The sequence below is a fragment of the Eubalaena glacialis genome, chromosome 9 (genome assembly GCF_028564815.1).
Source record: "Eubalaena glacialis isolate mEubGla1 chromosome 9, mEubGla1.1.hap2.+ XY, whole genome shotgun sequence".
Classification (NCBI taxonomy): Eukaryota; Metazoa; Chordata; class Mammalia; order Artiodactyla; family Balaenidae; genus Eubalaena; species Eubalaena glacialis.
The window spans coordinates 36,043,412-36,187,590 of record NC_083724.1 but is presented as its reverse complement, the minus strand read 5'-3'; the positions used below and the strand labels follow the sequence as shown (position 1 = coordinate 36,187,590).

Sequence of the window (144,179 nt, the reverse complement as noted above, 5' to 3'; positions counted from 1 at the left end):
GTGGAGAGCAGTGAGACAGAGGAAAGCAAACAGGCTGGAGTGCTGAGTGGGACCTGAACAGGTAGGGCTTTGAAGGTCTATAAAAATTATGAATCTATAAAAACAGCAGCTACCATTTATGGACTCCTTATCATATGCCAGGCACTGTTCTAAGCTGCTTGCATGCATTAAATAATCCTGACAACAGTCTTGTAAGGGAGGTACTATTGTTATCTGCATTTTACCAGTGGGGAAACTGAGGCACCAAGTGGTTAAGTAACTTGCCCATAGTCACAGACCTAGTAAGTGACAGAGCTGCAATATGAGCCCAGGAGGGCTGGCTCCAGAGCTCACATGATAGATCCTAGTAAATTACTCTAAAAGGTATGGGGTGACATCATAGAGTTTTATGCAGGGGAATGACAAGGGCATATTTACATCTTAAAAGAGATTGCTCTGTGGTCTGGAAAATGGATTGGAAGGAGGGCAAGACTGAAGAAGGGAGACCACGTGCGTGTGCTCCACATAAGAGAGCATGCTAGCCTGAGCATGCGTGATGGTGGTGGGGATGGAAAGAGGCAGAGACTTGAGAGGTAGTTAGGAGATCACATTAACAGGAGTTGTAGAGTGGCTGGATTTGGAGAGAGGGTACAGAGACTCTCAGATGGATGCCAGGGTTCTGGTCTTGGGAAGCTGGGGGAGTGGGGGGTTTAATGGTGCCCATGATGTCCATGCCACAGAAGTGCTCCAGTGTGGGCGGGTTAGTGTCTGTCACATGGGAGTAGTTTAGACCTCTAACCTCTCCGCCAGCGAGAATCGTGGAATCTGAGGTGGCAGGTGCCTTGGAATTCTGCTAGATCTAGAGGTGGAAATGGAGGTCCTGGAAGGAGAAGGGGCTTGCTGAAGGTCACACGGGGGCAGCGTAGGGGCAGAATGAGGTGTGTCCCTGCTGACGCTGAGGCTGGTTGCATTCGCTTGCCACGTTGCCACTCCCCAGAGCTTTGCTTCTCTTCTCAGAAATCGTCTCTCTGATCCTAAAAAGAGGTATCATTGTGCGCAGACAATAATAATGGGAATTCAAATAAAAATGGAAGAAATTTACAGCCTAAACCCATCATCCATCAGATCAAACTTGCTGTTTTATGTCTCCTGCCTGCATCTGCCCAGCATCACTTTTACAGCTGTACCCAGAGCACAAATATGGCTTTGCAGCCCATGGTTTACACCTTATATTAAAACAGTTGCTTTTCCTGGAATGTTATACGGCTTCTGGTTAGCATTTCTTAAGGAATCAAGAAAGAGGATATGCTGTAACTTACCCACTCTCTGTTGTCAGCTGTTTTGTTTTTCTTGTTTAGAGATAGTGTCTCACTGAGCATCTTGTTTGCATAGCCTTTTCCTTCTCCCCTCAGGAAAAACTCCCAGCCAGGATAGTCCCTCTGTCTTTTTAAAGTGGAGTGGCCCACAGTGCTTTGTGACCACCTAGAGGGGTGGGATAGGGAGGGTGGGAGGGAGGGAGATGCAAGAGGGAAGAGATATGGGGATATATGTATATGTATAACTGATTCACTTTGTTATAAAGCAGAAACTAACACACCATTGTAAAGCAATTATACTCCAATAAAGATGTTTAAAAAATAAATAAATAAATAAAATAAAGTGGAGTGGCCCATACTGGACCCTTTTCTATACTGAGGTCAGGGACAGAAGGCAGAAGGCTTAATCAGGGCTGAGTTTCTGGGTTTCTGGGCCCTGCCGTCTTCACTGATCTCTGGCTCGAGTTGGCATCTGTTCACAGTTGTCGGCACCGCTCCTAATGGCTGCCATCTCCGAACAGCTGACCCGATTCCCTGAATCGTTTGCTATAAACCGGGCAATTCTACAGGAGGGAGAGGAGGTTTATGGGCAGAATGCTTAATCAAGGCTTAATTAAGACGGCCAGAGTGGCCTGTTGGCTTGAACCCTTGTACAGGGTCCTGATTGGCAGGCGGCACCTGGCATTCTTGGCTGTCTGACAGCTATCAGCTGTTCCCAAGCCCCATGCAGAAATGAGCAAGACACACACTGCCACTCTGGTTGGTAGGAGCCCTTTTGTAGACTCCCTGGAGCGTTTTAGACATCCCTTTCTCATGGGCCCCAGGCTCTGCCTCACATTGTTATGTGAGTTGTTTATCTAGGTGTCTTATCCTCTCCATAACACAATGAACTCTCCAAGGGCAGGGGCTGTGTCTGGCTAACCTCAGCCTCCTCTACCACACCCAGCACTGGGCCCAGCAGAAAAGAGGGTGCTAGATATGAATTGAATGAAAAGCATTGATTTTTGGACCAAATCCCTTGGCTTGAGATGGTTGCAGAGACTAGACTTGAGAAATGCAGGGACATGGGGGCCCACAAGCCCCCAGTGCCAAGTCTGTGGGAAGGGTGAAGACTTTTAAAGAAGACCTCAAGATCTCTCTGGCCAGGACAGAGCCTGATGTAACAGGTCATGTGGCAGGCATGTCTTAGGCCCAGCTTTGGAAGCCATTCTTAGTTTTTTGTGCTATAGTTGTGGTTGTTATTTTTTTTTTTAGCTTGATAGATTTGGAATCCTGCCTTCCTTCCCTGGACCCAGACACACAGAGTCACATCTCAGTCCACCAGGCTGGCAAGCTGCTTCATTTGAGCCATGCTGGGAGTCTTCAGTCTGAACTTCCCAAGTACTCTTCTTGCTGTGGGTTTTGTTTTTGGTGCCTGTGGTACCAAACGTGCCCAGAGGATATTGAAATGAGTTGGCATGTAATGACTTTTGATGACTCATTTGATAGTAAGAAAAACAAATCTAGCCTTTGAGTCTACATTCCACAATTTTGTTGAATTATACCCAAATGGTTGTCAAGAGAATTTTTCTTCACAGTTCAGAGCATTTGTAATAACCAACAAGTCTATGGAGAGGGAAAAAACTTCACGTTGAATGTAAAGGGGGTACTAAAAGCTTCAGGATCTTATGACCTCTGAGATGGAAAGGCCCTAATGGGCTTCTGGTCCAGCACCTGGATACTTTGTGCACCTGTGTAGCAGCAGGTAGCCCCAGGGAAAACGTATTATCATGAAGGTCCCAATCTCCAAGGCCCCTTTTCAGGATGGATCTTTAGGCTGTCTTGACTGTATTTGAAATGGTTGGTCACATATTCTTTTGTGCGTGTGTGGCAAAATACACAGAACATAAAATTTACCTTTAAAAAATCATTTTAAAGTGCACAATTCAGTGGCATTAAGTATATTCACAATGTTGTGCTACCATTACCACTATCTAGTTCCTGAATTTTTTCATCACCTCAAAAGGAAATCCTGTACCTATCAAACAAACATACCCTATTCCCTCCTCCCCCAAGCCCCTGTACTATATAATTAGATAATTATATTATCTAATTTACTGTGAGGTAGGTGAAGTCAGTCCACTTCACAGATGACAGGTTCAGGGCGGCTAAGGTACTTGTCCAAAGATGCACAAGTTAGTGAGAGTTGGGATTGGAACCCAGGTCATGTCCAGGCCTGTGCACTTGACATGAGAGGTCTCTGGGGAAGAGCCTTGAGCCCAGCAGCACTGTCAAAGCACAGAAGGAGAGGATGAGGATGTGACCACCACATGAGATCTCCATGCCCATGAGACTGCTTTGAAAACTGCAGAGGACGTTGCAAAACACTCACAAACTTCGCTCATGTCTCTCCAGCAGATCACTACTTCCATATTCTGCTCTGAATTACAATTAGATGTTTATAGCTCTGATTCCCCCAGTGAATTACAAACTCCCTGAGGGTGAGAACTGTGCTCACTTGTCTCAGTGTCCCCCTCAGCCCCTGTACCTGGCACATTGCTGCTGATCAGTGAGTGTTTCCTGAATGAATGTGTGGATGCTAGCCTTGACTCAGGAGGAAAGGGAAACAGGAGCCAAGATGATGTCTGTCCAGGTATGTCACAGCTAAGGGCTTGACTAGAGATTCGACTTAGAGAATTGGAAAGAAAGAGAGGAACTCTGTGGCCTTCTAGAGATATGAATGGGAGAACCCATAAGGGGATCTCAAAAAGTGAACAAACTTTGGCCTGACCCCTGACTTCCAGCTCCACGACACTGATAATCTAATTCTCTTTTTTCTCCCTAGCACTTACCAGTTTTTAACATCCTTAATTAATTTCCTTTATTATGTTTGTCATTTCTTGTCTAGTGGGAGCCTCCACTAGAACATAAGCTTCATGAGGGTAGTCAGTTTTGTCTATTTTGCTACACTCTTTCCCCAAGTCCCCCGACCTAAGCAAGCACTAATTCCTTTCTGTCACTCTAGATTTCCCTCTTCTGGACTTTCATATGAATGGAATCATATAACATGTATGTCCTCGGTGACTGGCTCCTTTCACTTAGTACAATGTTTTCAAGGTACATCCATGCTTGACCCTTAACTTTACAGGTAGGAAAATTGAAACTCAGAGAGGGAATGTACTTGACTTGGGTCATGTGTCCTGCTGATAGGGCTGATTGCAGGTGTTCTGTCTCCCTGAAGTGCTTCTGTTCCTGCCCAGGGTGGACCAAGAGCCTTGGCAGCTACAGCCAACTCAGCAATGTCATTTTGCCATCCACCTTTGGAGCTGCCTACAGGGCCCCTTCAAGCATAGCCGTGGTGAGGTAAGGCCTTGCAGATAGTGTTATTGTTGGTGGCAGCTTTTTCCCACGTTCTTTCCAGGGCTCACTGTCCATCTGATAAAGTAGATGACTTGTGTGACCAGTTTCCAGTCTCCTGGGTCCTGGGGCCCTTAGATCACTAGCAAGAGAAACGCACAGGCTGGGGCCCCATCGTGCTGACTGTTCCTGCTGCCACCCTGTTGCTCCCGGAGGGCCATGCAGAGGCCATCTGCACTGAGCTAGATAAGAGGCTATGCCCTTCCTGAGAGACGTCTAATCCTGTTAGGCAGATGTGAAATCTGGGTGGCATGGTGATGCCTTGAATCCATGTTTTCCAAAGGCTTGTTTTTGTACCACATGGAACCCAAGATGGTTTTAGGTGATAGAGGAACAAACATTTTTCTTTAAATAGTTGTATATTTACTTTAATGTGTATCGGGAAGAAACCCATATCTAGCATGATCAGACCTGTGATTTGATGAATATTATTGTTTAGGCTGAAGGTAAAGTAAGAGGCGCTGTACTATAGAATCTTTTTATGCAGACTGTGCATGTTACAGGTGTGGTAGTCTGGCAGTTGCTGACATGGTCCCCCTGCCTTTCACACTTTCTCAGACCTGTCATTTTTCTGATAAAGCATCATCTTAATCCGAATTCCTTTTAGAAAATTTTATTTATTTATTTATTTATTTTGGCTGCACCGGATCTTAATTGTGGCACGCGGGATCTTTGTTGTGTCATGCGAACTCCTTAGTTGCGGCATGCACGTGGGATCTAGTTCCCCGACCAGGGATCGAACCCGGGCCCTCTGCGTTGGGAGTGCAGAGTCTTACCCACTGGCCCACCAGGGACGTCCCCTCCTTTTAGAAAATTAATGCAGGTGTGAGAAGCAGCCCATTCTCTCTCACTGAGCTAGGATCACTGTAATGAACCAAGGCAAAGTCAAATCATTGACATAGAAACGTAAATATGCGTTTCCCTAAAATCTTTGCAAATAACTTTTTCTTTTGGCCTAGAACTTCAAGAATTGAAACTGCCTATTGTTCTAGTGTTCTGAGCTTACCGTAGCATTTCAGACATCTATAACCTGCATTATTAATTTAACAAATGTTGGTTGAGCTCAAGGCATTCTGCTGGACCCTGCAGGGATTGTGAAGAAGTAGGATGCCTTTCTCCTGCTCTCAAGGAGTTCACTAACTAGGGGGCAAAAAACAAGATCTGAATCCATATGAAGTTAGGAAACAGAAGACAAGAGCATAGACAAGGAGGTCAGGGGCTGAATGGAGGGTAAGACACAACACAATAGCTCTGCGATTGGGGAACCACGTGGTTCATGGTAGACTGGTAGGCAGGAACCCACCCTGGATGTGGTGGAGCTGGAGCTGGGTTTTGAAGGTTAGACAGGATTTGAATAAGTCTCAGAAAGTGAGGATATCATGAACAAATGCACAGGAGTGGCCACCTAGGGCTGTTTTGAGGGACAGAGAAGCATTGGAACAGAAATAACGTGATAGAAGGAGGATGGGGCCTTGGGTCCCCTTGGCCACTTGGAGGAAGGTTTTTTTAAAATAATTTTTTAAAAATAAATTATTTATTTATTATTTATTTTTTGGCTGCATTGGGTCTCTGTCGCTGAGCGCAGCTTTCTCTAGTTGCGGCACACAGGGGCTACTCTTCGCTGCGGTGCGTGGGCTTCTCATTGTGGTGGCTTCTCTTGTTGCGGAGCTCGGGCTCTAGGTGCGTGGGCTTCAGTAGTTGTGGCTCAAGGCCTCTAGAGCGCAGGCTCAGTAGTTGTGGCACACGGGCTTAGTTGCTGTGCGACATGTGGGATCTTCCTGGACCAGGGCTTGAACCTGTGTCCCCTGCATTGGCAGGCGGATTCTTAACCACTGTGCCACCAGGGAAGCCCCGGAGGACGTTCTTTAACCTCTAGAATACTCAGCTTCCTGGTCCTCAAAATGCAGTTATGGATTCCCACCATGCGGGGCAGTCATGAGAAGTAAATAACATGCTATCAGTTATACATATGTTAGTTCCCTTCCTTTTCCAAACTTGTCAGGTGAGAAATTGAGTTGGACATCTGGGCAGAGGTTGGATATTAGAGATGGGAAGCACTGGAGGACATAAGAAGGGAACTGATGAGATGATACAATTTTAGAATTGGCAGATTCTTAGAGAAATTCAATGTTAAGATAAAAGAGATAACCAGAGGTTTGGAGACTTGTACAATTCCAGGCTTAATTAGAGTCAAAGTCAGGAAGAGAATCCAGGTCTCCTGACTTTCAGCTCAGTGGTCTTTTCAGATTCCTTAGCTTTGGAACTTCCCGGGTGGTCCAGTGGTAAAGAATCTGCCTTCAATGCAAGGGACACGGGTTCGATTCCTGGTCAGGGTACTAAGATCCCACAGGCCGCAGGGCTACTGAGCTTGCGCACCTCAACGAGAGAGCCTGCATGCTGCAAACTACAGAGCCCACATGCCCTGGAGCCTGCGCGCCACAACTAGAGAGAAACCTGAGCGCCGCAACGAAGATCCTGTGTGCCGCAACTAAGACTGGACGCAGCCAAAAAAATAAAGAAAATAAATAAATAAATAAAATAAATATTAAAAAAGAAAAAAAGATTCCCTAGCTTTTATCTAGAGATATGTTAGAAATGCAAATTCTTGGGCCCTCTAAACCTACTGAATTAGAAACTCTGGGGCCCCAGCAATTTGTGTTTTAACCAGCCCTCCAGATGCTTCTAATGCTTTTAGGGAACCAGTGTTCTGGGTTTTACTAAGAAAGAATGGGGGGAAGGATATGAGGAAAAACAGGTTCCTTATTGGAGTTGGATATTACTTACCACCAAGGGAAAGGGGGCAGAAGGGTTAAGCTAGGTGCCAGAGAGAAACTTCTTTTTTTCAAATTGAGTCATAATTCACATACCATAAAATTCACTCTTTTAAAGTATACAATTCAGTGGTTTTTAATATATTCACAAGGTTATACAGCCATCACCACTGTCTAATTCCAGAACATTTATCACCCCCAAAATATACCCCTTACCCATTAGCAGTCAATCCTTATTTCCCCTTTCCCACAGCCCCTGGCAACCACTAATCAATGTTCTGTCCCTATGGATTTGTCCATTCTGCACATTTCGTATAAATGGAATCATACAATGTGTGGCCTTTTGTGTCTGGCTGCTTCTACTTTGTGTAATGTTTTCAAGGTTTATCCATGCTGTAGCACGTATCAGGACTTCATTCCTTTTTATGGCAGAGATAAACTTCTTATACTTCAAACTTTTGTCTCAGATTTGGTCATACAACTGAGCTTTACACTACCTCAGAAAAAGAGGTTTCTCATGGGCACATCTGCATAGAACTTTATAGTTTTCAAAGAATTGTCACAACATAATGGAATGTAAACCTTTCACCAACCCTGGAACATAGCTGGGCAGGGATCATTGTAATTGTTCTTACAGATGAGAAAACAAGCCAGAGAGGGAAGTGTTGTTGCTCGACCAGTGTACTACTGTGCCCGCTCACTGAAGTGCAAGTAGGAATTTGGTGGGTGACAGGCAGGGCATGTGGACTAGGCAGAGGAAATAGCATCTACAGAGGCATGACAGTGTGAGAAATCAGGGCCTGTTTGGGGAACAGTGGATAATTCAGATCTGATGGTGTGTGCAGTGTGAGGGAGATGAGACAGACAGGTAGGCAGGGGCCAGGTCACAAAAGGCTTTGACTGCAGCTCCAAGGCTGGGAGGGAGGCAGTGGGAGGGAGTGGTTGAGTCTAGCTCCAGAGACAAGCAAGCTAATCTGATTGGGAATTCCAGTTCTGCCACTTGCTTACTATGTACTTTTGGCCAAATTACTTAACTTCTTCATGCCTCAGTTTCCTTTTTGTAAGTGAGGATTGTAATAAGCATTAAATAAGAAAACACATATAAATTACTTAGCCCAGTGTCTGGCACATAGTAAATGATAGCATGTTAATGTAGTTGGGTTTTTAATATTATTGTAATTCTTGAGCTCAGATGTTATCCTAAAGATGAAGGGAAACCACTAACGGATTTTAAAAATAAAAGTGACATGATTAGAATTACATTATATCATTTTGGCAGCCATATGGAGGATAGATTGATGGAGGGTAAGTCTAGAAGCATAGAGACTGGCTAGGAGATTATCGTAGTATTTCAGACAGGATCAAAGTTTGAACAATGGCTGTAGCACTAAGAAAAGAGAGTTGGTGAGAGATTAAGGTAATTGGTAGCAAAGTCAATAGAACGTGGTGACTGGCTCAATGTGGGGCATGAAACAGGGGGAAAGAGTCAAGAATGATTTTTGACTTGGGCAGTTAGAAAATTAAATGGTGGTCTCCTTCAACAAGATGTTCCACCTTGGAGGAGAGGATTTGAGGAGCAGAGCAAAGAAAGATGGTGAATTCTATTTTAGATATGACTGACTCAAGTGCTTATGGGACATCTTGGTAGAGATCCTAAAGAGGCAGATGATTCTCAAAGCAGCTGAAACTGGGGGAGTAAATGACATCGCCCGTGGAGAGTGTTTAGAGCAGTGAACCTCAAACTTTGTTATACGTTGGAATCACCAGGCAGGGTTGTGGGGGGTCTTTAAAAACTACCAGCGTCTGGCTTGCACCTTCAGACATTCTGATTTGATTGGTCTAGGGTGTGATCTGGGATTGTTAAAAGCTCCCCAGATGATTCTAATGTGCCATGAAGTTTGGGAACTACTGGTTTAGAAATAATAGGTGTCACATAATAGGTATCTATTTAATTAGATAAGAAGGGAGCTGAGAACTAGAACCTAGAATTAGATGATGGAGGGAAGAGGAGTAGCTGAGTAGGTGTAGTCTGAGAGGCTGGAGGAGAGTGAGAAGACAGATGTCACAGGAGCCAAGGGAGGAAGGTCAAGACATTTTAACAATTATTTATGTTAGTTTAAAAGAAAATGCTAGTTTGGTAATTTATTTTCTCTCATTATTCGAAAGGCTGGATGTTTGCCATGCATTTTGGTTTCTTGTTCGTGGTTTTTTCCTTGTGTCATCAGTTGGTTTATATCCTCAGACCTTGGGTATATTGGAGATTAAATGTTATAAGAAGATATATAGAGGGAGAGAGAGAGTTTGTTTATTACTGGTGTGTAGAGGTTCCACCATTGCATTTTGTGTTCCATTCATTCATTTGTCATTTATTAATTTAACAAACACTAAGTTTATTGAATATCTATTTGTGTTGGGAACTGGAGATACAAAGATGACTAAGAGAAGAAACTCTGCTTTCAAGTTGTTTATTATCTGGTCCAGGCCAGCACACAATTTGGATTCATTTCACCTCCTAAATCATAGACTCCCAGGCTTGGAAGGCACATGTTGATCTAGTCCCCAGCCAATTTTGACTGCCCCTTATAGGATCCCTGACCTGCTAATATCTTTTATATTTCTTGCACACCTCAGTGATGAAAAGCTCTCTCTTCACCTGGGTAACCCAGTGCCATTTTGATAGCTCTGATTATGAAAAGTCTTTTACAAGATGGACAAAATGGTTAAATGTTAAAGCTAACTCCATGGGTGCATGGAGATTCGTGATTCTATTCTGTCTGATTTGTGTATGCTTTAAAATTTCCCTTAAGAAAAATTAAAGAGAAAAGTTGTTTACATTGAATTGAATTTGTCTTCTTGAACTTAGATAAATTTTTACTTTAGGTTTCATTCAGAACAAGTCCAGACTCCTTTTACACATACAGTCCTTTTCAATACTTGTGATTGTCTGTAAAGTCTCCTAAGTCTTCACAACTTTACAATTTTGCCCAGGTTAGTTATTATCTCCGATATGTTGAAATTGAGGCCCATATGCAATCATGTCACCTGTAGGCACTGGTGGTGTAAGTCCCTTTGCTGCATTTATCTCTCATTTCTCTTTCATGTTGTATCACACTTGCTGGCTACTATAGTGTTGTGATGAACACTGTAATTTTATTTTCCCTTTAAGTGGAATGCTTTTATATTTCATTCTAAAATGATATTGAACTGCCTGGTATTTCTGTTTTTTTAAATCAAAACAAGGAGACTAAACTACATAGAACGAATGATTTTCCAGCATCTTATGATATGCTCACCTATTTTATTATTTTTTCTATTTGTAAGCTAAAACATATTAATAGTTTTCCTTAAATCGAACTTTTCATTCTTAGGATAAATCCAACTTGATTATGGTGTATTATCCTTGTAATGTGTTGTTGCTGGAGGTAATTTTTTTAATTAAAAAACAAGTTTATTAAGAAGAATTTTTATAGTACACAAAAGTCAAGAGAATAGTAAAATGAAGTTTAAATACCCATCTCCTAGCTTCAAGAATTATTAACATTTTCTGGCCAGGATCTTGTTTAGGAATTTTGTATTTAGTGAGTGAGATTGGCCTCTATGTTACTTTTTAGTATAAGCTTTGTAAGATTTTAAATTCAGGGCTACCTTTGCATTATTAGAAGAACTTGGTAGCATGCTATCATTTTTCTTTGTTGAAGAATATTGTCTATTAATTTTTGAGAGAGAGTTTGAAATAATTCACTGATAAACACAACAACCTTCAAGTTCTGTGTGGATTTTTTAATAGATTTTTGAAAAATTCACTTTCAAAATTTCTTCTGCAGTTATAGATTTACTCAAATTTTAAATTTTAGTTCTGGTTCTTTGCTTTGGGGGGGAAAGGTGTTGAAGTACCTCAGTTTCCTGGAGCTGATCGGCCTTAGGATAGCTGCAGATAGAAGTAATTTGTGGAAACCATAGAATAAATGAGCCAAATACACTGACCACCTTGCCAAGCATCTCACACCAGCAGGCAGAGAACAGAAAGGGGGTTGACCCTTTCCTGAGGTAGGGGCTGCATCTTACTCATCGCTCATTCTTGGTCACCTGCACTGAGTGTTTTTTCTTTTTTTTTTGACACCTTTATTGGAGTATAATTGCTTTACAATGGTGTGTTAGTTTCTGCTTTATAACAAAGTGAATCCACTATACATATACATATATCTGCATATCTCCTCCCTCTTGCGTCTCCCTCCCACCCTCCCCATCCCACCCCTCTAGGTGGTCACAAAGCACCAAGCTGATCTCCCTGTGAGTGTTTTTTCAATGAATGTGTGTTTAGTGAATTAGATTTATTTCTAAACAAATGGAATCTTCAGCACATCCAGGAAAGATCAACATCTTGGATTTCCAGAGGCTACAACCAGGGTGTTTCATTGGTGAGAATCGTATTTTCATCTTTCGGTATGGGTCTTAGAATCTTCTCCTTTTAACACCCTACGTGGAAAGTATTTCTTCCACTATGCCCAAGGAACTGGTCTAGGAAAATCCCTTCACAGGTACGAATGCACTTATATACCAAAGGGTTGATATGGAAATCTTGGGAGACACCATTCTATGAGGCTGACCTTGTTACCCAGGAGTCTGCCCCTCAGGAAAATTGAAGGACTTAACAGGAAGACTCTAGAAAGATGCATTCCAAATATATCTTCCAAAACCACCCATATTACTTAGCTTATCTAAATTGTGTACAACATGTATGACACTCTCTAGTGTTTTTTCCCTAATGTTTGTCTTTGCTCATTTCTCATTTTGTCAATAATAACTTGTATCAGAGTGGTTTACTGTTTTTGTCAATCTTTAAGAACCCACTGAATGAATAAGCATTTTCAGAACTCTAATGAAAAACTGATGAACTCATAAAAGTGCTAACAAAAGATCAAGATGAAAAAAAAAATTAATTACATGGGACTGAGTGAACTGATGAGGATGAGTATAATTTTTGTGACTTTCTGTTTGAATTAAAAAAAAAAAATCCCACAAGGACTCAGAGGCAAAGAATATAGAAATCAATTTTCACTGCAAAGTAAAGGAGCTGTTACAGTGGAGGATTACTGGACTGAATGTCAATATTATGACGTAGTATGAGTGTGTTTCATGTTTGGTAATTGCAATCATTGTTGCTTTTGTTGTGGTCATCCATGTACAATGCTTGGTGTCAGTCTATTTATCTCTTGTAAAAATAAAATACAGTGTGTGTGTGTGAAAAAAAACAACAGTCTTCTTTTAAAAATCAAAAAAAAAAAAAGAACCCACATTAATTTTGTCTTTATTAAGTGAAAATTTATTCTAATTTTCCAGTTTATTTCTGCTTTTATTTTAATTTTGTTCATTCAGTCATTCAACAAACATTTATTGAGCCTATGTGACAGGTCCTGAGAGAGAATTAAAAGGGATAAGACATGTTCTCTATGCTCAAGTTTATGACAGTATAATAAGAGGAAAAATAGTGAAAGAAAAAAACCACTAAACTGACAAAAGACCTTCACTAGTAGGTTAAAAAAATCACAGAATGACTCCCAGGGATATCTTTCAAGAACAGACTCTTGTAAAGCTTTTACATTCCCCAGAGAGAGAAATAATGAACGGAGTCTACATCTGTACCTAAATAATATTGCTACAAAGCATATGAACCTAATCTTTTTCAAATTATCATATTCTTTTCCTCTTTTAAAAAAATTTATTTTATTTTTATTTATTTTTGGCTGCATTGGGTCTTCGTTGTTGCACGCGGGCTTTCTCTAGTTGCGAGGGGCTACTCTTCGTTGCGGTGCGGGGGCTTCTCGTTGCGGTGGCTTGTCTTGTTGCGAAGCACTGGGCTCTAGGTGCGTGGGCTTCAGTAGTTGTGGCACGTGGGCTCAGTAATTGTGGCTCGTGGGCTCTAGAGCGCAGGCTCAGTAGTTGTGGCGCACGGGCTTAGTTGCTCCGCGGATCTTCCCGGACCAGGGCTTGAACCCGTGTTCCCGGCATTGGCAGGCAGATTCTTAACCACTGCGCCACCAGGGAAGCCGTTTTTTCTCTTGTAAAACTGATTTCAAGGCTGATTCCTTAGTCTTTGACATTTAAGAACTTGAGCTGATGTGTAAGGAACCTTCCTTGAGGCATATATCTGAGAGCTTCTTTTTGTGCTCTTTATAGTTGAAACATATTTTCCAGCTCAAGAAATTTACCTTTAACGCTTTCTTTGATTACAATTTTGTGCATTCCTTTTCTCTTTTCTCTGCTAGCTCCTATTATTTGTAAGTTGAATATCCTCAATCTGATTGTAGCTCTGACAGTTTCGCTTAAATTGCTATCTGTTTTTTTTTTTTAATTTCAATTTAGTGTAAGTGATTTTTAACTCTTCACTTTCTCTTCTATCCATTGCTGCCTCCTTTGATGTTTTTCATTTCTCATTAGCAGTTAATGGTTTCCTGAAGTTCTTTGTTATCACCTCTTGTATCCCTTTTGAAGGGTTTATATCCTTAATTGTCTATTTACTTTGTAAGATAGCTATCACCCTAATGTATTTGGTCTTCTTCTCCATTTGCAAAATATTTTGAGTTTGTTTCTTCTTAGTACTTTGTTCCAGACAACCAGAAGTGTGTTCCGTTTGAGGATTCACGCTCTTTAAGGGATTTTGCCAAATTGGTGTGTGCCCACAGGAGGGTGATCTAAAGTGATCCTGTCATATGAAGACCTGCTGAAGGAACTGAGGATGTTTAGTCAGGGCAGAGGAGGCAAGATTGCTATGTTCAGGTCCAGAAAGACTGATGTATAGAAGAGGGAGATGATTTATTCTGGAGGGTACGCTGGTGGTGGGGCGAGGAAGAGTGCTCGAAGGGCAACATTACTGTGGAGGACTGAAGCTGTGGAGACGGAGGTGTGGAATTTAGCTTTCTGTAAAGCAGCTGGTCTAACAATGAATGACAGAACAATTAGAGGCCGGATGACTTCTTGGCAATGGGATTGTAGAGAAGATTCAAATGTTTGGGAATTATCTAGGCTCTTATTTTCTTCCATTGGCTCAGCAATCCAGAGGCAAATATTAAAACCATTAGCAGGTCATTTTCTTGACTTTAAACTGTCCTGCTCAGGCTTTGCTGAGTCAGGGAGCACTTATAATGGCTTGGGTGATGTCATTTGTTTGGTCTTCGGGGATTCCTAGATGAAGGCATGTCCCTACCCAGAGTCCAGATATATAATGCAAATTAATTCTTTTAATTAGAGCCATATATGTTTACAGAAATCAATTAGCTAAGCTGTATTTGTGTTTGTAATAATCCTCTGTAAGTAACCACTGCAGTTTGATGACCTTCGAAAGGAATGGAAAATCATTATGGATGAGTCTGAGATCCTTGGCAACACTGCGGTCATTTGGAGATTGAAACAACATAGTGGTCAGAGATTTTGTATCTTACAGAGATGTGGTGACTTCAGGAGTTCCAGCTACGCCAGGGGATGTGGGTCTTTGAATTTTGAGACAGAGCACAACAAATATCATCTTGTCTGCTTTTTAGATCTAGTAGAGACCTCAAGTCACATGGATGGAAAAACTGCAGAAGTCATCTGGTCTCTGAACTCCACTTCTACATCCTTCTACATCCATGCAGAGTTAGTTATCCAGCCTCTGCTTGACTGCCTTCAGTGACCAGGATCTTGCTAATTCTTGAGAAAACTCATCCTGTTCTTGGATCACTAGGAACACTAGAGAGGTCTAGCCTTAGCCTGAGCTGGAGTCTCCCTCTCTGTGGCATTCCCCCATTAATCTTGGCTCTGCACCCCAGAAACATATGGCATATGTCTCTTCTACCTGGTGGTCTTTTGGCCACTTGGGAACCATGATCATATAGGCCACCTCCAAATCTTTGCTGAATAAACATTCTCTGATTTTTCAGTGAGTCTTTATATGACTTGGTTTTAAGTCTCCTTAGCATCCCAGACCCCTACAGGAAGGTGCTGAAAGTGTGATGCTCAGACATAAGGCAAACCAAGTTAACCTCCATATCCTATAATTGCTAGCTGACTCACTCCTGTTAAGGGCCTGACTGAGGCAATTGATACTTGAAAACAATATGCTGTAGGCTTTACTGGACATTTATTTTTGTATCCTTTGTGATTAGTCTCTGTGTTGTCAGGACACTAAAACCTACATTCTTGACCCTCCCTAGTAAGTCTCACAGAAATATGTGGTTTTGTGTCCTTGGCAAAAGGACATTAAATAATCCTTATTATAAGAGAGCTTTTGCAATAACAAGAAGGCAGACATTCTAGTAGAAAGATAAGGAAAAACCAGAAATAAAAAAGTAACAAAAAAGAACCATAAATGGCCATAGTGCATAAAAAATGTCCAGATATACAAGTAATCAAATAACTTCAAATCAAAACTATTGATATAATGAGCTCTGATCTGGAAATATGTCCATGATGTATTCACCAGTTAAAAAAATGCAAGATGCAGACCACTGAGCATAGCATGATTGTATTTTTGTGGCCTATATATTTTAATATACGTAATATAGGTCTCTGTAGATTTAGGGCAAAGTTAGAGTGAATACCCACCAAATTGTTAACAGTGATAATCTCTGGGAACTGGATTGGATGTTTGAAGAAAGATACTCAATTTATATAATTTTTAATGTGATGGAATTATATGTGACATTGACTTTTGTTTTCTATATTTCTTAAGAAATATATATTTAAACTAATAATTAGATGCTACTTTCCATCCCATTAACAAATATTTTAAAAATAATATCCAATATATATGAGAATGTGGATTGTATTTACTTTTGTCTTCTGTATTTTTCAAAATATAAACATTTAAATCATACGTAGGCACTATTTTCCATCCTGTTAGCAAATATTTTTAAAATGATAGTATTCAGTATTTACAAAGGTCTGTCCTGGCAGGACTGCAAATTGGTACCTTCTTGGAAGCAACTTGACAGTACACATTCCAAATTCTTAAAAATGAACATATGCTTAAATCCAGTAATTTCATTTCTAGGAATTATCCCAAGAAAATACCTGGGAAGTAGCCATTTACCATGAATAAGGATATTCATTGTAAAGCTTTCATAATAGTGAAAAATTGGAAACAGCACAAACATCCAATGATAGACTTATTGAATAAATTATGATATGGCCAAAGAAAATAATACTATGTAGCAATTTAAAATGATATAAATGCTTAAATTAATATGGAATTATGTTCATGAAATATTAAGTGGGAAATGTATAATATCTCATTTTAATAAAAATATATAGCATGTATAAATGTAGAAAAAGAATGAAAATTAACAATTGATAACTCTGGGAGGTAGAATTACAGGAGAGTTTATTTTTATAGTTTTCTGTGTGTTTTACTACAAGCATATATTCACTTTTTAAAATTAAATTAAATAATTAAAAGTAGTTAAATAGTTTTAAAAAATAGGCTTCCCTGGTGGCGCAGTGGTTGAGAGTCTGCCTGCCAATGCAGGGGACACGGGTTCGAGCACTGGTCTGGGAGGATCCCACATGCCGCGGAGCAACTAAGCCCGTGAGCCACAACTACTGAGCCTGCGCGTCTGGAGCCTGTGCTCCGCAACGAGAGAGGCCGCGACAGTGAGAGGCCCGCGCACCGCGATGAAGAGTGGCCCCCGCTCGCCGCAACTGGAGAAAGCCCTCGCACAGAAACGAAGACCCAACACAGCCAAAAGTAAATAAATAAATAAATAAATTTATTTAAAAAAAAAAGCATTAAAAAAAATCAGATCAATTAAAAAAAAAAAATAGTACTAAGGGCTTACAATAGAAATCAGCAGTCCCTGCCCCACTCCTCCTCAGCTTCTAATTTATTTTAGAAGCAACCTCTTACAGCTCTTCTAGCTGTTTCCTCTGTTTTATTCTTCCATATATCTGAGAAATATGCTTGAATTACTGTTTCCTAATTTATTAATTTTATATATTATCTAATTTTTATGGTAGATGAGAATTTAACTCTTATACCACTATACTAGCTTTCCTTTACCATGTCCTCCCAGCATCATTATGTCACTGTTTTTGACAAATCATTTTTCAGTGTTTACATTATTATGGCAATGTAAATATTATTCAATGCTGAGCCAAGTAGTGAACTGTAATTTTGTTTCCTTTCTTGTACAACTTTTTGTTTTAGATTTCATAATTCCCTGGTTTTGATTTGCTTAGTTTTCCACATACTTATTGCTAATACTTTTTCACACCTTCCAACAGCCTCTCAGTGAAATTTTCTGCAGAAACACATTAGATAACCTATCCATTCTTATTTCTTTTCCCTAAGACCTGTGTCTTCATGCACCAGTCTATACAAGTTGCTCTCTAGGTCTTATATACAGGCATTACCATAGTACATCCCTTCACGGTCATCTTGGGTGCTCCCTTTGCCTCTTGTCTGTATTTCTTCCCCAGTTTCCTGGATCCCATTTCTTCTTTCTTTATTTACTTCCTTGTTTTGCTGGAATACATCCTCTAGTAGCATCCTGAGAAAGTGTATATGAGAGGTAAATTTTTTGAGACCTGAACATTTTTAAATATCTTTACTATTTGATTGGTAGTTTGGCTTGGTATAGAATTCTAGATTGAAAATTATTTTCCTTCAGGAATTTGAAGGCATGGCTTCCATGTGTTCAGGCCTCCATTGTTGTTACTAAGAAGTCTAATGCCGTTTTTATTCTCAATTATTTGTATGTGATCTATTTTTTTCTCTCAAAGCTTTGAAGATATTCTCTGTTTATTCTAGTTTCTGAATTTTTACAACGTTATTTCTTGATGTGGGTATTTTTTCATTCATTATGCTGGGCAATTAGTAGATGTTCTTAATCTGGAAACAGGCTTCTCAGGGAAACTTTATTGACTTATTTAACAATTTCCTTACCTCCATTTCCTTTACTCTCTCCTTACAGAACTCACGTTGGATGAATATTGGACCTTCTGGATTGATAACTATACATTTCTAATTTTTTCTTTTTTCCCTGTCTTTGGCTTTTGGTTACTTTTTCTATATATTTCATTGACTACATTTCTCAACTTTTCAACTGAATTTTTATTCCAGCTATCTTATTTTTAGTTTCCAAATTCAGGTTCTCTGGTTGTTCTATTTCAAAGAAAATTCTCTTCTTGTTTCATGGATGTAATACCTTATCTTTCTGAGGATCTGAATTGTAGATTAACATTTTTTCTTCTGTTTCCTGCATTGTCTCTGTTCCTTCTGTTTGTTTTGATCTGATTTTTATAATACAAGTTTCCTCAAATATCCATTCATGTGTAAGAGTGAAGCATTAAAAACAAATGACTGGAAGCTTTGTATGACGGGTGGGGATCACTGACAGGTCACTGACAGATTTCAAGGCAGGGTGATCTGGCAGCAAGTTGCCATAAGCATCAATATCTGAAGGTCTTTTCTCTGGTGCTGTTTAGTTCTCCACAAAAGGATTCTCTAGTCTCTTACTTTGGATGTAAATTCCTAGCTGCCAGTATTCTGGGAACTGGGCAAAGGAGGTCTTGTCATTTAGTAAGAAGAATTTTTCTTAATCCTTCTGTTTTCACTCCTGTATTCTCTGTTGTGCCTGGTCTCCCCAAATGTGCAGCCTCTCTTGAGGATTCTCTAAAGAATAAGTCTTTTGCCCCCAGAAGGCTAGGGAAGGGATGGTTGTCTAGGTGGGCAAGTGCAGTGGGATGGGGCCTGTGAATATAATTGCTGCTTTATGCAGACCTGTTTCTACGTTTTCAGCCCTATGCCTCATCCCTGCTTTCTCCTATAGCTGCTGCCTCTAATTCCTGAGCCATCATAGGGCAAATGAGCACATTTTCCATCAGAATCCCTTTCTGCAAGCACATTGGTTTCTGTTTCCTTTGCTTTGCTCAGTTATATCTCCTCCAAACAATTTCTATCTTCCAGACATTGTTGACATCTCTCGTCTATGGTCTTCTCTCTTGTTCTCTTTATTCTGTTGGTTTATCCACTTTTTATTCCTTTAATTTATAAGGTTAGGAAAGAAAAGAGATTAAGACATTGTTTCAATTCACCATGTTTAGCCAGAAATCTACTCTCATTTTTATAATTTTAAAAAGTGAGCTGTACAGAACTGAAGACAGTATTCAGGTCTGCTGTCCCCATTGGAGAAAAAAGCTAGACTGACACATCCCTTGATCTAAATAGAATTTATTTTTGGTTGCAGCCTATGTTTTACATCCATTAATTTGTATTTGGCTGCCATTTGATAAAAAGTGTAAGTCTCCGGGTTTCTAAAGTGATGAGTTTGGGTGTCCTGCTTTCATTTTTATATGAAAATGGTTAGTGCACTCCTAGTATAGATCCCACTATTATTCTGCTGATTACTGATAGATTCTAGTTGCTAATATTTTATTTGGGATATTTACTTTAATATTTATAAGGGAGATTGTATTTTTGCCTTATTGTAGTGTTTTTATCAGAATTGGTATCAATGTTATACTGACTGATTAAAAAGAATTTGGAAGATTTCCTTCTTTATGCTCTAGAATAGCTAACATAGCATTGGGGAAGATAAACTAAGCTGGCTAAAAGCAGCATGATATCCTGGATTGGATCCTGGAACAGAAAAGGAGCATAAATGGAAAAACTGATGAAATCTGAATAAAATTTATAGCTTAGCTAATATTAGTGTACCCATGTTAATTTCTTAGTTTTGACAAAGTTACAATGATTATGTAAGATGCTAACATTAGGGAAAGCTGAATGAAGTGTGTATTGGAACTCACTGTATTATCTTTGCAACATTTTTACACATCTAAAATTATTCCAAAATTAAAAGTTTCTATTTAAAATAAAACAAAAAAATTGTCAGGGTGAGCTACGTCTTATAGATTTGTAAGAATTCACCTTTGAACCTGTCTGCCTGGAATTTTTTGGAGTGTGCTCTTTAACGACTTTCTCTTCTATGGTAATTGTCTTTTTAGATTTTCTATCTCTTCTAGGGTCATCTTATATCATTTATATTTTCCTTGAAAACCATCCGTGTTATTAAGGTTTCCAAATGTGTTTGTGTAGTGTTAAGCAACATAATCTCTTATAATTCTTTTTTATTTTCTCTCTATCCATGGTTATTTCACAATGTCATATCTTATTTTGTGTGGATATTTATAGGGTTGTGAAATTAATTGGGTGAGTTGAGACCAGTATTTTAAAAAGTAAATAGAAAAATATAAATATATATTGTTTTAGGAAAATTTAATCTCAAGCATATATACTATTTTTCTTGGTAACCTGATAATATCTATCAAAGCACAAATGCTTATAAATTTTGACCTCGCAATTCAGAATCTGGAAACTTATCCAAATATATAATTGCATATATGCAGAAATGATATTTGTACAACATAACTCACTGCAGTATTATTTACAATAGCAAAAGATTGGCAATAACCCAAATGTCTATCAAGGGAAGACTACTTTTTAAATTACAGTACATTCATACAATGTAATGCTCAGTAGCTGTCAAAAAGAATGAAAAGGCATTCTTTGTATTAATGTGGAAAGATATCGAGGAAGAAAGCCTGGTGCAGAACAATGTGTATGGTGTACTATCCTTTGTGTTAAGAAGAGGACACGTAAAATCTATATTTGTATTTGCTTGTATAGGCATACAGAAACTCTGGAAAGACAAATATCTCAAGTAGGAGAGGAGTGATTATGTATGGGTGTGGGAACTGAGTGGCTGGGGGCAGGGAAGGATAGAGAGGAGAACGTTCACTGTACAAAAATCTTTTTTTTATTATTATGGTAAGAACGCACTTAACGTGAGATCTACCCTCTTAACAAATTTTTAAGTGCACAATACAGTAACTGTGTATCCTTTTTTTTTTTTTTTTTTACAATCTGGGGTTTGAATTATACAAATTCAAATTTTCCTATTCAAAAATTAGATATAAAATATTGAGCAAAAGAAGCAGCACTCAGAAGAGTTGGCACAATGTGATTAGAATGCTTCCATGTCCATGCAGTCCCTGATGCAGGCAAAATGGAGCTGTGCCGTCCAGGGATGCACACTTAGTTGAGGTGGGGGGGGGGCAGTGTCACACAGAAGGTGTGTCTCTGACAATGGGTCACAGTCACAGTTTGAGAAGGCTTATCTATTTTATTCCCTAATCCTTATGTTGAACCGTTTAAGATGTAAAGCCTATCTGTGTATCACAAGACTGTGGACTCCTTAGGGCAGAGGGCTGCTAAAGTTGTTCTCTCTGTAGACACTGAGCGTCTGTGTATGTTAATTTCAGATAGAAAGAGAGCCCTAGTTATTTGATCAGCATGTCTTAAAATTGGCAAATACAGGAAGCATCATAGTGATTTGTCAGAATCCTCTTCCAAATATTTTGATTAGCTTCTTAAGAAAACTCTTCTTCCTTTTAGGTAAATGGAAGTGCTGGAGACCAGTTTATTCCAGACACGGAAAGCACACAGAATAGAACAAATGGTGGCAAGATGGCTCCGGCGCTCCCGGGACAGCTCGGCCCGGTAAGGCTCCTGGGCTGACAGAGAATTCTGTCTGTAAGGGTTCGGTGTCCCCGTGGGAGGAAGTTTTGCAGTCTTGGCAGCGTCTGGGGATCACTGTCTCCGGCTTGCTTTGTTCTTAACACCCTGTGATGGAAGAAGTGTAAATGGGTCAGCAATTTCGCTGGAGTGCCTTTCTCTCTGTCCCTCCCCCTGCATCCTTCAAGGGGCACCCACAGACACGCAGAGATACTCACACATGCATTTACAGAGACACGCACATTCACACACAGATGGACTTATACACACTGACACACTCGCACACATGTGCCTGTACACTCTGGAACACACACTGTTTTGAATCCACACTCACACATGATCACTGGCCCGGTCTCTGTCTGTCTCACACACGCCCCTTGTCTTAGTACTTGATGTCAGGCAATCTGCTGTTTATACTCTTGCCCTGTCTTTGTTTACAGCAGCTGTTCCTTCCTTGCAGTCCCTATTTCATTCTAAACAAAATGAAATGAAATCAAATACAGATTTGATTTGACTGCTACAAGAGAACTTAAAATATGTTCTGTTTCAAAGCGCTCATTTTCAGTCTCAGATTTCCCATCTGGCGCTGACACAGAGATGAAATATCACGTGTCAGGTGTTTCTGAGACACATATTCTTCCAAAGGAACTGGAAACAGCTGTTGTGCTGCTGAGCAATAAACCTTGCTCAGGGCTGCACTGCCCTCTGGCCAAGTGCTCAGATCCTCAGACGCTAGGATGGGATAAGGCTGGGAGAATTAGCCCTATTTTACAGGTGAAACCCCAAGGCTCAGAGAGTGACTAGTTTACGACCATCCCCACCCCCTGCTCTGAAACCTTTGATGGGTCCTCATCTCCTATAGTATGAATTTAAACATTTTTTGGTTAGACATTCAAGGCGCTCCATGGTTGACCCACAATCCATTACAGCTATTTGTCTTACTGTTCTGCTTCATTAACATCATACTCCAGCTGCAATGATCCACTTGCTATTTCCCTACTACAAGCACCCGACTTCCCCTTCCACCCCTTAGACCTGGGTTTCTTGTGCCACATCCCTTCCTCCCATCTCTATGTGTCCAGAACCCACTCACAGTTCAAGGTCTAGCTGAAATGCTGGGTCTCCCATGAAGTGTTCCCCAGCCCACAGTCAGAATTAATCTCTCCCAAGGGGCCCCATAGTATTTGGTTTGTAGCATCAACATTGTTCTTCTTCTGGTGTGTTCAACTTAAATTTGAGCACATCCCTTTTCTTTCTTCTAGACCACAAGCTCTATGGAGGGCAGGGAAAGTACCGGCCACATCTCATAGCCCAGAGATGATTGAGTTCCAGGAGATTGCAAGTAGTCAGGTAGTGCTTGGTGAATGAATGGGAAAACTCCTAGGTACATTGTTTTCTAAAGTGGATTCTGCAAAACCTAGTCCTGTGTGATGCTCTCTACTAAAAAAATGTTCCATGGCCAGATACATTTAGGAAGTGATGCAGCCTATATCCCACTCCTACCCACCCACTCTTGGTGATTCATAGTGCATTTTAGCACATTAAAGGCTCTGAGAAGTCCTGCAGAAAAAGACCTGTGTAACTTTAACTTGATGTTGCCTGAATATTTGACCTTGGAACTCTCTAATATCTAGCTTCTCTCACAGAATGTAAATAAAAGGCAACATTGGCCTCTAGGGAGCTTTTTTTTTTTTTCACATCTATTTTGAGATATGTTTCACATACATAAAATTCACCCACTTAAAATATACAGATTTATTTAGTGTATATACAGTTTATATTTAGTGTATATACAAAATTAGGCAACAATCACCACAGTCTAATTTTAGAACACTTTCAGTACCCCAAAAAGAAACCCCATAACTGTTAACAGTCATTCCCCATTTGCCCCTCCCCCAGCCCTAGGCAACCACTCATCTACTTTCTGTCTCTATAGATTTGCCTATTCTGGACATTTCACATAAATAGAACCATACAATATGTGGTCTTTGTGACTGGCTTCTTCACTTAGCATAATGTTCAAGGTTCACTCATGTTATAGCATGTTTGGCATGTAGCATTATTGCCAAATAATATTCCATTATGGAATATTTTCTATGTCCATCAGTTAATGTACACTTGGGTTGTTTCCACTTGGGGCTATTATGAATAATGCTGCTATGAACATTTGTGTAAAAGTTTTTCTTTGAACATATGTTTTCATTTCTCTTGGGTTTGTACTTAGGAGTGGAATAGCTGGGTCATTTAGCAACTTGATGTTTAACCTTTTGAGAAACTGTCAGACTGTTTTCCAAAGTGGCTGCACCATTTTACATTTCCATCAGCAGGGTATGAGGGTTCCGATGTCTGCACATCTTTGTCAGCACTTGTTATCATCTGTTTTTTTTATTATAGACATCCTAGTGGGTGTGAAGTGGTACTGTATCTCATTGTGGTTTTGATCTGTATTTTCCTGATGGCTAATGATGTTGAGCATCTTTCCATGAGTCTAGTAGGAAGTTTGTTTTCCAAGTGCTTGAGAAAGAGCAGAAAAAGAGGGAAAGCTTCCTGGCAGTGTCCATGGAAGACATCATTTCTGTGTTTCTAGGATAAACCACATGTAGCCTTATTTAAATTGTTTCTCATCTCTAATCCTGCAACCTTGATTCAGGCTGGGTTCTTGGTGTCCTCAGATTACTTGAAAATGATCAAGAACTGAAAAGCATAAATAATTGCAGTTTCCCTGGAGTAGAGTAAATGGTACCACCTGCCACCCGGTTGCTTAATCAAGAGACCCGTGAGTCAAACTGAGTTTTCCTCTCTTCCTCACACTCTGTTTCCACCCCATCAGCAACTCTTGTCAGTTCACCTTCAAACATATCTCCGATCTGTCCACCTCTCTGTCCTTGGGGGGCACCGCCGTGGTCACTCACTCTTTCTCTGCTCCACCCTGAAGCCATAGTGGACTCTTCGGAATACAAACTGCTCGTGTCCCACGTTCTCGCCCCAGGCTCTACCCCACCCCAAACCATTCAGTGGCCCACCTGCCATTGCGCCACGGCCTGCAAGTCCCTTTATGATCTGTTCCTGGTCTAACTCTCCAACTTCATCTTGTTCCTCCTGCTTCCTTGGCAGAGTGCTTACCCCCCTCACCACACTTTATAATAACATATCCATTTATTTACTTGTTCTTTGTCTACCCTCCCCCACCTGTTTATTATATGACTCTTCTCCTCCAACCCTCCTGCCACATATGAGACCAAAGACTATGACTGTCTTGTCTTACAAAGTATCTTCAACCCTAGAAGAGTGCATACATAGTATGTAGTAGATGTTCAATGAACTTTTATTGATTAAGGGCTTTCATAGTAAGGGACTATATTATTTATTTATATTTATTTAAAATATATTTAAATTTTACATCCTTTCTTCTTCCAAGAGGAATTTTTGATGGCTTACAGTTTTAAAACACATAAAAACTTTTAAATAAAGACTGGAAATTTTGTAAATAGATTGCAAACCAATTAGATGTAGGATTTAGCATTTGAGTACTAACATTGGCTCTGAGTTTCCTGATAGCCAGGTCAAGAAATGAAAGAAGTACATTGAAGTATTTTCTAGTCTAGAAAAAAGGCAACATAGGTACTTCCCTGGTGGCGCAGTGGTTAAGAATCCGCCTGCTAGTGCAGGGGACGCGGGTTCGAGCCCTGGTCCAGGAAGATCCCACATGCCGTGGAGCAACTAAGCCTGTGTGCCACAGCTACTGAGCCTGCGCTCTAGAGCCTGCGAGCCACAACTACTGAGCCCACGAGCCACAACTACTGAGCCCGCGTACCACAGCTACTGAAGCCCGTGCGCTTAGAGCCTGTGCTCCACAGCAAGAGAAGCCACTGCAATAAAAAGCCCGTGCACTGCAATGAAGAGTAGCCCCGGCTCGCAGCAACTAGAGGAAGCCCATGCACAGCAACGAAGACCCAACACAGCCAAAAATTTTTAAAAAATAATAAATAAAATAAATTTTAAATAAAAGGAAACAAGTTAATCTGCAGTCATATAATTTTACATGCATCTTTTAGCAATCCTGTTTTTTTTTTCAGACTTTTAAAAGCTTCCACTCATTTCAGCCAGTTGTACTTGCTTACTTGTAATTGCCATTTTTTCCATGAAAGTTAAACTTTATCTCTGACACTAATTGAATTGTCTAGGAGGAAATTAGTCAAAAATAACAATTTCCATTTCCAAACATTATTAAACAAATTGTTAACTTTTATGAACCCTGGTAATGTTAGAGCTTTATAGTGCATCTTAAAATGGATGTTTTTCTGGGGAAGAGTGTCAACTTTTAAAGTTGCTTTGATTTCTTCAAGTTTAAATTAATTCTCAGTGGGTGGTTATTGTTACAATCACTAGTCAAACTCGGATAGTGGCACTCAGTTTGAATGTATGTGTGTGCTAGTGTAGATTGGAAGCCTAGTGATACCTATAATTGTAGAAATACAGAATTACTCAGATATTATTAAGATGACTACTCTCTTACCACTTAATTTCACATTCCAATATAAAAATAACATTTACAGTATCAATGCTTTTTTAGAAGTAATTAACCCCCCAAGTGGTCTCTGTGACATGTTTTGAATTTCTGTAAAAATAGTGTAATACAAACTACTTAATAAAAGCTGCAACATAGTGACATTACATTATAAACTAATTTTTAACCATTTTTCTTTCAACTAAATTGTCATCTTCTTAACAGCTTTGTATAACTAGGGAGGTGATAAACTGAGAATGACATGTTATAGAATACTTTTCCACTTAATTATGCCATTTTTTTGTCTCCTACAATTTTTATATAAATGATATTCTCTTGGTGATTTCTTTGATTGCTTCTAAGCTTAGAAAATCCTCACCCAATAAGTAATTTAATTAATTAATTTTCAGTTTGATAGTTTAAGATATTTTATTTTCAATTTTTAAATTTGGAGTTTATTTGCTTATAGATTGTGAGATGTAGATCTAACTTGGTTTTTTCCAAAATAAGTAATGTTTGCATCACCATTAACTGTGAGTGATCTTTCCTTTCTTCACTTTTATTATATATGAAATTCTTGTGTCTGTGAGTGGGAAATTGTATCTCTTCCTGGACTAGCTATTCTGTTCCATTGATCTAACGGCCTGTTTTCACACACCTGTATTAAAACTATTTACATTTATTATCTATTAGACTAGACTTTTATTACTCTTCGTTTTCCTTTTTTTTTTTTTATTTTATTTTTTTAAATTTTATTTATTTATTTATTTATTTATGGCTGTGTTGGGTCTTCGTTTCTGTGAGAGGGCTTTCTCTAGTTGCGGCGAGCAGGGGCCACTCTTCATCGCGGTGCGCGGGCCTCTCACTATTGCGGCCTCTCTTGTTGCGGAGCACAGGCTCCAGACGCGCAGGCTCAGTAGTTGTGGTGCACGGGCCTAGTTGCTCCGTGGCATGTGGGATCCTCCCAGACCAGGGCTCGAACCCGTGTCCCCTGCATTGGCAGGCGGATTCTCAACCACTGTGCCACCAGGGAAGCCCCATTTTCCATTTTTTTTACTCTTACCTACCTATTCTTCCATGTGAACTTTAGAATAATTTTATTGTATTATTAAAACAATTTTGCGTAAGATTTACTGAATTCTCTTATGCTTAATCAGAAATAGTTTTATAGAGCAAGACTTAAAAAAAATAAAGAGCTTGATGAATTTGATGCCTTCTTCTTGGTGCTTGGTTTTATCCTCGGGGTTTAAAAAGATTTCTTTCCTTCAATTTATCTTGAATCTTAGTACTAGTGAACACACATGCACATGTTTGCGCACATGTGCACACACCCACATGTACACACAGGCATACATATTCACACATGCACACACACACACACACATGCGTCATGGCATCATTGTATCAGAGCCCTGGCTATTGGTTTTGCACTCTTTACAAATTTACTTGTTCATTATAACCATAGTCTGTTTACTAATTATAGGGATGGTATCTTTGACCTTTATAATACTCCTAGTGATGTAGAAAGACCATTTCAGGTACCAATTTTTTATTGCTTTTTGACCCATGGGCAAAAGTGGAAAGATTCGAACAGAACAGGTTAGAAGGCTCCTGTGCTGCGTCTGCAGGGTTGCCATTGTCTCCTGAACTTCCTTTTTAAAGTAACAGTGGAATAATTTCTCCTCCTCTCAACTGTAGGCCTTTGCACTGTACTCACAATATGTACATTCAGTGGTCCCCTAGAAACTTTCACAGCCACAAGCATAGTCCTATGATTATGACTACGTGATAAATTTCTTTCTGGTTCAGGCTGCTACTTCTATTTCTTCTTTCTTTGAATAAACTTTAGATTAAAAAGCCAGCTTATACCAGACGTTAGCTTTTAAAATCACTCAAGCTAAACATAATACAGTGTTTAACCATAGATTCAAAGTAGTTTCTCCACATCCTGCTGGAACTCAAAGGTGAATTCTTTGTTGTTACAAGATAGAGGCAAAATATATTTTCCAACCTCTTAGAGAGCAGATAAAAAGCCAGAGAATATTTGAAACCTAATCTATCTCTATCTGTTATTTTTTCTTCTCAGCATTATTGATCAGCTCAGTATGAACTTATGACCCATAAAATATAGAATTAGTCTACACGAGGCTATTTTCATGATAAATTTTACATGTTTTTTCTAGTTCTACCTTAGGCTTGATCCAGTTATCTGACAGGAATTCTATTAGTGTCACCAGGTCTTATGCTGTTCCAAAGTAAAATCGCAGCAATGACCTCAGATTTATGATTTGAAACCATTACAGAGGCGTCAGACATAGGTTTTTGGATTGTCGGCGCTTAGTTTGATATTTATAAGGTTCTTCAGAGGAGGAAATTTTGCTACAGAGATCATTTCCTTCAGTTCTCTGTCAAATATTGAACATTCTTTGTGAGGAGAGGCCACGGTTTGGTCCTGTTCTTAAGCAATCCCTTTCCAAACAAAAGCTGAAATGTGGCCTTTGGGGAAAATGTCAAAAAACAGACTTTGGGCCAAAGTTCCTGAGGCCATCCAGGGATTAGTCAACACAGCGGGGCTTCATTTGTCTACCATTGTTGAGGAGCACACCATTCCAAATGGAAAAGTCAGATAAGTGAAGCCTACCCACTTGAAAAGCATCAAAATGGATTCTGTTCTAAACATGGTAAGGTCTGTGTTTTTCTTTTGGTCTCCAAACATTTATTAAGCCGTGCTCTATGCCTAGCATTGAGTTCAGCACATGGGGCAAGAAAGACACGGTTTTGCCATATAAGCTGTTGTCTAGAAAGGACAAGAGACTTCACACTGGTCGTTTCAAATATGATGTGTGTTTCAAAAAGGGATGTACAGGTTCTGTGTACAGGTTCAGCAGAGGGAGAGGAATATTTCTGCCAAAACCAGAAGATCGAGTAGGAGCTAGGCAGATAGTGTATGGTTGGGTGTTTTGGGAAATCTCTAAAGAGTGTTATGTTAGGGGTTGGGGGGTATTCTAGGCAGAGGGAAGACCTTGTGTATTTGAGGAGCTCCAAGGATACTAGTTTGGCTGGAACAAAAATATCGAGAGAACAAATGGCTTCATTGTAGAGGCTTCAGTGGTGGGCAGGCACTGTATTAAGCCATATTAAGGATTTTGGTTTAGGCCATTTAGTCAGGGCAGATATATGAGCAGGTTTGCATTTATAATATCAGTCTGGTTGCTGGATGGAGAATCATTCAGGTGAGACAAGAATGAAAAGTGGGGAGACCAGCTAGGAGACTGTTACAGAAATCTTCTTCAGAACAGGTAACAGGGTCCTGAAATAGAATGGTGGTCATGGAGATAGAGATAAGTGGACATCTTGGAGATCTTTTGTAGAACTGACGGATAGGATATTAGGGCTGAGAGCAGGGTAAAGTCAAAGATGACTCCCAGGAGTCTGGCTTGAGCAACTGAGCCTCATCCTGATACCATTTACTGAGCTCTGGGACATGGAAAAGATGGGTCTTGATTAGGACGATTGTCATAAGGCTGAGCTATATTTCAAATTAAGCAAAGGACAAATGACAAACATTGAACTCTGTCACTTACATTCAAATTGTCTGCTATTTATTAGTGGTTAAATATACATTTCCACCTTTGCTAATCATATTAGAGGTACTATTTTGCATCATGCTCTCTCTATATAGTGTTTTGCTCATGTATTCACCTAATAAGCACAGATGCTTTCTGTGGGCAAAGTTCTTCACTCGGTACGGTGAGAAAGACAGAGGTGGGTAAAAAGTGGTTCCTGCATTCCGAGAATTTACAGTCTCTTCGGGGTGGTGATATATGGAATCAGTTATCACTGAAGTTGAGGTGCTGTGGGCCAGAAGAGCTCAGAGCTGAGAGAGCTTGTGTCAAGCTAGGAAATCAGAGAAGGCATTTTGGAAGAGGCAGCATTTGAGCTGGGCTTTGATTGGCCTCACATTTTCCTGTGAGGTAGCTGCATGAACTGAGGCCCAGATGCAAAACTGGTGCAGCAGGTAAGATTAGGCTGGAGTGACGGCCTGGGAAGGAGAGTGGGTAGGGAATGTTGGCCAGGGCCTGAGACTTAAAGACAAAGGAACATGAGAGTAAAGTTGAGGAGTTTAACTTTTATCCTGTGGGTGATGGGGAGCTGTGGGGACAGAATAATTTGATCTCTCCCTTAGGAAGGGGGTTTGAACCACAGTTTAGAAGATGCTCTGGAAGGGTATTTTCTAAGCTGTGTTTCCATGTATGTCTAAGATTCACAGGCTTGTGGTACTTCATTGATGTAGAGTCTTGGGGCAATTCCTTACTGTGCTTGATTTATCTGTTCTCTGTTGAGTGGTTTCAAGTTTTTCCACTATTCTAAATAAAGCTATGGTAAATATTTTTGAATATTCAAGAGCTAGGGTCTTTTGAGTTCGTACTCTGTTCTAGGACTTTATGGCACAGGGAACACAGAGATGAATAAAAGTCACCCTTATCTTCTAGGATTTCATAGTCTAGTGCAAATAATATTTTATTTTGGGGGAGGGAAGTTATTACTTTGAGGAATGTCAGTCAAAATGGTAACAGAAGGTCAAGGAAAATGATCAAATTTTAAATTCATATTATAATTTCCCTGATTATTTTCCAGAGAGATTGAATAGCCAATTTATACAGTCAGCCTTAAATACCAGGGCCCACACATGTTGGGCTTTATTATTTTTATTCATATTTGGTGCTTTAGTAGACATGTAATAGTTCTCTGTAGTCCTTTCAGTTGTGCTTCTTCAATGACTAAGGTTGTACATTTTCTGTTATTTACCAGCTTTATGTCTTCAGGTGCAAGTTGTCAATTCACTTGCTTTGAGCATGTGAAATCTGGGTATTTACTGCATGTATTTATGCCCATTCTGCATATATTTTTATTGTAAGCTTTTTCCCTCTAGGATTTTATTTTTTTAATTGATTTACTTATTTTCAACAGTTCTATTTAGATATAATTTACATGCCATGCAGTTCACCCACTTAAAATGTACAAGTCACTGGTTTTTAGTGTATTCACAAGGATGTACAGCCATCACCACAATGAATTTTAGAAGATTTTCATCACCCCAAAAAGAAACTCCATAGGTATTAGTAGTCACTCTCCATTTCCTTTCAAAACCCTCCTTCCCCAGCCCTAGGCAATCACTAATCTACTTTCTGTCTCTATAGATTTACCTATTCTGGACATATCACATGAATGGAATCATACAATTTGTAGTCTTTTGTGGCTGACTTCCTTCACTTAGCATAATGTGTTCAAGGTTTATCCATGTTATAGTATATATCAGTATTTCATTGCTGAATAATAGTCTACTATGGAATATTGTCTTTGTCATTTCATTAGTTGATGTACACTTGGGTTGTTTCCACTTTGGAGCTATTATGAATAATGTTGCTGTGACCATTTGCGTGCAAGTTTTGTGTGGACATATGCTTTCAAGTTTTCTTGGGTATATACCTAGGAGTGGAATTGCTGGGTCATATGGTACTCAATGTTTAGTCTTTTGAGGAACTGCAAGACTGTATGAGGGTTTCATTTTCTCCACCTTAGCCAACACTTGACCTATCTTTTTGATGATAGCCATCCTAGTGGGTGTAAAGTGTTATGTCACTGTGGTTTTGATTTGTATTACCATAATGGCTAATGATCTCTTCTTGTGCTCCTTGGCTGTTTGTATATTTTCTTTGGAGAAATGTCTATTCAAATTATTTGCCCAGTTTTTATTTGGGTTATTTGTCTTTTTTGTTTTAAGTGTATTATAAGAATTCTTTATGTGTTCTAGATGCAAGGTCCTTATTAGATATATGATTTGCAAATATTTTCTCCCATTTTGTGGGTTGTCTTTTCACTTTCTCAGTGGTGTCCTTTTTTTTTTAAATAAAATTATTTATTTATTTATTTTTGGCTGTGTTGGGTCTTTGTTGCTGCGTGTGGGCTTTCTCTAGTTGTGGCGAGGGGGGGCTACTCTTCATTGCGGTGGCTTCTCTTGTTGTGGAGCACGGGCTCTAGGCATGCGGGCTTCAGTAGTTGTGGTATGCGGGCTCAGTAGTTGTGGCTCATGGGCTCTAGAGCACAGGGTCAGTAGTTGTGGCGCACAGGCTTAGTTGCTCCACGGCATGTGGGATCTTCCCGGACCAGGGCTCGAACCCGTGTCCCCTGCATTGGCAGGCGGATTCTAAACCACTGCACCACCAGGGAAGTCCACAGTGGTGTCCTTTGAAGCAGAGGAGTTCTTAATTTTGAAGAAGTTCAGTTTATCTATGTTTTCATTTGTTGCTTGTGCATATCTAATATGACACCAAGGTCACAAAGATTTATTCCTATATTTTCTCCTAAGAGTTGTATAGTTTTAGCTCTTGTATTTAGGTCTGTGATCCATTTTGAGTTAATTTTTGTGTACAAGATGAAGAAGTTATAAACTTTTATCACTTAACATTTCTCCTTGTGTCCTATTCTGTTATCTAATCTTTTATTTATTTGTATTTATGTATTAGCTATTGAAATTCACATTCAAACCGTCCATCTTATATCTTATGCCTGTCTCTAATTTTCTAATCCTTAAAAATGTGTCTCCTCTCCGGAGGCTGGCATAAAGGGTCCATATTTATTTCTAGCTTTTATAATTCTCTCTTTTGACCTTTTTGAAATATAATACTTTGTATGGTGTTTAGTACTGCAGTGTGGTGATTATGTCACCATGTTGAGTTATTTCTGGCTAGCCACCTAATATTTTTAAAGATTTTCTAAAGTTTCTATTCTGTTTCATTGGTGAAGACCACGCCATGCAGTTTTGATCATCGCCTCTGTCTGATAGGAGCAGATTAAGACTGTGATCTATAGAAGAGAGGAAGATGGGTGTATGCACACACAAGTGTACCCACACGTGAGTGTGTGCTTGCACATCTTGTTTACCCTCATTCTTGCAGCAGTATTTAGTGTTCAAGAGCCCAGGCTCCCAGGTCAAATAATCTAGGTTCAAGCACAACTCTTTTAAGGCTTCTAGGCTTCAAGTTTTCTCATATTTTGGAGACCCACTCTACATTAAAAGGTACCCACATCTCACAATAAATATTTTACATAACTATATAAGATTTGACAAATTGACATAAAGTACCTTTTAAGGTATTTGCTCTAACATCTGTTAATACAATTTTGAAGTTAGGAATTTTCTTTTTGTATATGAGAGTCTCGTATATTTTTCATACATTGTCATAGGCTCTAGATCTGTGCTGTCCAATATGGTTGCCACTATCCAGAGAAGGCTGTTAAGCGCTTAAAACGTGGCTAGTGTGACTGAGAGATTAAATACTTAATTTTATTTGATTTTAGTTAATTTAAATGTAAAGACTGATCATTCAGTTATTGGAAAACTTTTAAGTATGTTCGGAAGGACTTGGGCCTGAAAATTTACTTTTTAACTGTACATTTTATGAAATCTGAGAATTTCTGCTGAAAATACAGCGTCCAAGTTGATATGCTTTGTAAGTATAAAATACACACTGAATTTTGAAGACATAATATGAAAAAAAGGGTGCAGAATAGCTCATCAATAATTTTTTTATTGATTACATGTTGAAATGATAGTATTTTGGATATATTGGGTTAAATAAAAATATATTAAAAACCGCTTGTTTCTTTTTCATTTCTTCCCCCCTTTTCAGGTGGCTATTAGAACAGTTACATTTACAAATGTGACTTGCATTATACAGCTGTGCTGCAGTGCCTTTGAAGAAAGTAGCCCCAGTTTGAAACTCCCTCCCCAGCTATGTGACTTTAAGCAGGTTAAAGTCTCTCAAAGCAAGATTCAGTCTTCTTATCTATAAAATAGGGATAATAATCATACCTACCTCACAAGTGTGTTGTAAGGGTCAAATGAGCCATGAAAACAGGTTAGATCACTCCTTGGTACAGAGTTAGTGCTCAATAAATGTTACAAATGATTATCGTTGTTGTTGTTACTGCTACTATTACTGTCATCAATTTATCAAGTTTTTTTTTTTTAATTTGGAAGGATTTTTAACCAGTATTCCATCAAATTTATATTTTCGTTCAGTACTTACTTTCATTTTTCAATATGTAATCTTCCCAACCAGGAATCCAGCCTCAGTTTTACTTGTGTCTTCCTTTATTGCATCAGCTTATTAAGAATGCCTAACGCCTAATACACATTCAGCTACTCTGCTTTTAATGAATTGTTGGATGCTTTTTGTGGCTGTGTTTTATGTGTTTATCCTGCAACTCCACTAAGCTTATTTTTCAAGCACTAGCAATTCTCTTTGTGAATTCATTTTCTAGGTGTAGATCATCAACTGTTTGGAAAAAAGAAGGTACGCTTATTATTCCTCTTATCATTTTTCCTTCTCTGATAAGTATTCCAGGCATTTCTCCTGCCACATTAAATAGGAGTAGTGTCTAGGGTGTCCTTCCTGTTGCTTTTTCAAAGGACCACAGATGTTGATTTTTGCCTTTCAGTGCACTATATTATTTATTTTACTTAGAAAGGCCCTTTCAGAGCTTTAAAGTTTTCTTTTTTTTTTTTTAAATCAGGAATACCTATGGGTTTTATTCAGTATAAATTATCAGAGTTTTCTGTTTCTTCCCTCTTGTTAAGTCTGTCTTCTAACACTTCTCAGTATTACCCATATGCTCACCTAGGAGAAATCCTCTCCTTGCTCCTAAGAGAGCTCCTTGATGGATAATGTGCATAATAAGGCTGGGACTTGTCACCGCATTTTGGTTCCACGAAGCAGTTTTTTAATATTTCCTGGTCCTTGTTGAAACTTGAGATTATTATAAATGACAGAGAGGTGATTTTCAGATAACCGAGGTCCTATTGCATTGGGCAGAGTTCCTGACAGTGTTTGGTAAATAGATGAGAATAAATGATAAACCTTAGCTGCAGAGCCCCGAGGGAGCTGTTACTTCTCCACATTTCTGTTGTTTATAATGACAGTAAATACCTTATCCCATCACTATTTGACCTTCCTCAGAAAGAACCACTGACTCTTAGAAGGAAAAAAAATCATTTGCCACAGACAAATGAAAAATAGCTCATAAATTCACTTTGTGGTATTGAGAGATAGAAAATACAACTTTCAACTTACCTGCTTTTAGATATATAGAGAACATACATGTTTTTAACAATTAGTATAGAGGGAGTCTGCAATATCTGGGATTTTATATTGGAATCCTCACAGTTACAAAGTTGAAGGGGAAGCAACGTTCATTATAAAGCAAAAAAGAAAAAGTCACCAAAGAAACAATTCACCTATAAAAATTAGTCATCATTAGACATCTAAACTGAGCAATTTCTTGTTCCTATTTACAGTCCATGTTTTTCCTCTTCTGTACCTCTGCTGAAGCAGTGCCCCCTGCCTGGAATGCCTGTCCGTCCATCCATCCATTCATCCATCCATCCACCCACCCATCCATCCATCCATGCGTCCATCCATGAATCCATCCATCTATCCATCCATGCACCTATGCATCCATCCACTCAGCAGCAGTTACTGAATATCTTCTGTGTGCCAGGATTTGGGCTGTGTAGATATACCCTCGACATCTCTCAGATGCCACCTCTTCTAGGTAGCAAATGCTTCCCTGATTCCTTCTCCTCTAGCCCACAAAGTTAAAACTGCTCTACCTCTTCTCTGAGTACCCACAGCACTTCACGACCTCTCTTTTAGAGCACGGTGCTATGTCCTGCTGCCTTATCTACTGGCGTTTGTGTCGTCTCTCTCTCAAGAGGAGAGTTGGTGTCCACTCAGCTCTGCATCTTCCTCCTCCAGAATGCCTAGGGCTGACCTAGTTTGTGGCCACCAACTAGACTCCCCTCTCTGTCTTTTTTACACACTCCTTCTCTTCCAGGGCTAAAGATGCTGCAGCTGATGGACCCCCTGGGATCCCAACCCAGACCATCATCCCTGTGAAACACACAGTAAAAATAGACAAAGACGATCTCCTCCAGGACTATGGATTTCACATTTCTGAGACCCTTCCCCTCACAGTGGTGGCCGTCACAGCAGGTAGGGGCTGACTAGGAAACAAGAAAGGATTTTGGCTTCCTGGGGGGAAATATCCCTGGTTCTCTTCCCATCTCTCTGTGCTATAACATAATGTAGAAAATGCTACCCCAGAAAGCTAGACAGGGCACATCTAATTTCGACCTAATTCTGTCTAGGGCTTTGCGCCTTCCTGTGGTGCTGGGAGGGAGGAGCTCCAAGTGCACTTGCTGATCTGCACCCCAGGTCCACTGGCCTCAGCCAGGGATTTGCCCACCCGTGGCCCCCAGCCAGTCTCAGGGACAGTGACAGTATTGGGACCAGCAGGCCCTCCTCTCTGAACCCTGCATGCTCTGAGCTGGGGAGAGTTTCTGGGCAGACAGTAATAGAAATTATTGATTTGTTTTCACTTGAGTCTCTGTAAAATATAGGCTGTATCAGGGTGAAGATGAGCAGGCTGGGAATGTGTGGTGTTTTTTGTCATACTTCAGCTATGTATTGATGTGAGATCTGGGACTAGTTAAAATCTATTAATTTGAATTTACACACACACACACACACACACACCAGAGTTCTTTAGCAATGAATGTAGTAGATTCGCTGGCCAGCTCTGTTGATTCAGGGAGTTTCTGCTAGTCTTCTTTCCCTGGACAGTCTCCTAACATCCCTTGAAGGTGATGGATGGCAGGTACGTTATCCATGCTTTGTAAACAGGAAAACTGAAATCCATGTGAGCCCAAGTCTGGCCAGGGGTGGGGGTGAGCCGGTGCCCTGGGGACTGGATCAGGCTGCCATTCAGGTGAGCTGCTGTGACACATGGGGTCTGGGCCCTCCTGGCGTGAACACCCGTTACTTCTTTTCTCTTCAACAGAAGGCTCCGCTCATGGCAAGCTTTTCCCTGGTGATCAGATCCTCCAGATGAACAACGAGCCTGCTGAAGACCTTTCCTGTGAACGAGCGGTCGATATTCTGAGGTACTAAATTGTCTTCCGTCATCCACAGAATTATTATATATATTATTATATATATTGCACAGATTATTATAGAGCAAGGCTGGGAGACAGAAAGGGCATAACTGATATCCCTGGGATTTAAGTAAAGTCCAGGCTCCTTTAAAGCAGCAATAACAGCCTTGTTTTAGAATTCCATCTCGGTTACTATCTGCCGTCTTTCACCTGCCTACAGAAGTGATGGGGAGGCACAGGGTGCTATATTTATCACCCCCCTGCAATGCCCAAAACACTGTGCTAGGCGCTGTGGGGAATGTAATTATGAATAATAATACATAGGCCCTACCCCTTAAGGATGTATAGGGTTGTTGTAACATATGCCAAAAATTAGACACTAAGTCTGCTTATTGTTCTTTAACCCTTTTAATATCTCTTCCTAAATGTTCTTGGTGCAGCCTGGTAGGCATATATGTAGTTCCATTGGTATGGCACCTACGAACTTCTACCTGGTGTCATGGTGATTTTTGTAAATGTCTCACTTTCTGCTTTGGCCATGATCTCCTTAAGACCAGGCACACAGTGGGTGCTCAGTGGAATGAGTGAATGTGGTTGGCACTGACAGTTGGTGACCCTGGTTTTAAGACAGAGGAAGTGAGTGACAGGAGTGAGGAGGCCTGACAGATGTTCTATAGGCACGTACAGCCTTTGTCTTTTAAAACTTTCACCCAACACGGTTTTAATGACTTTAATATAAATAAAGGGAAACGAGAAATAGAGTTAGAGGAAAGCCAGCTTGAAGATACTTCAAGTTTGTACTTTAGTCTGTGCCTTTTTGTGAGTGGTGGTTTTCATTTCTGAGGGCCTATCGTGTGCAGCACGCACTGAATAACAGGCAACAATAACAAAGTCAGAGAAAGAGAAAATGAAAATGCAGGATGCAGTCTCCAACCTCAGGAAGTCCACAGTCTCGCTGCGGAGAGACATAAGATTTACAGAGAATCCATCATAGTGTAGAAAATAGAATCCTCTCAACCACGCCCAATATTGCTTCAAGATTGCCAGGGAATAAGGTGAGTGGGTGGGGCAGCCAGGAAAGGATTTGATTATTTCATTTTAAAAAATGAAATATGGTTATGGAAATCATGAAGTTTGCTTTCCCAATTACCGGGTGGTTTTCTCAGAGAATTTCTCAATTCCAGCAAATGAATTTTAGATTTTCACTGCTACTAATATCTCTGCCAGGCTAGATAGATCAAACTCTGACTAATAAACAAAAGTATTCACAATTTAAAACAGTAGACCAAAATTTGGATGTTTAGGTAACATTGAACCCTAATCTGTTCAACGGGCAAGGAACCCTGGGGGGCAAAGGGACTCCACTCCCCAGACACTTACAGGATGGTAGTGCAGAGACAGCTCGTGTATACCCCGCTAAGATTGAGGGCAGACAGTGCCTCAAGAGAAGCAGGGGAAAGGGGCTGTAAACGCTGGAGATTCCTCCAACTTGTGGGGAAGTTGTGGTTTGACAAAACAGAGAAGAGTACAGAAGTATTTCAGCTGGCCAAGTTCTACCTTTAATGCTGGGTAGAATTTGGGCCACAAAGATGGAGGTGAAGGATGATCCATGCAAAGTGATAAGGAGGAGTGACTGGCTGGGGAGTAGGGGACACTGAGCGGTTCAATTTGTCTAAGGCACTGGATACCTAGAGAAAAGTTCTGGGAAGTGAGGCCCAGATGATGGAGGGTCTTGGTGCTGATACAGCGAGTTCAGGGGTTATTCTCCTCCTGGAAGAATGAGCCACTGAAGACTCGTGAGCGGGGATGTGACCTGATGTATGCTTGCATCTGCACTCTCAGCTACATGCCTTGTGTGGGAATCCCGGAACTGCTTACTTTTTTAGCTTAGTTCCCAGTGTCATTGCCATTTATAAAAGTAAAAAACCAAGCAAACAAAAAACCAACAAAATCTCTCTTAATTCCTCCGATTATCTATCTGTGAGGCCAAACTGTCCTTTTGAGAGTACTTGGACGTTGGTTTGTTGTGAATTCTCTTGAAAAAGACCTGTTCTTATATAAAATGGAAAAGAGGCAATCCCCAGGCACTTAGAAACCTCAGGTTGAGTTTATCTATTAGAGGAAGTAACACACTGGCAGCAGCTGGCCTAAATGTTCATATTGCAAGAAATCAAATGAAATTATTTTGCAAACTGCTTCTCTAGCAATGGCAGAGATAAAGGAAAATATGAATCGATTTTTCAGTTCTGTCCTCTAATGTGAAGTGGAAGTTTGGCACTTATCTGGTTGATTTGATCACTTTTGGAACCTAAGAAATTATATAACAAAACAAAAATGTCTAGTATTTGATTAAATGATTGGGCCCGCCAACCTTGTGTGCCCAAACACCGTAAACTTGTTGGCTTTTATCTGATCATGGTTATCCACATTCATTTATTCTATTTCATGAATGTTTAGCCAGTTTTCTGAAATAGCAACCTAAGTTATCTGTGTTATTGCTGTTTTCTCTTAAATTTTTTTTCTTTTTTTTTTTTTTGGACATAAACCTAGCTAGTGGTCATAGCAACCGGATGAGTTTTCCATCATATAGACTAAATGAAAGATAAGTGGGGACTTCCCTGGTGGTGCAGTGGTTAAGAATCCACCTGCCAATGCAGGGGACACGGGTTTGATCCCTGGTCAAGGAAGATCCCACATGCCGTGGAGCAACTAAGCCCCTGTGCCACAACCACTGAGCCCGCATGCCACAACCACTGAGCCCGTGTGCCACAACTACTGAAGCCTGCATGCCTAGAGCCTGTGCTCTGCAACAAGAGAAGCCACCGCAATGAGAAGCCCACGCACCGCAACGAAGAGTAGCCCCCGCTAACCGCAACTAGAGAAAGCCCGCACGCAGCAACAAAGACCCAGTGCAGCCAGAAATAAAATAAAATTTAAAAAAAGAAAGAAAGATAAGTGACTTAATTTAGTGGCTGTAGGTATGGACTAGATGGTAGAGGCAAGTATCTGAAGATTTTCTTAAGGTAGCAGTGGCATCTGGGACAGCTTAAGTTCCTTCACAGATCACTGCTTTCTCAGTGTCCTTCTCAATTTTGCTGAGCCAAAGAAGCTGAGGCAAGAGAGGCTGCTTTGTAATTCTACCAGTCTTTTTATTTATTTATTTATTTATTTATTTATTTATTTATTTATTTATTTATTTATTTATTTATTTATGGCTGTGTTGGGTCTTCGTTTCTGTGCAAGGGCCTTCTCTAGTTGCGGCAAGTGGGGGCCACTCTAAATTGCAGTGCGCGGGCCTCTCACTGTCGCGGCATCTCCCATTGCGGAGCACAGGCTCCAGACGCGCAGGCTCAGTAATTGCGGCTCACGGGCCTAGTCGCTCCGCAGCATGTGGGATCTTCCCAGACCAGGGCTCAAACCCGTGTCCTCTGCATTGGCAGGCAGACTCTAAACGACTGCGCCACCAGGGAAGCCCTCTACCAGTCTTTTTGACCCTAACACACACACACACATGCACACACACACGTGTATCACCCAGAATGATGACTTTTTTTACCTTTATTCTTTTTTTTCAGGGAAGCTGAAGATTCTCTTTCAATCACAGTTGTTCGCTGCACATCGGTATATCTCTTTTTATGTCTTGTGTGTTAGTTTCACCCTTCTTGGCCCCAACACCCTGTACCCCCAGCAGAATATCCCCCGTAGAATAAACAGCCTGTGTGCCAGTATTGTGGAGGACACAGATGTGGGTCCAGCTAAGGAGACAGACCTGTGATTATGCAGAGTGGGATGACAAGGGTACCAAACTAGGAGTTTCAAGACAGGTCTGAGTGATATCACTGTGGAGCAGTCATTTAGTTTCAGTTTTGACTTTTGTAAAACAGAGATGAGGACAATAACTGCCTTGTCTATCTAATGGGTTGTTCTGAGGACCCAACAACGTGTTGAATGTGAACGTGTTTTATCGGCCGCAAGGCAAGGTGTGGCACAGATGATGCACAGAAAGGCACCAGCCATCCTAAACCACTGTAGGCCTAGGAGGCCTTTATATGTGATACAGGGGAAAGTATATAATCAGATTGTAAGAGAAAACTACCAAGGAGGAAAAGTTGACAGAAAATTCTCATTCTGAGAGACTTTAGTACATACCTCTTAGCCTTGGCCACAAATAGACAAGAAAATAAATAGGGGCATAGAGAATTTTAATAATGCATTTAATAATCTAATCCAACTGACCACATACCAGACCACCAAAAAAACTAAATTCCCCAAAGAAACAACTGTATAAGTCTCTTTTCCAGAATATAATAAAACACAAATTGATAGCTATCAAAAACTTAACTAAAACCACCCAGTCATTTGGAATAAAAATGCAGTCTCCTAAGTAAAGACAGAATCAAATGGAAAAGCAAAAATTACCATTATAGACTAGGTAGAAAATAATTAAAATTTAGAACTCTACTTCTTAGAACTTATATACAGTTGAAGCTATACTCAGAGTAAAATTCATAACCTTAAAAGTGATTTTATTATTTAACAAGAAAACAGGTTAAGTAAATATTCAGTGCAAGAAGTAGGAAGAAAAGACTAATAAAACAAGCATAAAGCAGATTAAAGAAAATGATAAAAATTTAAATCTAAATGATGCTTTGGAAAACAGAAAAAATTGGAAAGTTGATAAATAAATCCAAGGGCTAGTTCTTTACAGGAAAAAATTAAAAAATAGGAGAACTTTAGGGAAAAGAAATATGTGGGCCTTACATGAAGGAAACTAGAATAATACTGAAGGAAGTAAAATTTTTCTTTAATATAAAAGGAGTTACATATTATGTTCCTTGATGGGAAGACTACTGATATGTCGGATTTCCTCATGTTAATGTATATGCTTAAGGAAAATTCAGACTCCCTGTGGGACTTTTATTTGGATTTTGACAAAGTATATCAAGGTGAGACTTATCAAGAAAATCTTTTTTAAAAGGAATAATGAGGATGGCCTTGAAATACTAGATTTTAAAACTAATAAAGCTGCAGTAATTAAAATAGTGTGATATTGATGAAATGTTGGCTATATCAATCTAATCAAATAGAAAGTCCAAGAATAGATACCAGTATAAGAATTTAGTATATGATAAATATGGCATCCCAAATCAGTGGGAGAAAAGATGATTATTCAAGAAATTGTACTGGGACATATCTCACACCATTTGATGTTAAAGACTTAAATATAAAAAACAAATCATAAAAATGTCAACAATATGGATGGGTGTCTACCCAGTCGTAAGTTGCAGAAAGAATTCCTAAGCATTTAGGGAGTGGGAGAAGGTACAGTGGAACAAACAGCTGTTTGATTATGTGGAAAAAATTAAATTTCTGTGGTCCAAAAACTTCATAACACTAAAAAGCAAAGAAATTGTTGCCTCCTCTCCTTATTTGAAGTGTTATTTTTTGTTTGTTTTTTTCTTAGAAGTAGAACAGGAAAAAAACCCCACCTAAATAGGACTAGGATGTTTGCCATAAATATGACAGACCAAGTGTTTTATGCACAGATAAATGGAGATTCTTCTATTCTAAATAGAAGAATTTATCTATGAAATAATGTGAAACCAATACGTAAAAAAACAGTATACTGAAAGCTAATCGCTATAAATGATCATGCAGGTGTTGAGAGATTCTTTTCATTTAGCTGATTATCATCTCAGTGGAGAACACCTTAATCTTAATTAGGTAGTTCTTTTCCTACTCTATTTCCAAGAAATGATAGCAAAAGATAGCACTTGTTAAGTAAGGAGAGAGGGAAACAGCATATAGCTGCCTCCTTTTAAAAAATAAAAAGTAGGGCTTCCCTGGTGGCACAGTGGTTGAGAATCTGCCTGCCAATGCAGGGGACACGGGTTCGAGCCCTGGTCTGGGAAGATCCCACATGCCGCGGAGCAGCTGGGCCCGTGAGCCACAATTACTGAGCCTGCGCATCTGGAGCCTGTGCTCCACAACGAGAGAGGCCGCGATAGTGAGAGGCCTGCGCACCGCGATGAAGAGTGGCCCCCACTTACCGCAACTAGAGAAAGCCCTCGCACAGAAACGAAGACCCAACACAGCCAAAAATAAATAAATAAATAATAATAATAATAATTTAAAATAAATAAATAAATAAAAATAAAAAGTATAGGGAGAGGAAAATTAACATGTTCCAGTACCATTCCTAAGATTCCTATGAGGTTCCCAAGAAAAGAGGAGTATGAATACTGTACTTTGGAGGTCCTGCAGGGAAAGCTGATATTAGCCCAGGTGATGGCCCCTGTGCCCCTGAGAAACGCCCTGAATATTGTCTAGCCCACTCGGGCCTCTCACCAGAAGTTATATGATTGTAAGACAAATGGTCATACATATTTTACTTCAGCAAGAATGCTCATCTTTGTCCGAGTGGATTCTTAGAGTCCTCAAATGATTTGAAATTGATTAGGAATTATAAAATCCTAAGTTGGAATATTAATTACTGCTTCTCTAGGACATAGAATTTTATGATTAAAATATGTTTTGGTTTAATTGTATAGATCTGTATTTCTATTAATTATTTATAATACATTATTTATTATAATATTAATACTAATATTTAATGTCTTATTTAATTTGTGCCAAAAGAAGATCCTACAAGCTAGATATATTGGTTATCCCCCTTTTACAGATGAGGACACTATAGCCTCACAGGCACATGGTCTCACATGCAGAAATCAGTAGAGCTGGGCTTTTTTCAGGTAGTCAGACTCCAGAACCCATGCTCGTTAGCATGATGCTGTTTCTGCCTCCTGGTCCAGTTCCCATATTGTGCAGAAGAGAAGACTGAAGGCCAAAGAAAGGAGTGTGTACACACACACACACACACACATACACACAACTGGTTTTCTTCCATAACAATTTGTGTTTGAGGTAGTTCTCAGAACTGTTAAGTAGCTGAAGTTGGGTTGGAATTCAGGTCTCTTTGCTCACAGGCCAGTTCTCTTTGTCTTCATCATACCACAGCCTTTGGCCACTGTATTGAATCTTGAGCTGTTCTCAGATGCATAAGAACATTGGGTTGAGATCCCTAAATTTTATGAAAAGAGATCTTTAATGGGATGTCGTCCTTCTCTGTGGGTTTTAATTGAATTCTCAACAGCTGTCAAGCTTTTGCTTTTGTTTTTAAGAAATGAGAAGATGTACATGGCTTTTATGAAAGTCCCACATTTTTCTAAAGTGTGTCATGTTAATGTTTTGCAGGGAGTCCCCAAGTCCTCCTTCCTAACGGAGGAGAAGCGAGCCAGGCTGAAGACCAACCCCGTGAAGGTGCACTTTGCAGAGGAAGTGCTCGTCAGCGGACACAGCCAGGTGCGTCACTGGTCAGGGGGTTGAAATGACTCTTCATGAAGTGGGTGAGCTGCCTCCTGGCATGTATCTCCTGAAGACTCTGGAATCTGCAGCATGGAGGGGATGCAGAGGGAGTGCAGCGGGCTTGCTGGAGGCTCTGTGCCCCCTTAGTGAGGCACCTACAAACGGTGGACAGGGAGAGACGCACTGGGTGTGGCTCTGTCATTCTGTGACTCCATTTTTCTGCCCTTGAAATTTCAACAGATTCCAGTTGTTCATTTCTCATTCTAAATCTTCAAACTTAGTATTCCCTCTGAAGGTGATATACTGATAGTAGTGATGGTGGCCGGGGGTGGGGGTGGGGGCTTTGGTTTTTTTAAAGAGTCCATCATCTGTTGAACCTCTATTGCGTGAATTTTGGGTACATAATCCTTAGTCATCACCATATCCTGCATGGGAGGTATTTTAACAAAAGAGGAAGCAGAGGCTTAGAGAGGTTAAGAGAATTAACCTCTGAGATCCCATAGCTAGAAATCCAGGAGCACAGGTCTGTGTGACTTCAGTTCTTCTGTTTTCCACTGTGATATGCTGTCTAGTTCTTTTTGATATGGGAATACCCAGGATTGGTGTGGTTGGATATGAGGGTTCAGAAGACAAGTTTGTAAAGGGAAAATATTGGCTAGAGTTTGATGTTTTCAATGTGGACTGTTAAAGACTCATATATTCATAATTTAAATATTTTCCACCCGATGGTCTGTAACTGTTACCATTCTGAATTCAGTGATCAATAATAGATTTTGAAACTTTCAAATCAGAGCTTGTCCTTATCTGATTTTCTTAGCATAGAGACCAGTGAATGGGGAGTCACGGCCATTTTAACACAGGATTCAGGTGATCTGGTTCACATCTGGAGAGCCCTTATTTTCTTCTTGTCCTGCTGCTTAACAGACTCCACCTTCCGTTAGACCTCAGAGTAAAAGGTGGATTTGTTCAGGAAGGTCTAGTGGGAGGCCTAGTGTATTAATCAGAAAAGACCTGAGATCCTGTCAGTCTGAAGTATTTGAGTCTCTGTGTGTCCATGTTTGTGAAGATGGATCAAACCTCTTCAGCAAATTAAATTTTGATTCAATGTGTGTTTTTAAGAGTAGTACATAGTAAAGAGAAGTAGAAGCTAGAACCAACTAACAGAACAGGTAGAGAATAAGGGTTCTGCAGATGTGAACCAGATCCCCTGGGGAGACTTGCAGCTCAGGGTACCGAGTCTCTGTATCAGCCACGTGAGGCAGAGACAGCCAAACCAGCGAGAGTTCATCATTGTGACCTACTTTTTCATCCTCTCAAGTATTTAAAAGATGATAAAATCAGTTGCTAAACTTTCTCCCTTGAAACATACTAAGACCCTAGAAGAATCTGAAATAGGAAACCAACATTTGGGGGTTTGGGGGTTTTTTGTTATTGAGGTATAGTTGATATACAATATGTTTCAAGTTTCAACATTGTGATTCACAATCTTTAAAGGTTATATACTCCATTTACAGTTATTATAAAATTTTGGCTATATTCCCTGTGCTGTTTAATATATCTTTGTAGCTTATTCATTTTATACATAGTAGTTGGTACCTCTTAATTCCCTACCCCTACCTTGCCCCTCCACCCCCTCCCTAGTGGTAACCTCTAGTTTATTCTCTATATCTGTGAGTCTGTTTCTTTTTTGTTATATTCACTAGTTTGTTTTACTTTTTAGATTCCACATATAAGTGATATCATACAGTATTATCTTTCTCTGTCTGACTTAAGGAAACCAACACTTCAAATATGCTTAACTTTGCTAACCGTTAAATAAATGCAAAGGAAAATATTAAGAACTGCTACTTTACACTTAGTAAATGAGCACAAATAAAGAAAAATGTAAGCCCTGATGCCAAGAAAGTAGCTACACTCATGTACTAATTGGTGGCTTTGTAAATTGATTTAATCTCTGGGAGTAGAAGAAAACAAAACTTAATGAATGCCATAAAAGTGGGCCAAGGATCACATTCTCATTAATTTAAGTCTATAAAATAATTTAAATGCAAAAATCCATGTAGTTAAAGATATCTGTTTTACTGATAGATAAATTGCAAAAAATTTGAAAAAATGTTAAATGTCTAGGGCAGAGGAATGGTTAAAGAAATTCTGATATTTCAACTCAACAGACTATTTATAAGTCCATTAAAATTATAAACATTAAATCCACATGAAGAAGTGTATATGTGTTGAGTAAAAATGCACATAGAATCGTGCATGTTCTATTAGTGCGGCTCTCTAAAAGCTATTTACAGGTATAGATAAAAATTGGAAGAAGCCTTAGAGAAAAGCCTTAGTTATGTGATGTTATGGATGTATTTTTTGGTAAATCACAAGTAATAAAGTATCAAGGAAAGCATGTCATACTTGGGAATTCCAAAGATTAAGATTTCTAAATACCCTAAACCAGAGTAGTGAGATGACAACATGAGCGGTGTGAAATCCCTCATCCCTGACTGAGTGTGAAATGGCACTGGGATATGACCATATTCCTTTTTCTTCCATAAAAGTACTGTGGTTTAAAAAAAAAAAGTTATGTAGAGTGATGAATGTGAGTCTTGCTTAAACGATACAAGTGGCCTTATATTTAGAAGACACAAAATTCTCATCTGAAAAAGGCTGTCAGGTTTTTGAAAAAAGATGGTAAGCTTCTAACCCAGGTGGGCTTTGTACCCAAACTCTTTGCAGAGATTAGAGTTGGGGGCAGTTGATCGCATAAATCCGGAGTGATGGTTGGGATGAGTAGAGGCGGAAAGCAGCCCTCTGCCCTTTGGTATTGCTTTACTGTAGGGAATGAAGCAGTAAAATGTTGAGGGGGCTCTGAGGGAGCTTCCTACCCACCATTTCACCCAACCCCACAAGGCACAGTGCAAGAATCTCAGAAAGGCCCATCTGGGACGATGTGCATGCTTGTCACCTGACTTGCCAAATTGCATCCCATAAGGGAGGCAGCCAGCAGTGAAGTGTCAGCTGATGGCCGTGTGACATCGTACAGGCTCGCACAGTGCTGTCAGTATGCTCATGGCAGGGCTCACTCTTCACCATCTTCCAGTTCTAGTGGCTATCCCTGGAACAAAGCACGCCTGTATCTGTGTGGCATAGACCTCATCCATTGGAGAAATCTCCAAATGTCAAGAATCAATCTACAATGTGGTGAGGAGGTTGGGGAGAATCCTGCTCTCCGCACCAGGCAGGGCCAGGGAAGCTGAGGATCTGTCACACCCAGGGACAGGGAGGGACAGTTTCAACACTACTCTTGTGTTTTCCAGGGTAATTCTCTGCTGTGTATGCCCAACGTGCTCAAGGTGTACTTGGAGAATGGACAGACCAAAGCTTTCAAGTTTGAGGCACACACGACTGTGAAGGTATTCGGAATAAACTTGAATCTCTTTCCCAGTGAGAATTTGCTGGCTCCCAGGACCCCGGGGGCATCTTGCCAGGCAGCTACCTTGGTGATCTCACAACCACCATGGTCTGAGCACCTGCAGTAAGCCAAGCACTGTGTTATCTCATTTAGTTGCACAAACACCCAGCAAGCTGGTATTTTAATCACCATCTTGCAAGGGGAGGAAATCAGGGCTCAGAGAGATGAAGTACCCAATACAACTCATAAGCATTCACCCTTAACCACTGGGCTTCCCTGCCTCTTGTATGGGACTCCACCTGCTACCCAAAAGACTAGAGTCGCTAAAATCCCAGGCAAGGTGTGCGGACAGGTCCAGGCCCCTGTGAATTCTGTTCTGGATGGAAGTCAGTTTGACTTACATTTAACAAGTTTCCCCAAAGGAGATACTCTGAGGCAGGTGGTACAGAATGAGGTAGAAAGTGGTCTCTGTCTCCCAGGAGCTTGCAGTCTAGTTGAGGGAAGATGGACATTCTTGGAGCTCCCAGTAGTCCAGGGCAGGACGAAGTAAGGGCTGTAAAGAGAAGGACAAGGAAGTGCTCAGCACGCAAGGGAAAGAGCACCATCTTTCCATCTGACCATGTTCTGTCCTGTCAGGACGTCAGAGAAGGCTTTGCAAAGAAGCTGGACCTGAGCTGAGCTTTGAAGGGTTTCTCAGACTTCAACAAGCACAGGTGGGGACGGGGTTTTTGAGGGGTTAGAGGATGCACATCAATCTGAAGAAGTCCCATGAACTAAGGCAGAGAGCCAGTAAGACCGACATTGCCAAGGAAGTAGTAAACCATCCCACAGGACTGGAACACAGGCCATTTTCTCGTGGGAGGAGTGGGAGACGGCACAGGCTGGCTGGGGACGGCCTCAAATGGCAGGCAACGGAGTTTGGATTTTATCCATAGACAATAAGGGATGGCACTATAGTTTCTGAACAAGGAAGCAAATAGTGTTAGAGGGAGGCACCAGGGAAGAAGCAAACAAAGGAGTTGTTCAAACATTAAAAATCGTGTAAGAGTCAACACTGAGCCCAGCTCTTCTGATACTGGGGGAAGAGCAGGTTCAGGTGGGCATGTGCAGCTATAGGTACCGGACAGTAGCCAAGATAGACACACACACACACACACACACACACACACACACACACATATGCACATGCACTTGAGTGCACACGTGCATACTCAATGCATGCACACACACCAGTGTTCCCTGGCACCTCCCTTTGGCAGTTCCTAGGGCTACCCCAAATGCCCTATCCCATTCTTATCTTGGTGTGACTGAGGAGAAGCTGGAGAAAACCTGTCTGACCCTGGGAAGCTCAAACCCAAAGGAGGGTTTGGATTTGTTCAGTGTTCACTACATGTCTGGCACTTCCCCGGGTACTTCCTCGTGCACTATCTCACTTAATGCCCCCAGTAACCTTGTAAAGTGACAATTATTAACCTACTTTTCAGATGAGAACACTGGCCCAAGATATCCCAAACTTGTCAAGGTCAGCTAGCTTCTAGCTGGCTTCCAACTTGGTCTGTTGTCTCTGAACCCTGCACTGGAGGTGGCCACGCTGCCATTCTGCATGAAAGTTGTGCAAATGTGTTAGACAAGGTGTCTACTTCTGTCATCTTTGAGCAAAGTGCATTGGAATGGAGGGGATGATTTATTTAAAGTGAGTCCCCCTTTGGTGGCCAAAAAGACTGTGAGATGATTTACACACACCGCAGGGGAATTAAAGCCAAGATGACAGATGGAGTTGGAGAAATGGGCAAGGAGTTAGCTGGTATAATACTGGTTAATTTTACTTATCTGTAGTAGCCAAATTTTTAAAAAGCAAGTCTTTTAGCTCTTTATGACAGAGAAAGAGGGGGGGATATAAACAAATCCCCAAATGGGTAAAAAAGGGAAAAACCACTGTCAGTTCATCAGTGACTTCTCTTCCCCACTCCCTTATCAAGAGAAGCAAATTTCTTACATTAGAAAACCTCTTTCTCTAAATCAAGGAAAATAACATGTCATTTGACCCAGTGAACATTTAGTGACTCTTTTGTGTGTGCCGGCAAAGCTGTTGGTGATACAGAAATAAGTTATCCCGGGTCACTCCCTTAGGGAGCCTAGAGTCTTGGGATGGGGCTGGGGTGAGGAGATGAGACCTGGGGTTATTTCACAAGGAGACTGTGGTGGGTACAGTGTGCTCAGAACCAGGAAATCGGGATGTGAAAATGGTGTGGAGGAAGAGAGAGCTTCCAACTGGGTGGCAAGGAAAGGCCCCCAGGATGTGATGGCCTATGAGGCTGACTTGGAAAGATGGACAGGAATGGGTCAGGAGTGGTAGGTGAAGACAGCTTCCCGGGCATGTGGAATGTCACCAACAAAGGTCCAGTGATGGGAAAGTTTGGCAAGTATATGGGGCTTGCAAGCAGGGTGCATTGGAAAAAGCAGCAGAAGATAAAGTGGGAGAAGTGGGCTGGCACCTGATACTTGAGCGCCTTGAATATTAAGCTAAGGAGTTTGGATTTGGGTTAGTGGGCCATGGGGACCACTGAATATTCTTGAGCCAGGGAGAGCATGAGAAGTACAAGGCTTAGACAAGTTTCTCTAGATCAGGGGTCAGCAAACTTGTTCTGTAAAGAGGCAGATAATGAATATTCTAGGTTTTGCAGGCCATGGGGCTTCTGTCATGGTTACTCAACTCTGCCATTGTAGAGAATGGGCATGGCTGTGTTCCCATATAACTTTAATTACAAAAACAGGCAGTGGACCAGATTTGGCCCACAGGTGATGGTTTGCCAACCCCTGCTCTAGATGCAAGGTGGAGGTCAGATGGGTAGCAGGGTGGGGTCCTTAGGGCACCACTCAGCAAAGCCAGGAGAAATGTGTGAACTCAAGCCAAATGGAGAATGGAGAGAGGGGACAGAGTCAAGTGAGGGGCTCTCCATCATGGCCAGCTCACAGTAGGCATTGAATTAATGTTGTTGAGTTACAGAAGCAGATAGACCCTTCAGGACTTAGTCACTGGTCAGTTATGGAGGGCGATGGAGCAAGTGGGAAGAGGATTCAGAATTGGGAGCTGTGAGGAGCAGGTAACACCTGATGGTGTGGCACTTACTAAATCTGAGATTCTGGCAGGACATCTATGATGAGTCTATGATGATTATTTATTCACTGAGTGAAAGTTTATTGAGCATCACTGAGTGCCAAGCTTTGGGGATATAATGGAGCACAAGACAAGCAAGGTTCACATTCTGGGGAAGGTTAGCATCTAGCGGGGTAAATGACAATAAGCAAGAAAACAAATATCAGCAGCTAGCATGTATTGAACACTTGCCATCTGCCAGGTACGATTCTAAATGCCATATATGGGGAAATTAATTTACTGCACACAACCCCTGAGAGAGGTGTGAATATTATGACCATCTTAGAGATGAAAACATTGAGGCATAGAGAGAGTAAGCACTTTATCCAGGGACACACAGCTAGTGAGGGGAAGTCTAGGTCTAGAGCCCATTCACTTAACTTTACTGTACTGTCTTATCTGTTACTAGAGAACAGAGCTGTCGTTGAAGAAAATCATATCCAGTAGTGATGAAGGAAATCAACAGGACCCGGGACAGAGAATAACAGGGACAATCACATTTAGACACAGTGACCAGAGAAGTTTTCTCTGAAGAGAAAGAAACAGCCTTGTGAAGAGTGTGGGAGGAGTGTGCCAGGCAGAGGGAACAGCATTGTGAATGCCCTGAGGCAGCAAAGACAAGGGGCCACTGTAGTGAACGAGGAAAATGTGGCATGGCAACTCTGGTGGCACAGTATTAATTATCATGTCATCCCATCAGCCCCTCTGAATAGGCATCCTTATCCTCCATTTCATAGGAAGAAACAGGTTCAGAAGCATCAGGTTGATTTCCCATAGTTGCATAGAGAGTAGGTGGTGTGATTCTGTCTGGTAAGCAGTTGATGATGCAGACTCCAGAGAGAGGATGAATCTGGAGACCTTGAAGAGAGGCATAAGGCCCCAAAGGATAGCTTCAGCCTTTGGAGTAAAGCAAGAGAGGGTGGCCGTATGGGTGGTGCTGGAGCCTTGAGGGAAGGGGAGCGGTGGGTGTAGGACCTTGAGGGGCAATGAGAAGTCCCACATGTGGCCCGTCAACATTTGGCTGCCTGCGTTGGCAGCGGACCCAGTCAGTATAGGCCTTTCTCTCCCCAGCTGCACCGAGGAGCAGAGGGAAAGTGAAGGGAGTCCTCCCTGCTCTGTGCCTGAACGTGAGGGCTGGCCTGTTCCTCGGTGACCCTTATGCCTCTGTGCCTGCAGGACATCATCCTCACGGTGAAGGAGAAGCTGTCGATCCGAAGTATGGAGTACTTTGCGCTGGCCCTGGAGGAGCAGTACAACATCTCACGGCTGCACCTGCTGCACGAGGAGGAGCTCATCCAGCAGGTACCACCTCCTCCTGCTCCTGGTGAGGAGATCTGGGCTGGGCAAGCTGCACGCCTCAGCCAGAACCTTTGGGTATAGGGCTGAGTGCATCTGCAGGTTTGATGCGCTTTCTTGTGCCCAGAAGGCACAGAGCTCACTCAGCCTGGTTTTTGTATGAGGTAGGCAGGCCCCCATTTTGCAGACAAGGAGACAGAGGCTTAGAGAAGTAAGGTGACTTACTCAAGGTAACACAGCCAATAGAGCTCTATCTTTTTCTTCCAATTCTGATGACCTTCCTCTGAACCTGCTGCCTTTGAGATGTCAGGGGAGCATCTGTTGCTGTGTCTAAGCCCTTTTTGTGAGACTTGCCCTCTGAGCTCGTCCCTGACGGCAGGACAGGGCTAACACAGTCAGTCCACCTGTACCACTCAATCTTTCAACCATTCAGTGATTTGTCATACCAGCTTTTTAAAGCCAAACACAGGTCAGTTCCATAATTTTTAAGAAGAGAAACAGCATGAGCAAGGCATGAGCTCATGGAAGCCGCTCTGAGCATTCTTCATTGCAGATGAATTCCTACCATGGTCACTCATCTTCTAATACTGCTGCTTACAAACTTTTTAAAAAATCACTTCTGTTCCATTAGCATTGGAAAAAGAAATCAAGTTAAATCACTAAGATCGTTGAAGTGAAAAAGAAGTAAGGTACAGGAGAGAGAGAGAGATACACACACACACACACACACACACATATATATGTATATATATAATGTATAATATACTATTATTTGTGGAAAAGAAAAGAATGTACATTTATAGGAGCATATATACACATAGACTGTCTCTGGAACAGTATATAAGAAACCAGATGCAGAGATTTCTTCTGGAAAGGGGTTGATGGGATCAGTGGGAAACTTTGCTCTTTTGAGCCTTTTACATTTTATACCCATGGGAAAGTTAAATCGGCGGCAAAGGTCTGCACTGACTTGGGAAGCACTAAGACTGAAATCTCCGGGGACTGTCTTTCATTGTCTTTTTTTAAAGTTGTTTTGTGGAATAACTGTGAGAACAAAAGCAGAAGATGAATCGTGTCTCTCTTACGCATCCCAGGTGGTACAAAGGGAAGAGTCACATGACTACCGCTGCCTCTTCAGGGTGTGTTTTGTTCCCAAGGACCCCCTGGACCTCCTGAAAGAAGACCCCGTAGCCTTTGAATACCTCTATCTGCAGGTGATCCGGTCTGCCCTTCCTAAAATAACAGTGATTGTTCTCGAAGGTGGCACATTGGGTTATTTTGAACATGAGCTCAAGGCAATTAAGCAACTCCCTGGTAGGGATTATCTTTATCTGAGGGAGAGTGGGCCTGATTATCCCTCAGCATTCCTTTTTATGTCACTGAGTTGCTATGTTAGGAGATTTGCAATATATTAATGAAATTAAGGCTTAGTCCTCAATGTAGATGATACATTTTCTAATACCATTTAGGATCTTCAGAGTTACAGTTTTTATTGCTAAAAGGGGCATTAGTGCTTCAGAGCCTTACTTCAGAAATGATGAAACTGAGTCTTGGAAAGGTCACATAATTTGCCTGGGTCACCCATTTGGTGGTGGAGCCAAAAATGGGTTCCTTGATCTCCTAGCCTGGTGTTCCACCTGCTCTACTTCCTTAGGTGAGGTTTATTATGTCATTTTTATTCTGATGAAAAAATCATTTGGGAGACATCACCATTTTACAGATGAGATAACCAGGTGTATTGAGTTGCCCAAAGTCTTATAAAAATGGTGGCAGCAAATAATAACAACAACAGCAGCAGTACTTTATATTTGAATAACACAGCGTCCCTATACCTGCCTTCAAATGCATTATCTAATTTAAACCTCAGAGAAGCCATATAAGGTAGATGTGACTATCCTCGTTTATCAAGGGGAAGTACCAGTGCACAGGTAGTCTTAGTCAAGTAACCAAGGTCACACAGCCCAGAATTGGCAGAGCCAGGTCTCAAAGCTGCCTTTCACCTGAGAGAACAAGGAACACAATCTGTTCTTGTTTCCCAGTTCCTCTGATCTAATCTCTCCTAGAGCTGCAGCGATGTGCTCCAGGAGCGCTTTGCCGTGGAAATGAAATGCAGCTCTGCGCTCCGGCTCGCGGCCCTGCACATCCAGGAGCGGATCTACGCATGTGCCCAGCCACAGAAGATCTCTTTGAAATACATAGAGTGAGTGGCAGGGAACTTCTGTGTCCCGCCAGCAGCAGCTGTGTTGCATTTGTAACTTGGCTGGCCCTGGGCCAGGATGGCCAGATTCACAGAAAGCTGATAGTCACCCACCTACCCATCTGTCTGTTGTCTTCCCATTCATTTCCCTCTCCACCCTGTCCAACCCAGCCTGGCTTCCCCAGATATCAGAACCTGGCTGCTCCCTCTGGGGCAGAAACCAACTGCAGATGTAATGACACAGGATCCCTTTGTAATTTCCCAGTTCCTGGGAGGATGTCTTGGGAAATCAGTTGACAACTTCAGCATAAAGCTCTTCTGAGGGCAGGAATGCCTTGAAAATTCATTTGGTGTGAACCAGTCGTGTTGCATTAGATTCCTATTAGGGTAGTTTCAAGTCCTGAGGTTCTGATACCTCCTGATTCTCAGCTTAAAATTTCACTTGCTCTGTGTGGTGTCACCCCAATTTGCTAACCTCTTGGCTGAGCATCAAAATCGGATGGGGAATTATATTTAAAAAAATAAAACAAATCCTTGGCCTTACCCCTGATACACTAGGACAAATCTCTAGGGAGCGGTACCTGAGAATCTGTATTTTTAATGAGTTTGTTGGGAGGTTTTGAGGCTGTTAGGCTGGCATCATTCTGAAGCATGGCCTCAGGGATTCACAGGTGCTATGTGTTGCCCCATGAGAGTGTGCTATACAGGTGTGATGAGTAATGAGCTCCTAGAATGATCATGGGGTTTAATTCCTAAATGGCTGGTTTTTGTGGAGTGTGTGTGTGTTTGAATCGATGGATGGATGGATAGATAGATAGATATTACACTAACACACGCACACTCTTGCTGTATATATTTACATACACTCCACAAAACCAGCCATATATATCTTCTGCTGAGAGAGAAGCTCATAATTACAGTATTCTTAGAACACTAAGTACTGAATCAAATATAATTATGCTCTTCATTAGAGTCAAGTACACTGTAAAAATGGGCCTCCTTGTCTCCAATGTCTTGTGGCAGGAAGGATTGGGGAATAGAGAACTTTATATCTCCAACTTTGCTACGAAACATGAAAGGAAAAGACATCAAGAAAGCCATTAACTTCCACATGAAGAGGAACCAGAATTTGCTGGAACCCAGACAGAAGGTAATGTAGCCACGGCCCCTATCGATCACACAGCTGTCTGTTGTGAAACCTCAGGGAAAGAATTTTCAACATTGACTGCATTTTAGGCAAATGAAAACTCTGACTTCAACAGTCTTTTTCATTTTCTTTTTTCCTTACTTAAGCAACTTATTTCTGCTGCCCAGCTACGTTTAAATTACCTACAGATCCTTGGGGAACTCAAGACATACGGTGGGAAAATCTTTAATGCTACTTTAATGGTACGTATTAAACAACTGTGGGGTCCTATCCTTATAAAGGATGCAAGAGGTTCTCTGAAGATCAATGTATCTTTTAGCCTAAAATTCCTGAGGACTGGGTCATGGACTAGAATTTGTTTGGGAAACTAAATATTACTCCATCGGGGAGTGTCTATCAAGCCATTGCTTAGAGCCAGCCCTCTGACAGATGCTGGGGGAGGCAGAGCTGAATGAGACGTGATTCCCACCCTAAAATGATGGAGCAAGGCACCCAACAAGACAGAGCAAAGCCACAAGAGGCACAGAACCATTGCTGTGGGGTTTGATGACGGAGGCCACCACTGCTAGCTTCAGGTTGAGTGGGGAAGAAGGGGTTAAGGAAAGGCAAGAAGGTTGGATTTGGCCAGATTTCAGTACAGAGGAAAGGCGTTCTGAGGGCAGAGTACTGTAAGAAGTTTACGCTGGAGCTTTGGGTATATGAAGGTAAAGAGGAAAAAATGGAAATCACGAAGGAAAGATAAGAATGTTAGACTGACTGCCATGCTGGGGCCCCAATTGTTCAGAAGAAGGGAAGAAGTGAGGGGTGGAAGGGTGAGAAGGAAAAAGAGAAGCAAAAGAGCCCCCTGCTGTGTTACCCATTCCTCCCCTGGCCTACTTTTTGGAGCCTAGGCCTAGAGCTATGTGCTTTGATGCAGTCAGTGATGGGGGGTGTGGCCTAAGGGAACTCTCCAGCACAAAGCCAGACAATTTACCAATTATATATATATATATATATATATTTTTTTTTATATATAATAGCAAAGCTCCTTTCAGTGGATTTGGTGTGCCTCTCAGTCATTTACAGCAGTGATGGGTCAATTTAATCAGACTGCTGACCTAACAATGTAGATGGAAAAAGAGAATCAGTGTTTTGAGAGAAAGGAAGAGCATCAGAAAGTCAGAGGAAGGGAAAAATAGATTGAGTCTTTGTACAAGTAGAGGACTAAATGGTAGAAAAGAGACTAGATCACAGCAAGGAAACTTGAAAGTACAAGAAAAACTACTCACTTTTCCCAAGGGCTAAACCTGCCCTCTGCCAACTCTCTAGATCCCATCCCCAGCCCCTCTTTACCTTTCCTGTCTAAGGAAAGAACTGGTAGTGGGAGAAGAAACCAACCACGCTGAACTGGCTCAGGGTGCTTGCTGGGCACTGGGGGTTACAAATGTAGATACATGCAGACTCTGCTGTCAGGGACCTTAGCATGGAATATGACTTAAATACAAAAAATTACAGTAAGAAGTCTTACCTCAGTGCTATCAGAGAAGTGCAGAGGATGTGGTGAGGAAACAACACAGAGGAAAAGGACTGTTGTGGTTTGAGGAGCAGGTCAGGCCGATGTTTTCTGTAGGCAGTAGGTTTTGATGGAAGCTTTTAAAGAAGGGTCAGGATTTCAGTAGGTAGTGATGACAGGCAAGGGATTCCAAGAGGAGGGCACAGCATGAATATAGGCACATAGGTGTGAAAGTATATGGTTGTGTTTATGGAACAGGTCAAAGTCCTGTGGTTTGATTCTCTATTGTGAAGTGTATTATGGGAGATAAATTTATACTTAATTTATCTGTAGATGGGGCCCAGGTTAGGCTATCACCTAACTTGGTAGTCTAGGGGAGTGGTGGTGAGGACCTGAAATAAGAATCAAGGGGTTTGCAGAGAGAGGTATCATGTCCTACATGTATAATGTATTTTTTCACTAGCTTGTGAATGGAAACTAATTCCCTTTCCCCCCTTCTGCAGTTACAGGATAGAGAATCCTACATTGCCCTTCTAGTTGGAGCCAAGTATGGCATTAGCCACATTATCAACAGCAAACTCAACATCATGTCCATGTTGGCAGAGTTTGCAAACATCAGTCGTGTAGAGCTGACAGAAGAGTCTGAGAAAGTGAGCATGGTCAAAGTGCATCTTCAGGACATCAAGGTAATACATGGGGAAGAGATTTTTGAGTCCAGCTTCTGGAATCTGGGGCTAAATATTTAAGGGTAGTTTATATGAGTTTGGATATTAAGAAAGTCTAATGTCCAACATTTGCTTAAGAGGTGGAATTGTCCATCCTGTCCCATCAAAGGGAAAGTGATGAACAGGGTGCATTTTCCTGGACAGGTCCTAGAAGGTTTTTTATATAAACTGAGCTGGACCATGTACTTTCCTGATGGGTTCAGAAACTTAGATGGGAGCACCAGAGGGTTTTATTACATGCATGGGACCAGAATGGCTGCCCAAGATTTTGGGTGGCAGCAATTAAAATGGGTAAATGGTGTGGGGTACTTCCTGAGCCTCTCTGGAAGGTCCTACAGTTATCCTGCCTTCCTTTGATTTAATCCCAACATGCTCAGGGATGGTGCTTCATTCTTCTTATCCCCCTCTCCTCCTTCTCTACTCGCTCCTGCTCCTTTTCCTTTTCTAGGTCAGGTCTTGAAGGGGCCCCATGGTATGAATGAGCAGGGTAGGGTGGTTGGGATAGGGGGCTGTGGTTGGGATAGAGGGACAGGAGACATTGTGGAGATTGGATGGGAGGAACCCACTGTGCATGTGTGAGTGTGTGTGCATGCATGTGTGGTTGTGGGTGTGCACACGTGTGCACACTCATTTCAAGTCTTGTAGATGAGAAAATGGGACACCAGGGGGCCTACCTGTGGACCATGGCTGGATTTAGTTGGAATCTCTCACTGGCGCCACATGGCCTTGTTGCCAGTCTTCAGACTATCCCTTAGCCCTTTATAAGCATAAGAGCTCTCTTTACCTTCAAAGGTTCTGACTTTGCTGCTGGAATCCAACAGTGCAAAAGACCTAGCCTGCCTGATTGCTGGGTACTACAGGCTATATGTCGACCCAGTTACCTCCGTTTTCCTCTGGCCGGGAAACAAACAACAGGTGCACCGGGTATCCGCTGAAGAAGGTGAGGTGCTGAGGCTTGCCCCAGTAAGGACAGGCCCATTTCACTGCCTTGTAGGTCAGGGCATCCTAAAAGGAGGTGGTGCATTGAATGGAGCTGAGACTCCCACTCAAGTGGAAGTAAGCAGTTGATCCTTCCAAAATCCTAAACAGAGAAGCTTTCTTTGTACCTGAGAGTCCCCTAAAGCCAAAGAAGGCTATGGAAGGTCTCTGATTCCCTGTAGTATTTTCTAAAATCATCTCTAAGATCCACTGTATTTTATCTTTCTTTGCCAGTAAAACAAGATGTCACTTATTTGTTCAGAAAATACAGCTGACCTAGCTTCTCATCCCATTCCTGGGTACTCTATTGCATTCTCTTGAATTATAATAAAAATTCTCAACCTCACATGTTTAGAAGAAGGGGGTACCTGGAGATAGAAGGGAAAATCATATGATGTAAGGAATGAAGTAGGGGACGCCAGATGAGATGAACCTTTTCCCAGGCCAACTCCCAGTTTCTACCAGCCTTTTGCTTCAGCGCTATTTTTTTTTTTAATTGGAGTATAGCTGTTTTACAATGTTGTGTTAGTTTCTGCCGTGCAGCTAAGTGGAGTTCCCTGTGCTATATGGCAGGTTCTCATTAGTTATCTATTTTATACATATTAGTTAGTGTATATATGTCAATCCCAATCTCCCAATTCATCCCATCCCCCCTTTCCTCCCTTGGTGCTTCAGCACTATTGATGCAGCATTTTCCCAGTGGTTTGCTGATAAATGTTTAACAACTGTCTCTGCAGGGAAAAAACAAAACAAAACAGAATTCTAATTTGAAGCAATTGCCTATTTCCATGGCATAAACACTCCCACCATGACTAATTTCAAGCCCCCGATGTGCTGTCACTGAACATGAAGGTGGGGAGAGGTGCTCAGTAGCGCACCGTTATATGGCATTTCCTCCATGTGGATAAAATAGGCATAAGTAATCATAGATATTGGATGATACTAAAGTAAAATAATTAGGAAGTGAAGATTTTGTGTGCTTGTTACCTTTGTCTCTGACACAATTTATGAACAAGGGATGATACTTCTGAATATGGTCAGGGAGACAGCGCCCCATGGAGTGGTGCTGTTGTGGAGGCCCGCTGGGGGTGCAGGGCAGGCGGCAGTGGTCACAGGAGGCCTCCAGAGCAGAAGGTATTTGAAAGAGGTCATGAAGAACATGGTGGAGTTAACCAGGCAAAGAAGGGAGGAGAGATCCTTTGAAGCAGAGGGGACACAATGGAGGCATGACACAAAGGGTAAGGTCGTGACGTGTGAGAAGCTCGCTGTAGTGGCTGGAGCATGGGAAGGCTGCGGCGGGTGACCAGGCTGCTGAGAAGGGCTGGGGGCCGCACTGTGACAGGGTGACAAAGTTGCTGAGAAGAGATATGGGCCATCCTGTTAGAGGGTGACCAGGCTGCTGAGGGGATCAGGGCCATCCTATGAGAGGCCCCAACCTTAGTAGGAGAGCTTAGGTGCTTCCCTGTAGACAAGAGAAACCAAAAGAGGGTTTAAATAGAGTAATGTGATCAGAGAGAAGTTTAGAAGGATCACACCTGGAGGCTTACGGTGCATGAGAAATTGGAGACCTGGCTCAATGCCCGCCCCCAACCCTCTCACCATGAATCCCTCCCAAGTACCAGCAGTGGATGACTTTCCACTTTCCTAGAAGTCCTGTAGCACCAGTAGGTCCCTAGGCCAGGCTTCAGAATGGTGCCAGCCTAGCAGCCTCAGAAGTCCCCATAAAGTTGCTAAAATACAGATTCTTGGGCCCCACTCCCTAGATATCAGACTCAGTTCATCAGGGCTAGGTCCAAGGATCTGTTTTGTTTTGTTTTTTTTTAATATGATTCCCTATCTGATTTTGATGCCCAGTCAGGACAGAGCTGAGAGTTTTAGGAGGGGCTTAGCAAACCAACTAAATACCCAGATGTTTCCATGGACAGATAGATCTCCTTGGAGATGGAGGTAATCCTGTCTCCTTTAGTGGTTGTTCAGATAGATGTGGCAAAGGAGACTTGACACTGTGGGGAGAACATGGAATTTGGAGTCCCATGGACGCTGTGTCAGTCAGTGTAGCATGATCTGGGCCTGTCACCCTTCTGAACCTCAGTTCTCACAGCTGGAAACTGGGAGGGCAGGCAGAGAGGGGGGCGGGAGGACACATAAGCATCTGCCTGTCCCCAAATACTGTTTTGTAACCCTTGGTGTCTCCTGTGTTGCAGGCTACGAATCCAGGGCATGCAGTGACTCCGAGGAGTCCTCTGAAGTGGACTGCGTGTTGGAACCCCTCTCTGACAGACACCTGCTGAAGCTGGGCCCCTGCAGACCACTTGTAGAAGAGGAGCAGCCTCCTGGGGACGGCTCCACGCCTGAGGTGGCCGGGAAAGGCCCAAGCGCCTGCGGGGCCAGCAGCAAAACAGACAGTGCTGAGTCGGAGGCATCGGACTCGGCCAACACTGAGAGCCGAGGCTGCAGAACCAGTGGCTCGAGCGAGTCCATGGATGCCCTGGAAGAGGATGACCTGGACGCCTGCTCCTCCAGCAGGTCCGGCTTCTTCCACCTGGGCTCAGTAGGCTTCCCAGAGAATCTTGATTCTGACAGCCAAGAGGAGAGAAGCAGGATCGAAACCAGTGGCTTTCTCTGTCTCCTGGACCTGGCTCAGAGAGCCAACCCTGAGTGCCAGAAGACAGAGTTTTCTGAGAGTCCCGCTCCTGAGACCTTCAGCTGGGGACCGGAACTGAGCGCGGTCAGGCTGGACCCCAGGATGTACGAGGGCAGCCAGATTGACTACTACAACCTGTGCACCAATGTCTCCCCCGCCAGCCACCTGAGCGACAGCTCGGACAGCACAGCTTCCCGGCAGGGTCGGGGCCTGGCAGCCTGGGCCCAGCAGGGCGGGCCTGAGGCCCAGCCCAGCTCCATGCTGCAAGCACTGGCCCCGTGCCTGCCGCTGGCCTTGGAGGATGGCAGTTCAGATGAGGAATACTATGATGCAGCTGACAAGCTCACACCCCCAGATGCCTTCTCAGGTGAGCCCTCCCTCATAGATCTGCAGATTGTGCAGGCAGCTCCTCAGTACCCACTGGGGGCAGGGGCCAAGCTTGATGGGAAAACAGGTAGGTAAAGCACGGTCCTTGTTCTCTTTTGAGGTGGGCCAGCTGGGCTCAGTGGATCACATTACGGGCATCCCGACTTCAAGTAAGGGCTACAAGGGAGGTTCAGAGAACTGTGGGCAGGCAGAGATGGGTGGCATTAATTCAACAGTGGGAATCAGGGAAGGCTTCCCAGAAGAGGCAGCAAATGGGCCAGGCGTTGTAAGATGGACAGAATTTACACAGAAAGAAAAGGGTTTGACAGCCCAGCAGAGGGAAGCAGCTGTGCCATTGTTGACCCCAAAGCTTTAAATGAGGCCTTGAAACAAAAAGAACCTAACTGACAGGCTGTTGGTGGCCCTGAAGGGACACGGACATAAGGCAGGGGGATCATGTTTCTTTCAGGATCCTCATCCCTTCCTCCACAAAGAGTGTGGGGTGTCTTTCCACACAGAATGACTTCCTAAGCTGACCTGAGATCCTTGCGGGACATTTACACACACACACACACACACACACACACACACTCTCACTCTGCACTCTGAAGAGAAAAATTGGAAAATAGCACACAGACATTAGGGGTGACCTACTAAGAGCTGGGGAAGCTGCAGCCCTTTTCTTTGTTCCAGCCCGTTACTGTTGCTCCCTGCCCTCTAGTAGTTTCCCGTTGCTCGTGGGAGAAAGGCCAGCTTCTTAGCAGCCCCCGCAAGGTTTCTTGAGGCCCTCTGTGACATGGCCTCTGCCTGTTTCTCTCCTTCCCCCTGAGCCCTCTCCATGCATTCCTGCCACACAGACCTCCTTGCCATTCTTTAAAAGTGCCCAGCTCTTTTCTACTTCCAGCCTTTGCACATGCTGCTCTTTCCACCTGAAACATTCCTCACCCTGATCTTTGGCTGCTGATGCCCATCCATCTATCAGGCCCCAACTGGAAATTCACTTCCTCTGGGAATATTAACCAGACTGCCAGGACTAGGGCAGGTCTCCCCATCCCTGTCACATATGCTGGGTGCTTCCTGCCTGGCACTTAGCACTGCCTGTAGTTGCATATTTATTTCTGTGATTTTTGTATTGATGTTTCTCTCCTTCACTAAACCGAAAACTCCTTTGAGTGTGGGAACTGTGCATTTCACACTCATCTCTGTGTCCTGGCACATAGTGCCTGGCAGTTGCTGCTAAATGGATGAATGAATGCACTCCCCACCATCTACCCTGACTTCATTAACTGACCTAGAAACCTATGGCCAGATTGTGCCCTGCTTCCCACAGAACCCAGCCAACTGCCATCCATGCCCCCAGCCTTGCCCTTCTGGGTCAGCCATTATGCTAGAGGCAAGATGGGCGTGAGACAGACCATCAGTCAAGGCCTTCCTTTATGGGAGTCCAGTCAGGGATATAAGGTCCACACTGGATACTCCCTCTTTTACAGAGAGCCAGTGAGGTGCTGGGGAGACAGCCCAGACCTGGGACTCCTGAGCCCGGGGTCTGGTCTGGCCCCTGACTCACTGTGGGAGCCTCTCCCTTTTTAGGCTTCAGAAACACCCTTGGTCAGTGGCTGTAGGTGGCCTAGAGCGGCAATTCCAAAACGTGGCTGGAATTCCAAAACATCGAAATCACCCAAGGGACCTGGTTAAAATACTGTAAATTCCTAGATCCCAGCCTCAGAGATTCTGATTTAGGAGGTCTGAGGAGCAGCCTAGGATTTGATGAAGTTTTTAATAAAGTTCAGCCAGGGTGCAAAAAACTGGTCTAAGAGCCCTCTGATTCTCAGGTGCTAGCCTGTGATCTTAATTCCTTCTGGCTGATTCCCAGGACTTCTTCACAAAAGTGCGTCTCCTTGCAGAAAGATCCATCCTGGTATGCGCAAGACCCCTCATGCCCATGACTGAGAGTCACAGCCACTTTTTATCAAAAGAAAGCTTGCTTGGAACCCTCACCCATGTAGTGACAATCATAACAATGACAGCACTGGCTCCCTTTAGTGAACACCCATTAAGCACAGGCCTTGTGCTAGGAGCTTGATACGTAGTAAGTCATCTAACCAGCATGGCAGTGCTGATTGACACCACTGGTATTGACTGACTTGGGTTAATGTAAGCACAGAGAGAAAGTGTTGGAAGGATGTAAGGTAGCTTAGAGAATTGCCAGCAGAGGTGAAGACCTGGTTCAGACACAGGCAGCAACCAGATCGGGGGTGGGGTAGCAAGATTCTTAATTGTACTGTCAGGATACTGTGGCTGCAAAGAATGGGCTCTACTGTTTTTTGTTTTTGTTTTTTTAAATCAATGAGTTTGAGTTTGAAATTTCAGGAAATTTTGTGACTGACTTTCTAGGTCATAAATCTGACCACTTGGCTGATGTGGGTAGGGCCCCTTCATTAATAGTTGCAGCAGACTGTAACCATTGGGGAGATGTCATTCCCCAAAAGGAAGTTGGGGTACTGTGACCAAAAGATAAGGCAATGGATCTTGGGCAACCAAGAACCAAAAAACGTCTACCACGGTGATCATCCCCATCTTTCAGAAGAGGAAATTGAGGAGCTCAAGATTTAACATGCCCACGGTTACACAGCCCAGCCAGGATTTGAACCCAGGCAATCCTGAGTCCTGAGCCCAAGATCTACAAGTCTCTTTGTTTTTCTGCTTTTCATGTTCTTTTTCCTTTCTTGATTCTCAGGGCTCAGAGCTGCTTCTGCTGCAGACACCAGTGCCACAAGCTCACAGAATAAGGCCAGCACTTGCAGCCCTGAGGACAGCCTGAATCCTGGGCCAGGTGGAAGACAGCCAAGCAGACGGGGAGGGGTGAAGAAGTATGCCAAGACCCTGAGGAAAAGAAGGTCTTTCCTACAGACCGACTACACCTGTCAGGTCTCATTTCCCCTGATGCCATCAGCCTCCCTGGAGAGCGTGGACGACGTGTGCTACTATGACCGGGAGCCCTACCTGGCCCTCAGTGCACCCTCCCCAACTGTGTCCTGTCTGCAAGATGTGCAGGGTGAGCCTGGCCTCCTGGAGACCAAGGCCCTGGGGCTGCTGGCTCCCCTGAGGGAGACCAAGAGCAAAAACCCAGCCTCCCGGGCCATGGAGATGGAGCCTGAGACCATGGAAACCAAGTCGGTCATCGACTCTCGAGTGTTTTCTATTTCTGCCATTCGCCTCCGGATTGACCCCAGCCATAAAGAGAATTCTGGGATTGCCCCTCTGACCGCCAGTGTTGCCAGTTCCCCAGCAAACACTCCTCACAGTCCCAACCCAGGCTCATCTGGCCCAGATACGGCTCAGCTAGGGCTTCCCCAGACCTCATCTCCATTTCAGGACTCGGATGGCAGTGCCCCCCGAGAACTTGCCATGGAGCTTGGGGACTGCACCTCCTCCCTCTCCAGTGCTGACTTGAACCCAGACAGAATCTGCCTGACCATCAGCCCAGGGCCACATAATATCTCTCAAGGAGACACACTAGAGCTGGGAGGAGTCCAGATAGAAAGAGGACTGGGATCTCTGTTTACAAATCATATGCAAGAAACTGTCCCCCAGGACACAGGGTCTCTGTTGTCTCCTCGAGACAGGCCTAGAAGTGGTGAATGTGGAATAAATTCAGAAGAGAAGATGGCTTCTTTCCCTACGAAGGAGGAGCAGCAAGGACAACTATCTTTGGAACATGATAGAGAAGTTACAAACAAAAATGGCACCAACCTATTTCGTGATGAATCTGAGAAGGATCCAGGTGACCCCAAGGGTGACGTGTTGAATGCTGTTCCACAGACTATTGGTGTCAGTGCTCCAGCTGGTGGCATGGTAGCCTCCCTCTCCTTGGAGACTCCTGTAACAAGGACTGAACAGACCCCACCACATTCCCCCAGAGACCCCCAAGGACAAAGCAGAGAAACCCCAGGCCAAGCCTGCCAGGCCCAAGAACAAAAACTATTGGCAGAGCTGGATTTAGACCCGGGTTTCTTGCTTAGGGACCAGACCATTTCATCAGCTTTCCCTCTGGAGGAGGTCAAGGCAGAGCCACCTAACCATGTGATAGGGGAAGATACCACCCCTAGGGACACTCCTCAGCAGGTCTGTTTGAATCCAGGGCCTTCTCTGCCAGAGCCACTACCGTGTTCCCAAGAGGAGCCCCACTTAGAAGGTTCAAATCGTTGTTCACTGCCAGAAAGCAAAGACAAAAGCCCTAGCATGTGCCTTCCTAATGAGAAGTCTTTCCTGTGCTTTGCCCCAGAAAGCTATCCTAAAGTTTCTGCCAGTCTCAGGACGGCCACATCTTCGGGGTTTGCAGGCGTGAATGAGACTGTGGCCCCTAGGACTGGGATGGAGCAGTGCAGCTGCCAGTTCTCCTATGCCACGTGCTTCCGTGGCCTGCAGCCAGAGACGGAGGAGGAAGACAGGGGCCTGGAAGCACACCCCACAGCCCCCCTCACCTCGCCACCCTCTGCAGGAGGCCAGCTGGCCCTGCCCTGGAGGCCTGCCCGGGCCCACAGCTGCAGCACTGAGCCCCTGTCGAGGAACAGCCACATCTGGCCAGAGTACTGCGCCAGGGCTCTGAGACAGCTGAAAGCTGCCCCTGCCAGCACCCCCGAGGGCTTCGTCCAACTCACGGAGAGCTTGCTGGAATTACAGGACATTTTAGAAGCTTCCTGGGGAAATGGGAACACGCACCCTTCCGAGAAGTGCACCTGGCACTTTTCTGAAAGCCGGAGCCGCCTCTGCATGGGCTCCCAAAAGCTCCTGTTGAGCTGTCAGCACGTGATCAGAATGGACCAGTCCCCCGAGGAGATGCAGGGTGCTGTGCGCGACACCTTCCAGCACCTGGTCCAGCTGGCCGGCCTGTGCTTCCAGTTCACAGCCTGCAGCCGCTGCTCCGCCCGACACAGAGAGGCAGCGGGGAACCTGAGGGATGTGGTGTACACCTACCACCAGTTTGTGGAGGCCGCTAAGCTGACCTGCGAGAGAGGCTACCATGACCTGAGTGTGAAACTCTTGGCCCATCAGTGTACGGCCCTCACAGCCGCTGTATTCTGTTTAACCCAGAAGTTCTGGGTCTCCACTGCCCTGTGAGCAGGCCAGTTACCCAGACCCCCTGCCCTGCCCTGGACACTTCCCTGAGCAGCTCCTACCATTCCTCTGCCCACCCCTCTCAAATGTTTATTATTTAGAGTGTTCAAATAAACTGCTGCTTAATCTTTGCCTGAATCATACAGAGTGATGACAAGTTTGGGTCAAAAGCATCCGCTCATATTTGTTCAACAAACATTCACTGGCTTATTCATAAAGATGAGTAAGACGAGCCCCTGCCCCTGGCCAGGATGCTCACAGCCCCTCTGGGTGGGTACAGATAAGCAGATTGCCATCAGTAATGTGTGTACCCTAGGAGGAGCATACCCTGCGAGTGTGGAAGCAAGAAGTCACAAACTGTCCCAAGAAGGCAGGGATGAGGGAGGAAGGTGGAGTCACTGAAAAATTGTCTTGACTTCTCATATCACACTGATTTGGCAATAACCTCTGCAAATAGGAGTGAACACTTGGGATATTTGATAGATTCCACCTTCACAAGTTTTGGTTTGCAGCACCTGCGCCTGGAGGCCTGGTATTCTTGGCGGCCTCGCTGCGATAAGCATAGGTTGCCACTAGGTGGCAGTAAGCACCTTAGTTGCATGGCCCCCCCATATCCAGGTGTGTGCTCTGTGCTTTACCTGAAATTAACTCCACCCTCTATCCGTTTTAAATATCTAAAAAGGCAAACATTAAAACCCTGAACTAGATTTGCCTTTTTAAGAATAATATTAGAGCAAAAGAAATATATTCTGTACCTTTCTCACTAATTCCAGTAGAGCCACTTAATCCCTGTTAATCTTGGTGGGACCTTGGTCGGACATGCTACTTAACCTCTCAGTGCTTTGGTTTTCTCTTCTGAATATTGGGGATACTAGTGCCTGCTTTGTAGGGTAGAAATCTAGTAAATACTCAATAAAAGTTAGTAATAATCCCCAAAGTTTATGGATTCTTCTCCTAGTCTGAAACCCTTCCTTGCATTTTGTTTTCAGACTCCAGGAAAACTGACCTGAAGACAGCCTTGGGAGGCCTTTTTCCCCTGGCTTTTCTGTCCAGGCAAAAGGTGGTTTAGACACTCACTTTGGGCTATCAGAGTTTACTCAAGGGGTCCTTCTGGGGCTCCTGATCAGTTGTGGGCTCAGTGCTTCCTCTGCAATTTGTCTCCTCTAAAGCTCCCTAATTTCTCTCCTTCACCCAGCAAAAGCAGGGCAAAGGTGAGGGTGTTAAGTGACATACCCAAGCTCTTGCCAATCAGAAGGAAAGCAATATTTGGGGAGAAGAGAAGAGAATCTACCCATCCCCTGTTACCAGTTACTTGTTAACTAGTAGCCAGTTAACCAGTACTAGTGCCAGGAAAAGATTTGTTTTCTTTTTTTTTTTTTTTTTTTTTAATTATTTATTTATTTATTTATTTATTTTTGGTTGCCTTGGGTCTTCGTTGCTGTGCGCGGGTTTTCTCTAGTTGCGGCGAGCGGGGGGGTGCGCGGGCTTCTCATTGTGGTGGCTTCTCTTGTTGTGGAGCACGGGCTCTAGGTGCACGGGCTTCAGTAGTTGTAGCACGCGGGCTCAGTAGTTGTGGCTCGCGGACTCTAGAGCGCAGGCTCAGTAGTTGTGGCGCACGGGCTTAGTTGCTCCGCAGCATGTGGGATCTTCCCGGACCAGGGCTCGAACCCATGTCCCCTGCATTGGCAGGCAGATTCTTAACCACTGCGCCACCAGGGAAGCCCAAGATTTATTTTCTTAAAGGCCTGTTTCTTTTCACAGAATACTTTGAATAAAATTTAAATAAGGCTCTTGAAAACAGATTTAAAGTGATTTCATGACAATGGAAAATAGGAACAATAGGACACCCAAATACTAAAAATTGTATGATGCTAAACAGGACTTGAATACTTTTACTGTGTTCACAAGCTTAGGGAAGGAGCTCAGGACTTCAACTCAATCAGAGCTTGAATCCTGGCAGTGTTGTTATAGCTGCTTCTCTGGGCCTCATTTTCTCCAAATGACAAAAGGAAATAACACTAGTCTCATTTAGTGACGGCCTACAATGTGCCAGATGCCTTATTTAGATAACTTGAATACATTTTCTTATCAACACAACACCCTAAACTAGAGATTGTTATATAATACACATTCAGCATTATTGTGAGAAATAAATTCTCATGGAAGGCAGGATGGAGACTGTGAAGCCTCAGGCACAGGCACTCAGATGTTTGTTTCCTTCTTCCTTTGCTTCCTCTCCCCTCAAATCCGTTAGCTTCCTTGGGTTGCTACTGTATGGAGCTGGCATTTTTGCTCTGAGCCCCCATGAGGTGTACTAAGTCCCAGAAGTTCTGAAGCAACCCCTCACTGCTTGTTGAGAAGCTAAAGTACAGGGGGTTTGCCATGTTTAGCACTTTCTCTGAGATACACAGCTCCCTACATGAGAGCAGGACAGGACTGCCTACTCCCCAACACAAGAATCAATTGTTTAATGACTGAGAAACGACTGGATATTTACACTCCTTCATTTTTCCACCCACCGTCATATTGGCGGATTTATTTCTTTAAACAAACATTTATGGCACACCCATGCCAGGGTGCCTGATGTAGGATTATGGATGTAAATAGTTGGGTGAGAACCTTATCTGCAAGGGCTCCTGGTCCAAGAGGTAAGACGACATGTAGAGATAGAGACCCACCTAAGGCATGGTGTGCTCAGGACCACCAAAGAGAACAGATAAGGTGCTGTGACAGCTCAAAGGAGAGAAGTAATTTGGGGGTGTTGGGGGGGAGTGGTGATCAGGGAAGGCTTCCTGTAGGAGGCAGCATTAATTAGAACTAGTATGTCAAGAAGTGTTGATTGGGGACTTCCCTGGTGGCACAGTGGTTAAGAATCCGCCTGCCAATGCAGGGGACACGGGTTCGAGCCCTGATCCGGGAAGATCCCACATGCCATGGAGCAACTAAGCCCATACACCACAACTACTGAGCCTGCGCTCTAGAGCCCATGAGCCACAACTACTGAGCCTGTGTGCCACAACTACTGAAGCCTGCGTGCCTAGAGCCCGTGCTCCGCAACAAGAGAAGCCACCACAATGAGAAGCCCGCGCACCGCAAGGAAGAGTAGCCCCTGCTCGCTGCAACTAGAGAAAGCCCACACGCAGCAAGGAAGACCCAACGCAGCCAAAAATAAATAAATAAATAAATAAATTTATAAAAATAAAGTAGTGTTTTTTTTTAAAAAAAAAGAAGTATTGATTGAGTAGCTATTGTGTGTCAGGTCCTGATTTTGGTAGATAGGAAGGTAAGTTTTTCTCAAGAAGGGAGAAAAATCACTTGTTTGTTTATCCTGTTGACAAATATTTACTGTGCACTGGCACCAGGAATACAATCACTAACATGATAGATTTAAGTCCCCTCAAGGAACTTATTATCAGCAGGGAAGACATAGGAAAAAAAAAAGATTACTGATAGGTGAAGATTGAAATAAAGAAAACGAAGAGTGCCAAGATGGGGCTGGGATGACCCAATCTTCCCTGGGGTGGAGGGGGGGGCGGGATGGTCAGTAAAGGCCTCTCTGAAGAGGGAAGGTTTAAGCAGAATCTTAAAGGGTAAGAAGGAGCCAGCCATGTAAAAAGTGAGAGAAAAGGGAACAGTAACTGCAAAGGCTTTTGTTGTGTTTAAAGCATTTCAAGAAGACAGGTGCGACTGGAACACAGCAAGCTGGAGGAAGAGTGATAGATGAGGTCGGAGGGTCAGCCAGGAACCAGGCCACGCAAGGCCTTGGGGAGGTTAGATTTTACATCCAATTACAATGGGAAACCACTGAGGGGTTTGGAGTAAGGGAGACACATAATCATTCGGTAAATGGATGGAGGCCGGAGGGGGCTGGGCAGTGATACCAGCTAGGTGGCCTTTTCTGTGGGGAAAAGCCCCACTTTTGAACGAGCTTCATGAGCTCATTGAAAAGTGAAGGGACACCAGAGCAGTGGCAGGGAGGGAGGAAAGGTATTCGGTACAGCTGAGTGCAAGGTGCAGGGACTGGCAGGTGTGGTGAGCGCAACTGAAGACCATCTGAGCCACTTTGCAGGTCCTGCTGAATGGAAAGCCAAGGCCAGCTTCTGAGCAGAGAAGACAGCTGGGTTTCCGAAAAAGCCCTTTGAGGAAGAAAGCATGTTTAGTTTTAGTATTTTACAAGTTGCTCCAGTAGCAGATTATAAAGGATGGGTTAAAGCATGGACTGGGGACGGGGTGGGAGGTGCTGGAGAAGCTGTGGAAAGAAAAGTCCTGAGGGGAAACCGTGAGGCCAAGGACGGATCCAACAAGGCTGTGGTTTCTTGGGCAGGAGGTATTTCAGGCTCATTCATGGTAGGGTCTCTCGAAAGCGTGAGACCCCTAGGACTGCAGGAATAAAGGGAAGAGTGGTTGATAGCTTTTATCAGGCCAAGGCTTGGACAAGTCGCTTCAGGTCTCTGAGAAACAAGTTTCCCCGTGGATTTGTGAGGCGAGAAAGAGGAGGGAGAGTGGCCAGAGGCTAGACTCATTCGTGATCTGCCCAAGCCGGGATATCTGTTATGATCCTGGATGGCCAGCTAGTGGTGAGGGGAACTATGTCAGCTCGTGGTCTCTTCTGGTTGTGGGGAAGCCCAGGGAGACCAGGGGAAGGCAAGGCCCCCAGGTTGTGAGATGAGGGGTGGTTCGAGTCTGGTTTCAGCCCACCTTCGCCGTGTCCAGCCCTTGACAGCCATCAAAGCGCCTGGTCACCTGCAGCAGCCCTGTGCGGTCGGCGAGCGGCTGGGATTGTATGCCCAGCTAACATGCGAGGAAACGGAGGCTCAGTGAGGCGCGGCAAGCTTCTGACGGGACGCAGCTCCTTAGTACCACCGTGGGCACGGCAGCCGAAGCCCAGGTTTTCGCGGAACACACAGCCGCTAGGCTGAAAACGACAACTCCCAGAATGCTACTCGGAGAGGGGCAGGAACCGGAAGTGAAGTCGGAGGCGGGGCTTGGTAGGTGGCTCTGCTGCTGCGTGAGGTGACGGGTTCAGGTACGCTGGGGTCTCGTTGCCGGCAGGGTTGGGGGCTGGGGGTCTGGCCTGGGAGTGCCGCCTCGTTCGCGGGCGGGCCAGACGCCTGGGGAGCAGGCGCCCGCCCAGCAGTCTTGTGGCCTCATGTCCCCCACCTTCTTGGCGCTATTCCTTCCTGCTTCCCTTCGTACTCGCAGCTTATGGACCAGACTGGGCCTGCACGCGGGGTACACTCGAGATTGGGGTCAGGGTGTTCTAGTGCTGAAGGTGACAGAGGAGTGGAGCCGGCTTTGGTGGCTAAAACTTAGAATGAGGAGATGAGAGAAGCCTCCATCACTTAGCGCCCAGGGATATGCTCATCAGGTGGGACTTGGGTTAGAAAAAAGTTCTGAGGCCTCTGTCAACGCAGAGGTGGTGGAGTGGAGGATTTATTAATTCAGCAAGTCTTTATTGAGCGTCTGTTATGTACGAAGCTCGTTGCCAGGCACTGAGGATGTAGTGAACAAAGCAAACAGAACACTTGCTTACATTATAGGGAGGAGAAAGTTCAGACAAAAAAATAAGTAAGAAGTGTGCCATGTTGGATAATGAAATTCTGAATGAAGTGAGGAAGGTAGTCATATAATTATCTAGGGGAAGAGGATTGAGGTAGAAAGACCAGCAAGTGCAAAGGCCCTAAGGTGGGAATATCCTTGGTATGTTTAAGGAACAGCAACAGCAAGTAGACCAGATATTGCAGAGAACAATGGATGATCATTAATGATCAATATAGGCCATTGTAAGTGTCCAGACAAATAATCAGTAAACAGTCTATAATAGGAATAGAAAAGAGTTTTATTCTGGCCACATTGAGGACTATAGCATGGGAGACACAGATTCAAGAAGCACTTGAATTGTGTTCCTTCAGGCTACAAAACGGGGCAAGCTTATAACGGCAAAAACTGCAAGGTTACAGTTAGTTAAATGAGTTATTTATCAAGAATTGTAATTGGAGCTGGCAAGAAGTAAGGGTGCTTATTAAGTAAGGATTGGTTGGGGTCTGAAATGGTTGCATAGTTACAAGGGGAGACCTTGAGACCGTAATATTGCAGCTGGCCGGCGTTGTTCTGAGTATGACTGATGGTGTCCTTGGGTGTGGTACAGTTCAGAGAAAATTCAAGTTCTCAGTGATGCAGACGTGCCTGAGACCAGATCTTCAATGGCCACCCAACCCCATTTTTGTATTCCTGAACTATTACTCCATTTTAATTTCAATGTCATCAACTTGAACAGGTATCTCACAGAGATATATTATGAATTACCAATAAGTTGCATGAAAAAAAAGCTCAATATCATTAATAATCAAACAAATGCAAATTAAAACACAGTGAGGTTCCACTACACAAAAATGGTTAAAATTAAGAACCCTGACAACAGCAAATGTTGGGGATGATGCAGACCATTTGGAACTCTCACAGACTGCTGACAGCAGTGTGAAATGTTAAATCACTCTGGGAAACTGATGGCAGTTTCTTACGAGTTAAATAGCACCCATCCTATGACCCAGCACTTCTGTTAGTACTTAGCCGACAGATATGAAAACATATGTCCACAAAAACGCTTGTATGAGAATTTCTTGGCCGCTTTATTCGTAAAAGCCACAAACTGGAAAAATCTCAAATGTCTATCAACAGGAGAATAAACAAATTGTGGTATATTCATGTGTGGAATACTGCTCAGCAATAAAAAGGAACAAACTACTGATACATGAAGCAATATATATGAATCTCAAAAACAAGTTGTGGGGCAAAATGTCAAGTTCAAAAGAGTACACACTGTTTGAGTCCATTTAAATAACATAAGGCACAGCTAATCTATGGTTATAGAAAAAAGAGCAATGATTGCGTTTGGAAAGCAGTGAGAATGGGATGGAGATTGACTTGGAAAGTGCAGAAGGAAGGGAACTTTCTGGAGTGATGGAAATGTTCTATATCTTGATGGGATGTGGGTAATACAGGCCCTACGCACTTGTCAAAAACTCATTGAGCTGGTATATTCCCATCCCTCACTTCCCACCCCTTCAAACCTCCCCCCCCCACCATCCCTCCCGACACACAAACTTGTTGAGCTACACCCTTTAAAATCTTGGCATTTTATTGTGTATAAATTATACCTCAAAAGAATTTAAAGGTCAAGGTAACTAAGAGAAGAGCTAAAAATAAAAGGGGCTAATTAAAGTGATTTGAATTTTAGTGTTTCATAGGGAAAGTTGATGAATCAAGAAGTAATGATGAAAAAAGAAGTAATGATGTAAGCATATGATTTCAGGTTAAGGAGTAAATTACCAGAAGAACTAAAAACACCTGGTTAACAAGCGTTGCCCCCTAGAGGTGGAAGGGGTCAGAGAATTGATCATTACTTTTCTTACAACTAGGTCTTTTTACCATGTGCATGGATCATATTACATAGATTTACTTTTTCAAAGATACACTTTTCCTAATATGTAGGTAGCACACTAGGCTCAGAGGAGCAGCTGTGAGCAATGGTCATACCATTCTTTGTCTGTGACACTTAGCTGTAGACTAGAACACTTCTTAGTCATATCTTCCTCAAGGATTTTGAACACCACTTTGAAATTATTACATTAGTTAAGTGTGTTGTAACAATGGTTCTTCATATTTTTCTACCTCGGCACTTCTGATGGATATTAGCCGTTTCCACTATGACTGTGGATTTCTGCTGCAGTGATACTGAGTCGGGGGAGGGAATATGTGCAACCTAGAATTCTTGGTTGGTTTTGGGCCACTCTTTACCATAATTTTTGGCTAGCTCTAAACCTCCCAGGATGTTTCTAGTACAGGACTTTACATAGAGTAGGTGCTCAGTAAATATTTGCTAAAGGAATGGTTTTGAAAATAAACAGAAACATAATGGGATAGGTGGATTTTGCCATCTCTGTCTTGCCCTCAACTCATACGTGCATTTCAAAGAATACAGTAAATGAACTCATTATCTGTGTCACTGCAGCAGTGAATTTGATTTGAATTTGATTGATTTCTTGGGGTTGTCAGGAGTTGTGCTTGTCTTCTAAGAAGTGAATTTGGCTTCCTTACTCCTGAAAGATTTCTGTGCTGACTTATTTCTCTAGAAAACACACATGCTTTTCTCAGTTCAGTTAATCTGTGTTAGTATTTTACACACTTCTCTACTCCTTCAGTAACGCAGTAACCCTGTTCATCATTTGGATATAGGGGAATACCTCTGCAAGTTCAATAATGTAATGTCTCACATAATTGTACCTTTTCCTAATCTGGGTGAAAAGGACAGAGGACTAAGCACATGGACTGGAAGTTAGAAGGGAGCGCTCAGAAAACAGAGTCACACGTGCTGCAGGAGCAAGAAGTCACCCTAGAGGACACAGGTGAAGATGGCATCTCTGAAAGCTTCCAGCTTCTACAGATTGACGTGGAATGTGAGCATCGAGAAGAGATGACCCTGCCTACAAGCAATGCAGTGTGGCGCTCGGTGAGTGGAGTGGATTGTTTATGGTCACGGGCTTTGAGACGACGGAATGTCCCAGAGACCCCTGTTCTAAGGATAGATATTGGTAAAAAAAAGACTGGGAATGAGTTAGGTGTATTCCCAGGGATGAGTTTCCTGGTTTAAGTTTTCAGTTCCATTTGAGTCATAGAAAAAGTAAGTAAAATTAAGAGGAATTTTTGTACACCCCAGAAGGGTCAGGAAATCTCAACCCTGTCCCTAATAAATTTACTGTGACCTTGGGCATGTCACATCTCTTTTCTGGGGTTCTGCTTTCTCTAAACACAATGTAGTCCATTTTTGTTTTTAAGACTAATACCCTTTTTCTCTCCTAACTTTAATCTAAATTTAAAAAATAATTAAGTAACTATTTCTAATATTCATTTTCCTTTTTGGTGCTTATGAAGTTCTCAAACAATTTTGTTTTCTGGATAACATAAGCAAAATGTCCAAAGAAAACAGAGACACTGGGAAAAGGTAGTTGCAGCAAAGAAGAGTAAAAGAAAACAAGAGAAAGAAAGAAGAAAAGCCAACCGTGCAGAAAATTCAGGTAACAATAAATCAGATTGCTGGTGTAATTATATTTATTTCTTAGCAAACCGGTATCTGCCTGTTCCTAGGAGAGTAGGGATAGTGTTTTTAAGTAAAACAAACATCTGGGAGATAGGACCTATTAGCCTATTTTGTTGGGAATCAAAGTATCAAAGAGAGCAACATTTGAGGCTGCCTTTCAAATATAAGCTGTCTAGTGCATGTATGTGTTTATAAGCCTAGAAGTAGAAAGAATGATACCAACAACAGCCAATGTTTATTCAGTACTGTGTGCTAGGTTCAGTGCTAAGAATTTTACATGGATTACCATAAGGGTAAGTACTTCTATTATCCTCATTTTCTAGGTGAAGGGATTGAGGCTCAACGAAATTAAATAACATGCCCAAGATCATATAGGTAATAAATGAACAAACTGAACTCTTCTTAGATCCAGCAGTGTGCTCCAGAGCACTCATTTCACCGTTCTGCTATACCTAAACTGCCTAATGAATGAATACCTTGCATGAGCTTCCAGTTTCTCTTCATATGCAAAAAGTACTCACCTGGCTGGGGAGATTTATTTCTTACTGAATAACATTTTTCAGTTTTTCCATGTTTATTCCTTTCTGATATTTCTACTCTAGGCATCTACCCCCAGCACAGCAAACGTTTTCTGAGATCCTTAACCAAGGAAAGACTTTTGGAAGCCAAACACTCAGGACCAAGACTCTGTATCGATTTGAGTATGACCCACCACATGTCTAAGAAGGTAAAACATCCACTGAACTCTGAATTCCTGCTCACATGAGGGAGGTCCAGGTGGGAACAGCTTTCACAAAGAACATGACCAGCTCCAGCTTCTGTGATTCTCTAGTAAACCAGCAAATGTGTTTAGTTTTCTACACGTGGCTACTAAGTTCTGAGATGGCTGTTGTAAAGAATCAGGAAGAGAATAGACATATGGTTTAGTTTAAAAATTTTTCCTTTATCTTCTGTTTTGAGCCCACTGCCTTTGCCTCTGTGCTTATGGTATCCCCAGTCTAGATGGAGCCTTTCAGGTTTAATTCTCCAGAGGTGAAATCTTTGGCCTTCTGCCGGGGAGAGGAATATTTGCCTGGTTGCATGTTGTGGGGAGATTACCTGGTGGGAGGTCTTTCTACAGTGTGTGTGTTTTAAAAAGCCGCCCATTTACCCTGTTGGTGAAGGAGGGATTTTTCACCCTATGATTCTGGGGATGGCTGAACACACAACGCTCGACACTGGACAGATAAGATTGATAGCAGTTTATTGGTCACATATACTCAGCCCGAGGGGAGGATGACACTGGATATCATGCAGGGCCACATGGGATTGCACTCGGGAACAGAATGAACAACCAGGGGCCGTGGGGGGTAGGTTTTGTAGTATCAACAAATTAGATTCCTACAGGAAGATGTGATTGGTTTGCTGGAATAATTCCATGGGCTGGCAGAGAATTGAAACCCACTACTCAGGGATAGCAGGAACCCTTTATCAAAGGAATCCCTTTGATTAAAAAATTAAAAAAATTGTTTAGCTAGTGAACCTTATCCATGGGAGCAGAATTGGGAGGGGAACTTGCAGTTAGGCCATTCAAGGCCTCTCATTTTCACCAGATATCAAAGCGGCACACAATATTGGGCCTTGATTTTAGGCCTTACACCACAAAAGAAATCTGTGTTTTCCAACGTCCCTGTTATACATGCTAGTGTTTGCATGTTTCTCAGAGAAATTAGGATCTGGGATTCTTCCATGGAACCTCTAACTATATCCCTCTGAAAAGGTCAACTAAGAATTTTCTAATGTTTATATTAATTGAGGTATCAGATTAAATCAAATCCAAAGCTTTGTTTTTTTTCCTGCACTGAACCAAATCAGGCCAGATTGTGAAACTACCTTTCTATACGGGTGATGTCTCCAAATCAGGATGGAAAGTTAAAACTTCCGAACGTATGACAGCTCCTGAAGTTAGGGAGAAGGTGCCAAGTTTAACTGATGGAGTATAAAAATGTCTGCACAGTAATCTAGTCTCTTTTTAATAAACAGTAACCATCACATGGTAAGATTTTTTTTATATATAAATTTATTTATTTTTGGCTGCATTGAGTCTTCGTTGCTGGGCACAGGCTTTCTCTAGTTGTAGCGAGCGGGGGCTACTCTTCATTGCAGTGCGCGGCTTCTCATTGCAGTGGCTTCTCTTGTTGCGGAGCACGGGCTCTAGGCGTGGGATTCAGTAGTTGTGGCTCACAGGATCTAGAGTGCAGGCTCAGTAGTTGTGGCGCACGGGCTTAGTTGCTCTGCGGCATGTGGGATCGAGCCCGACCAGGGCTCGAACCCGTGTCCCCTGCATTGGCAGGCGGATTCGTAACCACTGTGCCACCAGGGAAGCCCACATGGTAAGATTTTAGGTAAAAGCTAAAAGAAAAATTTTATATATACATATATGTATATATTTATATATACATATATATCAGCAGATCCAGAAGGAGAGAGAGGTCTTGGTTTTCTGGGCTAGTATCATTACCTTAACTTTCATCTATAAGGTGTGATACCATGGAATGTAACACACGTGCATACATGCATGTACTCACTCCTGGAGTAAAAGGGCCATTGAATTCATGAGCTTTCCCAGAGTAGTATTCAGTGAACTTACTGAGTAACCATTTGTTGATAATGAATTTAGAAAGAGTGGGCATGTTCCTACCATAAGTTGTCCTTACTTCTTCGAAGGAATTAAGTAGACTGGCTGGACAGATCCGAAGGTTGTATGGTTCAAATAAAAAAGCTGACAGGCCATTTTGGATCTGCCTCACTGGATTCACCACAGACAGTCCCCTGTATGAAGAGTGTTTGAGGATGAATGATGGATTTTCTAGTTATCTGGTAAGCCTCATTTTGCATATTATTTAAATTGTCATGTGAAAAGTAGGTTGGAGGGGGTAATAGTAAATTTTTTTTACTTTTTCACATTTCAATGTAAAAAAATATGTGTATGTGTATATGTTATATGTTTTCACTATTACAATCTTTAAAAATTTAGAACCTCTCATCAGTTCTTATGTTTTAAAATTTTCATCCTTCCACTGCATTGGCAAACTAATATTACCAGTATCTAGGGCTGTATTTTGTATCCAGAGTATTGTATGCTAGACTATGTACCAGGAATGTTTTAGGGACATGCCATGATTCCTTTCTTGTTCTTAGTAGTGCAGAATTAGGGAACATGAATTTTGGGGGAAAGAGAGAGAATCCTTATGGAAGTAATATGGATTTAAGATGAGTTTTAGGGAGTACTAAGTTACTTTCAATACTTTCCCTAGGATCTCTTAAATGTAGTGATTGATATACAGGCAAGAATCCAGATCAGTGCCTAAGAAGTGCCACTAAAAGTGCCCTTGTGTGTTTGCATTATGTAGCTGAGACTGGGTAGTGTGGCCTTTTCCAGGGAGGTCCTCAGAGGCACCGAGTGTGAAAAGCGCCCTGTGTGGTGCTGCACAGTTAGTCATGGTTGCTGTTACCTTAACGATCCCTCCTGTAACACAGCCATTCCCAGCTTTACTTTTCTGTATGTGTTTTATGATTCCTGTATGTGAGCCAAACAGATCCACTCTAAGAGCCGCGCAGTTCAGTCCCCTTGCTTTCCTGTCTTCATGCTTTTCTTAGGTGATTCCCTCCACTTTGAATACTTCTTCCTTTTGTACGTGTGTCAATCTCACCTCTTCAGAAACCCAGTTCCAGCATTCCCTTTGCTAGAACATTGTCCCTGGTGTTGTCATTCCCTCTCTGTAGTCCTGGGGCGTGCTCCCTTTATGTCTCTTAGGGCCTCATACCACTTTCTGTCTCATTTTGTAGGGTCGAATGTCTGTACCTTTCTACTTCCGCTACCCAGCTGAGCACTTTCTGAGAACAGGTTGTCAGACATGTATCCTCTTGATGTACCTGGAGCCATGCCTGATAGAAACTACACGCCCTGTAACTAGTTGCTGCAGCGTGGGCTATGTCTTAACCTAGTTCACACTACATTGGATTGTTTACATTTTTCAGCTAGACATAACAGAAGAAGACTGCTTTAGTTTATTTCCTCTGGAAACCCTTGTGTACCTGACTCCTGACTCAGAACATGGTATGTACTTTACTGCATGCATTCATGTAGCACATTGCATCCAGCCCTTTATTTCATTATTCCCGGGGTCAGAGTTTGTTAAAGCCACCCAAGGTGTATCCAAGAAAAAAAGGAATGGACATTAATTGCACACCTCTTATGGACAGAGACCTCACTGAATGCTTCATATTTGTCCTGCCATGTGCACACAGCTGCACAGATTTAGGGTCTCCTTCCTCAGCTGGAGCTTGTGAGTTACCTGGTAATCCTCGTGAGTTTTCCTTGTCACCTCCTCACATCGACCCTTCTCAGATTGATGTTAGATAAATATTTTTTTCCGCAGAAAATCATCTATTTTGCATAATTTTCAATTTTATTGTATTAAGTTGATCTCAGTATTCTCTTCAATTTTACCTTCCTTTGACATTTTGCCTCCTTTCTGAATCCTAACGGTGTTGAGTCTGCATATCTGATTAGATATGTCTAATTAATTGACATTTAATTGATCTTTTCAGGGAATTAGCAAATCTAATTAGCAAATCTACTATCTTTTTGTTTTCTATTTCATTAAATGTCTACTTTTATCATTAATAATTCTTTCCTTTTACAGTCTTTGGATTTAGAAATTATAAAACAGACTGACCTCAGTGGCCTTCATTTTTTCATTAGCTCTTGAAGATGTTGATCTAAACAAAGTTTACATCCTTGGTGGACTTGTGGACGAAAGCATTCAGAAGGTAGGTGTACATTTTAGGCCTGACAACTGCATTTTGAAAAGTGGCGCTTTCTTCTAGAGAAAGAAATCCTTGCCCTGTCGTAATCTTAGGCCAAAAGGCCTAAAAACTCAGAAGCAATAGGAAGTAGGAGCCTATTCTGCCTAGGTTGGCCCTCCTACTTGCCAACTTCTCTCTCTTCTCATCAGCAATGTCAGCAACACTGACCTGACAGAATCCAGTCAGGGACTGGAATGGGAAGTATTTGGTAATTACATAAATAACCATTATTGAATTCCTTTCTTCTCTCCTCTCTTCAGTTCTGCAAGGATGACTCTGATCTTGACCAAGGAAGCTTTGACTCAGCATTCTTACCAGCTGTTTGTTCTTTGTGAAAGAGCAGTTTGTTCCTTCTTAGGCCATCTTCCCTGTTGACAGAAGTCTTATCCCATAATCTCTACCTTAGTAGGACCGTCCAGATTTCTTTTGTTGAATTGGAATTTTATTGGAATAATTGGAGTTTTGAAATATGTTTCTCTTATACAAATATTTGTTGAGATAATTTTTTAATATTTAATTAGCATATTGCATAGTTAATAAATAATGATATAATGGTTAAAATGTATAAAAAGGAGCACAGTGAAAAGTAAGTCTACCTCTCATCCTTGTCACCCAGTATCCGCTGCATGAGGCAAGCATGGTTTTCTTGTGTATCCCTCTTGATATAGTCTGTGATCACACAAGTACGTGTTTACGGGTATATTTTATATATATATATTTTTTCATATATGTGAGTGTATTTTTTCATGTATATATGAGATACATATACATATTTGACACAGATGATACTTAACTGAATTGCATTTATTCTAAAAAAGTCAGAGTTCCATGACTCCATAGTGATAATCTAAAAAATGGGCAGGAGGTGGGGGGAGGAGAGAGCTCTAAAGAATGCCAGTTAATAAATGAGAAATGCATAATAGAATTGAGAAATCATCATTTTGTCACTCTCAGAGTAATCATTGATTCAGGGAATTGACTGAACGAAAGGTTGTGAGGGAACTGACTATTCCAAGTGGTCTCAAAGTACCAGCCCACAAAAGTGTACCATTACAATAAAGTGATCTGGAGGTCACCATCTTAACAAATGATCAAACTTAGAATCACCAGTAGTGACATGTGCCTCCTGATGTGATGGAATCTCACCTGTGACGTATTCTTATTAGAAAATGTTTAAACTGAATTTAATCATAAACAGATCCAGGATGTGCGACATTCTACAAGACACCTGGACCAGACTTTCAAAAAAGTCAATGTAGTGAAAACTGAAATAGTCATGGGGGCTATTTAAGGTTAAAAGAGATTAAAGAGACATAACAACCAAATACAGTCTTCCACAGCAGAGTGACATCCCCTTTTTTGAAGCAGACAATTCTAGAGGGCCAGTGAGCAGTGTATGATCTATAGATGTGCAAATTTAACACACTGTCCTCTTTTTATTTTCCACCAACATTTAAACTGAAAAATAACTGGCACAAAGATTTGTTTAGTTGTTACTTGAGTTTGGCTTCTTCACAGAAATGTGCTAAGAACAAGATTTCTTCAAGGGGAGTCATTTTATCTTTAAATGTTCAGAGAACAGAAACTAGACTGTAAACTCCTTCAGGGCAGCATCCAAGTTTCCTACTAACTTTGAATTCTGTGCTTCAGTTCAAAGTGATTATAAAGGAATAGACTTAAAACATAATCATAGCTCATATATGCAAAGGAGTGTTATCCTTCAAAGAAGTCCTTTGAGTAGCTGTACCTTTATCCCATCTGAATTGCATCACTTAAAACATTTTTGGACGTTCTCTTTTGGAATTGTGTTTCATGTGAATCTGAGAGGCAGGTAGTCCAGTGTCAGAACAAAGAAGGTGCTAGGCCTGCTTCACACCGTTCCAATTGGTTAGACCATTCTCACGGTGGCCAGTCAATATGGGGCAGTAAATGAAAAGACATTGACAAGCTAGAACAAGTTCAGAAGGGGTTGACCTGAATAATGAAGGGACTCAAAACTAAATCATAGTCAAGGAAAAGTCAACAGAACTGAGGCTGTCAGTTTGGAGACGAGAGGATTCATAGGGCATGATCCCTGCCTTCAGGTATCTGAATGGCTGTCTTGTGGAAGGGCCATTTTACTTGCCTGGTGTGACCCTGGGGGAACAGAACTAGGACAGATGACTGGAAGTCTCAGGGAAAATAGAAAATTTGCCTCAATATCAAGACGATTTCCTATTAACTGCTACTATCAAAATTGAAATGGGTTACCCTAGGATGCACGAACTCCCTGTCACAAGGGTTGTCCATTTAAAGCCAGAGGCCATCTGGGAGAAAGTTCATAGAGGATAGACAAACATTGGATGGGTGGTTGGAGTGGAATAGTTAACTACCGAGGTCCCTTCCAAACCTAAGTATGCTAATTTTCTCAGTAATCTAAACCTTTAATCCTGAAATTACAAATAGGTAGATGACCTTCCCAGAGCTTCTTACAAGGTAGTGAGTATAATTTAAACTTCAGTCCATGACTCAGGGACATCTTTAAAGGGACATTAGTTACTGTACTCTGATGCTAAATGGCCTCAGATTGTTGGATTTTTTGAGTTCTGCCTTCTTTTTGTAGTTTTCAGATCCTTTCCTTTTCATTGGGCTATATGCTGTCATACCTTAATGCTGTCTTGTTGCTGGTGGTACACCTGACTCGAATCCTCTCTCCCTTATTTCTGATCTGCTGCTACCAATTGGCTATGACTGAAAACTCCAGATGTCCAGAATTGGGTCTTACTGAGTTAGGGCTAGGAGTGTTCTCCTCTCATTGATTAGACGGCTTGGATTTTTGGATGCAGAGTGTGGCTGCAGATGTGCCTCTTTTTACTTATTTCCTTCTTGGTTGTAAGTAGCAGTGAGTGGAAGCCAGCAGATAAATGAATCCCAAATAAGTGAGGTGTTGCTGCACAAGCCATTTTTCCTTATCTACAGTTTCTTCCATTCTACCATAGGCTACTTAATTTTAATACACTTATCATTTAATTATGATTACAGATGGAAATTGGGGTGGTGGTACATGAGGATTCTTACAGTTTGCTCTGCATATTACAATGAGACTATCCTTGTGTATTATTTTTATAAGAAAAATATTTGTGATTTACAGAAGGTGACATTTCAAAAGGCCCAAGAACACTCTGTCAAGACCGCTCGCTTACCAATCCAGGAATACATGGTCAGACGCCAGAATGGGAAAAACTATCATTCAGAGATACTGGCCATCAATCAAGGTACTGCTCGCATGGCCCATGCTTAACGTGTATTAGTTCTGCTGCTGCTTCTTTGCATTGTGTTTCAGTATAAACGGCCCTTGAAGCAGTCTCCCCTGTGACTGATGTGCTTGGACTTTATTGTATGTACTTTGTGACACGTATTCTGGCCTCTCAGAAGCAGTTTTCATTTTCTTCCTGGTTCCCAACTATGTTAAAGATAGTTGAAATTGTTCCCTTGTCCTAGAATGCCATGCCTTCAATCTATCATTGAACAGTGAATTCCTGTTTGTCCTTCAGGATTCAGTTCACAGGCATCTTGGCTGCTCCCCTCCACATCCCAGGCCACGTCAGGGCCTGTTTTGTTCCCACTGTACTGTGTTCCTCTCTGTTGCAGCATTGTCCATTCACAGGCCTGTATCTCTCAGTGTAGGCTGAGGTCCTTGTAGGCAAGCAGGGCCTGTGTCTTTGCCTCTGTCTCCCCAGGATCTAGTACCATATGTGGTAGAGTAAGTTTGTTGAATGAAATATTCCGGAACACTTTTTTCCTCATTAGTCATTTACTAGTTCTCTTTTTCTTCTGTGTGGTCACTATGTTTTCTGTTTACCTTTCTAACAGTGTTTGATATCCTGTCCACTTACTTTGAGACTCAAAACTGGCCTGAAGCATTGACGAAAGGAGTTTCTTCCAGAAAAGGCTATGCTCTTCAGAACTCAGTGGAATGATGGACAGCCTAAGATTGCAGCTGCAGGAGGTGAAGTTGCTGGAGTTGCCTTGACCAAAGAATAGATCAGAGGATGGTGGTGGTACTCATTTGCCTTTACTTGACATCTTGGCTCTTCACTGGGATAGGAGTTACTAACAGGGACCATATTTTATGCTCTTTTGTATCTCCCATAGTGCCTGGCTCACAGGAAGTGCCCAGATATATATTGACTAACTAAAAAGTTTACATAATAATGAATTAGCCCTAAAACTACATGGCTTTGGATGTGTTAATTCATCTTCTGTACATCTATTTGTGAAATACCTACTCTTTAGAGATAGCTTAAATAATCAAGTAAGTATTACTCTATTGAGTCTAATTTTCACTACACGGGCAGCATAAAGTTGTATGACTTTCTCCAGCCATCTCGATCATGCTGATTTTCCCCAATTCAAGTAATATGTTGTACATAGGCTTTGCAGGATCAGCCTTTCCTTACCTAGCCCTGCTTTAAGCCCCCCATAGCACTTTTTTCCATCTATGGCTCCTACTCTGTCTCCCCTATTCTGAATATGAGCGTGGAGGGCTTCTCTCTTCTGAACAAGTAGCCTCCTAACAATTTGTGGGAGTATCTTTGTATCCTTCTGAGCCTTGTACAAACTAGATTCTTCATATATACTTGTGATTAACAGGTCAAAATGAAAAGCAAAAACACAGTATTGATAAGTCTAACTTGAAAAGAGCCAGAAAATACATTGCATCTGACACAAGCATGTTAGGTAACCTAAATCTCAGTGATCTTTTCTCATGTCCTAGTCAGGTAGAGTTGCTTCAGTTACTCTGGCCAGTTAGGGTTAGTAAACTTGATAACTAAGCTGCTAGCAAATTCAGAAAATGTATTCTATATCTCAAAAGAGCCAAAAGGTTACTTCTCTGCTCTGTCCCCTCCCCTTCACAATTTATTCCCTCCAGAGCTATGATCACTTGTTAAATTATATCAGTTTACTACTTAAAAATGGCCCAGTCTTCAGGAAACATCTTTAGGAATACATAATGCTGCTTGGTCTTTATCAACATATTGAATGAGTTCTATAATCTCTGTCATCCAATAGGGACCTCCTATAGATAGGCTTCAGGGTCTGTAACTCTTATCATATATATTCTCAGGGAGGTCTCTGACCCCAGAACCACTGACCTGGATCATCTGTCAGGCTTCATTTTCACCTTTAAAGGCTTTGCTTAAAATGCAAATTTCCTCTCCAACTCCATCACAAACCTCTACTATTTTTTCAAAACCCAGGCAGGTAGTCTTTTGTTTGGCTTCCTGGAAATGATCCTAACAAAGTTAAGATTTGGCTAGACTTGGAATCAGAGATCCTAATCATTGTATTATCTACAGAACAACAAAAAACTAGACATGTCCAAAATATCCTATAACATGAAAATGAAATATTATACTATTGAATTTTTAATAGCAATCGTGAAAGAAATATATTAAATGTTGTTTGAAGCAAAGTATGTAACAAAGTAGTATATAAAGTATAATCCTGTAGTTCTAATTTGAAAAATATACATTCACAAATAGTTGAGAATGTAGGCCAAGTTAAAGTCTGTGCCTCAGTTTCTTCAACTGGGAGGTTAAGTGTCTTTGCAGTTACTAAGAATAAATGAATTAATCCATGCAGAACACTTTTGGAACAATACTTGATACGTGGTAAGCACACGGTAATTGTTAGCTGTTACATACTCACCCATTAAACAACAGGATTACAGGTGGTTTTTGTTTGCTTTATATTTTCTATGTAGTCTACATTTTCTTTGGTGAACATGTTTTACTATCATCAGAAAATAACATTTTAATGCTCACTTCCAGTTTATTATAGAAGCTGCACTCTAGCAAAACTAAGGGAGTTAACATCAAATAAACCATAATAGTAACTTTTTGTAAACTTTATTGTAAAAAACAAAAAACTACATCATTACTTTATAATGATTTGTCTCACCCACAAGAACATGAGTGGCAGCCAGTTACTTTTAATAAAAATATTTTATTTAGGACTCTAATTAATAAGACATCTTGTCTTCTGAAGATTTAATGGGGAGAGGTTCACCTGAGAAACATTCCCCCCAGGAAAACCCAGCGTCTCTTGGCTCAACTGACCCATAAAAAAGCCCACATAGATCAACTTTCTGCCAATCTGGAGAAGATTTGTTTTCTTTGATCTGCTGTCATGTGTTCACAAGCTTCTAAAATGTTTGCCAAAATCAAAGTCTGCTGAATGGTTTTTGCCTTAACCCATATTCTTCCATTCATTCCAAATACTATCTCCAGTGGGTAGAGTTTTCCCACTTCTTGTAGGATTTCACAGTCTGGAGCTAGCAGCCTGGTGAGGAAGAAAAAGAAAATGAAACTTAATATTAAGTGGCAGGGTGTGACCTGACTTTCCTTTAAAAGTCTCCTTTTCTGAGCAGTTCTCCACAGTTATTCAGAGCTCCACCAACATCATCCCAAGAACAAGGCACATGACAACATTTGCTGCCCTCTTTCTTCCAAGAAGCTTACCGCAGGTCACAACGGTGGACTATCCTCTACAAAGAAATCAAACTCCCTATGTCACCTTTACAAAAAATGTATAAAGTTCTTCCTCCACATTGTCAAAACACCTTAATTCTAGACTTTCAAACTGTAGCTTTTTTATTGTCTATGGTGCTAAGAGAACACTTTAACCTTATTTTCCTGACCATGTAAGTTATTCCTTGGTACTAAATTCAATACTTGGAGAGGAGTGTTGACTCTTTCAAAACACAAAGGTGCTGCTTGGTTAATAACATACTTCTTTAATGTCTTGAACTAATTCTGCAAATCTGCAGAATAAGTAGCAAAGAGATATGCAAGATAGCTCTGAACCTCAGTGGCTCTAGGGGTAAAGCCCTTTAATAGGGCATAGCTTTGGGTAGGTAAAGGTCTAAACTTAACAAAGAGAATCTGCTTCTGGGAACTATTAAATCTACCAGGACAGAAAAGCAGGAGCTTTCTGTGAATGTCTGTATAAGCTTGAGGATCATGTCAGCCTAGCTTCATTTGGCTTCCATTATAAGAGAAATTTGATGATTTTGTACAATAGTAAATTGCACCTGTATACAAGTGGCTAAGAAGTGGGGGAAGGCCAGTTTTCACATTTGGTCTGAGTATATCAGCTATAAGGAACAACCAACCTTCCAGCAGAGAAATCCAGACTCCATATCAACACAGAACTATAATGCCAAATACATCCGAATTTGATGTATTCACATTGAGAGGATGGGACTAAATGCATGAGTTTACTACTGTGCTAAAATGGATACTGATTTTTAACTTTGAGGAGCTATAGCCATTGTTATGAAGAACCTAAATCCCACAGATAAGTCAGCTTTCTAAGAAGGTATAATATAAAAGACAACAGGCAAGCCAGAAGGCATCAGGACTTACCTTCTAATTAAGCCCAAAGTCACTTTAAAAAGCAGACCATCCTGTCCAATCACACCCATTCCACTGGCTCGTCCACAGCTGTCAATACAGACCATCTCTGGTTCCATATCTTTATTAGCAACCACAAACTGGCCATAGATGAGATCTCCAACCTACAATGATAATTAAAAAACAGTTCATTTCCTCTCAGCAAACCATGCTATAGGTGCTGCTGTTGGTTCTTTTCCATAGGCAGCAATGCCAGCCACCTGCAGTTCTGTGGCTAAATGACTGACTACGCTCCAGGATTCTCACAGTCACTCTGGAGTTGTGCCTTAAAAGAAGGCAAAATTAACACATGTACCCCCACCCTTCCCCCACCAGAAAAATCCCCAGACTGGGAGCCATCTCAAAGCCAGAGAATAGGACTTACCTGGTGGCACAGTGGTTAAGAATCTTCCTGCCAATGCAGGGGACATGGGTTCGAGCCCTGGGCCAGGAAGATCCCACATGCCGCGGAGCAACTAAGCCCATGTGCTACAACTACTGAGCCTACGCTCTAGAGCCTACAAGCCACAACTACTGAGCCTGCGCTCTAGAGCCCCTGCGCCACAACTGTTGAAGCCCACGTGCCTAGAGCCCGTGCTCCGCAACAAGAGAAGCCACCGCAATGAGAAGCCCGCAAAGCGCAATGAAGAGTAGCCCCCGCTCGCTGCAACTAGAGAAAGCCCGCGTGCAGCAACGAAGACCCAACATAGCCAAAAATAAATATAAATAAATTAAAAAAAAATTTTACTTTAAAAACCTCAAAGAGTTGAACTTCAAAATGACAAAACTAAGGAAATGGGAGAGTAAACTTGTTCTGTTAAGTACCTAGTATTGTTAGTTCCTCAAGGAACTAGAGGAACAAAACATTCTCTGCCTTTAGAAGCATTTGGTTTCGGAGGGCAGTAGGGATGTACATATAAACAAACTTCATTCAAGGCTGAATCTAGTAAATAAGAAAAGTGACTGAAAATTAGGGATGTTTTTATGGAGGTGGTGGTGCTCAGCCTGGGTCTTGAAAGACAAGCATGTATTCCACAGGCTAAGGGGAAAGAGTAATCCAAGCAGAGGGAACAGCACGAGCAAAGGTACAAGGGCAGGAAATTATGAATTCAGTAGTGCTCTTAAATAGTTTGGTGTGGTTCAGGCAGTGCCACATGGAGGATATAATTACGGATGAGGGAAGACCTCTGGAGCATAATGCCAAGGAAACATGTAGGCTTTGAAGAACTTTTTTTTTTTTTGAGAAAGGGGTGTGTGAGGCTGTCAGCTCTTAAAGGGAGGGGAAAAAGTGTACAGGCAGGCTTTACTAAGGAGGTCAGTGACTAAATCCAATCAAGGGATAGCTAAGGCCTGAACTTGCAAAGTGGAAATAAAGGGGTGGATGTGGAAGATCAGAGAGGCTCAAAAAAGGATCAGTAAGATAAAGCAACTAAAGACACAAGAGAGGTGAGTGAGAAAGGGCAAAGAAACCACCAAATTTCTGGCTTGCTTGGATGGACAGGAAGAGTATGGCCATGCTACCTGAAAAGCCCAAACTGAAAACTTGAGGTAACAAGACTGCTCCTCTGTCAGCTGCAAAAAGGGATTGTTGGGAAACAGTGATGTGACTGAAGCTGTGAAATGCCAGTCCTGGGACCCACATCCAAGATAGATGGATGGCTGATATGGCAATTTCCACCACTCTTCTTCCTCTCTGAGCCTATGGCTTACTTCCTTGTCTGATGTATATGGACATAACAAAAAAAAGAGAGAGCACATATAACCTTCCAACTCAGTAGAGATGAAAACATCCAACAACATAGCAAATGTAAAATAAGTATGTGGTTCCGGTCCCAGAGCTGGAGCATCTGAAGGAACTCTTGAAGCCTGGAGTGATTACACAGATCCCCCGAGATCATCCTATACAACTAGGGAAACAGGATCATTCCGGTAGCCTTCTGGATATTTGAGTGTTTAGGGAACGGATATTTCTCTTACTTTTGAAACCAAAGGTCCTGTCATTACCTGCACATTTGGTCTGTTTCTTTTAGTTGCACCTTCAAATGCCAAGTAAGACAAAGAAGCTGGCTCACTCCCTCCAACATCCACTTTGAATATATCTCCAGACTTAGCTGTCACTATGCCAATCACATGGTCTCCTTTCACTGGGACATACTACAAAAGGAAACAGAATGAGAGCACAACCACAAATGACAATCATTTTTAAGACATCTTCAGCAAGTCCTTAGTGGTTACTTTATGTTTGTCATTGTAAATATTTAGAAAATATTTTGAAATCCATGTTCACAAATCAATAAAAATCTTAAAACAAACTTGATTATGTCACTTTCAGTAAAAGGAAAACAATCACATGATAAACTCTCGGGTTTCCAGCTTCTAACAGTCTGTTCATTTAAGTCACTATCCCCTACCTCTTCTGTATTCTTATCAGAAACTCCCTAGCTTCTGTTTGCATATGAGTCCAGTGACACAGGGGGGTCTTTACAACCAAGGAAGGCCATTCCATTGTCAGACAATTTTTTCCTATGTGAAAGTTCTTATTTATTCTAAGAGAAATTGAGCTCCCTGTGACATCTATTCATTAAGCCTGGCTCTTTGGGACCCCGAAAGACAAGTCTGCTGCTCCCTGGCCTATGGGGTTTTGAAGACAATAACCATGTCTCACAGCCCTCATCCCCTTACATGCCAAGATTCCCAGACTCCTTTCTCTCCTGGTCGCCCCTCTCGGGCCACGTTCCAGCTGTTCACGGTCCCTCTAAAGGAGATGCAGAGGTAAGCACAGGACTACGGTGGCTCTTGGCTAGCCTTTAACAGAGGAGGGCTCCAGGGCCCCTTCCGTGCTTCATCCAAAGAGTATTCCCAGCCCTCTCCCAGCCGTACAACCCCTCCGCAGTCCCAGCTCACCCGCTTCTGCTGCGAGTCCACCCAGTAAACGCCACCGCCGCTGCCACTGCCGGGCTCCTTGTGACGGAGGCGGCCGCACTTGGTGACCAGCAGCCGGTCGCCGCAGCGCCGCAAGCCCGGGCCGCACACCACGCGCCCCCGGGAGCGCGCCCCGGCGTTCAGGCGCAGCGGTCGCTCCCCTGCACCTCCTGGGCCTTCTCCGTCCTCCTGTTCAGGCAGTAGCAGCTCCTCACCCGGGAGCACCACCTGCTCTAGCACCGCACGCGCCGCCCGAGCCCTGTAGCCCGCCAGGGATTCCGCAACAACAGCCCCCGCCTCAGCCATAGCAGGCGTCCCCACACAGTTTCCGGTTTCCGGCTCCGCGTCCAATCGCCAGCCCGCCCCAGGCTTTCCGTTTCCGGCAGCACAGGCCTGTGGGACTTGAACCTGTTTGTGAAGCCGGATAGTTCTGGGCCGGCGGGTTCTCTCAAGGTGGCCATAATTGTGTCTCTAACCGGCCGCCTGTCCTGCAGTCTGTCCGCAGGTCCGCAGGAGAAACGCGCAGCTTGAGTCAGTCGCGGAGCCCCCACTTCCGGTGTCTCGGATCGCACAGTGGGATACAAGACGCCGCCACTTTTCTTTCCGTGGGAACCTTGAGAAGGTAGCAGAGGGCCTTCAGGAGTTGGCTCTCTCTTCTGACTCCGGCCTCAGAAGGTCTGCTGACCTTTTGCCAGGAAAAGTATTTTCTTTTTCAGTGGGAAACTTGTATCTATCCACATTGTGGAAGACACAGAGAAGAATCAAAAGAAAATGAAACGTGTTAGTCTTGCCGCCCCGTTTGTCTCCCTTGCTAGGCTGTCAGCTAGTTCTCATTCTTGGTAGCGTAGGTTCTGGCACGAAATAGATAATACCTGGTGAATGAATGAATGTTAACATTTTGGTGTGCGTTTCTCCCTAGGCTTCCCCCCCCCCCGCAAATATATACATATCACATGCATATTTCCACATAATTGAGCTACCCCTACATGGCCTGGGAAAATCAGTAACTGCAGTTAAATCCTTGCTGCTGCTGTCCCTGGAGCACGCTTTAGTTGCCTATGTGAGAAGCAGCTGAATTGCAAATCAATAGCACGTCAGGTCTGCCCTTCTGAGTTTCAGGGTTCTCACTTGAAATCAGTTTCATCTGTCAACTGGCACCTCCAATTAGCACTCGGTCAGATAATCCAGTAGGAGTCGGAGCTCCGGGGGACTGGAAGGGCTTGGCTCAGACCGATGGCTTTTAGCTGTCCTCCATTTCTTCTGCCCATCTCTGAGGTATCTGCTTCCAACCTTAATTTTTAGATTTTTAGGATGTTTAAGACAGACGATCTCTAACATACCCTCGAAATTCTGTAAGATGCTGCTGGGCCAACTGAAGTGTAACTTTTGTTGTTCTGCAGTCAGATTATCGCAGGAGCTGTTCTTGGTCGGTTACCTTTGCAGAAGGGATGGCATAGATTCTTTTCTCTCCTCCCCACTCCAACCCAGTTCCAGAGGGTCTGGATCCAGCAGGTATTCGGTGACCAAGACTACCTTGATCGCGGCTGACCCAAGGTCATGCCTGTATGGTACTCAATGACATCGGGTCTGGGCCAGAGTGAGAGGTCAGGAAATGGTCCCTGGATTGTCCCTCAGGCACACCCACGTCAATAGAGGAGTCTCTGTCTCTGACTCGGCCCAAACCTGGCTGAGGAGGCCTATCAAGGGCACTTCTGTGTGGGCGGCATGTGCATCCGTCTGGCTCATTCCCAAGTCCACAGATGAAATCAGAGGCCTGGAGAAGAGTAGTCACCTGAGCCCTGAAGCTCAGGCCTGGAGGGGTTGGGTTGAAAGCATCTCGCAGGCGGTGCCCTACGCGGCGGGCCCAGAGTGCTGGGCACTTGGGAAGGCCACCTGGCCTTCACGCCGCGTGCCGCCGTGTCAGTGCTTTGCCGCCTTGGCGTCGTGCAGCCGATGGTGAGTGAGCGCACATGGCCGAGGCCAGGGTGGCGGGCAGGCCCGGGGATGCAGAGGTCCGTCCACGTGCAAGTGGCTGGAAGCCAAGACCGCAAGCAAGTGTGCGGAGACCGGCTCCGAGCCGCGGACCCGGACTAAGGCAGCGCGCCGGTGCGGTGTTGGGGTCCGATTGCGCCGCGGTTGCGAAGTTCGTGTTTCGGAACGGCGTGTGCAGCCTTTTCTTGGTGTGAAAGTGGCCGCTGCGACTGGGGAATGCAGATGAGGCCCAGGCCAGTGCAGTCGGCGGCGCGCCTTCCAGCGTCGAGGCCGCGCCTTGCTTTCGGCCAGAGCGTGGGGTCTTCCCAGCAGATCCGCCCGGGTGGATTAGGACCGCTTCTTGTTTGGGGGGCTTGACGGCCTGGAGCCAGTGCAGCAGGGGCGGTGCTGCCCTTGACTGCCTCTGGGATACACCTTACCATTTCTCAGTATTTCCCTCGGGGAAATGACCGAATTGCCCTTCGGAGAGGTTGGGCCGGACCACGGCCTTCTGGACTCTTTCCCAAAACTTCCTCTTTAGAAATCTGTGCTACTTGAGAAGTTGGAAAAGTAGTATCTCTTGGTTCCTTTTCTTTGTTGACCGGTGAAGTCTGTAACTTTCTATCAACAAGAATAATTGAGCTTTTGCTCTGAGCCAGAAATTCAGCTGAATCACCATCCATGCCCTGGGGGAGTTCCCTGTCACAACGTGAAAGTACCAAGTGTTATGGTGTCTGTAACAACCTGATTAGGGTGTCAGCCCTGAGAATACAAAGGATGAAATGTTTGCCTCTATGTGGGAGGAAGGTAGGAGTCAAGATAGGGGTCCTGAAGGAAGTAGTATTTGAATGAATCTTTAAATTTTTTCAGTTCACTGGATTCTAAAAATTACAAATGAACTGCATGCTGATTTTCTTTTTGTAAATTTATTTATTTATCTATTTATTTTTGGCTGCATTGGGTCTTCGTTGCTGCGCCCAGGCTTTCTCTAGTTGCGGTGAGCGGGCTTCTCATTGTGGTGGCTTCTTTTTTTTTAACATCTTTATTGGAGTATAATTGCTTTACAATGGTGTGTTAGTTTCTGCTTTATAACAAAGTGAATCAGTTATATATATACATATGTTCCCATATCTCTTCCCTCTTGCATCTCCCTCCCTCCCACCCTCCCTATCCCACCCTCCCTATCCCACCCCTCTAGGTGGTCACAAAGCACTGAGCTGATCTCCCTGTGCTATGCGGCTGCTTCCCACTAGCTATCTATTTTACGTTTGGTAGTGTATATATGTCCATGCCACTCTCTCACTTTGTCACAGCTTACCCTTCCCCCTCCCCATATCCTCAAGTCCATTCTCTGGTAGCTCTGTGTCTTTATTCCCGTCTTGCCCCTAGGTTCTTCATGACCTTTTTATTCCCCTTAGATTCCATATATATGTGTTAGCATACGGTATTTGTTTTTCTCTTTCTGACTTACTCCACTCTGTATGACAGACGGTAGGTCCATCCACCTCACTACAAATAACTCAATTTCGTTTCTTTTTATGGCTGAGTAATATTCCATTGTATATATGTGCCACATCTTCTTTATCCATTCATCTGTTGATGGACACTTAGGTTGCTTCCATGTCCTGGCTATTGTAAATAGAGCTGCAATGAACATTTTGGTACATGACTCTTTGAATTATGGTTTTCTCAGAGTATATGCCCAGTAGTGGGATTGCTGGGTCGTATGGTAGTTCTATTTTTAGTTTTTTAAGAAACCTCCATACTGTCCTCCATAGTGGCTGTATCAATTTCCATTCCCACCAACAGTGCAAGAGGGTTCCCTTTTCTCCACACCCTCTCCAGCATTTATTGTTTGTAGATTTTTTGATGATAGCCATTCTGACCGGTGTGAGATGATATCTCATTGTAGTTTTGATTTGCATTTCTCTAATGATTAATGATGTTGAGCATTCTTTCATGTGTTTGTTGGCAATCTGTGTATCTTCTTTGGAGAAATGTCTATTTAGGTCTTCTGCCCATTTTTGGATTGGGTTGTTTGTTTTTTTGATATTGAGCTGCATGAGCTGCTTGTAAATTTTGGAGAGTAATCCTTTGTCAGTTGCTTCATTTGCAAATATTTTCTCCCATTCTGAGGGTTGTCTTTTGGTCTTGTTTATGGTTTCCTTTGCTGTGCAAAAGCTTTTACGTTTCATTAGGTCCCATTTGTTTATTTTTGTTTTTATTTCCATTTCTCTAGGAGGTGGGTCAAAAAGGATCTTGCTGTGATTTATGTCATAGAGTGTTCTGCCTATGTTTTCCTCTAAGAGTTTGATAGTGTCTGGCCTTACATTTAGGTCTTTAATCCATTTTGAGTTTATCTTTGTGTATGGTGTTAGGGAGTGTCCTAATTTCATACTTTTACATGTACCTATCCAGTTTTCCCAGCACTTATTGAAGAGGCTGTCTTTTCTCCACTGTATATTCTTGCCTCCTTTATCAAAGATAAGGTGACCATATGTGCGTGGGTTTATCTCTGGGCTTTCTATCCTGTTCCATTGATCTATATTTCTATTTTTGTGCCAGTACCATACTGTCTTGATTACTGTAGCTTTGTAGTATAGTCTGAAGTCAGGGAGCCTGATTCCTCCAGCTCCGTTTGTCGTTCTCAAGATTGCTTTGGCTATTCGGGGTCTTTTGTGTTTCCATACAAATTGTGAAATTTTTTGTTCTAGTTCTGTGAAAAATGCCAGTGGTAGTTTAATAGGGATTGCATTGAATCTGTAGATTGCTTTGGATAGTAGAGTCATTTTCACAATGTTGATTCTTCCAATCCAAAAACATGGTATATCTCTCCATCTATTTGTATCATCTTTAATTTCTTTCATCAGTGTCTTATAATTTTCTGCATACAGGTCTTTTGTCTCCTTAGGTAGGTTTATTCCTAGATTTTTTATTATTTTTGTTGCAATGGTAAATGGGAGTGTTTTCTTAATTTCACTTTCAGTTTCAGTCTTCCTATCCTCCAGCCTTCCCTCCTGACCCCACCTGAGTGGAGACCTTGAAAATTGTTCCCTGAGGGCCTCTGTTGCCAGCCAGAAGCTAAACGAGATAGGTGCATCATCCCCTTTTCCCTGCTGAGATCCTCCTGCCTACTCGCCAGACCTTTGCTCATCCAGGATCAATCTCTCAAGCATTGTCTCCCTAATGACCATAGGATATACTGTCACACCATGGTTTGCTGAACTATTCTTCCTATTTTTAGGTGGTTAATGGTTTCCAGTATTTTGCTTCAGCAAGGGTAATGATTATTAGTATAGTCACTGGAATCAAATACACTTGGACTCATATCCCAGCTCTGTCACCTCTAGCTGTGTGACCTTGGGGAAGTGTGTGACCTCTCTGAGCTTCAGTTTCTTTGCCAATAAAATGGGGAGTGATAAAAAGCATTGCTTCCTAGGATTTTTATAAGAATTACATGAGATAGTGAATATGAAGCATTGAGTACATGCTTAGCACACATTCATTGCTTAAGTATCAGCTATTAATTTTGCAAATATTGTGTCTTGTTTAGGATTAAGTGGGGACAAAGGGATAATTATCTAAGCTTCACTTTTCTCATACAAAAAGGTTGTTATTTGGGGGTCCTTATGTATTAAGAGTCTCTGAGTCTCGTTTCTGAGGTTTTTGATGCAATGGGTGTTTAGAGGAGAAAGAAGTAGTTGGAGTGAGCAAAGAAGATTTCCCGGCAGAGCTAGAGTTCCAGGTTTGCATTATATTAAACTTGACCAAGATACTTACCTGTCTGGAAAGTTTATTTTGGCCTGACTTTGCCTCTTTACTCTAATCTTGGGTGTTTTCATTAATGCTTATTTTGTTAGGCCTTGTGTTTTATTGGCTGTATTGTGATGGACAGAGATTCTGCTTCTAACTGTGTGTTTTCTTGCAGGTCTGTGTGAACTGGAGAAAGTCTGACCTCCCTGCCCGGGAAAAGGCAATGCTGAAATTTGCACTTGCTATTTCCCGAGCTGATGACATAACAGATGACCATTTCAAAAAGCTCGAGGTGCATGGCTTCAACCAAGAAGATGCCTGGGATATAGCTGCAATTTCAGCTTTTTATGCCATGTCCAACTGCCTTGCTCATTTTGTCAATCTTGTTCCCAACAAAGAATTCTATTTGATGGGCAGAACCAATAACGTCAAAGACATCAGGAGTGAACCTGCTGCTCCCAAAGTATAAAAGCCTGAACAGAAAGGCCAGTGTTTACATTTCCAGAACATTGCATTATAAGACACCAGTTGGGAAGTAATTTTTTTAAATGTTTAGTCAATGGATAGGGAAGAAAGTAAATAAATTTGTTCCCTGCCTGCTTGATGAGATAGATCCTAAGGGACATGTGATATCTGGGCCTCGGGGAAACCTTTTACTTTTTTACTTTTGTTGTGATCTGAAAGGAGCATCAGGGACAAAGGAGTTCAGAGGATGCTTTAGGCATTTCTGATGAACTGATATCTGTGAATTTCAGCAATTGAAGTTGAACATATTTTAGCTTTTAAAAATAGTGTTACATAGAAATTGGTCTATATAGACTGTGGTTTGAAATCAATTCTGTGTTAACATGGTGGTATATGAAGGCTCTGAAAGGCAGTGGGTAAATAGAAGCAGGCACCAAGTTGTTCTATCTTTAGTGCCTTCTCCATTAACCTCCAGTGATTTTTGTTTAAATCATGGTCATCTCAATAGAATTTTAGTCCTTATGTAGTTTATCCTTATTTTAGGTTTTAGTAAAAATTATTTGGAACAAGAGGGTGCTCATATTTTAAGCAGAAGTGTAAGAAAAAACCGACCCTGACATTACTAAGCGACTCGTTCTGAATGTTACAACCACCACTGCCTTAAGTGTGTGGCTGTCTTAACTTTTCAGGAGTCATTTTCATTATCTAACTGATAGAGGTACATGCAAACCTACAAAATGTTTTTGTTTCCATTTGACTTCTTTAGATTCTCTAAATTGCCAGGGAATAGTTCCTAATCAGTTTGAGGGCGATAGTGAGTTAATTTTGAATTGCCTGAACGGTGAAACCTGGTTATCTTGAGACAGCACAACTCTTGTTGCAGAGCTTGTGTTTTTCTATTGGAACTATATCTTAAATACCTTGGAATATGTAACCTTTTAAAATTGACTTTTGAGGGGAGGAGGCAGGGGCATAAAAAAGAAAAAAAAAGGAAAAAATTGAGTTTTATTTTACTTATTGAGAAAGTTAATAACATTGGGGAATATATCATGGTCAAGGTTTTATACACCAAAATAATTTTAGCCATTGGCCATAACTCGGGAATCAAGTAGAGGGCCTTTATTAAGTATTTGTTGCAGCCAGAAGTTGTAGGTCACTAAGGGACATTATTTGTTAATTATAAAATAGACCTCTACCCCTAACATGGGGAATATCTCCAGAGTAATGGCTGCCTTGATCTTCTCTGAACACTGGACACTTGCTTCTTGCCATTTTTCAGTCAGCTTATGGACAGGAGAGTTGAATAACTACTAACTTAGCTGGTGGGAGGAACTGCTGAATGTTCAGCCCTCTCTGAATCTCATTCCTTTACTTCTGAGATCTTTCAGACTATCCTAAACAGTCACCAAATGGGAGCTTTCTATAACTCAGGTCTTGATCAAGGCCTAGAAGGGTTGTCAGTTCTTATACCTACCTCTTCTTATACCTCAGGGTTCCCTTCATTGAAGACTCTCCTTCCCTCCCCAAGAAGCACACCAGTTCGTTAATCTTTTTCTGCAAACAAGTCCTATGTATTTATCTTCAACAGCAGTGGTGAAGGGCCTTGCATCTGTTATGCCCTCCATGCCCTGCTTGGCAGAGGTAAGCAGGACTGACGGTGGGCTCTATTGCTTGTAAGGTTGAATTGATTCAGGTCTTCAGCTCCCCTCAGTGACTCCTGACTGGATATATGTTCCTTCCTGCAGAGAGGAAGGCTTTGGCCTTGATAAAGTCTTGACCTAGTAGGTCAGGTAGCTGGGAGTTGGGCAGAGCTCCAGCGCACCAGTAAGCCCCATTTTCCAGGCACTGTACAAACCAGGGCTTTTTAGTGCAGAAGTTAACCCGAGTCCCTAGATTCTCAGGCTGTGTAGGCAGTACACCATGCTACTTACTATGCGTGAGCAGCCCATAATATGGTCATTTCTTACCTTCGCTGGTCTCAGTGTAGAGATGATTATGTAAACAGTACATAATCATACCCAGCCTCTTGGACTGACTAGTCAGGCCCTGTCATCCCCAAGGACACAGTCTGGTCACTGACAACCACATACTGACAATGTCGCAATCGGTGCCCAGATGCTAACGTTACTCCATGCAGCCCAGGCCCTGGGCATCCTCAGTTGCGCGCCCACGCAGCTAGTCGCTCCAGACCTCCAACTCTCCGGGACGCGGTACCCACAGTCGGGCGGTGTCCCCGCTTTCTTGGTCCCCAGCGGATGATGGCCGAGAGGCGGCTCGGGTTTCCCAGCCGGTGGGGTTAGGCCGCCGCACGCCGGAAGTGGCGGCTGGGGCGGGAGCGCTGAGGTGTCGGCGGGCGGGGCAGCAGCCAAGAGCCGGGGGTCGGGGCGTTGGTCATGTTTCCCTTCGGGCCCGCTAGCCCCGGAGGGGACAGGGCGGCCGGAGCCGGGGCTGAGGAGCCGGCACCCCATGCGAGACAGGGGGGAGCTGCCAGGCCGCTCCCTTCTCCGCCCCCGTCGCTACAGCCGGGGGCTGACGCAGCCCCTCCCCCGTCGCCCTGCGGGAGCCCTCGTCGCCCCTGCGCCCCTTCGCAGCCCCAGGCTGGGCGCGCGGGGGAGCTCCGGCCGGCCGGAGCTCTAGAGTCCTCAGCCGCTTCCGCCCAGGGAGAGCAGTCACCGCCCTCCCCGCCGCGCCGGCAGCCCGGGCCTGACTGCAGGGCCGGGAGCCGGGGCCGGCACTGCCTCAGCGCCCGCCTGGGCGGCCCTGGCGCCCGGCTGTTCGGGTGGCTGAGAGAGCGCAGCCTGGGCCGCGGGCTGTTCGTGGATCCGGCGCGAGACAATTTCCGCACCATGACTAACCTCTATGGTTCCATCCATCCCGCGGACTCGGTGTACCTCAGCACCCGCACCCATGGGGCCGTCTTCAACCTCGAGTACTCGCCTGACGGGTAAGCGCGGCCCATCGGAGTGCGGGGACCCGCCTCCGCGTGGCGCGGCTGCCGGTGGGCGGCTGCCCGGGGCCCGCTCGCTCGGCCCGGGCCGGGGTTTGCGAGTCCGTTTGGGGCGGCCGGCCTTCGTGCCCCTGGCTCTTTATGAAGCGCTCTGTCGCTATTGCAGGCTCCGTCCGGCCCTTGGAGGTAGGCGAGCCCGGGACTGGTTTGCTCCCCTTCAGGACCGGCGCTCTGTGAAGGAGAAGTGCCAAAAGCCCCCCGACAGGTCTGTCAGAGCCAGTCCAGAGCTAGGGTTTGCTGGCACACCGTAGATGCTCAATAAGTATACTTTGAATAAATGCCCGTTCTTTCCCTGTCACACTAGGCTGTGTTTTTCCCACCTAAGCTTGGTCAAGGGTACGGAGCCTGCAGACTCCCTGTTCCCTGTGCTGACTTGCCCTGAGGGGACAAGTGCGCGGTCCGTCGTTCCTTTGCTCCAGTAAGATACTAAGACACTGCAGAGAGGTATGTTGTGATGTGGGACATCTGTGAAGTTCCAGGCTAGACTACATTCTTCTGTTAAGGGTATCCAGCCTTTCTCCTGGCTGACTAAAATTTCATGTTTGGCCTCGGTTTACTTTGGGCTATGGAGAATTTTCAAAGTGATATATGTATGTATATATATATTTTTTTACTGAACGAGGTAGTTTATTATTCAAAGGGTGAGAATAATCAGGATATGACGTTAAATTTATGAGCGCAGTCAAATTTCAAATTGTGTACATGTGCACGTACATGAGCAAAAGAAGCTTTTTTCTCTCTGAGAAGGTGGGTAAAGCTAGATTGTGTTTTTCTCTTTGCAGTAACTGAGGAACAAGGGCAGAGCGTGGTTAAGGTGACTCAAAAGAAAAGAGGGATACAACTCAACTAACAAATAGAGGATTAGTCTTCAAGGAAGACATACAGGGTTCTCAGAAATTGGCCAAGATCAAGTATAGAATATTATTCTAATTAGAATAGAAATTACAGGTAAGGAAAGGATGATTAACTAAATCTAAGTTGTAACTGTAAAGCTCACCAAGTTCACATGGTTAGCACATAGGAAAAAGAGGATTTGAACTCAGGCAGTCTAACTCCAAAGAGTTCTTAATCACTGTACTAATATCAAATTACATGGATAATTACCTTAAGAATTAGCATTTTCCTACCTGAAGATTAATTTAAAATCTATTATAACAAACATATTCTAACATTAAATATGGCATGTTCATCTATTTTGAATACTTGTACTGTTAATCTTAAAATATCACTTTTTCAATAAGGAGTTGCTTTTCAATTTTCTGTAGCAATGAAAAACATAATTTACAATTCTCATAAATATATAAATTGGCGCTTATTATTCTAGAGCACTGAGGGAAGAAAAAATCTGTTTCCCTCATTGGCTCAGAAGCAGCTACTAAAATAAAAAGCTTTAACTTCCAAGATTGTTCGCTTTCCTGCTGACATTAGTGAGGCTGGGGCACCAAGCATGAAGTACACCAGAGCCATTTCAGCTTCTGCTTTCAGGAGAACATAGAATGGTAAACAGAAAAGGACCATATCATTAGGGAAAACACTTTATTTCCAAGTTTCTAAAATAGTATTAAAACAATAAGGGAAAAATGCAAATTATAAAGTAGTATGACGGCACAGCAATCACAACTTCTTAACAAGCCCTTTCAACATTCAGTGCTAATTGCTGAAACACTGAAAGTGATGTTTCAATTATTTGGTTTTAAACAATGACAGGTTTAAGATTCACCTGATTAAAAACCATCCACACCAATATAATAGCATATCATAAGATAATTGGCTAACAGTTTTTGCAAATGTCAGTTGTTAACATACTTCTTCCACACACATAAATGTTGTGCTGAGGAGGGGAGTAAGATGTTCTTTTCTGCCTTTCTTTTATGATGGGTTGTAGAAGCATCCATCTCTTCCTCTCCTATATTATCAATTTGTGAAGTTGGACTACAATTCATTTTCTCCTCTTCTTGCCTCTGGAGTCTGTCTGCTACAGCCTGGATAGCTTCTGTCCATTCTTCCCTTTCCTCTGGAGTGTCTACATGAAATGTTCTCTCTATTAACAGTGGTCCACTGGAGACATCTGATAATAAATGTGTTTGGCTTTGGTCGTTCTGTTTTCATTAACTGGCATTTTGCTACTGAAAAGTTGTTGAGGGGATAAGGTAAATCCACATCTTGGGGTTTCTCTTTATAGCCTATGAATGAGCCATCTGTCTTCAAAAGGAAGTATCTTGGCCTCCAGTTTTTTATATATTCTCCCCTCTTCTGAACCCAACCTTCTTTCACAGTGGTAACATCGCTCGTGATGGTGCCCCTCTGAGCCCCCAACTTGGAGAAAAGGTACTTTGTGATACCACCTTTGAGGTTTGGATTCTCTGCTGCTGCTGCTGCCCTTCCCACTCTCTAGTGATGACTCAGCCTCCAAAGGCAGCGGCTGCCTGCAGCTGCTCTTTGGGTGGGGGGGGTGCGGAGGGGGGAGGGAGGGAGGGAGCTGGCCGGGCTGTGGAGCTGGAGCGGGAGGCTCAAAGTGATATATATTTTTTTAAACTTTGTTTTGTGAGTACAGGAACAAGTTCAACAGCAATCAAAGGAAAAAATTTACACATGGTTCCACCATGAGCAGACATAGATAATATAACTCTTACTCCATCAAGGCCTCTGGATTCTTAGTCATTTGCTTAGCTGTTCATTCATTCATTCATTCATTCCCTCCCTCGTTCACCAAATATTGGGTTGGCCAAAAAGTGCCTTCTGTTTTCACCAAGATCTTTATTGAACAACATAGTCATCCTTTTGTTCCACTATCTTCTGCCATTTTTCAGGCAACTTCATAATTCCATCTTCCCAAAACTTTTTATCTTTTTGAGCAAAGAACTGTTCCAGGTGCCTTTTACAGTCTTCCAGGGAATTGAAATTTTTTCCATTAAGAGAATTTTGTAAAGACCTAAATAAATGGAAATCTGAAGGTGCAATATCTGGTGAAAACGGCGGATGAATCAGAACTTCCCAGCCAAGCTGTTAACAGTTTTTGCCTGGTCATCAAAGAAACATGCAGTCTTGCGTTATCCTGATGGAAGATTATGCATTTTCTGTTGACTAATTCTGGACACTTTTCGTCGAGTGATGCTTACAGTTGGTCTAACTGGGAGCAGTACTTGTTGGAATTAATCGTTTGGTTTTTTTTGGAAGGAGCTCATAATAGAGGACTCCATTCCAATCCCACCATATACATGGCATCACCTTCTTCGGATGAAGACCAGCCTTTGGTGTGGTTGGTGGTGGTTCATTTCACTTGCCCCACGATCTCTTCCGTTCCACATTATTGTACAGTATCCACTTTTCATTGCCCGTCACAATTTGTTTTAAAAATGGAACGTTTTCATTACGTTTAAGTAGAGAATCGCATGCAGAAATTCGGTGAAGAAGGTGTTTTTTGCTTAACTTATGTGGAACCCAAACATCAAAGCGATTCACATAACCAAGCCGGTGTAAATGATTTTCAGTGCTTGATTTGGATATTTTGAGTATGTCGGCTATCTCCCGCAGGGTATAACGTTGACTGTTCTCAATTAATGTCTCAATTTGATCGCTATCAACTTCAACTGATCTGCCCAACCATGGAACATCGTCCAGCAAGAAGTCTCCAGCATGAAACTTTGCAAACCATTTTTGACACGTTTGATCAGTCACAGCGCCTTCTCCATACACTGCACAAATCTTTTTTTGCATTTCAGTTGTGTTTTTACCTTTCTTGAAATAATAAAGCATAATATGCCAAAAATGTTGCTTTTTTCTTCCATCTTCAATAATAAAATGGCTACACAAAAATTCACCAATTTTGATAAGTTTTTAAAAAATGCACACTGATGTGACAGCTGTCACATACAATCTAACAAAATTGTTTTGAATGAAGTTAAAGACACCTAAGGGCTACTAGAGCCATTTTACAGAAAAAGCTGAACGAACCTTTTGGCCAACCCAATATTTGTTGAGCACTTGCTGTGCTCCAGAGGCAGAGGTGGCAGTGGTGAGCAAACCAGCTAATGGCACCGCTTTCATTGGTCTTGGGATCTATTGGTTCAACTAGACATTAATAACCATACTAAATAATTTCTTAATGTATATTTACAAATTGTGATACAGGCTTGAAAGAATCTGTTGTGGATTAGAGTTTTCAAGGTTTCCCTGAGAAAGTGACACTTGAGCTAGATTGGAAAAATGAGTAGAAGATAAATTAGTCAAGATAGTGTTTGGAAGGGGATAGAAATACTTTAGATGGAGGAACTGGTATGTCAAAGGACCTGTGGTTGGAGGAGCAGCATGTCATGTTAGAGAAGCTGAAAGAAGATAGGTTAACAAAGTAAAAAATTGTGCTGAAGAAAGACATAAAATGTGCTAACAAAGGAGCAAAGCAACAGAATCTGGAATCACTGAGCAAGTACACCCTGTTTGCTTTCACTGTTGCAAATGCTTTTTCTTAATCAGACTCAGTTCTGGGATCTCTGGGGTTTCTGCCTATAGCAGTTGACTTGTAACAGTGACTGTGCACCTGAATACAGAGAAAATTGGTGAGGGGAGAAACTATTTTGCTGAAGTTTATCCATGGAACCTCCTCTCCCCACTTCCTTCCTCAAGCCCTATTCCTAAAGCTTCTCCCAAAATACCAGGAGTCTATTCCTCATAACCCTTCAGTTCCTCTCTTCAACATATCCCAGGTCCTCTCCTCCCAACCTCTGGCCTTCAGAAGTAGCTGTTTCTACTCTTTGGAGGTGGGATTTTAGGTAGAGGGTGAGAGGGATAGAATGAGTTATGAAGAAGGAATTCTCATTGCCAGTGCTATTAGAATGAGGAGTATATTACTCATAGTTCTTGTTTGAATCTGGGCTACATTTTCCTATAGTAACATTTTTGTAAAAGGTGGTTAGGTACTCTAGTACTTAAAATAATTTGATAATGTGTAATTATGCAATTAATTTGTACTTTAGAAAACGTAGGCAGTAAATGAACTAAAAAAAGCTAAATATCATTTATGATCCCAGAGATTGAATGGCTATCTAAGGAAATTTTTTCCTTGTATATATTTATTTTATTTATTTAAAAAAATTTTTTTTTTTTTTTTTTTTTTTTGGTCACGCTGTGCAGCTTGTGGTATCTTAGTTCCCTGACCAGGGATTGAACCCAGGCCATGGCAGTGAAAGTGCCGAGTCCTAACCACTGGACCGCCAGGGAACTCCCTGTGTATGTTTATTTTAACATAAAGATAGAATCAACTATTTTGTAGCCTGCTTTTTTTCATATAATATATTGCAAATTATTTATGTTAATGAATATATTTCTACAACATTATTTAAAATTTTTCATTAGTTTAAATAAACTCTCTCTAAACAAATATTTTAGATTTGTGTATGCCCTTATGGTAAGTCCCTAGAATGAGTCAAAGGTTATGAAGATTTTGGATGCCTATTATTAAATTGCCCTCTGTGAAGACTGTACCAATTCTTATTCCTATCAGTCCCATATGAAAGTGCTTGTCTTCCCATACCCTTGCCAATATTGCACATTGCCATACCTTTTCATTTATGTCAAGGTGGTAGGTGAAAATGGTTCAGTGTTTTAATTTTTTAGTCTTTTGACTACATCTACTAATATGCCCCAAATTTTTATTGGACTTAAAATGGTTTTATATAAAATGACATACTGTGTTAAATGAAATGATTTCTCATATCCTTCAGTCATATATGAGTTAAATCAGCTTACTGGATACCGTAACCACTGTCACAAGGACTTCTCAGTACAAAAAGAAGAGGTGATACAGAAGGTAAGAATTAAAATTGTGAATTCGATAGAGACCAGACTAGAATTTGGCACTTAAAAAAAAAAGAAAGGATACATGGACTAGAAGGTAATTTCTAAAGAATTCCAAAAATGTTTTAAACAATAGCAACACTGTCAATATAAATCTGTCACCTCCTAAAATGACATTTTGAAAAAAGAAATATTATGTTAATAGATTAGATAATATGGGACTTTCTTAGGCTATCCTCTATGAGAACACATTAGGCACTGCTGTAGAGAAAATTAGTGTATTGGAAAATAGAAGTGAAGAAGTTATCCAAAATGCAGACAAGAGAGACAGAGACTGAAAATATGAAGGAGGCTCAGTGACATGAAGCGTAGAGAGAAAATGCATATCATGTACTTGGTCAGTTCCTAAAGAAAATGAGATAGATAATAGGGTAAAACAAACTTGAAGCAATAATAGCTGAGAGCTTTCCAGAATTGAAGAAAGGTACCAAACCATGATTTAAGAAGCCCAGCACACCCCAAGCAGGAATTCTTCCTAGCCATGTAGTGAAACTGCAGGACAACAAATATAAAATCATAAAAGCTAGAGAAAAAAACCTTCAAAGGAGTAACTATGTGAGTGAAAGCCAATTAGTCATCAATAATCATGTAAATTAGAGGACAGTCGTGATTATTTTTTACTATGCTGGAAAAAACTGCCAATCTAGATGTCTGTACCTAGCAAAGATAGGTTCTTTGTTCTTGTCAAGAACAAAGATGAAATAAATACATATGCACCCAATCACAACTGTAAGGTCAGAGATATTAGAAGGAATGAAGAACAAAGGAAGTGGAAAATTTGTATGTAAAATTAAATCTGATTTTGTCTTTTGGGATTAACAAAGATGTAGCTAAAATAGTAGACAACAATAGCATATAAATTATGAAGGGATGCTCTAAATTCCTTTTTTCTTTTTTTTGAGGGAGAATTGTGATATATTAACTTTAGGCTTTAATGTGTGTGTACCACCAAAAGACAAGTAAATATATTATTTCCAGGCTAGTAGAAGAAAAATTTTGGAATGAGAAGAAAAAATTCCAAAAGAAGTCAAGAAAGGGAAAGGAGAAAAAAGTAGAAAAGGTATAACAAAAAGCACAAAGAATGGCTGAAAATAAATCCAAATATTACTAATTATAATATAGAAGTACTAGTACTTCTTGTACATAGGATAGAGAGGATATATCGAACACATCCTAGAAGGATAGAGAAAGACATATCAAACACATTCTAAACAAAAGAAAGCTGGTGAGCTATATTAATATACAAAATAGGCTTTAAGGCAAAAAAAAAAAATTACTAGAGATAGAAGGTTACTTCATAATGATAATAGCTCAATTCACCTGGAAGATAAAACAGTTCTGAAATTGAGTTTTTTTTATTTATATACATCAAAAATTGATAACTTCAAAGAGAAAAGAGAAAAATTTATTATCATAGGGGATGATCTTAATACACAGCATACCTCAGTTAAACAGGCAGACACAAACATAAGGATACACAAGATAGAAACAGCACCACTTAAAATCTTGCTCTAAAGGGCATGTATAGAATACTGCATTCAGGCCTGATATTCAGCTAGTACACATTGGTTCAGCTGTACCAGTTCTTAAAATATTAATATATATCCATGGTGGTTGAGTAGTTAGTTACTGCTCCAAGCTCACTGAGTGCCTTCCTAGTGCTTAAGCACCTTCCATAGGATCTCCCAGAGTAACCCATTATATAGCAACTAAAGATTTAAGAACTGGCACAGCAAGCTGCCAAGAAACATCTCACTAGAGAGCTTTAGCATCCACTCTAAGCTCTTCTCCCCATGCCAGGTATCCTCCCCCACACACAAAAAATCCATAGGCAAATGCTGAGTGACCATTTGGCTCCCCTTAGTGTGGGGCTGCCTGCCTTTCTCACACACTCTCCCAGTCATTCTCACGTGGTCATTTGTGGGAACTGCAGCCTCTGGGGAGATCCAGAGAGATGAAAAGAGCAGTCAGATGAGAGTAATGGCACTACTGCAGGCACCATCCAAACATTAATTCTCTTGGCAAAGTGTGCATGCCCATTGCAGGATACAATCCATGGCAGGTGAATGAGGTCTATGAGGATGGTTTATGGATGAATGACTCCTGGGATGTACTTCCCTAATTTTATCATTCTTACTGAATTTCACCTTTATTTAGTGGGATAAGTTTGCCAAAAGCCACTGAATACATGCCCACCATGGACATTAATAACACTCTATTAATGAACTTGACTGCCAACATAAGTAGTCTCTTTACCAGAAACATTTAGTTGAGAGAACTGAGAAGCTGAAAGGTCATGAAACACAAAGGATTTGTATTCTGGTTTATGCTGTTAACTGCTGTATTACATTATGTCTCATTTGGGCTGAGGGATTAGGTTTGATATCATTAAATATGATGTATCAATAAATTATTTTGTGACTTAGTTATTAATATAATTGAATATAAAAATTAACAGCAAGCATTATAAGGGCCAAAAAAATTTTAATATACTTACTGTTAACTGCAGCAAAAGCTGAAAAGAGAACTCAGCTCCCATTAACAATTCTGTTGCTATTAAGAGTGATTTTTTTTACTTATCAAGTCTACAGGTTACTTGATGACTACCTATTTATGAGGAATTTTTTTAAATTGAAGTATAGTTGATTTATAATATTATGTTAGTTTCAGGTGTACAGAAAAGTGATTCAGTTATATATATATTTTTTTCAGATTTTTTTCCATTATAGGTTGTTACAATATATTAAATATAATTCCCTGTGCTATATAGTAAATTCTTGTTGCTTATCTGTTTTTCATATCTGTCAATCCCATACTCCTTATTTATCCGTCCCTCCTTCCCTTTCCCCTTTGGTAACCATAAGTGTGTTTTATATGAATGACTACCTATTTAATGTGGAAATTCTTGGAGGGGCTTTATGCAATTTCCTGTGGCAGTTCATGGTTCAGACAAAGGCATCTGGGTCAAAAAAACGATTATGGCTACAATTTCCAAAAATTAATAAATGATTGGGAATTACTAGAATAATTTGATGAACAATTTGAGTTAGAACTAATACCACTTGGCAAGCATTTTTATAGGTTAGTTTAATTTTTTAATGTTTTAAAATTTTTATTCATGTTAATTTATATTACTATTGAATATTTAATATTTTTTTGAATATCACATTTGACTATATGTAACAGCTGCCTCATGGTTTTTTTTTGCAAACATACAAGGATGATTTAAAAATTGCTCTCTTGTAAGGCCACATGTTTCAAAAGATTATCATTAAGTAGTTTCTCAGTATAGTGTGATTGCTAGAAATTAATAACAAAAAGATAACTAGAAAAACCTCATGTATTTTCAAGTTAAGAAACATTTATAGATAACTCATAAGTCAAAGTAGAAATGATAATGGAAATTAGAAATATTTAGAACTAAATGATAATGAAAGTACCACGTCGCAAAAGTTGTGGGATATAAGTAAATCCTCACTTAGTAGGAAAATTATAATCTTTAATAAACTAGAAAGGAAGACAAGGAAAATTAGTTAGCTAAGTATCCATCTCAAGAAATAGTAAAAATAGTGAAGTTATAGTAAAGTAAATCTGAAGAAAGTAAAAGGAAAGAAATACAGCAATAAAGAGTAAAATTAGTGAAATTCTAAAAATTAAGTAGGAATACTCAACAGAAACATCTGTCTTCGAAAAGACAAAGAATAATGAAAAACACTCATTAGATTGATCAAGAGACTACCCAAATAAACAATATTCAGAATGAAAGGGGGACATAATTTCTGATACAAGAAGTAGAGATTGTAGCTTTCCAGAAGTAGCGGAGTAGATGGTTTGGACCAACCCTCCAACTGAGAATAATTAGAAAAGGTAGAGAAAAACATAAATATCTAATGTAAGATATAAAAAGTTATGTTTGAAGGGATTAGAGAATTGAGGCAATGAGGAAATTGCAGGGCCAAGATCTGCAAATGGAGGGTAGCCAGAGATGTGAACCCACCGTTTTAGCCAACTGAATCTAGCAATATGGTAGAAATGAAAGATTGATTTGACATTAGAAAATAAATTAATGTAAATCCCTACATTAACATATTAAAAAGAAAACTATAGGATAATTTCAATAAGTGTTAGAAAATGTTTTATGTACTTTAATGTATATTAATGGAAAAACTCAGCAGATTTGAAGTAGAAGAGAATTAATTTCCTTAATCCAATAATAGGAATCTACCAAAACAAATAAACCCTACAGCAAACATTGTGCTTAATAATGAAATGGTGAATGTATTCTTGAAGGTAAGGAACAAGATAAGAGTGCACGCTATATTAACATTTCTATTCAACATTGTACTGAAAGTCCTAGCCAGTGCAACAAGGAAAAAAAGTATTAAAAAGAACAAAGCAGGGACTTCCCTGGTGGCACAGTGGTTAAGAATCTGCCTGCCAATGCAGGGGACATGAGTTCGAGCCCTGGTCCAGGAAGATTCCACATGCCACAGAGCAACTAAGCCTGTGCACCACAAGTACTGAGCCTGCGCTCTAGAGCCCATAAGCCACAACTACTGAGCCCACATGCCACGACTACTGAAGCCCATGTGCCTAGAGCCTATGCTTTACAACAAGAGAAGCCACCGCAATGAGGAGCCCAGGCACCACAACGAAGAGTAGCCCCCACTTACCACAGCTAGAGAAAAGCCCGTGCGCAGCAACAAAGATCCAACGCAGCCAAAAATAAATAAATAAATTTATATTAAAAAAAAGAACAAAGCAACTGTTTATAGATGATATGATTATTGACAAAGAAAACCTAAAATAACCTATGATAAAGTATTAAATAAAATAGCAAGATTGATGATAAATAATATTTTAAAAATCAGTTGCTCTTCTGTACACCAGCAACAAATGAAACAATTTTAAAAAGAACATTTACAAAAGCATCAAAAAAAAATCTCAAGTACCCAGGAATAGATATAACAAAAGATAGGCATGACCCATATGGAGAAAATCTCTGTTGTAAATGGAGATATGACATGTTCAAGGATTGGAAGACTCCATATTGTCAAGATGTCAATTCTATGCAAACTTTTCTTTAGATTTATTACAATCTCAATTAAAATCCACAGGTGGATCTGTGTGTGTGTGTGTGTGTGTGTGTGTACACGTAACTTCCTAAGTCAATTCTAAATGTATAAGGATGTTCAAAGGTCCAAGGATTGTTACAATACTCTTGCTAAGAAAATCCTGAATATGTGGGAAACTATGCATATTACTGATGGGATGATTCAATACTGTATGATATAAATTCTACCAAATTAATTTGTAAAGTTACTGCATCCTAATAAAAATACCAACAAGATTTTTTAGTAGTACCTGATAATGCTATATCTAAAATTCATTTGAAAGAGAAAGTATGACATTAGCACCCCCAAAAAATGTTTATTAGGGCAATGAGAGGCTTGCTTTGCCACTTGTCAAACCTTTTAGAAATTAAAATAGTGTGTTGGTATTGCATAGACTAGAATATAGAGTCCCCCCAAAAAACTTGTATATGATAAAGATGGCATTTAGAAAAGTATAGGCTTTGATGTTTGGACAAATGACATCCATTTTAAAAAGTTACAAATCATGCCATGTACAAAAATAGACTGTAATCTATTGTAATAGATTTTTTGGTATTAAAACCAAAAAGATGGGGCTTCCCTGGTGGCAGAGTGGTTAGGAATCTGCCTGCCAATGCAGGGGACACGAGTTCAAGCCCTGGTCCAGGAAGATCCCACGTGCCGCAGAGCAGCTAAGCCCATGCGCCACAACTACTGAGCCTGCGCTCTAGAGCCCGCGAGCCACAACTACTGAGCTCGCAAGCCACAGCTACTGAAGCCCGCGTGCCTAGAGCCCGTGCTCTGCAACAAGAGAAGCCACCGCAATGAGAAGCCTGCACAATGCAACGAAGAGTAGCCCCCGCTCACCGCAACTAGAGAAGGCCCGCGCACAGCAGCAAAGACCCAACACAGCCAAAAATAAATAAAATAAATTAATTAAAAAGAAAAAGACTATCAGTTTTATAGGTCTCTCTCTTTTTTTTAATAGGTCTGTTATGTACAATGTTTAAGATTAAGACTCTCCCAGAATCATTGATTCATTACTTTTATGCACAAAAAGGAGAAAATTTCATTTCATGACTCTTCTGACCAACAAAAAGAAATTATTTATACATCTTCTAAAATTACATATATTAATTTGAATACTTTTACTCATGATGGTCAACTAGCACAAAAATCCTACAAAAATCCTTCACATATTAGTAAATTTTTGAAATCCAGATACCTCACAAAAGGGTTTATGCAGACACCCTTTAAAGGATAATTTCATGATTACTACATATGGAAAAGACTTCAATTTAGTAGATTTTTTTCCCTCCCCACTTTATCTAAAAAGTTTGTTCTGAATAGAAAAATTTGGCCGTTTAAAATTCCATCTTACACACTTTCATCTTAAAGTGTAAAAATACCATTTGTTATTGGAACTATAAATTGAGAAGACCTGAACTTTCAAAGACTCAGGATTTCATTTGCTAGGTCTGAATCTGAAAGATCAGCGCCTACAGAAAACTAAGGCAAAATAAATAAATGACAATAGATTTTCAGAAATCAAAATGGGGTTTATAAAAGGTTTATAAAAATACAACTTTGTAATAGGAAAGGGCTGAAACAAGAGATAATACTAAAAATCCATAAAGGAAAAGGTTAAGTTTGACTATATCAAACTGGTTTGGTAGGGTATATGCTAGACCTTTTCAGTGCATTTTTATAGATACTGATGAAGAAATACCTAATTTTGTTGTATATGATTTTTTTCCTAAGTTGCCTCATTTATGCATGTTTTTCTGCAACCAGCTTTTCTCATTTAAAAATATGTTTTAGAGTTCTTCATATCCACATAAAGTTATCCCTTTCTTTTTAAATGTTGTACTATATTGTAAAGTATTATATACTATGGCTTATATAATCAACCATTCCTTCTTTTATGTACATTTAGGTTACTTTCAATTTCTCCCTACAATGAAGCATATCTTTAAATGTGCTTCTTTGTATTTAGAAATGATTATTTCTCTAGATTGAATTCCCAGAAAAAAATTGCTGAGTCAAAAAGTATGCATGTTTAAAATTTTGATAGATACTGGTACTCTCCACACAAGCCGCACCAGTTTACACTTCACCATAATGTATGAGAGTACCATTTCCTACTACTACTTTCAACAGTGAATAGTGTCAGTCTTTTAAATATCTGCTACTAATGTGGACAAAAAGAAGTTATTCATCTATAACTTGTGTAGTTATAAATAGTTGAATATCAATAACCAGAGAATGCTAAAAAACTAAATAAGAGAAATGTGTCGTTTGCTTCCAGGTCAGTGCTGACAGTTGCTTGTGAACAGACTGAAGTTCTGCTTTTTGATCCTATATCTTCAAAGCACATAAAAACACTTTCTGAAGCTCATGAAGACTGTGTAAATAATATAAGGTTAGTATTTTAGTGAAAAAGTGAACTTTATTAATGTGACCCAAAATATTCTGTTTTGGAAGTTAATGAAAATTTATAATGCCTTGTCCAGCAGTACTAGGTGATACACATTTGGAATTGTGAAACTTATCCCTTTAATTACAAAACTTACTGTTAACCATTTTGGATTGGAATCTTTCTGAAATGCATTTTCACTTCCATATGATCTCACCTTTTCTCCTTGTGTATTAGGGTCATCATTATGAATCTCAGCCATGTATTATAATAGTCCTGTAATGCTTTTGGGCAGTCCCATTGCTTAGCCTCTCTCACTACCAGCCCCCAAATTCATACTATTGAGGGAAAAAAACACATATGCACAGAAAAACTTCTTTATAGCATTGTTGGAAGCTCCTTAAATTCTCAATAATGTGGGAAGTAAATAACAGTTGAATAGCTTGGTGGACTAATATGCAGTCATTAAAATGATGGTTACAGAGACTACATATCAGCATGGACAAATGCTTGCGATAGTACAGGTTAAAATCATAAAAATTATATAAATATGACATGAGGCAGAAGAAAAAGATGAGAAGGAAATATTTTTAAATGCTTACAGTGGATGTGTCAGAATGAATGGATTATGAGTAATTTTCTATTTTCTAAACTTTATATAGTGAGATTATATGAGTTTCATAATGATTACTTTTAATGTTCAAAAAAAAATAAATGAGGAAATTACTTCCAGTCAAGGTGACATATTGAATTTTGATGTAACCTCTAGCTCCAAACATATAGAACAATAGATTACATAGCACAAAAGATACAGCCAGGCTCTGAAACAACATAAAGGTCTTTGTGGCCATATGGCCAGACCGGAACACAGACACAAAGCTGTTACAGGGTTGAAACCATAAGCCGACTGGGTTTTCAGTCAGGCACTGACATATAGTAGTTTAGCTCCTGTCAGGAATCAAAAATGCTAAAATTGTTTCATGTGAGGCAGGAACCAGAGCCAGAATTACTATATGAAGCCCAGGGTTCAGTTGGAATGAGGCTGAAAAAAGGAAAAAGCTATTAATTACCTGGGGCTGTAGGTTTTAGATGATAAAGATACAGCCTCATGACCAGGAATTTAATGAAGCCATTGTTGAGTCGGTGATTGAAGGTATATATGTGATAGCTCCAATATTATCATGAAACTGGAGGCCTTAATGTCATTATGAGGCCTAGTAGTGGATTTGGTTCCAGAAATCCAAGTGGGGGCAACTATAAAACCATTAAATAGGAAGAAAGAGAGAGAAAAAATTTTTAAATCTTTCTTGCTCAAAATAAGCCTATAACCAAAATTCCCAAACTCATGAAGATATCTAATATTAATATCATAACAAAACCAGCAACTAGAACAGGCATTTTCTCTGGATGAAATTAATTTTTTGGAGTAGTCCAACAAAGACTTTATTTTAAAAAATGAATTATTTATTTTTTTTCGACTAGGTAATACATGCACATGGTACAAAATTCAAAGGTACAAAAGGGTAAACAGTGAAAAGTAAGTCTGTCTCCCACCTCTGTCCCCTAGCCACCCAGTTCCCCTCCCCAGAGGCAACCACTATTACATTTCTTGCTATCCTTTCTGAGATAGTTCATGCATGTACAAGCATATGTACACACATATACATAAACTTTTATATAAGTGGTAGCATTCTGCACATACTATTATATACGTTGGCTTTTTCACTTAATGACATATCTAAGATCATTCCATATTTGTACCCATGGGATGATTTTATTCTTTTTAATGGCTGCATAGTATTCCATTGATTGGAAGAAACTTTAAAGCATTTTTAGGATGCTCAAAGAAATAAGTTAAGGGATACTTCCTATTAATAGCTCAAAATTATGGAAAAAAAATAGGTTAATGTGGAAAAAACCAACTAGAACTTTTGTAAATTAAAAATATAGTTGGTATATTAAAAAACTTAATAAACGGGATAAACATTACCCTTTACATCACTGATGAGAGAATTAATGGGTTAGAAAATATTACTAAAAAATTAACCCAGAGATTGATTGAGATGTATAATATCTCAGTTACAGAAGAAAGAAGTTGCAGAGGTTGGAGGAGAACTAAATTTTGAAGACACAAAGGCTGAGAATTTTCAGCATTGAAGAAGGACCTGAATCCTTGAATCAAAAGTAAACTCTAGGGCTTCCCTGGTGGCGCAGTGGTTGAGAATCTGCCTGCCAATGCAGGGGACACGGGTTCAAGCCCTGGTCTGGGAAGATCCCACATGCCGCGGAGCAACTGGGCCCGTGAGCCACAACTACTGAGCCTGCGCGTCTGGAGCCTGTGCTCCGCAACAAGAGAGGCTGCGATAGTGAGAGGCCCGCGCACCGCGATGAAGAGTGGCCCCCGCTTGCCACAACTAGAGAAAGCCCTCACACAGAAACAAAGACCCAACACAGCCAAAAAAATTTTTTTTTTTAATTAATTAATTAATTAATTAATTAATTAAAAAAAAGTAAACTCTAGAATCAAGTGGGTTAAACAAAGATAAAGCTACATCTAGACAGGTTGTGGTGAAATTCTAGAATATCAGATAAAGAAAAAATCTTAAAAGCCACCAAAGTTAGAGGCCAGATTACCTACAGAGGTACGATAATTAAACTGACTGGTTTCTTATCAACAACAGTTGATGCTAGGAGAAAAAGGAGTAATATCTTAAATACTAAGACAAAGTAATGTTTAATACCATTTCATATCCAGGTAAATTGTTATTCCAGAATAAAGAATTTTGATTCAGTGAAATTGTAAATGTTATTAACTATTAATAGCAGAAAGATAATAATTTAGGATTTTTGTGAGGGAGGGTGCATTTAAAACAAAGTTAAAATGAAAACTCTAGCACTATCCAATACAATTATAATTTTAAATTAAAAATTGTCTAGTAACATTAAAAAAAAGACATGAAATTAATTTTTAATAATATATTTTATTTACTCCAGTATGCCTAAAATGTTATCATTTCAACATGCAATCAGTATAAAAAATACTGAGATATTTTATTGATACTTTCATTTTTTCATGCTAAATCTTCAAAATCCAGTGTATATAGTACACTTAGAGCACATCTCAATGCAGACTGGCCACATATTAAGGACTCATTAGCCACATGTAGCTAATGGCTACCAAATGACACATTGTAGCTCTGGATGGTAACAACAAATAGGTTGTATGTGTGGGGGAGTTTTGTTCAGTGGGAAGGTATAACATTTAAGGTCCACATCATGTTCAGGAAGAGGATAGAAATATTAACTAATTTCAGACTCTTTCAGAACAATCTATAATTAAATATGTATGATGAAAAAAACTAAAATAAAATAATAAAACTATAGTTTATAGCTTCCAAACCAGCAAAGGTGGGTGGCAGAGAATATTGAAAACTTGATCAGTTCAGTAAAAGAAAGGAAAGCTTAAAAAAGTAAAAAAAAAATAAGCAAAAGAAAGGAAGGATAAATAGAAAACAAGAAGTAGAAATAGTTCCAAATATATTAATAGTTCACAGTAAATATAAATGGATTGATCTTCTTTATTAAAAGGCACAGAGATAGCAATTTGAATAAAAAACAAAATCACGTATATACTCTTTATGGAGATACCAAAAATAAAACTACCCAGAAATGGGTAAAGAAAACTGATGTAGGTTATCATTATTGGAAAGATATAAGACCAAAGGTTTTAATAAGGAAAGTGCAGCAGTAAATATTAATAAAAAGAAAAATCCAACAAGAAGATATCATAATCATGAGTTTGTATACAACTTGAAATTAAGAAAGCAAAAACAATAATAATGAATTACATGTCTATAATCATATTAAGATATTTTAATACAGTTCTGTCCAAAACTGGTAAATCAAGCAGATAAAAATTAGGTTGTAGAAGATTGTAAATACCTTGAACAACCTTTCTACTAAAAATAGAAATGCTGGATAAATTTTTTTAAAATATTTTTTTAATGTAGAGTTGAACTGATAAGAAAGGAATCCTAGGGCCAAAAATGAAGCAGGAATGCAAAGAAGTAAACACTACTCAGCTGGCTTTTACCCTGAAGGCATCTGCCAAATGCCTGTGACTCTTGAGTTTCTGTTTTGACAGGTGTGAGGAGTACAAAGGACAGGAGAGTTAATTCTACGTCCAGTTCAAGGTGAGGAGTCTAGTAGAAAACTCTGCATAAGGCTGGGGACTCCAAAGAGCTACAATTTCAGCATAAAGGTGATCTAGAAATAAACCACCTTGTTCATCTAGACTGTGGCATTGGGTAGAGTGATGTCAGAAAATCTCTGAATTTCTAACCACAAGCCAGCCTTCATGCAGCCTTCACACTGCCATATGGTCCAAAACCCTCCAGCCAGCAATTTTAAACTGGATCCAGCTTGGCAGGGCTGTCAGGTACCTGCAAAAAGAAACGCAAATCTTCTCTGAAGGAGAAAACTAAGTATTATAAAGAAGTCAGTTCTTCCCAAATTAGTCTATGAATTTAGTGCAGTTTTAATCAAAATCCCAACAGAATTTTTTTTTTAAAAAACTTGATTTAAAAGTTCATGTTGAACAGCAAGTGCCAAGAATGTCTGAGAAAATTTTGAGGAAGACTGAGATTGTAGGAGTACTCACCCCTCCAGATATCAGACGTTGTCTTAGGACAGGGATAGATTAAGTGACCTATGGAATGGAATAGAACTTCCAGAAACAGACCCATGCATATATGAAAATTTTATATATGTTATATATATGAAAAAAAGAAAATGAAATTAGATTTCTATCTCATACCATAACTAAAAATAATTGCCAGTTAAAGATGTAATTATGAAAGCAAACCTTTTTAGAAGAAATATAGAATATTTATGTTCTAAGTACGAGAAAGGATTTTTTTTAAGACACAAAAAGTATAAACCATTGAGGATTGATAAATTCAACTGCATTAAAATTTAAAACTTCATTATAACCAAAGACATAACAGTGTGAGAAGGTAAGCTATAAGCTGGTGGGAGAAGATATTTTCAATGTACATAGCCAAAAAAAGGATTAGTATCCAGAATATATGAAACAATTACCTTAGAGCAAAATAGGCAGAGACTCACATAAGAGAAAATAAAATGAGTAATAAATATGGAAAGATTTTCAAGCTTACTAATTATCATGGAAATGCAAATAAAAATAACAATGAAGAAATATCAAATATTGACAAAGATGCTGAGAAATAGAAACTCTTAGACATTATTGATGGAATATAAATTGGTAAAATTATTTTGAGCAATTTAGCAATATCTGGTAAAATTGAAGATCGATTGTTTAAAATAAATTAAAGCACATGTGAACAAGGAAATGTCTAAAGAAGGTTCATTACAGCATCGTTAGTAATAGAGAGAAGTTGAAAACAAATCTCCATCAAGAGGAAGATAAATGAATTGTATACTCAAACGATGGAATACTATACATCAGTTAAAATAAATGAACTAGAAGCATCAGCGTCTGAGATATATCAGAAATTCAAGGTCGAGCCAGAAAAGCAAATTGTAGAATGAGCTGTACAGTGTGATACCATTTATATAAAGTTTAAAAATAAATAAACATAAACTTGATGAAGGCATGTATTTGTTTGTTTGTTCTCTGCTCTATCCCTAGCACCTAGAACTGTGCCACATAGTGGGTGCTCATTAAATATTTATAGAATAAGTTGAATGCAAAACAAAACTGTAAATTACTTATGGATACATAGTTATGAATTCATAATATTAAAAACTTGCAAGGGGAGTGACAAACAACAAATTTTGGATAGTGGTTCCCCCTGGAGAGGGAGGGAGGGGAGTGGGATTGGGGAGGGATATACAGGGGTCTTCAACTGTGTTTGTAATGTTCAAAAAAAATCTGAAATATAACCAAATGTTAATATTTGATAAAGCTGGGTGGTGGGTATCACAGATGTTTGTTATATTCTTCATAATTTTCTTTATGTTTCTAATATTTTACAATTAAAAAATTTTTTATCTCAAAAAGACATGTCAAGTTGTTTGCCCCTACTCAAAATGACCTCTAATTTGCTATTAGAATTTGTGTTCTTTTTCAATGTCATTTCTCATTTGCTGCTATCAATATGCCTGCCCTAGTACCCCACACCTACAAATTTGAATTTGCTTATCTGTTTGTTAGAAAAACAGATTTTGAAGCTATTTAGAAGTACATATCACTTAAGTGTTTTGAGTAAGATCTGAAGGGTCCTCTAGCATGAGCTTAATTGTGTATTACTTATTAATTTTTTGAGTACTTACCATGTGCCAAACCTTTTGTGACGCACTTTTGATACATTATATTGTTTAATCCTCACAGTATCCCGATGTGAGACAGATATTGTACCCATTTTAAGGAATGAAGAAACTGCAACTCAGATAAAGAGATTTCCCCGGGGTCTTTTTATAGAAAGTGGTAGAGCTGGAATTCATACTCAGTTCCATTGGACCACCTCACTGTACTGTTCAGAGATATGGGCATGCATTTCCTGGTTTGGTTCTAGATAGTCATTTTCCACATACTTAGTAATGTCTTCTAGTTCATTTCTTAGTTTTGAGGTTTGCTTATATTGTAAAATAAAAATATTGATAGTTGTGGAGAGTATTTTCTGTTGCTTCATATGAAAGTAAGGGAAAAAATATGTAATTTAAATTCTTAAGCCCAATATACAGCCTTACTTCTCATTCATGAGGACTCTGTATGAAGATCTAAGAGTCCATTTAACAATCAAGGCCCCCCAGTTATGAGGTTAGAGGGGGAACTGAGGTTATCCTAAGAATATTTACTTAGTGATATGGCAGTTAAAAAATTAGTACACATTTAAATATTCCAGGATCTGCTTTTCCCTCCTACCGTCTTTGTTGGTCTTTTCCTGATTGTTATATTTCAAACAATATAATGTAGGGGCAGTGCTTATCATGGGGAACATGAAATTTCTGATTTTGCAAAGGATGTAAAATTTTGCAAGGCCTTGAGAGTGATGTTAGAGAACTGGTGAAAATCATTGGCAAATGAGGATCTGACAGAGTTAGACTAGTTATCAATTAGAGAAAAGAGAACGACAGAAATGATGACATGATAGAAACTTCAAAGAATTATGTGAGTATCTCACAGGACTAAGGAAAGGCCTTTGGGAAAATTGATAAAGACCTTGAATGTTATACAGAAATGGCCCTCTTTTTATTATAGTACAAAATTCAGATATGAAGTAAGGATGTCATATTGTGCTTCATAATTTCATTGGAAAGATTATGCAAAAAACCCATTTAATTTATTCTTGTTTTAAGAATTTGCATATAGTTAAATAAATTTAAAAAGGCCTTTTTTGATGATTTTTAGTTTGTTTTTTTAATATACAACACTTTCTTTCCCTTGTACAATGAAATGTTGGTACCTGTTTTAAGAAAATTCAATTTCAATTGCTGTTATCCTTTACCAATCATCCTCTGATAATGAAGACCTCAATTTATCCAGAGCTGTTATAGTCATATATTGGAGTTTAATGGAGACATATGGAAAAGTTCTGTAATTCAGAAACTCAGAGATTTCAGTGTGTGTGAAGGAGTGTCTCTTGTTTATTAGAGACCATGTAGTTGAAAATACTTCATAATTATTAACTTATTAGGTAGACTAAGTTTTAATTTGAGAGGATTGGGCCAGACCTCCAAGACTTACCTACCACTTTACACTTTCTGTGTCTGCTTACTTTGGGATAAGAATTGTTGAGGGTGCTTTAACTGGTCTCCTAGTCTACATTCTTAATTTTCTATAATTTATCTACTCTCTTTACCAATGATTCTCCAGTACCAAAATTTTTAACAGGTAATACTTTGAGGCAAAAATGAGAAAACTAAAGTCTAAGTATTGAATTTTTCATTAAAGTAAACTTATTCAATTAAAAATTATTAACTTTTGTTCCATGATTATATTTTATGCATTACTGATATTAAAATATCCATGCAACAATAGTAATTTTTTTCAGTGGCCTTACTGACAAAAATTTTTAAACCAATCCCTCACTTTATTTTATTTTTTATGAATATAGTTTTGGAAACTAGCCAGCTCAGAGATCCTTCTGAAAGTCTTAACCAATCATGTCACTTTCTTGCTTAAAACCCTTCAGGGTGGACCACTGCGGCCTACAGCAATATAATCCCACTGGGGTTTTGAATCCATATGTGCATTATTTTCTGTACGAAATAAAATAGCTTAGTGTTTTTTTCCCTAAAATTTTCAAATATATAAAGATGCTTCTATGATGATGATCAATTTATTTTAAAAGTTTGACTTGACTTTCCAGTAGCCTTTGTTATTTTGTATTTTTTTAAATCGTCTAATTCCTGTCAAGTGTGGAAGTCATTGAAATATTTTTACTTTTAAAAGCCTCATCAGTAAAGGTAAAACTATAAGGGGAAAAAATGGATTTGACAATATAATAATTAAATTTCATTGTGAACCACATTTAAAGATAGAAATATATGGAAAACATATTCAACATACTGTATTTGAAAAACTGAAGAATATTAGTCATATTATAAACAGATTTTGTAACTCAATAAAAATAATATTGCAAGAGGAAAATCAGCAAGGAACATGAATAGCAATTCCCCAAAGAAATATAATCTTCCAATTAATATGAAAAAAGTTCAACTTTACTAAAAATAAGTTTCAACTTAAAACAAGATGATATTTTTTTCCTAGCACTTAGCACAGGTATTAAAAAATACCTGCGTGGGAAGAGTTTGGAGAAGCGGACACTCTCGTAACTGCTGGTAGAACTAGATATTGGTATGTTCTTTTGAGGACAATTTGTCTATATGTAGCAAAAGCCTTACCTTTTAAAAAAAATCCCTTTTTACTTAACAATACATTTTTCTGGAAATGTATTTAGAAAAATAACTAGGAATGTGATTAATATTTGGCTGTTAGCATATTCATCATAGTGTTTTGAATAGTAATAAATTGGCAGCAATCTAAACATCCAAAAATTGCAAATTAGTTTAAAAAAGAGAAAAGATGATGGTTCACTCACACGGTGAATGCTATTCAGCCATTAAGAATTATTTTGTCAATAAATCTTTAATGACATGGCAAAATAGTTATGAAATAATATTAGGCTTGAAATACATGAATTAGGCTAAATATCAATTACAGTGGTTATTTTTGGTGGTGGATTTTTTTCCATTTAAAAAAATATTTTCAATGGGCATGTATTTATAATTAAGAAATAGTTATTGGGAATCACTATAGAATAATACCATGATATATTCTCTACTTGTCTCTACTTTTCCACACACAGCACTTCTAACTGCTGTTGCCTCTCAGAGTACACCATCCCCGTACACACCTTTGTACCTTTGCTTACCCCTTGGCCACTTAGGGTTCCTGCTCATTTTTTTTAAGTCAGTTCAAATGACACCACCATGAAACCTGTCCTAACCATCCTCTTTTCTTTGCTTACTCCCCACACATTTATTTTGTATAACTATGTATTTATAATGTCTTCTCCACTAGGCAGTGAACTTCTATCTTATTCATTCATTTAATAAATATTTGTGAGTGGGACTGTGTGTGTTGGGTACTGCAGATCTAATCATGAATTATGCAGACAGGTTTCCCCTGCCTTCAAGGAGTTTATAGCCTTGTAAATTTATTCCTTACACTGTAACATTAAGTATTACCATATAACTGTAGAGTGCTTTGGGAAATTAGAAGATCGGTAAATCTGGCCCAGGCTGGATAGGGAGAGAAGCCTTCCTGGAAGGGATGATAGCTGGCTATTAAAAAGAAAGCAAGTGTTATCCAGGTCAAGAGGTAGAGAGGATGTGGTTTCAGGTAGCAGAAACAGCCTGTACAAAAGCCTGGGATTTTAAAATCGTGTTAGTTTCAGGAAGGCCATTATGGTGTTGTGGATACTGAGATTGATTTCTGAGACAAAGTAATTATATATAATTCTAAATAATAATAATTCAAAATAATTATATATCTATATATCTATATATCTATATCTATATATCTATCTATCTATATATATATATATATATATCTTAGAAGAAACTCCAGAATTCATTTCTTCTGCGAGAGATTAGGTAGTTATATATAAAAGAATATGTTAGAGAAAGCATCCTAATGTTGAATTAAGCAGAAATTAAAATGTGATAGGTAGGTTATTATTTTTTAAGTGTTTCTATAAAATATATTCTAAGGATTGAGAAATTAGTGTAAAATAATTAAAAATCTGAATTATAGAGTATTTTAATTGTCTATTTTGTTTTTGTTTTTATAGAAGTATAGTTGATTTACAATGTTGTATTTTCTGATATACAGCAAAGTGATTCAGTTATATATATATATTTTTTCATATTCTCTCCATTATGGTTTATTACAACATATTGAATATAGTTCCCTGTGCTATACAGTGGGACCTTGTTGTTTATCTATTTTCTATATAGTAGTTTGTATCTGCTAATCCCAAACTCCTAGTTTATCCACCCCCCTTTCCCCTTTTGTAACCATAAGTTTGTTTTCTAGGGCTGTGAGTCTGCTTCTGTTTTGTAAATAAGTTCATTTGTATCATCTTTTAGATTCCACATATAAGTGATATCATACCATATTTGTCTTTCTCTGTCTTACTTCACTTAGTATGATAATCTCTAGGTCCATCCATGTTATTGCAAACGGCATTATTTCATTCTTTTTTATGGCTGAGTAGTATTCCTTTGTACATATATATCATGTCTTCTTTATCTGTTCATCTGTCCATAGACATTTAGGTTGCTTCCATGTCTTGGCTATTGTAATAGTGCTGCAATGAACATTGGGGTACATGTCTTTTTTTGAATTAGAGTTTCCTGATATATTCCCAGGAGTGGAATTGCTGGATCATATGGCAATTCTATTTTTAGTTTTTTAAGGAACCTCCATACTGTTTTCCATAGTGGATATACCAATTTACATTCCCACCAACAGTGTAGGAGGGTTCCCTTTTCTCCACACCCTCTCCAGCATTAATTATTTGTACACTTTTTAATGATGGCCATTTTGTGAGGTGATACCTCATCGTAGTTTTGATTTGCATTTCTCTAATAATTAGCAATGTTGAACATCTTTTCATGTGCCTACTAGCCATCTGTATGTCTTCTTTGGAGAAATGCCTATTTAGGTCTTCTGCCCATTTTTTGATTGGGTTGTTTGTTTTTTTGTTATTGAGTTGTACAAGCTGTTTGTATATTTTGGAAATTAAGCCCTTGGAGGTCACATCGTTTACAAGCATTTTCTCCCAGTCCATAGGTTGTCTTTTCATTTGGTTTATGGTTTCCTTTGCTGTGCAAAAGCTTATAAGTTTGATTAGGTCCAATTTATGTATTTTTGCTTTTATTTCTATTGCCTTGGAAAACTGTTAATTATCTATTTTGTAATCTTGACTGGTCCTAATAAAATGTTGCTAAGTGAGATTATTTGGGGAATGCTTTTGAATTAATAGATAAAAAATGATGGTATATTTTCTTTTTTTTTACTGAATGAAAGATTTTTTAAAGTTCTGTAGTGCTTTACAATTTTCAAAAAGTTTCACACAGATGATTTCATATAATCCCATAATAACCCCATTTTTTTCCCTCCCTCCTACCCCTCTCCTGCCCCTCCCTGCTTCCCTCTCCCCACTGGTAACCACTTGTTTATTCTCTATATCTGTGTCTGCCTTCTTTTTTGTTTTATTCACTAGTTTGTTGTATTTTTTAGATTCTACATGTAAGTGATATCATATAGTATTTGTCTTTCTCTGTCTGACTTATTTCACTTAGCATAATGCCCTCTAAGTCCATCCATGTTGCTGCAAATGGCAAAGTTTCATTCCTTTTTATGGCTGAGTAGTATTCGATTGTATATATATAACACATCTTCTTTATCCATTCATCTGTTGATGGACACATAGGTGGATTTCATACCATGGCAATTGTAAATAATGTTGCTATAAACATTGGAGTGCATGTATCTTTTTGAATTAGTGTTTTTGTTTTTTTCCGATATATACCCAGGAGTGGAATTGCTGGGTCATATGGTAGTTCTATTTTTAGTTTTTGAGAAACCTCTATACTGTTTTCCACAGTGCCTGTACCCATTTACATTCCCACCAGCAGTGTATGAGGGTTCCTTTTTCTCCCCATACCCACCAACATTTGATATTTGTGTTCTTTTTGATGATAGCCATTCTGACAGGTGTGAGGTGATACCTCATTGTGGTTTTTTAATCTTTTCATGTGCCTTTTGGCCATCTGCATTTTCTCTTTGGAAAAATTAAAAGATGGGTTGTTAGTATTTTTTTTTTTTTATCACAATGATGCAGTTGGCCAAAAGTATTTTTTGATGTTGAGTTGTATAAGCTGTTTATATATTTTGGATATTAACCTTTTATCAGTTGTATCATTTGCAGTATCTTCTCCCATTCAGTAGGTTGTCTTTTCAAACTATTTTGTCAGTAGTTTCCTTTGCTGTACAAAAGCTTTTAAGTTTTTTTAAAAATCTTATTAATTTATTAATGTAGTTTACAAACTAATTTATGCATAGCCATAAAATTATTTTGAAATATATATAATCACTAAGTAACAGCTTCCCACCCTAAGTCGTTTTTTTAAATTTTTTTAAATTTAAAAAATTTATTTTATATTGGAGTATAGTTTGTTAGTTTTGTTACTTTCAGGTGTACAGCAAAGTGATTTAATTTTATATATATATATAAAAAGCCCTATTTTTACTTTTTAATTTTTTAAAATTTATTTATCAGACTTCCCTGGTGGCGTAGTGGTTAAGAATCTGCCTGCCAATGCAGGGGACACGGGTTCAAGCCCTGGTCCGGGAAGATCCCACATGCCGCAGAGCAACTAAGCCCGTGCGCCACAACTACTGAGCCTGCGCTCTAGAGCCTGCATGCCACAATTTCTGAGCCCACGTGCCACAACTACTGAAGCCCGCGTGCCTAGAGCCCATGCTCCGCAACAAGAGAAGCCACCGCAATGAGAAGGAGCCTGAGCACCACAATGAAGAGTAGCCCCCGCTCGCCACAACTAGAGAAAGCCCGCGTGCACCAATGAAGACCGAATGCAGCCAAAAATAAATAAATAAATAAATAAATTTATTTTAAAAAAGAAAATTTATTTATCTATTTATTTGGCTGCGCCACACAGCTTTCGGGATCTTAGTTCCCAGACCAGGGATTGAATCTGGGCCCTTGGCAGCGAAAGCGCAGAGTCCTAACCACTCGACCGCCAGGGAATTCCCTGTGGGGAGTTTTTAAATTACTGATTCAATTTCATTGCTGGTAATTGATCTGTTCATATTTTCTACTTTTTCCTGGTTCAGTCTTGGGAAACTGTACCTTTTTAAGAATTTTTCCATTTCTTCTTGGTTGTCCTAGAAGTGAGATTATTTGGGGAATGGCTTTGAATTAATAGATTAAAAATTATGGCACTTTAGTAGCAATTTTTGTATGTAAATATATTCTAAAGAGAAATGTACTCTAAATAGAGATGTTATTGGTAGCAGAGTAAATATTTCTCATAATTTTGAACACTTTATGCTTAATATGTTTCACTTGCAATTAAGTATTCAAAATCTCCTTTGTCTCCTATTAAATTGTCTCTCACCATTTGTGTTTCCTATACAGATTCTAATTCGTTTTCTCTAGCACTGTTCTCTAAACACCTACCCCTACTTCTAGTTTTGAATAAAAATCAATAATGTAAAACAGATAAAATTGCAACATGGCCCTCACTAAATCATAGTATCCTTCTCTGTGGTTATGTGGATTATACTTACTATTTATTATATATTAGAATCACTGGGTTTATACAGTGAGTTTGTAGTCCTTTTTTGATTTGTTTTCTTGATTCCTAATACAGAGACTGCTTCTCAGTTTTTCTTTAATAAGAGATTAAATGAACTAGTTTTTCTTTTCTGCTTTGTAGATTTCTTGATAACCGGCTGTTTGCTACCTGCTCTGATGACACTACAATAGCACTATGGGATCTGAGAAAACTGAACAGCAAAGTATGCACTTTACATGGTCACACTAGCTGGGTGAAGAACATCGAATATGATACTAATACAAGACTCTTAGTAACGTCAGGATTTGATGGAAATGTCATTATTTGGGACACCAACAGGTTTGTGAATAGGAGATCATGTTAGGATCATGAACAACAAAAAAATGTTTTTAAGATGGTAAACAAATTCAGTGTTCTGTCTTAGCTCTCATATCTCTTTAGGAGAAAGAAACTGGCTTTGGGAAAAAACAATCAGAAAGTGATTCCATCTTTTATTCCTTGCACTTAGTCACATATTGTGACTAAAAAACTTGGAGAAAATTATGTGGAAAGGAGACCAAGTAATATAGTTAATGATGAAAACTGGTTTATAAGATGAGTTTCCTGAATTTAAGGAATTTAAGGAAAAATATTTTTGTTATTATTTCCTTTGTGGAACTGAAATGTTTTTCACTCTTTGGTCCTTCAATTCTAAATCTATTTTGTAATTTTTGCACTTTGTTTTCATGCATTAAAAGAGTGGTTTCTCAGTTGGAGTGGTACTGATCCTTAGGGGAGTGTTTGGAAATAATGTGTGGTACAGTTTTAGTTGTCACTACAGGAGAAGAGAGGAGGATTTCTACTGGCATTTAGTCAGCAGGGATCAGAGTTTCTAAACATTCTGCAGTGCATGGGACAGTTTGCACAGGGGACCAGTCATCCCATCTAAAATGTCACTAATGGCTGTGTTGTGAAACACTTCAGTAGAATATCTCCTTATAGAGAATTGAAAGAGTTGAAGTTTGGGAAATAATTATAATATTCCTGTTGCTAGCTTTGGTAAAATGACAGTACAGTAATACACCAGAAATGTTTCTGAAATGTTCTTTTTAGAGCTCATATGTAAAACTAGGGGGATATTCTTAAAGATTTCTAGTTATTCATATTGTTTGAGCAAAGCATAGAGCTACTGATTATCTTTAAACTAAGACAAGCGTACCTGTTTAAATTTAGGACTAATTATTTTTTAGTTTAGAAATAAAATTTGAATAGGAATATAAATAACTTCCAAATTAGTAGAAGGATAAAAGCTAAAAAATACAATCAATCCAATAGAGGCAGAGAAGTAGGGGGGAAAATCATTTTTTTAAAAAGACAGGTAAATTAGGAAGCACAAAAATATGATAGGCAGATAATCAAATATCAACAATTAGAATAAGTATATATGGACTAATGTAGCCAGTTATTAGATAGTACTAGATGGATTAAAAAACAGAAACAAACTCTATGTTCTTCATAAGGAGTATACCTAAAACATACAAACACAGAAAGTTTGAAAGTAAAATGACGGGAAAAAATAAAAGATAAATACAAATCAAAGAAAAATAGTTATATCTACATTAATAGCAGACAAAATAGAGTTTAAGGCATACAGCATTATTAGTGATTTTAAAAAGGTACTATATTAGAAGCTTTATTTCACTAGAACATAAAAATTCTTATCTTGTGTGTACCTAATAACATAGCCTCAAACCATAAAAAGCAAAAACGGACAGACAAGGAAAAAGTGAGAATCTCCATCTCAGTGGAAAATATTAACATCATTCTCTCATTTACTAATAGATAAAACAGACCAAAAAACTAGTAAGTCTATAGAAGATTTTAATATTATTAATAAGCTTGATTTAGTAGGCATATGTAGAATTCTGCTCCCAAATAGTGAATACATCCTCTAAAGCAAAAAGTTTGAACATGTACAAAAATTGAGCGTGTTCTGGACTACGAAGTAAGTCTCAACCAATATCAAAGAATTGTTACCACACAAACCATTTTCCCTGATCCCAGTACAGTTTAATGAACAACAGGTAAATAAAAATTCCCAGGTTTGGAGACTTATAAACTTACTTCCTAAATAATTCATGGTTCAAAGAAAAAAATCATAGTGAAATCAGGAGACAGATAGACTAAAAATTAATGAACTAAACATCTTACTCAAAAAGTCTGAAAAAGATAAAAAAGGGTAAACCTGATGAAAGTAGATGTATGGAAATGATAAATATCTTTTTTTTTAAAAGCAGAAATTAATGAAATAGAAAATGAAATACAGTAAAGATTTTTTAAAAGCCTGCTCTTCTCTGATAAGATACATTAAGAAAAAAAGAGAGGACACAATCTTAGCAATGAGAAAGAAGACAATAAAAACTATAGAGTAAGATAATAAGATCAGCTTTTGCCAATATACTTGAAAACTTTGATGAAATAGTTTACACAAAAAAATACACCTATGCAAAACTGATCAAGGAAGAAATAGAAAACCTGAAATAGACTTATTACCAGGACTGATATTTAACCATTATGCACTGGTTCAGCTGAAAAGGTTGTTAAAAGATTGAACTTCTTCCATACTAATTGATAAATAGTCACTGTCATGAATCATCCCCACGTGTCATATCCTGGCACCTTCTGGGTACCGTGGCACCTCTTCTAGAGATACTTTCCTCAAGATCTCTCCCTATGATCTAGTAGCTGAAGCCCCCCTTACATAGCAGACTAATCACAGGATCCAGTTCCAGCACTGTCACCTGCATCAGCTCTAGTTAGTTTTCATGCAGGGCTGGTTATTTAAATATTTTGAATGTCACTTCTGCCTTATCTATTAGAGAAATGAAAAAAATCAATTAAAACCTATCTACTGAGACTTCCCTGGTGGTCCACACTCCCATGCAGGGGGCTTGGGTTCGATCCCTGGATGGGGAACTAGATCCCACATATGTGTGGCAACTAAGAAGTCCGCATGCTGCAACTAAGACCCAGCACAGCCTAAATAAATTAATTAATAATAATAATAAAGGATTTTTTAAAAAAAAGAAAGAAAAGAGCCCGCATGCTGCAATGAAGATCCCGCACACAGCAACGAAGACCCGGCGCCACCAAATAAATAAATAAATATTTTTTTAAAAAAAAACCTATCTACTAATAAAACAGCAGCCTGTCAATTTTACAGGTGACTTCTACCAAATATTACAAGAAACAGAACATTCCAATCTTATTAAACTGTTCAGATTCCAGAAAAATGGAATTCTTACCTCAGGTATGACCTTGATATACAAACTCAAAATGAAAGGTCAGTCTGTACTATGAATGTAGATGCGAATATTCTATAAAAGGGAAATTGGATCCTGTAAGATATTAATCAAACTATCATGACCAAGTTGGGTTTATTCTAGAAATGAAAAGATTTATCAATAGAAATTCTATTAGTATAATTCATCACACCAGGTTAAATAGAAAAATCCATATGATTGTTTCAAGTGAAGAATAAAATTCAACATTCGTTCATAATTAAAAACAAAAGAAGGGACATCATTACCAACCTTATAAAAAAATAAAAGGATTACAAAGGAATACAATGAACAACTCTATGGCAACAAATCAGACAATTTACATAAACAAATACCTACAGAATCACAAATTACTTAAACTGACTCAAGAGCAAATAGAAAATCTATAGACCTACTGACCTACATAGCAAGTAAAGAAATTGAATTGGTTTTAAATTGAATTTTAAAATCTTCCCACGATGAAAAGCCCTGGTCCAAAAGGCTTCACTGGTGAATTTTACCAAACATTCACAGAATAAATAATATTAATCCTTCACAAACTTTTACAGTAAATAGAGGAGGGGAGAGCACTTCCCAACTCATTTTATGAGGCTAGTATTACTCTGATACCAAACCAGACAAACATCATTAAGAATAGAAAACTACAGACCAATATCCCTCTCCCAAAAATTTGATAAAAGTCCTCAACAAAATATTAGCAAATCAAATCTAGCAACATATATACAGGATTATATGTCACAACAAAGTGGAATTTATTCCAGGAATATAGATTGGGTTCGTTTAACATCTAAAAATCAATATAATACATCACATTAATAAAGGTCAAAGCCCATATATATGATCATCTCAATAAAGTCAGAAAAAGCACTTGACAAAATCCAACACCCATTTGTGATAAAACTAGGAATAATAGGGAACTTCCTCAACCTGATAAAGGACAGCTATGAAAAACCTACAGCTAAAATCATATTTAATGTTGAAAGACTAAATACATCCCCCCTAAGACTGGGAACAAGGCAAGGATGTCTGCTCTCACCACTTTTATACAACATTATATTGGAAGTACAACTGCACTGGAAGTACAGACAAGAAAAATAACAGGCATCTAGATTGGAAAGAAAGAAGTAAAACTATCTTCATATGTAGAAGATATGATTTTATATATCAAAAATCTTGAATTCACAAAACTACTAGAACTAACAAGTTCAGCAAGGTCATAAGATATACTAGATTAATATATAAAAATCAATTGTATTTCTATTCATAAGCAATGAACAGTCCAAAAATGAAAAAAATTCCACTAATAGCATTAAAAAAGAATAAAATACATAGGAATGAATTTAACAAAAGAAGTACAAGATTTGTATGCTGAAAACTAAAACGTTGCTCTAAGAAATGTAAGAAGATATAAACGAATGGAGAGACCATTCCATGCTCATGGATTGGAAGACTCAATATAATTAAGATGGCAATTCCCTCCAAATTAATCTATGGATTCAAGGCAATCCCTATCAAAATTCCAGCTGCCTTTTTTTTGGACAAATTGGAAGACTCACACTTCCTGATTTCAGAAATTTCTACAAAGCCATAGTAATCAAGACAGTGTGGTACTGGCATAGGATAGACGTCTAATGTAAATTAAGGGAACAGAATTGAGTCCAGAAATCAACCCTTATATTTATGATCAGCTGATTTTCAATAAAGGTACTAAAGTAATTCAGTAGTTCAGGAAAGGATAGTCTGTTCAACAAATGAAAGTGAAAAGAAAAACTACAGGATGGGATATGATATTTGTAAATCACATCTGCTAAAGGATTTGTGTCCAGAATAAAGAATTCTTCTAACTCACTTATATGTATTCAGATAACCCAATTTAAAAATGGGCGAGATATTGACATAGACATTTCACCAAGGGTGATACACAAATGATTAATAAGCACCTGAAAAGATGTTTGACATCATTAAGGGAAATGCAAATTAAAACCAAAATGAGATACCACTTCACATCTAATAAGATGGCTTTAACAAAAAAGACAGCAACAAATATTGGCAAGAATATGGAGAAACTGGAACTTCATATATTGCTGGTAGGAATATAAAATGGTACAGCCATTTTAGAAAACAGTTTGGCAGCTTCTTAAAATGTTAAACATAGAGTTGCCATGTGACCCAGCAATTCCACTTCTAGATATCTACCCAAGAGAAATGAATATATATGTCCACACAAAGAATGCTTATAATAGTGTTATTCATAATAGCAAAAAAATAGAACCAATCTAAATACTTATCAACTGGTAAAAGGATGAACAAAATGTGGTATATCTATACAATAGAGTACTATGTGGTACTGAAAATGAGCAAAGTACTGTTACGTGCTACAATATGGCTGAACCTCAAAAAAGTTAAGTGAAAAAGCCAAACCAAAAGACAACTTATTGTATGATTCTATTTATATGAAATGTCAGCAATAGGCAGGAAGTAGATTAGTGGTTATCTGTGGCTGGGAGTAGGAAAGGGAATGACTGCTAATGGGCAAGAGTGATTTTTTAGAGTGATGAAAATGTTCTAAAATTGGATTGTATTGATGACTAGACATAGAAGGAAACTGATCAAAAGTAGGCACTAAAAACCTATAGCACAGTTTTAAATGGTGAAACTTTAGAAGTTTTCTCTATAAAATCAGGAAGGAGAACATGCTTGCCATTACTACTGCTGTTCACTATTGTTTTGGGTTGGAGGGAGGCAGGGTCCTAGTTGGTGCGGTAAAATAAATAAGGATTGGAATATATAAGGATTGGAAAGGAAAAAATGAAACAATATCATTCTCAGATGATATGATTGTCTGTATCAGGGGCTGGCAAACTTTCTGTAAAGGACTGTGTAATAAATATTTTAGGCTTTGTGTGTTATATTGTCTCTGAGCAGCCATAGACAATGCATGAATGGGTATGGCTATGTTCCAACAAACTTTTTATATAAAAACAGGCAGTGATCCAGATTTTGCCCATAGGCCACAGTTTTTAGACACCTGCTTTATATAGAAAACCCTAGAAATTCTACTGACAGATTATCAGAATTAATCAGCGTTAACTAAGATTGCTAGATACGAGATCAAAATGTAAAAATCAGTAGTGTTCCTACACATCACTACAAACAATTTAAATTTTTTTTAAGTACATAGTTTTTAGTAATTAAAAAATTTAGTTGGGGACTTCCCTGGTGGTCCAGTGGTTAAGACTCCATGACTCCACTGCAGGGGGCACAGGTTTGATCCCTGGTGGGGGAACTAAGATCACGCATGCCGTGTGGCACAGCCAAATAAAATAAATAAATAAATAAATAAATAAATAAATAAATAAATAAATGCTCTTTAAAAAAATTTAGTTGGTACACAGGAATAAATTGCAACAGAAGATCTGTATAACCATCGTGGAGAAAACTAAAATTTCATGTAAGTTATTGTAAGACCTAAATAGAATCTATGGATGAGAAGATTCCTCTAAAATTAAATATAAGCAAATTTTAAAATGAAGGGTATAAACTCATAAGATGGGGAAATAGGAAAGGAAGCAATGACAATAAAGTTTTAAAATCTGGAAGGCAGGAAGATGAGTGGCAACCGACTCAGCAACTCACTTAAACTTACTTATTAGTAAGTACAAGAAAGCTGAATCCTAAACTGGCAGTGGGAAAAAGCTAAGAACTTAAGAATATTTATACAAAATCCTCAAAAATCACAGGAACTGGCAACTCTCGGTACTCTGTATCAGAAAGGGTAGCTAAAATAAGGATTCAAATGAAAGATATTTAAGAACTTATATCTCCTCCCTTAATCCACACTGCTGGGCTATTTACCTCCTTGCATTTCAGCAGGAATTTTGAATTTTATTCTCTAAAGAGGTAAAATAGAGAATATCTGTATTAAAGGATGCCAGACACAGTTGAAGGCTTGGGTACCTTACCAAAATCAGGGGGATTGAGTGACCATATGCACACTGAATATTGAATTTAGAGATCCTCACAAGTTCTTTCGGTTAATGAACTAAAGGTACTGACATTAGGAGTTCCTCAAAAAATGGCTTCACCCTATTTAGTGAAGCTCAAGCCTACCCTTGCACTCAGAGTTCCCAGTCAGCTTTTTAGTTCCCCACTCTTAATTATGAGCAGACAGCCAAACATAATCAGACATTTGACAAAAGTTTCTACGAAAAGACTTACACAAATGGGGAGATATCTTGGAAAAAGTAGAGACTACATAGGGAGAAGAAAACTTAAAATTTTAAAAACCTATCAATATCCTCAGAGAGATAGGAAAAGTTATTGCATGCTTGAAGCACTGCATGCTGACTGAAGGATGCTACAGAAGAGAGAAACAGAGGGGACTTTTAAAGTACTGGTATTGTTCTACCTCTTAAAATGGGTGATGAATCACAGCTGTTCATTTTTCTTTAAACTCTACATATGTTTTATTTATGTACTTTTCTGTAGGGATGACAAAGTTCACAGTTTTAAAAATAATAAAAAAGGGGGCTTCCCTGGTGGCGCAGTGGTTAAGAATCCGCCTGCCAATGCAGGGGACACGGGTTCAAGCCCTGGTCCGGGAAGATCCCACATGCTGCGGAGCAACTAAGCCCGTGAGCCACAACTACTGAGCCTGCACTCTAGACCCTGCGAGCCACAACTACTGAGCCCACGAGCCACAACTACTGAAGCCCGCACGCCTAGAGCCCGTGCTCCCCAACAAAAGAAGCCACTGCAATGAGAAGCCCGTGCACCGCAACGAAGAGTAGCCCCCATTTGCCGCAACTAGAGAAAGCCCGCGGGCAGCAACAAAGACCCAACTCAGCCAAAAATAAATAAATTAATTAATTAATTAATTAATAATAAAAAAGGAAATAAAATGGGGACTAAAAAACATAGGCAAGGAATAAAAATCTATTCAAAAGATCATACAGATTTGAAATAGAGCCAAATAGAACTTAAAGTAAGGAAATAGAACTACTGAAGTTTATAAAAACAAGTAGCAGACACAGCTTAAAAAACAGGTTAAGAAAGATATTGAAAAATTACCAAGATGGCAACATATGCAAATGAGGAGATAGAAAACATGAAAGAGCAGTTATTAGACAAGGAGAGTCAAATGGGAATGTTTCAAATATCTATCTAGAGCTCCAAAAGAATAGAGAAAATAGGTGAGAGGCAACATTGGAATAATGATGGAAAATTTTCCAGAATATATAAATAATATGAATCTTAAGATTTAGAAAGTCAAATGAATCCCAATGAAGATAAATGAAAAGAAATCCAAATTTACACGTCATAGTGAAACTGCAGTACTCCAAAACAAGGAGAAGATCAACCAAAGGAAAAAAAATTATCCAAAGTAACAATTTGACTGATAGTAGACTTAAAAATAGCAACAATAGAAGCCAGAACTCACTGGAATATTATCCTCAATATTCAGAAAGAAATAACTATCAACCTAAAGTTATAGGCTCAGCTAAACCTTTAATCAAAGAGTGAAATAAAGATTTTCAGAACAATAAAAAGTGAGAGTTTATCTCAACAAAATTTTAATATACTTCAGAAAGAAATAATAATCTTTAAAAAAAAGTTAGAGATGGAAGAAGGAATGGTGAGCAAAAATTTTTCATGTGTACAAGTCTGAGTATGCATCAAGTGTAAATTCTAGTTTGAAGGGCAAAAATATGACTATCACTGAACGCTTATATTTATGATAACTCTAGGTTTTGTTGGTTTGATTTCTTTTGTAGGTGTACAGAAGATGGGTGTCCACATAAGAAATTCTTTCACACACGTTTTCTCATGCGAATGAGATTAACACCAGATTGTTCCAAAATGTTGATCTCAACGTCCTCTGGATATCTCTTGATTTTGCATGATCTTGACTTAACCAAGTCTTTAGAAGTAGGCAGCTATCCCATTTTGAGAGCAAGAAGAACAACATCAAGTTCAGGTAAGCTTTCCTTTTTTGATTAAAGAAATTTTTTTCTAAATAATCTCAGACATGGGGATGGTATATGTTTCTATTCTGAGAATGATAGCAGAAAGAAGGGAAGAAAGTTAAAAGATATTCTTTGGAAAGCTCAGTAATAGCTTTTTTCCCAAGGAAGTATAATGATCTACATGTATCTCTGACATAGTATTAATTTGTGCCTCTGTATCACAAATGATCCAGGAAGAATAACTTCTAACTCTAAAAAAATTTTTTTTAGCCCTCTGCTAGCCAGAAAGTCTTCATCAGTATTTGTAGATCATCATTATCTCAAAAGTTAGTGATGGCCCAAAGTACTGTCAATCTTTTTTAAGTTTTTCTGGAACCCAGCAGAGCTGTTAAGTTATAGTCAATATAGAGTTTTAATTTTAAGTCTGTATTGCATCCTAGACTTTCAGATGTCCAGACACAGGTAGTTGGTGCCATCTTATCTCATGACCTATAAACATCCTCTTGCTAAAGCCCTGTTCCTTTTCCTGTTGCCAATTCCACTGGACTTAAGCGAAATGGGGGCTCAGGAAAACTCTGTACTACATTACATGATAGAGACTATATTATATCTACCTTTAGGAAGAAGAGGGCTGATATAGGAACATACTCATTAGTTATAATATTGTGTTTATGAACAAGAACTCAGAAAAAAAATACTTAAGCATTTGGAAAACATAATGTTCATAAATTGTTGTTTAAAATCAACTTCAAATGGTTGGAATCTTTCTCTATGCACGGGGCCACTTCTGAAGACTCCTTTGGGAATGTGCAGGCCTCATTGTACTGCAGTTGCCTAATTTCACTGCTAAAAGTAGAAATTTAAGTTTTACCAACTTATTTGCAAGCAAGGGATTTCATTAATATGCAAGTACAGTCCTTTTCATTTCAGATTTTTTTTAGGTTAAACATTAATAATCAACTTTAGCTTAGTGAGAAGTAGTGATTTAGAAGGTCTAGTTGGCATGTTTTGCTTAAAAACTAGGAAGGTTTTCTGTCTTCTAAAGGTAATTCTGATACTTAATACCATCCAAAGAAATTAGATTAATAAGAAGTCCCCACAGAAATGTGCAGCCACAAGAAAAGTGTGAAATAGAGACTGCTATTTGGAGTGAGACATCAGACTCACCTATCTGATATTCATTTTATTTTCCCAGATTTCAATGTTAAGTTTGTATTGCATTTCAAAGATAGTATTCACATAATTTCAGTAATGATGATAGAAGTTGTTGGTATGCTTTAAGAAGGATCTGTTCATGTTCTCGGTAATGGACCTGTTGTTTGGATGCCATTCTAACATAAAACAACAGGCTGAACAGCTCAGTTTTCATTCTTGCTGAATTTTCTTGTTCCATTGCACTACAGAAATGATGGGAAACCTAAGATGTTCCTATGTTTATTTGGTTTTTCATTTTTATTTCACTTAAGGAAGTCATTGATGTAAAGGGTTTTAGAAAGGGACTAGGCCTTAGATTGGACATTCCAAAGAGCTATCTTGCCCACCTCAGTCTTTTTTATAGGCCACTTTTAGGTGGATATGTACTTGCCATGTTTCAGATGAACTTTAACAATATGGTTCAAGTAGATGATTAAAAAGTTAAGAGACACTACCAGAGTTTTGCTAGCTTTACTGTCGGAACGTTTTGTATTTTCAAGATCTTACCACTTTGTCGAGTTCATCTGGTCCTAGAGTTTCTGGTTCACCTTCTCATCATAGTGATTCCAGTTCATCTTCTGAGAAACACATGTCACGAGCCTCACAAAGAGAAGGTAGGTCAAAAGTTGGATTTCATAATCTTGAATATAGATTCTAAAATAGCTTTTTTTGGTTTGATTTTAATCCTTAAAAATAAAAGCCAATAGAGATGAGGCTATTCCTTGCTCCTCAGTAACATTTTCAAAAAGCTAACCAGGGAATTCCCTGGCAGTCTAGTGGTTAGGACTCAGCACTTCCACTGCAGGGGGCATGGGTTCAATCCCTGGTTGGGGAACTAAGATCCCGCATGCCACACAGTGTGGCCAAAAAAACCCAAAAAACAAACAAACAAACCCCCAAAAGCTAACCAGTCTCTAGGGTTGAATATCTTGGGCTTACATTTTTGTTGGAATTTGAACTTTAGTCTTATTTTCTGGATTTAGTTTGGTCTAGTTTGGAGAGGGAATAGTTGGGAAATATAGACTCCGATCAAGGTTGTTATAGAAATTAAATGAGACTATGCATGTGATAGTGCTATGTAAATATAAAGGGATGAGTTTATCAGGTGAAAGTTGCCTGGTTCCAGCCCAGCAGGCTTTTTGCTTTGCCATTTCCTTATCTCAGCAATGCCTGGCAGCCTCAGAGGGGTTGTGGGATAAATAGCTATAATCTGGCCCCACTCTACTTTTGCCAGTTTTTCCCCAGCCAGTCTGGGAGAACTAGCTGCTCAATCTGTTCTATCCACCCCTTAATTGAAATGCTTTCTGCCTATGCAAATTTCACTCATCATCCCTCTCCGTACTAATTCACATCTAAGCTCTTACAGCACTTTTTGTTTGTTCTCCTCTTGATGGACTGATGGCCAGATATATATATTTTTATAATTTTGGGTCACCTTTTGGAGATAAGCATATCTCCTACCTAGATATTTAGAGGCAGGACTATACTTAGACTTCTAGTTAGTGTTTTCCCTGGGGGGCCTCATCTGGTAAGTGCTCAATAAATGCATTCTTGATTACTTTGCCTGACTACTTCCAAGAATGGTTTGAGAGACCTTCCTAACCTAAACCTATAGACGATCCACCATCCTGTCCTCTGGATGTTGAAGACTATGATGTCTCATTTTAAGGTTAAATATTCCTCCTCTTAGAGATTTATGCCCACATATGTAACATTTCTCCTGTGGATTCTTAGGGATGTAGCACAAATAAAAGTGAAGTAACTTTGGTTCAAGTAAAATTAAGGAGGCCCCTTGACCCTCCAGTCTTCCCTACCCCATCTCCACCCTGGCCCTGTATGGTTTCCCCCTTTTGCCAGCTCTTGAGCAACCTCCCAGCAGCAGAGCTCAGAAACCACTGCTTACTTATTCACAATGGGTTTCTTTTCTGCTTTTGTTATAGATTTTCAAAATTCTTGAAATAGGGTTTTTTTTCCCTAAAATTGTTGTTAAGTTTCAATCATATGTGAAATAATTATTTAGGTATAATTTGGTTGTGAGAATGTAATTTAGATCGTCACAGGTTTCTGTCAATGCTACAGTAACCTAAAGGGAAGCTTTTAAAAGAAGATAACACATCTAAGTACGAAATAATTCACGAAGGGTCTGACAGAGGCAGCTCATTATCTTTAAAGCAACTCCTATAGGCAGAGAAGTGTTGAAATATTTCTCTTGATAATAAATTTCTAAGCTGCTTCCTTACAATGTGTATGAAAGTGGTTCTCCACATACTTGAGGGATATGACATACTCCCATTTGTAACAATGGCTCACTACAGCAGTCAATTTCATTGGGGGCCAGGTAGAAAGAAATGATGGGCCATAGCAGAGTACCAGGAATATGTACAATTGGCAGTATCTCCCACCCCTTGTTTTGACATGTCTCTGTGTGAGCTGTCCTCTCTTACCTCCAAAATTATACATTGATTTGTTGTTTATAGTACTGTCCTTGGGGGCCATAAGTCCTGCTCCTTGCACACATCTTTCATCTATATAAAGGCAGTCCTCATGGCTTCCAGGTATTTCCTTCTCTGGACTAGAGAGCATCAGGTCCTCTGAGATGAGAATTGTTGTCTTTTACTTTTCCAGATTCCTTTCATGTCACATAACTTGAGATGTAGATCCAAATCAAAAGGATTCCTAGTCAGCTTTAACACCTTAGCCTTAGGTTATTGTTGATTCCTGCTGCAGGAACTTGGATTCTTTAGTTCTATCATACCCCTTCCCCCATACCCACCCCAAAGACACATACCCCATACGTTGAGGGGCACCACGGTTTTTTACATGTGGTAGCATAAGGGGCAGATGAAGGAATAAAGGCATGAGGGTGGCTGCCAGAAATCAAAGCTTTGATGAGCTACCTTAGTCCTTTGATAATACAAATTCCACATCCTAATTTTCTCATATCTCAGGAATTTCACCACGAAACAGTCTTGAAGTCTTAACCCCTGAAGTTCCTGGTGAGAGAGACCGTGGAAATTGCATCACATCGTTACAGCTGCACCCAAAAGGCTGGGCCACTCTTCTTCGGTGCTCAAGCAACACTGATGATCAGGAGGTATGGGCAGCAGCACTCCACCTTCAATGGGGCTGACTGAACAAACTGCCATTGCCATGTGTGCTCATGGTGTCTTTATCCCTTCAAAATCCTTCCTCCTCTCTGGCCTGTGTGTGGCAAGCAGGAAGTACTTTAAAGGAGTCATCAGCTCAGATTGAGCCCAGCTTAATTCTTGTCTCCTTCATCTCATTGTAAAAAACCCCTTATACAGTAAACATAGGACTAAGCTAAGCTGGCTAAATGGGAGGTTTTGCTATAAGCCAATGGAGTATTATGATTTCCTCTTTTTAAAAACCAGGGAAAGCTTTGGGAAAGGAAGGGACTGAACTGATAACTAGGGGAAAAGATCTTATATGACCTTATGATTCTCCTTACTCTGGAAAGCAGGAGTCTTTCCAGAGCTAGCTAGCTAGCTAGTCACTAGCTCTAGAAGCCACAGCTAACAGAAGGAGAGAAGAGTCTTTGAAGTGTGTAGGAGGAGAGGTATTCTAGGGCTTAGATGTCTTAACCCTAAAATATCAAGATTCTTGTTACTCTCAGAAAAGGGAATTATTACTTCAGAAGTCACAGTGGCCTCAGGGAATAAAAGGCTTTAAAGTGTCATAGTACAGAATAACCTTGATATGAATGTAGATAAGACAGTGTGGGACCTACAAGTTTTGTTAGTTGGGAGAGGGGTAGCATTCATCTGAATGATTTCTTGCAACAATTCTGTAGCTTTGGCATTCTGTGGAGCTTTTTTAAAAAAAAAAAAGATTATCTGTAGCACTGTTTGGGACTCTGTAACTTTTTGGTTTTTAATTAGTTGAAGTATAGTTGCTGTACAATATTATATAAGTTACAGGTGACAGTACAGTTATTCACAATTTTTAAAGGTTATACTCCATTTATGAGGCTCTATGATTTGTCTCTCTTCTCTCTCTCTAGTGGACTTGTGTCTATGAATTCCAAGAAGGAGCCCCCGTGCGACCAGTCTCACCTCGCTGTTCTCTACGACTGACTCATTACATTGAAGAAGCCAATGTAGGCAGGGGTTATATCAAAGAACTTTGCTTCAGCCCTGATGGGCGAATGATTTCTTCCCCACATGGCTACGGGATTCGCTTGTTGGGATTTGACAAACAGTGCAGTGAACTTATTGACTGTTTGCCCAAAGAAGCCAGTCCCCTGCGGGTGATCCGTTCTCTGTACTCTCATAATGATGTGGTACTGACGACAAAGTTCTCTCCAACGCATTGTCAGATCGCCTCCGGGTGCCTTAGTGGACGGGTTTCTTTGTATCAGCCAAAGTTTTAGGCACAACTTACATCAAATAAGGAACTCTTCTGGTGTTTGAATTATATATTACTTCAATTTAGGTGAAGTATTTTCTTTTTAGAAGATCTTAAAAGTTTGGGTCAAGATCCTAGTTCTTATGGGTCCATGAACACACCTGTGACCTGAGTACTTGGTCGTCCAGCATCACAGGGGCATCGCCAAGTTAGACTCCAGGCAGCACCATCTTTTGCAGCATTCCTAGGCTCCTGCTGATCTGTGCCACTGAACTCCAGTTCTGCTGGTGGTTTTGCATGGTAGCTCTTGTCAAGTTTCTTTCTTTTAATTCTCTTTTCTGTTTTTTGATTTTGGTGTGAATTTTGTGGACATTTGGCAGGAGTTTTGGTTGGATTAGGAGAAACTCGTGATGCTAGTGTTGAATAAAACCCAGAAGTTTGATGTTGGCATACTGGTTGTTGAAAAGAAATTTCATCTTATCAGTATACTTGGCCTTTTAAAGTTGCTGTTGTTTCTCTATAATGAGCACAGATAATGGCATTATTCTTACAGCTGTTAGTTTTGCAGCAAAATGTCTTTTAAGTTTCCTGTTAAAATTATACATATTTTTCACCATGAGAGGGATTTTGTTGTGAAATTCTAGAAAAAAAATTACCACCTCTCTTTGTAGTTTATTTGTATGAATTTTTAAATCTGTAGCATGTGTCCTTACTTGGTATTTTGTTCCTGTCAACAGCATTAGAAAGGAAAAGAGAAGGAATGGGCTTTGGTCATTTCTATTGTATAGAAGAGGATTTATTTATTAGATTATACTCTCTATCTGGCCACACAGTGATGAGAACAATGTGGCTTAGATTTTCTGTTTCCTCTGCCAGATTATTTGAATCACAGAGGATGACAGGTGGAGGGAAAATCGAGAGTAAAGACGTTGTGTTTTTCTCATCTTCCTTTAGCTCAACTCTCTTACCATTAATGAAGGGAGAACTGTGATTGTCTTCAAGCTGTTGTCATAACTGTGGTGGTCCGTGACTTGGGTGTCATGACTAAGACCTTTTGTTGTGTTTTGTTATGGAACACAGCAAGTAAAAAGCATCACGCCGGGGCCAGGCATAAGGCTGACTACTCTGCTTTTTTGAAAAAAGTAAGCAGCTTTTTTCTAGTCTCCTCCACTTTGAATGGGACTG

At 40.4% G+C, this 144,179-nt stretch overlaps 4 protein-coding genes across 8 annotated transcripts; 3 read left to right on the top strand and 1 right to left on the bottom strand.

Moving 5' to 3' along the window:
- The first annotated feature begins 21,897 nt into the window (after nucleotides 1-21,897).
- On the top strand, nucleotides 21,898-67,479 carry FRMPD1 (FERM and PDZ domain containing 1). The gene is made up of 15 exons (XM_061201129.1): nucleotides 21,898-21,998; nucleotides 36,421-36,578; nucleotides 37,426-37,528; nucleotides 41,095-41,140; nucleotides 44,774-44,881; nucleotides 48,196-48,291; nucleotides 52,624-52,749; nucleotides 53,838-53,957; nucleotides 54,807-54,943; nucleotides 55,964-56,090; nucleotides 56,234-56,329; nucleotides 58,083-58,265; nucleotides 59,097-59,244; nucleotides 61,487-62,293; nucleotides 65,030-67,479. Exons 1-15 carry the CDS (start codon nucleotides 21,898-21,900, stop codon nucleotides 67,411-67,413), a joined length of 4,740 nt encoding a protein of 1,579 aa, XP_061057112.1. The 3' UTR covers nucleotides 67,414-67,479.
- A 4,896-nt stretch (nucleotides 67,480-72,375) lies between these two features.
- TRMT10B (tRNA methyltransferase 10B) lies at nucleotides 72,376-87,062 on the top strand. Of its 2 annotated transcripts, none has more exons than XM_061201127.1 (9): nucleotides 72,376-72,436; nucleotides 75,717-75,919; nucleotides 76,376-76,484; nucleotides 77,110-77,234; nucleotides 79,214-79,366; nucleotides 80,528-80,606; nucleotides 81,255-81,322; nucleotides 84,489-84,612; nucleotides 85,211-87,062. In XM_061201127.1, the coding sequence occupies exons 2-9, from the start codon at nucleotides 75,734-75,736 to the stop codon at nucleotides 85,315-85,317; spliced, it is 951 nt and encodes a 316-aa protein (XP_061057110.1). In that variant the 5' UTR covers nucleotides 72,376-72,436; nucleotides 75,717-75,733; the 3' UTR covers nucleotides 85,318-87,062. The 2 variants fall into 2 exon arrangements, with proteins under 2 accessions (XP_061057110.1, XP_061057111.1); XM_061201128.1 differs by having other exon boundaries at nucleotides 72,401-72,436; nucleotides 75,722-75,919.
- A 264-nt stretch (nucleotides 87,063-87,326) lies between these two features.
- EXOSC3 (exosome component 3) lies at nucleotides 87,327-92,029 on the bottom strand. 2 transcript variants are annotated; one of them, XM_061201125.1, is made up of 4 exons: nucleotides 91,699-92,029; nucleotides 90,799-90,948; nucleotides 88,768-88,919; nucleotides 87,327-87,682 (listed from the first exon to the last, which is right to left on the bottom strand). In XM_061201125.1, the coding sequence occupies exons 1-4, from the start codon at nucleotides 92,020-92,022 to the stop codon at nucleotides 87,481-87,483; spliced, it is 828 nt and encodes a 275-aa protein (XP_061057108.1). In that variant the 5' UTR covers nucleotides 92,023-92,029; the 3' UTR covers nucleotides 87,327-87,480. The 2 variants fall into 2 exon arrangements, with proteins under 2 accessions (XP_061057108.1, XP_061057109.1); XM_061201126.1 differs by lacking the exon at nucleotides 90,799-90,948.
- An 8,229-nt stretch (nucleotides 92,030-100,258) lies between these two features.
- DCAF10 (DDB1 and CUL4 associated factor 10) lies at nucleotides 100,259-143,612 on the top strand. 3 transcript variants are annotated; one of them, XM_061200217.1, is made up of 7 exons: nucleotides 100,259-100,849; nucleotides 114,167-114,280; nucleotides 128,291-128,488; nucleotides 137,244-137,446; nucleotides 139,130-139,243; nucleotides 141,578-141,723; nucleotides 142,651-143,612. In XM_061200217.1, the coding sequence occupies exons 1-7, from the start codon at nucleotides 100,299-100,301 to the stop codon at nucleotides 143,017-143,019; spliced, it is 1,695 nt and encodes a 564-aa protein (XP_061056200.1). In that variant the 5' UTR covers nucleotides 100,259-100,298; the 3' UTR covers nucleotides 143,020-143,612. The 3 variants fall into 3 exon arrangements, with proteins under 3 accessions (XP_061056200.1, XP_061056201.1, XP_061056202.1); XM_061200218.1 differs by lacking the exon at nucleotides 114,167-114,280; XM_061200219.1 differs by lacking the exons at nucleotides 114,167-114,280; nucleotides 128,291-128,488.
- The last annotated feature ends 567 nt before the right edge of the window (nucleotides 143,613-144,179 follow it).

Bases quoted from the DNA above. Each gene is read 5' to 3' on its own strand.
- FRMPD1 (XM_061201129.1), top strand. From the start codon at position 21,898: ATGGAAGTGCTGGAGACCAGTTTATTCCAGACACGGAAAGCACACAGA. The intron at 36,579-37,425 runs GTAGGGGCTGAC...TCTCTTCAACAG, and splicing joins AGTGGTGGCCGTCACAGCAG to AAGGCTCCGCTCATGGCAAG. The intron at 56,091-56,233 runs GTAATGTAGCCA...TCCTTACTTAAG, and splicing joins TGCTGGAACCCAGACAGAAG to CAACTTATTTCTGCTGCCCA.
- TRMT10B (XM_061201127.1), top strand. From the start codon at position 75,734: ATGGACTGGAAGTTAGAAGGGAGCGCTCAGAAAACAGAGTCACACGTG. The intron at 76,485-77,109 runs GTAACAATAAAT...TTTCTACTCTAG, and splicing joins CAACCGTGCAGAAAATTCAG to GCATCTACCCCCAGCACAGC. The intron at 80,607-81,254 runs GTATGTACTTTA...TTTTTTCATTAG, and splicing joins GACTCCTGACTCAGAACATG to CTCTTGAAGATGTTGATCTA.
- EXOSC3 (XM_061201125.1), bottom strand. From the start codon at position 92,022: ATGGCTGAGGCGGGGGCTGTTGTTGCGGAATCCCTGGCGGGCTACAGG. The intron at 90,949-91,698 runs GTGAGCTGGGAC...TTCCTTTTGTAG, and splicing joins TGGACTCGCAGCAGAAGCGG to TATGTCCCAGTGAAAGGAGA. The intron at 88,920-90,798 runs GTAATGACAGGA...TTATCATTGTAG, and splicing joins GAAACAGACCAAATGTGCAG to GTTGGAGATCTCATCTATGG.
- DCAF10 (XM_061200217.1), top strand. From the start codon at position 100,299: ATGTTTCCCTTCGGGCCCGCTAGCCCCGGAGGGGACAGGGCGGCCGGA. The intron at 114,281-128,290 runs GTTAGTATTTTA...TCTGCTTTGTAG, and splicing joins GACTGTGTAAATAATATAAG to ATTTCTTGATAACCGGCTGT. The intron at 137,447-139,129 runs GTAAGCTTTCCT...TGTATTTTCAAG, and splicing joins AAGAACAACATCAAGTTCAG to ATCTTACCACTTTGTCGAGT.